The sequence below is a fragment of the Brienomyrus brachyistius genome, unplaced genomic scaffold (genome assembly GCF_023856365.1).
Source record: "Brienomyrus brachyistius isolate T26 unplaced genomic scaffold, BBRACH_0.4 scaffold100, whole genome shotgun sequence".
In the NCBI taxonomy this organism is placed as follows: Eukaryota; Metazoa; Chordata; class Actinopteri; order Osteoglossiformes; family Mormyridae; genus Brienomyrus; species Brienomyrus brachyistius.
This window is the reverse complement of record NW_026042375.1, coordinates 399549-543727: the sequence shown is the minus strand read 5'-3', so window position 1 is coordinate 543727 and position 144179 is coordinate 399549. Positions and strand designations below refer to the sequence as shown.

The 144179-nt window shown below is 47.7% G+C and overlaps 2 protein-coding genes across 4 annotated transcripts; one reads left to right on the top strand and one right to left on the bottom strand.

Annotated features, from left to right (window-relative positions):
• Positions 1-58901: 58901 nt before the first annotated feature.
• fam72a (family with sequence similarity 72 member A) lies at positions 58902-65195 on the bottom strand. The gene is made up of 4 exons (XM_049004322.1): positions 64600-65195; positions 64147-64224; positions 63069-63193; positions 58902-61364 (listed from the first exon to the last, which is right to left on the bottom strand). The coding sequence occupies exons 1-4, from the start codon at positions 64743-64745 to the stop codon at positions 61270-61272; spliced, it is 444 nt and encodes a 147-aa protein (XP_048860279.1). The 5' UTR covers positions 64746-65195; the 3' UTR covers positions 58902-61269.
• Positions 65196-65730: 535 nt separating this feature from the next.
• srgap2 (SLIT-ROBO Rho GTPase activating protein 2) lies at positions 65731-143018 on the top strand. Of its 3 annotated transcripts, none has more exons than XM_049004271.1 (23): positions 65731-65872; positions 66774-67222; positions 103322-103514; positions 109628-109790; positions 117004-117066; positions 122559-122774; positions 123325-123453; positions 124485-124706; positions 128364-128465; positions 128964-129161; positions 130122-130206; positions 131111-131138; positions 131701-131731; positions 132902-132962; positions 133472-133549; positions 134116-134250; positions 134415-134520; positions 135668-135892; positions 137859-137938; positions 138446-138626; positions 139287-139439; positions 139690-140008; positions 140430-143018. In XM_049004271.1, the coding sequence occupies exons 2-23, from the start codon at positions 67156-67158 to the stop codon at positions 140877-140879; spliced, it is 3285 nt and encodes a 1094-aa protein (XP_048860228.1). In that variant the 5' UTR covers positions 65731-65872; positions 66774-67155; the 3' UTR covers positions 140880-143018. The 3 variants fall into 3 exon arrangements, with proteins under 3 accessions (XP_048860228.1, XP_048860227.1, XP_048860229.1); XM_049004270.1 differs by having other exon boundaries at positions 138428-138626; XM_049004272.1 differs by lacking the exons at positions 138446-138626; positions 139287-139439; positions 139690-140008; positions 140430-143018 and adding an exon at positions 138170-138387.
• Positions 143019-144179: the final 1161 nt, after the last annotated feature.

The window sequence follows — 144179 nt, the reverse complement described above, 5'->3', positions numbered from 1 at the left end:
AATATGTCCAGATGCCTTCGGCAAAACATTGTAAATCAAAGCTCTGCAGGCTTCTCACAGAATGTCAGGTGGTGCTGTAGGGCGTCCAAACAGCCTTTATTTTCCTACGCTGCTCCACTGCGCTTGCAAATCTGCAATTTAATTAAATTAAAAAACTTTTAAACACCCTAACTGGAAACAACTGCAGCGAAAAATACAATTACATAAACACGACCGTTTCGACAGATTACATCTAATATTAGACATCTGGGCTGCGTTAAGACATGGCAACAATAAAACGGTGCATGGAAAGGGGCCCACAATTCAAGATTTAGGGATTATTTGGGTTAAACGTCGATTCCAGTTCTAATTTAAGAAAATAAACATCAGCCATTTGCCGGGGCACACCTCTGCTGCTCTGTGATTCTAAGCTAATACCGCAGAACACGTGTCCGCCTGCATCTGCGGGATTGGGAGCACATGTCCACAGCCCATCCTGGGGGGAGACATGGAGCGTGGAGGCACACCATAAACTGTGGGGTCGCCTGAACGAGTTGCGCTCTCCTCACATGAAAGCCGCATCAAATGCCCCCGTCGACGTGTGCAAACATGCAAACTAGAGGCTCCATTTAATTAGCTTTAGATGAAATGCACCTTGTCGCAGCACCGCCTTCCATGCCCCCACCCCCCTCCCAGACCCCAACCCCCAACCCCTAAGTTATCTCCAGGGGAAATTTTTAAAGTTCAGCATGACACCTGTATAACAAAAACGCAATATTTCATAATGTGCATCAGTACCGACACTTCTCTATAATGAAAGGATAGGGCCCATTCTTTAAAGTTAAACTTAAAAAGACATGGATTGTTAAATGCTGGTTGCATGACGGTGTGTCATGAATTAGGCATAACATAACAACAGGGCAATTCAGCAAATCCCAAGCAAACTTTAAAAAGAAGTTGTACCACATAGTAAAATAAAAAATAATAGAGCGAAACTGAGGGTGTAAATATACAATACAGCCACGACACACTGACACTGAGGGTGTAAATACACTGTACAGCCACAACGCAATGAAACAGGGTGTAAATACACTGTACGGCCATGACACACTGAAACTGAGGGTGTAAATACACTGTACCGCCACAACGCAATGAAACAGGGTGTAAATACACTGTACGGCCATGACACACTGAAACTGAGGGTGTAAATACACTGTACAGCCACAATGCACTGAAATTGAGGGGGTAAATACACTGTACAGCCATGGCGCACTGAAACAGGATGTAAATACACTGTACAGGCATGGCACACTGAAACTGAGGGTGTAAATACACTGTACAGCCACAATGCACTGAAACTGAGGGTGTAAATACACTGTACAGGCATGGCGCACTGAAACTGAGGGTGTAAATACACTGTACAGCCATGGCGCACTGAAACTGAGGGTGTAAATACACTGTACGGACATGCATCTTCATCCCAGTGGCTTAGATTCCCATGTGGTCCCAGCATGGGCCCATCCATTTCAATTAAAACCCTGTTTCACTTGAGAAGTCCTCAATTTTTAAACGGGAAAATGACCGTATAATTATATTATAATGAGCCACGGGTGAATTTTTCAATGCATTTCCTCCTTGAATAACCATTGAAAGGAAGCAGAGAATAACAAAAGAATGTATCTTTGACACAATCACGGACTATAATTTCAAAGGATGGCAGTATCCAGTCATCTGCTATTTCAGGGAATGCAGCTTTGTGCTTTTTGAACATTTGTTCGTTTTAAAAAAATCTTCAGATGAAGGATGAGTCGTCCTCGCAGTCGGCATGTTTATTATGCTAGCGGTCTGTCCTTAGCGGTCTGTCCTTAGCGGTCTGTCCTTAGTGGTCTGTCCTTAGCGGTCTGTCCTTAGCGGTCTGTCCTTAGCGGTCTGTCCTTAGTGGTCTGTCCTTAGCGGTCTGTCCTTAGTGGTCTGTCCTTAGTGGTCTGTCCTTAGCAGTCTGTCCTTAGCGGTCTGTCCTTAGTGGTCTGTCCTTAGCGGTCTGTCCTTGCGGTGTCCAACGCTCGCCAGGAACGCGAACAAACTGAAAGAGGAGAAACGGTCAGGGGGAGCGAATGTGCGGGGGGGGGGCAGGTCAGCGAGCGCCGGAGAGGAAATCCTTTGCCCCTCCCTCGAACACTAGTGTCACGGACGCCAATACACACAACACTTAAATAAAGACGCCATCGACCTTCTGCTTTCATATGGGCCATCACGAAAAACCATCACGCTGTCCGTTCGCACCATTATTTATACACATACATGTTTATTTGCTCACCAAAGACTCTCATCCGATCTCTTAACCCCATAAACATGCTGAAGAGGAGACATTCTTCTATGAAGTATTAAATCTATAAACACAAACAGTGCAGCCTTTTACCAGAGTGGCCAAATCGACAGGAATTTAAAAAGCGATTTCGCTGATGTAAATAAAAACCTCGGTTGAGTTAAACCACCCCTGGGGAGGGGTGGGGTGCGGGGGTTCTCAGCAACTCCAGGTGGTCAGGTGGCAGGAAGGGGCCGGGCGGGAGGATGCGCCGCGTGTTTCCTCCAGCACGCCGCGATGCCACCGGGGCAAGCGGCAACAGGAAGGAGGCTGGCAGAGCACACAGCCTTTCCTGGAGATCTATACCACGCCGATCATGTTGCTGGAGAGTTAGGCCGGGCCGCCTCCCTACCCTGGGGCCTGGTGCTATATCACCTGCTCTTTGACAGCCTGAGTGTCTAATTCTCAAATCAGACATCCATTACAGAATAATAGGGCTGCATTGAGGGTTTGAGTTTCCCTATGGGGGATTAGGCTGTGATAATTTATAATCCATAACTTGGATGTGAAGTAATTCACACCCCTTCCTCCATAATGGTCCTGTCACTCAGAGCGGCCTGACAGGCGAAACAAACAGGCACGCATGAAAGCCTGCTATTCTCCTTTAGTTGTTGCCCGAGCTCAAGTCACGCAGTGTGAAGGTGAGAGCTTTTCCCGTGAGGCCGACATGCAGCGCCCGCCTTACCTGCGTGTTTGTGTGCGTGTGCGTGGGTGTCTGAACGTGTGCCTGTGTGTCCCAGTGCGTAACCACACCGACGCAGAATCACACAGATTGGTCAGAACCAGGTGGAGTTTCACACAGGAGAGGCACATGGCGGTAAATACACACAGCATATAAATATAAATGTATGCTGTGAGGCTGCACTGTATAAGCGGTCAGGATATGGCTGTAAGAATGCCCGGCCGGCGTGCGCGTGTGTGCTGTAAGTGCCGTACATATGTATTTCTGTGAGGAATTAAAAGGGTTTTGTTGTTGTAAGTGTCCCTCATTTTCAGCAGCACACACTGCGAATTCCCAGCCTAACCTTAACCCCCAAAGGCACTCTGCTCAGTTTCAGAGAACAATCTGCCTCTGTGTGTGTGTCTGTGTGTGTGTGTGTGTGTGTGTGTGCGTGCGTGCGTCTGAGTGGATTATGTTTATATTACATTATAGAGACCAAATGTCCCCCACAATGTGATAAAAATTATGGGGACCGTTTTCAGGACCCCACAAATATCTATGAAAGGTTAGGGCTGGGTAGGGATTAGGGTTGACATTGTTGGGATTAGGATTATGCCCACAGAAATGTAAGGAGACTCTCCCACAAGGATATGAAATCAATCATTTATGTGTCTGTGTCTCTATGTGTCTGTATGTGTATCTTTATGTGTTTGTCTGTCTGTGTTCCTCCGACCCCCCCCGGCCCCCCATCCCGGTTCCTGCCCAACCTGCTGCGTTCAGGTTCCTGAGCTACACTTGGGATTTAATCCTCAGCGACTGAGTCGCAGTTAGCAGTCGTGATTCCCGGAGTTGGACATTTCCCCCACCGGAGGTCAGCGGGCCTCTGCGCTGGACAGCCAAGGAGCAGCGACCGGCCACGTAGCTGCATGTGGGGTCTAATACGCTGACAGCAGGTAGCACAGTGATTAAGGACTTGGACTTGTAACCAAAATTGTTGCTCCCCGGGGAGCATGCTGGAGTAGCCCTGGGGACGCCACTTAACCTGAATTGCTGGAATATTCTGCCATGTAAATGGATTAAAGGAACAAAAAACACAGCATATGTATGTCACAGAGGAGGCGTTTAGTGACAAAATGATGTCATTTGCCGGAGTGTATCAGGGACGTGCTCAAGGTTAAATACTTCATCACAGAGCGATAATAAAAGTATGACGTTTATTTACTGATACTGAATTGGGCTCCCGTGTCACTCCTACAGGTGATGGAGGTTCCAGGACCATTTTCAGCTATGGAGACCCTGAAACCCGTGATCTCACGTGGTCCTGCTCCTTTTTAAATGGGCCTCATACCACGGAGATCCTACAGAGCACGCTTGCGTTTTCCTTCTCCCGCCGCCGACTTTTGCGGAAACTGCAGCCTCGCCTCTGGGAGGGAAACGTCTCTCTCCCCAAGCGCGAGCCGTCAGGGACGGGCGCCAAGCAGGCCGACGGAATCGCCGAGATTCATCTCGGCTGAGGAATCCGCGCGGCGTTTCAGGCGATCCTGTTTAATGCGCCCAAACGATACCCCCAGCTGGAGGTGTATGATTTTCCCAGGCGGCCAACGTTTCTGAGCGTCTCACCGCTACGGAGTGGCTTCTCCGTGGATCCGTGCGTCGACTGAAAACGCAGATGCCCTCTGATATCCGCCCGAAACTTCCGTTACGCCGCCGTTCGGGGTAGAGGCCCCTCCCACTCCTTCGACAGGTTTGTCGCAGCTCCTTTAAAGATCCTAGAAGTATCTTGAAGCGTCTCCCGAGCTCCACGGTGCATTGTGGCTGCCTCAGCGAGCAGGAAAGCAGTTTGGTGAAAACTCTGGCTGTGCTTTCTCTCGTGACCGATGCCGGACTGAGAGTGGCTGGCCTGGCATCGGCACATTAACTATGTGCTCTCGGGGTCACACGTCCTTCAAAAACTGATGCGCAATCTGGCAACTCAACAGAGAGCGATAATATTGCAGTCTCTATTAAGGCACAGTCCTCTTCACTGGACAGAGTATCACTTTGCATTTTATGCTGCCATATTTCCCGTTTTAGTCATTTCTTTTATCTTATATTTTTCCAGATATTTATCATTTATTTAGCCATATCTTCTATGTCAGCCATTCCTTCTATTTATTTCATATCTAACCCATAAGTACATACCTCTGTATTTCCTAGTCACATGTCAGCTCTGGTGCTGTGAGAGGGCCTCTTATTGTTTTGTGCTGTCTAATCCTGTTACCTGCTACATGTTACTGACTAGATGGAGGGAGTAAGAATTTCACCGGTTGAGTACTGCTGATATAGTTGGTAAATTTGCCTTTACATGAGTGAAACTACGCAGAATAATTTAGTGGGGTGGTGAGGGGTAAGGTACGAGAATGGTTTTTGTCATCTTTGCCGATGGGGGGCTTCTTGCAGTGACGGGCCAGGCTTCTGCAGATTGTTGTCGAGGGGTTAGACAATTTTTTGTGTGCTTTACTAGGGTGGGTTTGTAATTGGACGGTTGCTGGTTTGAATCCTAGCGGCTGCAGAGCAATGTGACTGTTAGGCCCCTGCTCTGGATGAACGAGGACAAGAAGCTGGAATCAAACTGGTCATGTGACATGATGCCAACTTATGGCGGTATGCAGAGCCTGGCACTTTAACGTGAACCTTGTTTAAGAAAAAACAACAGATTTTACTAAGGACCCATAGTCCCCACAATGTAACATATACACACACAATGCCACCTAAAATGTGTCCCTAACAATGGGAAAGACCAGACCCAAAAGAAAGTTCTTTACAAGCTTCTCCACACACACGCACACACATGCACACAGACACACACACACGGCCTGCCTATTCTGAGCGCCTCCATCAGGGAGGGGATCAGAGTGTCAATCTGTCACACCACCTGACGCAGCAACAGTGTCAATGTTCTGCTAAATGAAAGACATTAAGCTTTTAAGTCCAAAAACACAGGCGAAAATGTCATTAGGCACAGACGAGCATTCCTGCTTACGTGACGTTGGTAAAAAAAAAAAAAAACACCCGGAACTAAAGAGGGCGCCGATCCCGCCGTACCCGCGGGCTACGAAAACCTCAGGTTTTAATCAGGTTGAACTCTTACTTCAACAGACTCCCTGAGAGACAGAAAATGCTCTGGCATGAAGAGGACGCAATGCAGCCAACTTCCTCGCAAGACAAAGCGCAGGAGCGCCGTGCATGACAGCAGCGAGCGCGTCTATGTCTGCGTGTCTGTGTGTGTGCGTGTGTCTGCATACGTGAGTGACATCACTGCTGAGTTACTCCATTATTCTCTCATTCCATTGTTATATCTTCCTCTGAGAGAGAAACTGGTCAGATGTTAGTGTCCCTGATGCACACTTCCTCCCGCCGTTACACACCTGACCGGAGGTGTGGTCGCTGTGTGGGTACTGGGCTTGCAAGCGGACCCCCTCCCTCCCCCGCATCTGTCTCAGCTCCGTGACCCATGCATAAACAGCATCACTTCCAGACAAGTGCAGTGTCACAGCAAACCTGCCTCTGCAGTGCCTCTGCACTGTTTACTTGCATCTCGACACGCAGTGTCAGCTACACGCTTTTCTGGTTTGTTCTTTATTTCTGGGGTCCTGAAAAGCTCCCTTTTCCATCCTATCTCTTCCCTGCCGCATCTTTCCTATGAGAGCTTGGAAAATGCATCCCGGACGTCGGATTTTGGCCCCCCTGCTCACCAATGGGGCCTCAGGGCAGGATGAATTGTTAAGTTAAAGTCTTTTCGACGTGATCGACCTTTGACCTCTGTCTCTATTGATTAAGGCACAGGGCAGCTTAGACAAAGGGCTCCGAATGACCCCTCGACAGCAACAGGTGGACGTTTCCTCCCTACCTGAACGGAAAAAGGCCATTTCGAGAAGATGAGTTGCAAATCTATCATTCAGACCAAATCTAGGACGTCATCCTTTACATATATTCACACGAGAGGCTGTGACCTTCGTTCGTTGTTGCACACAAACACATGACAGATGGAAAAAAGATAGAAGAATCCTGTTTTTGATTCCGATCCTGGGGGTTATGGAACGCTCCGGCAAACGTGTCCCTCCAGGTAAAGCACAAAGGGGCCGGCAGGTGTCCCCGAAAAGGGATCCACCTTAAAGATTCCCAGATATAAAAGCTGACACCTGTCATCCTTTGTGCCGGCGAGCCGCACATGAGACGGGGGGGGAGGGGGGGGGGTCGCTGAATTATTTTATGACTGTACAGTGTGTGTGAGTTCAAACCACCTTAAGAGGGCGCCGGGGAGAGGTGACCCCTGCCAGCGCCTTTTGTCAGGCATCTTCTGCTACTATGCTGCCTCTTTTTTTCTCGGGCCGGTTCCCACATAAATAAACAAAGCGGCTCATTGTATCGCGATGTCGCCGCACGTCAGTCCTGTTCGGAGATCAGTTTGTCAAAAGTCCCTGTGGTGAAATGGAAAATAAAGATCTCTCTCTCTCTCTCTCGCTCGCCCGCCCGCTCGTTCTCTCGCTCGCCCGCTCGCGCCCTCCCCTCCCTTCGGCTTGTCAGCTGCCACTGGCCTGACGCCTCCTTTCATGTTCTATGCTTGGCCTGAGCTTTGAACATTCGTTTGATTCCTTTAAGATAATAGCTGGTTAGCTGTCAGAGAGGGGATGATCAGTTAAAACCTTAATCACCGCCTGTCGACTCGCATGACAGTTATTTTATTTTATTTTTTTCACCCCCGCGCTCTGCTTCCAAAATTAATCCCATGACCAACAGAACAGCAAACAACACAGAGTGAGTGGGGGCGACTGAGTGTTCCGTTTGGAGTGCGTCGTCAATTTGGGTGCAACACACTGTGATCCCCCCGGTGGGTGACTCGGGAACAGCTCAATGCCCCCCCCCACCCCCCACCCCGGACCGCTGCTGCCAGAGAGCGTCTCTCCCTCCGCTGTCACACTGCCTCAGAATCACCCTGATCTTCACCGTCTGACAGGACATGACGGTCTGGTGGCACGGTCTATGCCTGACGGTTTGGGTGGGGGGGGGGGTGGTGTAACCTGCCCAGGGAGGGCCTTGATCACGTCGAAAGGGAGCAGTCAGCTTCAGACGCGGGATGTGACGCCGCGAAAGGGCAGAAGTGTGGATGAAAGGTCGAGCCAGAACCCAGCACCTGCTCCGCAAGAAAGGTACCGTCGCTCTTTTCAGGAACCAGAGGCATCAATTAAGGAAATGGGGCTGCTTTGGCATTTATACGGCAGCTGACAGCCCCTGCTGACACTGACACATGCCATGAGGGCGCAACATACAGGAGTCGCATCAGACCGAAGCGTCCGCTAAGCGTCTCCGAAAAATAAAAACACGATCGAACCTTTGGGCCCCACGTGCATTTCTGTCTGCGGGGCCCTCAGGTCCCGAGGGTCAAGCACTATCTCCCAGCAAAGCGAGTGTTGCCTCGTCCAATGGGAGGGCCTCCAGGGCACCCCTTGTCGCCGCCCCCCCCCCTCCGGGCTGATTCCGCACGCCAGCCATGCTGACCTTTCGTTTCTTGCCCCGCAGCAAATGGAATCGCCGTGCCTGGGGGTTTGCAGGGGCCACCCCTAGACCATGCATAGAATTCCAGAGAGTTGGCAGGTCAAAGGTCACCTTCAATCACAAAAGGGGAGCAGAATGAGGAGCAGGCTCTCCACGCTGAAGAAGGCAGGAGCAACAGAATGTCGACTCGAGGGTTTTTTACATCGCGGGATGTCGACCTCCATCCTGGCGATGAAGGTGTGATAACAATGCTTTTTCTCTAATCTTACACCCTTCTCTTTGCACCATTTACCTGGCTCCATTAATGGGTGTATATCGAAATGTACAGATCATAGTGTGGATGACTCGCAGTGAGGCCTAACCCAGCACTGCTTCACCTAGTATAGCTGCAGAGACCGCCAGCCAGCAGGGTCAGCATCCCAGTTTAACTAGTGTACCAAGAAATTTAGTGTACTGGTACTTTTAGCATACTAGCAGAATTAGCAGGGTTGCCAGCTCTTACACATGTGTCGTGACTCTCACGCATCTGTCGTGACTCTCCACACATCCGTCGTGACTCTCATGCTTTCTGACTCTCATGCTCATGCAAGAAATCTTACTGTAAATGTATTATAATTCCATTATAAATGAATTACTTACATCAGACACTTTGGGGTACTTTGCAAACCCTACAGACCATTTGCAAGGCAATAGAACTGTTAGATACATGTGTGCAGACTTGTATCGAATTGGAAATCTCACGGCAGCCAGCTCACCAAAATTGGCAACCCTGAGTTTGAGTAGCATCAAAGCTGTCATGGCAGGAGATTTAATGTATTGGCAGATTTAGGATATTGGTACAGCTTGCATACCAGTACATTTACCTTCGCGGTACAATTAGCATTAAAGTTGCCATCCAACCAGCATTGTAAGGGATCAAAAATTAAATGCTGTGTCCCATTTTGAACCAATATGGGATACAATTTGCATATTTTCATATCTGGACCAAAATACAATGTAATCTACACCATGCGATTGTTCAATCCCCCCTAAATGTTGTCATGGATATTGGGGGAAACTGGAGGGGGGTCCCTTATTTCTTCAGACCGAAAGTGGCAACCTTAGCTAGCACATCGAAAATTACAGTACCAGCACAGCTAGCTTACTGGCAGTGATACAGTACCAACACAGCTATCTTACTGGCAGAGGTAGTGTTCCAGCACAGCTAGCTTACTGGCATTGATACAGTACCAACACAGCTAGTTTACTGACAGAGGTACAATACCAGCACAGCTAGCTTACTGGCAGTGATACAGTACCAACACAGCTATCTTACTGGCAGAGGTAGTGTTCCAGCACAGCTAGCTTACTGGCATTGATACAGTACCAGCACAGCTATCTTATTGGCAAAGGTAGTGTTCCAGCACAGCTAGCTTACTGGCAGAGGTACAATACCAGCACAGCTAGCTTACTGGCAGGGGTAGAGTACCAGCACAGCTAGCTTACTGGCAGGGGTAGAGTACCAGCACGCCAGCTTACTGGCAGAGGTAGAGTACCAGCACAGCTAGCTTACTGGCAGAGTCAGAGTACCAGCACAGCCAGCTTACTGGCAGGGGTAGAGTAGCAGCACAGCTAGCTTACTGGCAGGGGTAGAGTACCAGCACAGCCAGCTTACTGGCAGAGTCAGAGTACCAGCACAGCCAGCTTACTGGCAGGGGTAGAGTGGCAGCACAGCTAGCTTACTGGCAGGGGTAGAGTACCAGCACAGCCAGCTTACTGGCAGGGGTAGAGTAGCAGCACAGCCAGCTTACTGGCAGGGGTAGAGTAGCAGCACAGCCAGCTTACTGGCAGGGGTAGAGTAGCAGCACAGCCAGCTTACTGGCAGGGGTAGAGTACCAGCACAGCCAGCTTACTGGCAGGGGTAGAGTAGCAGCACAGCCAGCTTACTGGCAGGGGTAGAGTAGCAGCACAGCTAGCTTACTGGCAGGGGTAGAGTAGCAGCACAGCCAGCTTACTGGCAGGGGTAGAGTACCAGCACAGCCAGCTTACTGGCAGGGGTAGAGTACCAGCACAGCTAGCGTACCGCAGGCTTGCATGTGTCTTCTCATTCCAGTCTTTTCATCAGGCTTTGGCTTAGAAGTGACAACGCCGCAGCCAACAAAGAGATTCATGACATCGCCAAGAGAGAGTAACTCAGAGCTTATTAATTCACATTATTCCTGCTAATGAAAGTTAAAACAAGATGGGGCTTTAAATCGAGGCACACTGCTGGAGTTACTGCCCCCCCCCCCCACCGCCTTTCCATAACACGCCACGCAAACACTCACACACACACCACTCATGTCCACAACTGCTCAAAATAATACACTGGTTGTTAGGCTTTTCCTGTTTGCTGGTTAGGCTGAGAGATGCAGAAATATAAAAAAGGTTAGCAGGAGGGAAAAAAACAGGATAAATTGGGGTTTACAGCACAAAAGCCCGCTAATCCCTGCATTTGGATATTTGAAACAGAAGCTCCGTGGAGAATCCATCAAAGACAGCTCTAAATTAGCCCGCAAAGGGAGAGGAGGGGAAAAAAACGGAGGGAAGCCTGTCGGTGAAAAGAGGAGAGAGCCGTGATCTCCGAGGGTCCCAGATTAGAAACATATACTCATTATTCTCTCTCAGTGGGTGTCTGAAATCCAGAAATCCCGCTTCCAGGCGGTGAGCGGAGGCACGTTAACCCCGGCCTCGCTCCCTTTGTAGCGGCTCCTCGTTAGCCACTCCAGGGCCACGTCGTCAAGGAGGGCTCGCCAGCGCCGGCAATTACCGCTCGAGTGCCGCCGCTCGCAGGCTTCAGCGGGATGGTGGCGTGAGGTGCGGCATGCGGCAGCGTGCAACATGGATAGCGGGGCTAAGCTATAGCTATACACTCTGTCATTGCGTATTATATATATGTAAACAGTTAGCATATGTATATGTTTCGTTGTTATTAAAACCAGGGAAGCAGCGCTAATCTTTAGCCGGAAAGCATGTGTTAGCTGCGGCCTGCTCTGTTTTCGTAACTTCCTTAACTTTTTCCTGTTAGTGAACATTCAAAGTGGCGCCGTGATCATCTGTCGAGTCTAAAAGAGGGGATGCGGACTTTATTCACTGAGATAAAAACAGGGAGACGACCACTATTGACTTCCCCTGCATGCAGCTCCAGGAAGGCATTGTGGGAAGACGCCCAAAAAGCCGGCCAGCCGGCCTTGGACGCCTTTCCATCCTGCTTTGGTGGCTTCAACCAACCCCAACTTTGTTAATTGTTTCATGCACATAAAACAAAGCACCGCATCCCTCCAAGAAATACCCACCATGCCGCTGTTTTCCTATTTGTGACGTCAAACAGAAACACACCTTCACACAAACATGTGTGCGGCGCTAAACCCGCTAGATTGTATATTATTTGCATTTAATAGTCTGAACAAATGACGCTCACCATTCCAATAAAGCGATGTTTAAATAGCTTAATTGTTAACCGCAGGCTGGACTGCGGAGCAGTAGCGAATCTTTTAAACATGAGTTTAAATAATGTGTTGTTGGAAAGATTAATGACGCTGTATGGACAGGAACGGTAAATATTTGAGGCTGTGGTTTTAATAGGAATGGCCTGGTATTTATCTCATTAGCTGTGACGCGACGGCCACACGATGTGATTTCAGAAGTTCTGTAAATAGCGAGGCCCCTGTCCTTCTGGCAGCACGATGACCTCCGAGGTACGAGGCAGATTACCAGCCGACTCAGAGTCTGCGGTCAAAAATGCCTCTATGGTCATTACGACTCCTGCAGAAACAATGACAAATTTAAGGAATGATTGTGGTGCAAGGTGCCCCATCTGCGACAGGACGCAAAAGGACATAGAAGGCAGCCCTGTCCACGACAGGACGCAGAGGGTCGTGCTCACGACAGGACACAGAGGGCCGTGTCCACGACAGGACGCAGAGGGCCGCCCTGTTCAATACAGGACGCAGAGGGCCGCCCTGTTCAATACAGGACGCAGAGGGTCGTGCTCACGACAGGACGCAGAGGGTCGTGCTCACGACAGGACACAGAGGGCCACCCTGTTCAATACAGGACGCAGAGGGTCGTGCTCACGACAGGACGCAGAGGGTCGTGCTCACGACAGGACACAGAGGGCCACCCTGTTCAATACAGGACGCAGAGGGTCGTGTTCACGACAGGACGCAGAGGGTCGTGCTCACGACAGGACGCAGAGGGCCGCCCTGTTCAATACAGGACGCAGAGGGCCGTGTCCACGACAGGACGCAGAGGGCCGTGTCCACGACAGGACGCAGAGGGTTGTGTCCACGACAGGACACAGAGGGTTGTGTTCACGACAGGACACAGAGGGTTGTGTCCACGACAGGACGCAGAGGGTTGTGTTCACGACAGGATGCAGAGGGCCGCCCCATCAACTACAAGACGCAGAGGGTCGCCCCGTGAAGTACAGGACACAGAGGTCCACGTCCACGACAGGACACAGAGGGCCGTCCCGTCTAGTATAGGATGCAGAGGGCCGCCCTGCTCAGTACAGGACACAGAGGGCCACATCCACGACAACACACAGAGGGCCATCCCATCCAATACATGATGCAGAGGGCCACCTGACCGGTACAGGACACAGAGGGCCACGTCCATGACAGGACACAGAGGGCCGTCCCGTTAGATAGGTCGGCTCCGACTGCAGTGAAACAAACAAAATAACATCCACGGATGAAACTCCATTCTGTGTTGGGACGCCAGTCCACTCCAATCCCCCTCACACTGGTCTGTCCCGTACAGTGGTGGCAGCTGTTGATATCCCCCCCCCCGCCCCCCCCCATAGTAATAATCCTTCCTCGCTCGGCCCGGCAGACAAAAGCCCTGAGCCATGTTGTGCTTCCTCCCAGACAAACCATAGAATGAAGGTCAACAAGGGGGCAGGTGGGGGTCACAGGGTGGACTGGCAAAGCCACAGAACATTGTTTAGGTGAGGGGGGGCACTTCAAGGAGAGCTGGACGTTTCCACCTCCAAGCCCCATAGACTTCCACCCCACCCCCCAGCACGTCCCCTACTTCCCGCTCTCCCCCACCTCCACGCCCCCCCTCCCTTTTGAGACCCCCCCTCCCACCCCGCTGTCCTCATGTGGGTAGTGGTGGTGTGCACGCTGTCATGGTTTAGTAAATGCCTGATCAAGCCGGTCCAGGCTACCTCATACAGACAGTAGCAATTATCGCAATCAACAGCTCAGCCCAATTATAACTTCCTCCTCATTATGCCCCAGGGGCCCCGCAGTCCAACTTACAAGAAAATTAACAGGCCTCCTCACTTTGCATAACTTAATTTAAAATGACAGGGTGTGACATTGGGGGCTTCTGACCCTGCCAGCAAGCAGCCCCATGTGTGGCAACAATTTACGCTGCCAAATTGCTCCCAGCCTGCCCTTCTCCGCGCCCGGGACGCGGGGACCTTTCCGAGGCCAGGCCTTTGCAGGCAACACCGCCGTTTCTTTCCTTCCCAGCTGTCTTCGTTTTACAAACAGAAATGTGCGCGTTTCCGTCAGTCCAGGGAGAGTGCAAGTGATCCTGGAGTGCTGTATTTTGTTCTGGAAAACTCCACACATTCTTTTTTGTTTTGTTACGTGAAGTCACTGGAGAAAGATACGTTCCAAGGGGAATTAAGACAGAACTACGACTTCCCATGTTTTTCCCACAATAGTCCACGGCTCGGAACATTGTGCGTAACCGTCGAGTGTGTAACCGCCTAAATGTTCTTACCACAAAGACAGCAGCAGAGGTGACCATAATTACAATACTCAATGAGCATCGGCCACATTTATGACACATTTAAATGCTGATAAACTACCAATGTATTTTTTTCAAAGGATAGCAACACGGTCAGGTTAGTGCCTGGGTTCTGAATTCGTTTATGAAGCTCGCCGGTTAGCCTCATGGGAAGGCATTTCAAGTGCTTGTTTGTTAAATTAAATACATAATCCAGTATCTCAAGGTGCATTGCTTTAGAGAAACGTACAAACATGTGAGAAAATGATTCGGTCCACTAGGTCTGAAGGTCCACTCCTGTTTAAGCTTTATAGCCTCGTATTACCGTGTTTAAGAAAGACGAAAAAATTTAAATGAAAAGTTACAACCGTCTGCTGCCAAATTCACTGGCTGTCATTTAGTTTCTGTCAGTCTAAACGTTTCTCGCGCGTGTCGATTACCTCGGCACCATTAATAGCTGTGAATTGGCTTTCTATAGATTCCTTACAAGTAAACATGTATAACATAAGAAAAGCTGATTAGCACCAGTAAAATGGAAGATAACAGAAAATCTATTGATCCATAGCTGAAAAAAAATCATAAAGTAAAGGCCGTCTGTGGGTGGCCTCCAACCAGCAGCGTCTCAGGTAACATCCAAGCATGCTAACCGCTGAGCCACTGGGGTCTCTCGCCTTGCACTTGGCTGTGGCTTGGAGTGTGTTTGCACATCCGGACCTCTGCAGATAAAGGTTCCCGGGATGCCCCTGACCCTGCGCTCATACCTGTGCCCCATTTCTGCTTCCCTGGTCAAATTAGCCGAGCGCGTCAAACACACAGGCACCACGATCACCCAACCGTGGCAATGATTTCTGCTTAAAGGACGGAGCTTCACCCTGAAGCAGGCGTTGTTTTGTATTTCCATGCAGCCAGAGCCCCTGTCATCTGTACTTACCCGAAATTACGTTTTTATAAGCACATGTTCACATTTGTATAAATGTTCACAAACCCCTCCATAACATTTTCCAGGAGTCTTCCTTGAAAAGGGTCAGGGAATGGTCTTTTTTCCCCTCCGGTTTTCCAGCATATTGACAAAACGTTTTTCTCCCCCCCCCCTGCCCCGAAACCATCTGTAAGATCAGATGTGAAGGCATGTTTGAGAGAGCTCACCATACCGACTTCATTTTGTCGGGATGAAAAAGGTCTCGCAGTTTTGCTCGCCTGCGGTTGAGAGTCATGCTCACAATAAACTGAAGCACACGATGATTTGGCTGGTTTGTTGTGGGCCGGGTTGCCGTCGCTGTGAACTAATTCTCCGCTACTGGTAAACTCCGCTCCCACGTAAACATTCACAGCTGTTTTATCCCCCCCCCCCTCCAGATTCTTTAGGCTGCTGGAGCAGAAAAAAAACTTGAAACACTCGACGGGAGAAAAAGGCCAAACAACTTCGCCTGCAGTAGCCGAGTCTTCGAACCGCTTCTGGGTGTCAGATCAGCACGGCTGCAGTCTGTCACTAAAACAGCAAAGGACAGGCGCCCCCAGAGCACGGCCCATCTCTCACGCAATGTGGGTAAATGCAGATGCCAATAAATAAACATACACTGATGATTTGCCAAAAATGACAGATTTCACACTCATTGTAGTGGTGTGATGTAACAAGGACACAGAGATGTCGTATATGCATGTTATATACGAGCTGCAGTATATTTACCATCTGGCGCTGCATGTCTGCTTCTCCTAGCCGTGCATGTTCTCCATCAGACATGCAGCCGTCTAACCATGCGTGCAAGAAATGCGCCATCGCCACCGCCGTCAAAAGGGGCCTCGATCTTCAGCGGTGAATGTGGAGCATGCCAGACACCAGCACAGGCCTTGCTAATAGGGCACTGGGATCCACAAACATACGTCCAGCATATAGTCTATTAATTCCATCTGATAGCTACTGCACACAGGCTGCTTCACCGAACAGCCAATCAAGGCCCTTAACCCCAATTGCTTCAGTAACTGTCTGATCCTGTTTTCTCAGAAATACAGATTTCATTAGACAAAATCATCTTCTAAGCAAATAATAATGTATACGTTAGGGCAGCTAAGATGCGTGATCTGTGCCGCTTTTTGCAATCAGTGCAGCTGATGGTGCCGTACGTGCTGGTCACAGTATCTCAGAAACCAGGGATTTTCACACACCACAGAGCCCAGAGTTTGCAGATTAAGGTGTGATGCACAAAGTACATCCAGTCAATGGCATCTCTGCGGCCGAAGAGACACCTTGTTAACGAGAGAGGTCACAGCAGGATGGCCCGACTCGTTAAAGCTAACAGGAAGGACACGAGTGTAAAAACAACAGCTCAGTATCTCACAACTCATCAAGCCCTGGAGTGGTTCTCGAGAAATGTGTGTGTGTGTGTGGGGGGGGGGGGGGCAGTGTAGCTAACGCTATGTAGGGGTTCCTAATAAACTGCCAGTACAGTCACAAGGCAACTCATTAAGATAGCGGCAGCGGGTATGGGATGCGGTGACTAACCAAGTAAAAGGTCATAAAAACAGGCTACCCTTGATGTCCTGATGCTGCAATATTCTCTGTTTTTTCACTTAAATATTTATGCGTTCATTTTCCTGGGCCAGCACTCCTTCTTCTCACCTCCACGGTAACGGGGCTGGCTGCTCTCTCAGGTCTTTGAAGGGTCCGCACGCTCTCCCCCTCTCTCCACGCTGGTCTCCTCCTGGCCCAGAAACACAGTACCTCTGAACTGCCCGTGAACAAGACAATGTGAATACAGTAGGCCGAGATAGAACATTCTACAAGAGTGTCATCTATATCAGTGTTTTCCCAAGCCGGTCCTCAGGGGCCCCCAGACAGTCCATGTTTTTGCTGTACTGGGAGCTGGGAGGGAGCAAAAATGCAGACCGTCTGGACAGTCCCCAAGGACCGGGTTGAGAAACGCCGCTCTTGTGGGCATCCGAAGTTAATGTCGGCACCTAACAAAACCTCCGTCTGTTACATGAGTGTGAGTGTTTTTCCCATGACAGACTGGCATCCCATCCATCCGCGGCCACATGCCCTCTGCATTCTGGGATAGCCTCCAGGCCCTCTGCAGGCCTGTTATAGAAGATGGATGTATGGATATCATTTTTCATAACAATCGCTTTAGAGAGGCACTAAACCGAGTTAGAAAAAGTTACAGGCATCGTAATTCATGAGGCAAGCGGCTGAAAACAGGAAGTATCTCACCGTGCCTGTCTCTGGACGGGCCCAAAAGTACATCCCCCCCCCCCCCCATCTATGTGTGATCTGCTGTCCCCTCACTCCCCTCCCAATGCTACTATTGCTAAAAGGCATGGGGAGAGTTTTTTTTACTGGGGGGAGGGGGTGTCCAGGGGGGTCAAAGGCCGATGAGGGGACAAGTTCAGCCCCTCCCCCACCAGGCACCAACTCACTTACCCTGTTGCCCCCCGCAACTGTAGCCTCTGCCTCTCACCCACAAGACGGTGGGGGTGGGAAGGAGGGTGAGGGGAGCGAAACTCCAGAAGCAGGTACAGCCATCTGTCCAAAATATCCAAGCCAGATGTCACAGAATCAGCCGTGGGGCTGGATCAGCTTACATAAGTAGTTTGCCATGTGAAGAAATAATTTAGCCATATTAATTGACGGTAAACTTTCCCAAGAATTCCAGCGGGGCCGAGCCATGCAGGTGGCTCCTTTCAGTCACAGGAACAAAGTGGGTAACCGGACTCTGATCAAAAGAAAGATTGACATAAATAAAGAGCCTGCAGGAATGCATTGTGCAAACAAAATATGAGGAGGCCCTCCCAAAGCCCCCCTGTTATTGGAGAGAGGGCCCGGGGGGGTCGCGGGGGGGCGAAGGGGACTGGTAACAGGGATCTCTCTCTTCTCCAGCCAGTGTTTCATTTTGTTGCTAGGAGGCATGGATTTCCATATTTGTTGCTGGGGGGGGCGTGGTAGTTGGGGGGGGGGGGGGTGGGTGGGCGCTGGCTGCCCATGACCATCACAGACAAGTGCAGTTTGAAATGCTGAAAAATCAACTGCGCATCAAAGTGCGAGCCGTTCCGGGTCGGGTTTCCCTAAGCCCCCCTCCCTGACCCCCACCTGCTACCCCCGCCATTGTTTTCCTCTTCATCTTCTCGGTGAAAACTGGACACAGTTGTTTTTCTTTTCGTTTGACGAGGAATGACACACAATCCTGGACATCCCGACCTTTGATATGAGGCCCCTTTAAGTTGCTGCCTTCCTCTAAGGATCGAGGGGCCCGGAACGCAGCGGAGAGCAACACCATGCGGGAGACAGAGAGGCGCACTCACACATACACACACACAGATACACACAGACCACGCCGTGTGAGGCGCAGGAGAGGGTTAGGGTTTGTTCACGGAGGAAAAGAAAAAAATCACCCAATTAAATCAGATTCTCACACCAAAACTTGCACGAAAAATAAATAAATGCAAATGCACTGGATCGGCACGTCGGTGCCGGTGTCTGAACTCTTCCTAAGTGCTGAGAGAGAGGAGAGGAACTGAACAAAGAGTTTCCCAACTTCATTTCAAAGGCGGCGGAAAGTGCTGGAAAACAAGGGACAGAGGTGTTCTGGGGCATGCGACTGAAACTGCAGCACGGGGGAAACGACAGCAACAATGGCGGCGGCTGGGGGGGGGGCAGGGAGAGGGGCGCCACCATCGGGATGGGGAAAGCCCCCTTGGTGATCGAAACCCACTCATGTGCAGCCGATAGCTTCTTGTCACAGAGGCGAGGGCTTTCACCGGGGGAGGGGGTTCCCCAGTGAGGCTGGGTTTTGTCCCGACACCCTGCAGGGGGCGCCGTGCGGCACACTCCCCAGATCCAGGCGGATCAGAACCCCGCTGCAAGGGTGACAGCCCCAGGGTGTGTGGGGTAGGGGGGGTTGCCTGCTGGCAATGCTGGCGCTGAACAGTGGGAGGGGGGGCTCCTAGAGAAATCAAGGACAGGGTGGGGATAGGGGGGTTAAAATAAAACACAAGTGGCTCCCATGTGGTACATGAGACTCGGCACAGGCGTGCAGGGGGGGCAGGGCGGGGGGTGGGGAGTAAGCCTGCAGCGAGCACTGCGCTGAATGTCTACCCCCACCCCACCCAAAGGACCGGGTAGTGCTAATCCCTGAAAGCTTTACCTGCAACTGTAAACCACATCCAAAGATGACTCGCACCAATCCTCCCCCCCACCCCCCCCCCCCCAAGCCAGTTACACAGCAAAGGAGTGAGTCCACGTGTCTCTGGGCACTGAGCCGCCCTGTAACGGCTGGAGGCCATCAGACACTGCCGGGGGCCCCCAGGAGCAGCAGAAGACTCAGTCGGTGCAGGTAAAGCCTCTCGCTTTCCGGCTGGTTCATCCTGAGGCCATTTAACATGGCGGCACTGACAAGGGAGCAGTTTAACGGGAGCCCTAACCTGAAGCCCATCCCTAACCCTAACCCTAAGCCTTTCTGTTCTCCGAAAGACGGAGCAGGGAGAGGAAAAGAAAAACACGGAAAGTAAAATCTAATTAGGGGGCCGACGACGCAAACAGCGGGAGAGTCACGTTAAAACAATAAACAGCACGGCTGAAAAGCGGCGCGATCGCGGCGCTATCCCCCGGCTAGCGGTAAGCCGATACCTTGTTTGTTTGCGCTGAGATTTTTCTCGGAGGCCCACTGACACGCAGGAATTCCTGGCGGAGGGGCCAGAGGCTCCTCTATGTGCTGCGAGTGGCTGATCAAAGCCGCATGCCTGTCGCCCGCTCGGCCCCTCGGCCCACTACGAGCGCGGCGCAGCTTAATGCGCCGCTCCTAATCTCCGGCACCACGGAAAATCCCTTTCCAAGCCGTGGAGGGCCTCCCTGAGCAGGAGTTGGGGAGAAGCAGCCGGTATCCCAAACTTCCCGTGGAAGGGGATCGAGTTACAGGGTCCAAAAGAAAATAAACAGGTAGCCTTATAACGTAAATGAAGACTAACTGGTTCTCCACACTCTAACCTGGAGTATCTCTTACACGAGCACCGGAGTGTCGGGGGGGGTAATGTCGCTCAGGTCACAGAGCCCAGACAGCACAGCCAGGAACAAAAACGGCACCGATTACCGGGACGCACCCTGACAGGCCGCTTCGATTCATAATCGCCGGCAAATACGATTTGTTAGACAGTCACACACTATTTAGCGCCGAATTAGCAAGATTTGGCCAGTAACGTTAAGGCACTGCACTCGTTGCAGCGATACCTTTGAAATGTAAGATCTTCTCCGCCATTCTCATTTTTGTTCCCCTTGCTTTGCCAATCAAAACAGCACCTTCACTTCAGGCAGGAAATTTCTCATTCATACCGAAAATATTCCGTAACATATGTTTTATTTTTCGCGAGGTGTAGAAACCCAGTCTATTGTGAAAGCAGATGGATGTGGAGGTCATTTGAAATGTACATCATTGCAGTAAACAACTAAAGAGAAAATCAATACGTTTTAGTCATCGATCGTTTGGTTAGGTGCTGAAAGCCGACCACTGAAACATTACATAACCACCAAAATTTCCAAGGTGTGCAGCAATCCCCATCCAGCAGCTTTCTGGAACTGCTTATTGTATTCAGGGTCATGGGGGGGTCCAGAACCTGTAAGTGCAAGGCAGGGAACAGCCCAGGATGGGGCACCAACCGTGAGGGGAAACTGGAATACATGGAGGAAACCCCCACATCAACAGCATGTAAACTTCACACACATGGAACCCAGGAAGAGACATGAACCTCGGTCCTCCACATGTGAGGTATCACTGCTAACCACCTCACCGCCATGCTACACTCATGGCCAACGGAGTGTTTTATAGAATCGATACATTTTGTATACATTTTGTAAAAAATTCTTGAAAAGTATTAGAGAATAAACGTCTTCGGAAAAAAGTGATAAGCCAACCAGGGTGGCGATAGAGGAGCAGAGTTCGGAAGGCAGAAGCGGTGAGGGATGGTCCCCCAACCCAAATCTGAAGGCGATGATCACAGGAACAAAAACTTTTTCTGGGTTTCCGAAGTCCTGTCCAAAGAAACACTTTTGCCCACATTGAAAGTGTATTTACACCGCACTTCTTGTGGATGAAGCACAGGATGGGAGTTTCGGGGTGGGGGGGGACTTCCCCCCCAGCTGGCGGGTCAGTGCGAGAGCCGGGAGATGCGCCCCCCCCCCCCCCCCCCTCAGCTGCCATGCAGGACCGACGAGGAAATGTCCATAAAAGGCAAAAATCTGCTGCCCAGAATTCTGCTGTTATAAACAGCACACCAAGAAGCAAGTCCGAATCCCCCCACCGCTGGGGGGGCAAGAGCAATGTCAGAATTGGAGAGCACTTCCACAAGGCCTTGTTCGTTCTCGTTAATATAGCACCTTAATACCACCTTGATGACCCCTCCTGTCCAAAGCCTTAGCTTAGCACCGGCGAACCAAAACAGGCACTCAGCACCAAGGCTACGGCCGGGACAGCAGCTACCCGGAGACGGAAATGCTGCTCAGATGAAGGAAAGGACAGCAAAGCAGCATTTACCCGCCCCCCCCCACCCCCACTCAGAACAAACACACCGCATTGTGACACAGAACCGGGGGTGCTGGGGGGGGGATCGTTTTGGGTTACTAACGCAACACAGTCCAGATCACAAGCCGGCACACTCGGCACAGCAAATACGCTCCCCTTTATTGGCGGGGGGGAGGAGTGGGTGTCGCTGGGCATCAGCCCCTCACGGCATTCCTCCGGCCTGACTCACTGGGGGCCTTGTCCGTATCCACCCCCCCACACCCCCCCAGCTGCCTTTTGGTACCTCCTGAACCCTAAATCAAAGATGAAAAAAACACAGAGAAAACTAACAAACGGGAATGAAGGCGATTCCAGGGACGAAGAGTAATCTGTGGATCGAGACCAGCCACCACCACCCCCCCCCCCCAAAAAAAAAGCACCCTTCCATGCTCACATCCCCTCAGTGGTCAGTATAAAGCCCCCTCCCCTCCCAACAAAGAAATTCACAAATCAGAAGTCGGAGAGCCCCCCACCTGCCTTGCAGGTGTTTTGAATTACTCCGGTAACTGCTCTGCAAGGATGTGTTAATTACAAACACGTGTGCAGTAAAGGCAGTATCAGCCCCCCTCCCCCCCGGCAGATTGCCCACCCCCACCGGTCTCTGCGTATTCCGTAAAATACACCGCGGACTTGACACCCCGGAGGAAGCGACCTTTCGAGTTGACGGAAGTGCGTGATCATCCCCGTCACGTGGCGAGAGGCGCGGGCGGTGAGAGAGGCGCCCATTAAACATCGACAGGGTAATTGCTTTTAGGTGAGCAGCGGTCCCTGTCAGAGCTCGCAAGGCGTCGGCGAAATGCAGCGCTTAACCATGCAAAGTAAAGAACAAAGACGTCCTACGAGGCATGAAAAGATGTACGCCTGCTATGACAAATGAAGAGAGTAAACCGCGGTAAATTCGAGGAAAAGCAGCGAGGCGGAGGGGCAGCCGTGGGGTGGCAGAGTGGCTGATTTGCGTAATCTCATCTCGGGAAATTGAGTTTTAAATGTATTATTCAATTTCCATGTCAGGCACAAACCCTGTTTTTTTTTAATAATAAAAATAATCATTTGTTTGAAACATAAAAGCCTGCATGGAAATGAAGAGGGTCAGCGTCGGAGAAGGAGGCCGATTCCACAGAGATTTTCCAAGGTGCAAACACTCGGGCCGACAGCCTTCGCTAACAAGGGCACGGCGAATTGGTTTTGCTTTGGCCTTTTCACGTCGCATGGTAATAAAGACGCGTTAAAAAAAAACAGCAAGATGACATTTGCACAGACAGGATTTAACAATAAAAGGCTCAGATCAGAATTGTCCTAAAAGTAAAAAAGAGATGCACACGCCCCTCCCCCATCACATGACCACACACCCTACCACCTTTTTGTCTCTCCGAGAGTTACTAAGAAAAAATCTGCCCCCAAAGATCTAACAACAGTATCGATCATTCTGTTCCGTTCCCCCCGCAGTGACCCCTGACGGAGATCCATTGCATTAGCATCCTGCTAACGCATTCACGATTAGCGGTGCGCTAAGAAAAAGCCGCTGTCATTAACAGTGGACTAAGTCCGCGGTGGCAATGACTTTTATACACGGTTCCTTTGCCAGGCGTACCACTCCCTGTCAACCTGTTAGCAGGACGCTAATGCCCCGGGAACATGTCCATTGCCCTATCGCAGTCGCAGTAGCGTTCGAGCTCAGGGGTCAGCATCATAGCCCCGGACAAGAGTCTCAGGTCCCCACCTTCCCCCCCCCCAGCTCCGTTCAGCCTCAACTTCCTAGATGATGAACGACAAAGAAAAATTAAACGAAAGAGTGAGAATGGAGTCAAACGAAAGGGTACAAATGAGGGAGGAGGAAGTGAAGCACTAAAAGGCAGGAAGGTGCTGACAGGTATTAAAACAGGCAGATGATAGTCAGAGGTTCTCTGGGAGCTCATGTGGCGGGAGATTAGTGAGGCGAGGCCAGCAGGGCTCCCACTGCAGAGCAAAACAGAGCTGCTCAGTTCCTGCTGCTCGCAGTGCCAGGACAAAAGTGCAGTGTTCCCCAAGTAACCCAACACTCAATATTTTGGTAGCTCTTCTACTGACAGATAGCAATCTCTCCCTGTGATATATAATATTCCCCTGGCCAACAAATAGTAGGGAAATTTATTGCTGCCGTGCCAGTTCCTCACTTTATGAGTCTCTCGAATGGATGAAACAGCAAAGACTCAAGGAGAGTCAAACAACTTGTTTAAACGTCAAATACTTACGGCCGAACGGGGGGGAATTCGGCTTTCCGGTGTCTGTCTGCTCGTAGCGAGATTCGGAGGCGTTTATTATCATCGAGCACCGGCTTTTGAGCACTTGGGGCTAAGAAATGCAATATTTCATAGAAGGAGATTTGGATGAAGAGGCTGCACTTTACCAGGTTCTCTGTTTACAGCAGATGGAAACCAACTGACTTTGGTGCGAACAAATTGACATTTCCTGTGTGATCTAGGCCAACAGAGCAAACAAGTGTAAAGAATGAGACAGATATATTTCTTTAAAAGTGTTTTTGTTTATTGGCTTAACGCTGAAATCTTCTCCTTTATAAATGCCTGCAGTATTTTTTTGCCCACATCCCTCCCATGACATTGTCTGGGATAAGCAGCTGGCTGAGGGACAAACGGCTGCAGACCATAAAACAAGATTTCTTTCACAGTGACAATCAGCAACAAAAAGTGGCAAAATCTACAATTTAATGCCAAGTAGCAGCAGTTAGAGGGCAGACCGGCTGACAGCGCCCCCTGCTGGATCATGCTCACGGACTTCCTGTCCCTCTCCCAATCACAATTCAGATGCAAAAACCCCACGTGTTTAGGCGTCGTCTTCATTTTGGACGCCTAAAACAATGCGCACGATTTCACGTCTCACGCAACTCTGTATTTTAAATAAAATCGATTGAATCCACCTCGTCTCATTTGAATGTAATAGAGACCTTGGTGCCCATTGAGAAAAGCATAATTATGGGTCTCCCAGGCACAGTGCCAGTGACATTGACAGGTTTAATGTAGGGTTAGGCACTCAGAAGCAATCTTCCCCCATCCCGGACCTCAGGAGGCGAGGAAATCCTTGGCTGAAGTCGCCGTGCACTGCAATTTTACCGTCTTAACACACGCTAGTGGAAAAGCCAAAGAAACATGAGGCCTTGCTGTATTTAACGGGGCGGCGGTGTCACTGAGGGCCGATTGGATCCTTCCACTCATGAACTCACTCTTTCTGAGTGACATCACTTCAAGCTCATGACAGAAACCGAGGACGGGGAAAGTGCTTCAGTCCTGGGTTCGTAATCTAATATACCTTGTACCTGAGGTGGACACTGGAGGATATGAACTCTCAAGGATATAAACAAACATGCGGTGTGAAGACGGCCACCTGCGGCCGGGTCACTGAGAATCAGAGCCTTACACAGTCAGGAAGAATGTAGCCTTTAATTGTTTTAATTACATGCTGCTTTGTGGGCACAATGAATGGTGGGAAGCGCGTGCGCCAGGGCACGTGTGTTGCCCACGTCAAGGCTGGCACTCAACACGCCACTCGAAGGCATTGTTATTCACTGGTGTGGATTACGTGGTTTTTTTTTTTTTTTATTGTTGCTCTTCTGGATTTCTGCGGAATCAGCCTCCAAACTTGTTTCTGAAATTTGCTACCTGCAGATTCTTTTTTTTTTGTGTGTGTGGCTGGACCAGAAACCGTCTGACAATGTTAGAAACAGGTTTTTTTCTGTAGTGATGTATTTGGCGGGTTGATTCTGGTAAAGATAGTGAGCTCATGGTAGTATCGGCTCCATGCTGACGTCACCGTTTAACTGGCCAGGTCACCGGCTTCAGACTTTTCTTTGACAAACACAGACGAGTATTTGCTGCTCTGATGATCTGAAATTCACTCCTTCTATGAGGTCAAAACAGATGTGGTTTCTTTTCCCCAGTTTTGACTTCCCTTAACTCCAGAGCCAGCCGGCCCGCACTGCGTTAGAGGTTGCAAGGGGTCCTCAAACCAATACCCTGGTCCATCGAAAACTACGACAAAATTATTCATCAGCAAAGATTTGCAACTGACAAAATAGAGATGATAATAAAATAAGTAATTTATGGTGGCAAAGACTCTGACGACAGGTACTGACACTTTCGACAATGATTAAAGACAAGACAAAAATGTCAGGATGAGGTTTATTTGAAACTGATATATTCAGAAGTAGTGTCTTTAGTTAGTGTTGATTGTAGTTTCTCATGATTGGATGAAGTTGATCTAACTGGCTTCAATTGCGTAAAAAAATGCAGTTCTCGTATCATCATGTCTGTTCTAGACTTGGGAGAATTTTATGGTGCAGTCCCCCTGCCAGCTCACTGAATTTTATCCACAACATTTAAAAATACAGGAATAGCGTGGCTATTGAAAATACCGTCAAAATACCATATACTGCTGTGTAATCTCTACAAAAAATTAGACACAGACCAAGCCTAGTCTGTGACACAGTCAGCCTTCGATGGGAAAAAAGAACCAGCATAAATAATTTAATACATTTCACATTTGAAAGCAAACAAAAGAAAACAAGACGCAGTGCAAGCCGTGTGGAACGACAGTAACGGAGATAAACACCACAAACTCAAAGTGCCATGAAATGAATAAAAACAAAGAGTTGATTTTTCTTTTAATGTGATTGAAAGGTTCACTGTCATGAACTGAACTAGGTGTAGAAATAAGCGCAACCCAGTTGGTTTCCATTAGTCTGCTACTTTTTTTTTTTTACTTTTTTGAGCGACACTTGAATTCTCTTTATTCTATGAATTGGTGTTTTTTCTTATAATTTAAATGAAGATGCATCATACACAAGTGTTTTGAATAAGACTACATTTTGATGTTATTTACTGATAAATGAAATGATCAATAAAGTTCATATAAAGCCTTTTTTGGAGGTGTGTGGATGCGTGGATTATGTATATATTACGTTGTGGGGACCAAATATCCTCCACAATGTGACTAAAAACTTCAACTTGACTGCAATCAAAAAACTAAAACTGTCAATTGGTTTCTTCTGATTAAGATTTGGGCTGGGTTGGGGTCATTGCTCTGATTGGGCTTTTGTGCATAGAAATGAATGGAAAACAATTATTTTCAGGTCCCCACAAAGATCTGTAAATGCAATCAAATATTTAAAACAGTCGTTCTTTGGTTACGTATGGTTAAGTTTAGGGCTGGGTGGGGGTTAGGGTTGTCATTGTTGGGATTAGAGTTTTGTCCATAGAAGTGAATGGAAAGTCCCCAGAAAGATATAATCAGAAACCTGTGTGTGTGTCCGTGCATGTGTGTGTGTGTTTATAGAAAATTAAGGAAATTTTTCAAAGTAATGTATTAATGTGTTAGACTGTGACTAAACCTGCTAGTTTCATTTGCTGCATGTACTGACTAATTATCCTGTCATTTTTGTTGACTAAAACTAACACTAAAAATCAGATATCCTGAAATTGGATGAAAACTAAATTGCATTTTTGTCAAAAGATTATACCTAAATCTAAATATGCTGTCAAAATGAACATTGCTGGACACCCGCAGCCAATCAGCCGACTGGGAGGGCGTGGCCCAAACTGCCATGTCAGGATCTGCCTTGATATGAAGCCACAAGCTGCAGGCAGGCTGCAGATGCAACGGGAGGTCGGGGTCGAGGCAACAGAGAGCAGCGTCTGCTTGGGGAACCAGGTCCCCTCACCTGCAGCAGCTTCCAGACAAGCTCTCGGGACATCTGCTGGGGTGAATCAGGTAGCCCCCTACCCCTGGGGAACACCTGTGCTCTGAGGGCCTTCCTTCGATCAGTAGCTGGAATTAGAAGGTTCTACAATAACACAGTCGGGAATCCACTGGATTTTCCTGATTCGGCACATTATAGAAGGCTGACAGCTGGTTCCGTTTCATTTTCGTCTATGTGAGCAGACCGGGGTGACTTGCACTTTCGATGGTGTGTAAGGGTCTCACAGGGTGCTTACAGCACACACAGAGCTCATCCATTTTTCACTCATTCTTGTGTTTTACCCCCCCCCGATAAACCTATGATATCCAGCCAGAGACCTCACACAGCAGCCCCCAACATGGAGTAAGGCCACCCCTCACCCAGCGCCCTCTCTGTCGCCAGAACACATCACTGTTTTCTTGCTTTAAGATCAGCAGCCCTTTAAGGCACAAGGTTGGATGCACAAGGGATGCAGGCTACCGACACTCTGGATGAACGGCAGGTCAATCCCAGGGATCAGAAGCCCTACCTGTTAAATATCCATATATATCAATATCATCGAGAAATGTGCCGTGAATAATAAAAGAATAGAATAATGATTAGAGTGAATAAAGGTCAAAGTTGTGCCCTGCGGGGCTGTAAATGTATCCTTTGGTGCACAGAGCGCCTTGGTATCTGCGGAGTGCGACACAGCGCTCAGCATGCGGCTGTTTATGTACTCGGCGCAGAGCGATTACGCCTGAGCGTGGGTCGCCCCCATCGCGCCGCTCGGCAGCAGCAATGCTTTATGGACCATGAACCCAAATGTTCAGAGGTGGGGGGGGGGGATCTTATCTGCACTGTCCCCACAGTGTTTGAAGTGATGGGGCGGGAAGGGGAGGGGGGGGGGTGCATTACCATAAATTCATTACAGGCACCCAACACAGCTCCTAAACACGGGGAAATGTTGTTTGGAGTAGCTGACTTAACAGATTACAGATATAAACGTTTTACTGGGGGAAGCGGTGGCCAAATATGCAATGTTTACATGGGGAGGGGCTGGTGCTCTTAGGGGGGGCAAGAAGCACGTTTAAGAAATGAAATAAACAGCCAATAAAATAAACAGAGCGATGCTCAGGCGCGGGGAATCCTGGCCCCGCTCTCTAAGCCCCCCAGGTGCTATGAATTGGCCCCGGATGGGTTTCAAAGATGCTGCCCCCCTCCCCACTGGGGTTGGGGGGATGAGAGAGGTATGATGTTACAGAAATGTCCCATGTCCCCCCAGCCATTAATACCTCCCTGGCCTTTCTACTGAGAAATGCATTAAAGGGCCCCACATCTTTGTTGGTTGTTGTGGTTTTTTCGGGGGGGGGGATTACATTAAATAATAGTTAGGGTGTGGTTAACAGAAGGGGGCGGGGTCCTTTCATCTTCCTGTTTGGTCGTTCACTGTTGTTTTCTTTGGGTGGGGCACGTGTGGGGGGAAAGGCGAGGGCACACTCAGCCTGGGACCCCCCCCACACCCCATCCCTCACATGGAGTGCTGAATGCCTAACTTATGTGGCAGCCTTGACCCCCGGACAGATAGGGGTTTCCTGTGAGGGCACCATGGCAACGCTCTGAGCCAAAATAACAGAACATTTCAATGCCCATTTTCTACGCCTAAACTAACAATCATAGCGACATGCATCGGCACACTTTCGGCCAACCACCTGCCCCAACATGCCTCCGGAGGCGTGATTCCATCCCAAACTTTTCACCCACCTGGCAAATTAGGCCTTCCGAAAGTTTCAGGAGCAGAAATAGAATGAACACGAACAGGAGACTCCATACCGAAATCTCCATTATGTTACGCTCTAAATATACACTTTCCCCACTGTTATAATTGCCTGACAGGTTCTGTAATCCAGGCTGACAAATTGTATTAGGCGACGTAATACTTTTGATTTACGGTAATCACAGGAATATACAGTCGCTATATGGCACTTTTCCGTCATGGAGGAAGCGAGGCCGTAACATCTTTCTCAAAGGAAATGTCTCTCGGCGAGCCAAGTGCAGGTTATCCTGCGGAGAGAGACAGGGAAGAGGGGAAAAAAGGAGAGATAGAACGAGAAACAGATCAGGGCGACTGCTTAACGTCTCTGTGACATTTCCCCAACGAGAGCTTCCCCTTGTATTTTCATCAGTGCTATGGAAACGGAGGCTGTTAAGGCAAATAATAAAAACAGCAAAAGTCCAGAATAAGGCTAGACGTGGGAGCCTGGCCCGGGGTCACGTGACCCAGGCAAGGTTAGGGGTCAGGGTTCGCCGGGAGGCCGGGGAAGCTGGCTAAAGCCGGATCAGGTTTCGCTGTAGATATACCTTCCTGCGTTATTTATTTTGAAGGTTATCGTTGCCCTTCTGCGGCGGTGTACCGTCTACCTTGCGTATCGCAGCCCTCAAAATGTCCCATAGCCATAATCCCACAGAAAAGATCCCATTTCCTGTAGCATCTAAACGAGGCAAAGGACAGGTCCATCCATCCATCTTCGGTAGCCGCTTATCCAATTCAGGGTCGCAGGGGGTCCGGAGCCTATCACAGAGGCTATGGGTGCGAGGCAGAGGACAGCTCTTCACGTTTATATATGTTATTCATATCAAGCCGTTGTGATCGTAGCAGCATCGTTACTGTGACACCACCTCACTGGAAAATGAGGCAAGTTATGTAGTTTGCATACCACAGAAATATTGCTCACATTCAATTTCGTTATTAAACATTAAACATGGGCAAAATGAAAACAGAGGAATCCTGGGTGAAGGTGAAAGATCCCGCAGAGCTGAGCGGACCAGCCGATCATGTTTCCTGTTATTATGGGAAAACAGTGTTCTTACTTTCTGGGAGACATTTAGACCTGGAGAGCTCTCTACAGACATGTATTATGACATAAATGTATGAAAATATGATACATGCATACCGGAGTCTCAATCATAATCTATAGACTATGTTGGGATTCAGACCTAACAGTTTTTTCATAATTTTAGGAGCTTGGGGGATGGAACATGATTTTACTAGAGTAACAGACACTGTGTTTATGTGCGAAACATTTATGTTTTTTTTTTCTCGACTTTCTGCAGCCGTTATCTGATTCGCGTCAATAGCTGCTTACAAACTGCTGTTTTCCGCAGGCCGTCACATGCGACCCGACGGGCGGCGCCGCCTGGGGATGGTACTCGGTCACCGTGAAACTCTGCGAATCCCCGAGGCGACGCTGCCGCCCGCCTCAGAGCCCCTCTGACACCTGTCACCGCTCGCTCCTCCCGCGCAGGTCGCTTTAACGTTGGCCGAGTAGCGATCTGCTCAGCGTCTCGCCGACATGCTCGCCACGCCACCGGAAAGCCGGCCTCGCTCCACTCAGCCACAGCCACTGTGAGTGACACACTGTATAATCTATCTTCCGAGCAAAACAAAACTGAAAGCGGCGCGTATGCGGCCCAGCTGTCTGCCGGGGCTCAGCGAATCCCATGAAAAGGGAGCCCCTCTTCCGGCTGCTCCGGGAGCCTCAACAAACCACAGCCAGCACTGGAAGCCTGCTTGCGGGGGCCGCCAGTGACCCCCCTGCCTCTGAATGCCTGCATAACCAGTGCGGCGTCCACCTGGCGGACGCTCTGGCCTCGTGTGACACCGCCACTGTTTAAAGAGACGGAGCAGAATCCCTACAGTGTCTCACATGTGTGTTTTATAATCAGTGACACGTGACACAGTCCGCAGACACCGGTAAGTGGCACCAGAACCGTCACCAGACCGGGGTCACCGCAAACATCTAGCAACAGTTACTTTGATGACGCCGTAAACAAAATCGTATTACTGAAATACCATTTAGGAGTCAATCGAACAAACGTTTTATTTTTCCAGCTGGGAGGGAGTATTTCTTATTAAATCCCAGCTCACTGGAGAAAAAAAGAAACCTGATTTTAAAAATGCACCGGCCAGGCACACAGATATCGCAGCAAGCTTTCTGTGTCCTGGAAACCTCAAGGAGGGCAGGTTCATGACAACTGGCCCCTCCTGGAGCACCACGGTCTTACATTAAATTACAGAAACATGGTGTCCATCATCTGACCACACCCACTGGGAGAACTGACTAACCAATGGGGCATTCCCCTCAAGCTGACCACTCCCACTGGGAGAACAGACTAACCAATGGGGCATTCCCCTCAAGCTGACCACTCCCACTGGGAGAACAGATTAACCAATGGGACATTCCCTTCAAGCTGACCACTCCCACTGGGGGAACAGACTAACCAATGGGGCATTCCCCTCAAACTGACCACTCCCACTGGGAGAACAGACTAACCAATGGGGCATTCCCCTCAAGCTGACCACTCCCACTAGGCAACCACTCCTGTTGGGTGATCACTTCCAGCAGTCGATCACATGTCCCTTATTCCTAAAGACATGTCTGTTAAGTGTGCTGAGTACCAGTGTTTCACCCTCTACCCATAATGCCTGTTACATATGTAAATCCTCCAGGACCATACTGGAGAAGGCAGGGAGAGCAGAGTTATTCACAGGTGGCACCTGTCTAGAGGTGCTGATTAAGCTAGCAGAACGCTGTAGCCATTTCCATCAGTGTTGCTTCCCTCAGTACCCACTGCTGTTCAAAAAACCTGCTTTGTTTTAATTGTTTTTAGGGAGCCTTCGTGTTTCAGCCTCACTCTCTGAAACTCTCCGTGCTGTGCTGTGCAGAGAGCTCTCCAAGGGAGCTAAACATTTCATTTTCTTTTCGTGTGACACAAACTTTGTAGGAGAATGTGTACAGTTTCCACATTAGTTCATAAACTTTTTCACCCGTCAATGAACTGCACAGGAACACAAATCATGCTGAGGCAAACAGCGACTGGTACAAATATAAATCTGCTGGCCGGGTACGTCACCTCCACCAGCTCCGGCAGCGTACACTTGTTGTCGGACGGGTAGAATTTACACACAGCACCACCTGGTGGCCAAGGTAAACGTGCTGTTTTTTTGAGAAGTGGCTCTGAGATTCTAGTACTAGTGCTGTTCCAGTCTAACACTGTAAGTTGTAGTATTTCCAGAAAATATTACTGTTTTTATTCGGGCATGTATATACAAACAGGCAAAATCACGGACAAAAATGTGACATTCCTGGAAAGGTTTTAGTGGCCTATGGTCGTCTATGAAGAAGCCTTTAAGTGTGGGGGGGACCATATCAATGGGATAAAAACCCTAAATCTACTGCGCGATTTGGAACGGCTTGCAAGAGTAACGGGACATCGCTAAATGCACAGCTTACAGCACAGCTAACCCAGAGCTGTAAACAAAATAAGGGATTAGGAGCCATGCACAGCGCCAATCGCGGCCCAAGAGTTCAGGCCACGTGTCCCCCACCCCACTACCCCCACTCCCCCCCCCCCCCCGCCTGGAAATCTGCAGATGTTCTGTCTTCTGCTGCGTCTGAAACGTGAAATGCAATTATTGGTGTTATTTCCTAATCAGTGATTAATGATGCAGTTGGGTTTATTGTTTTAGGGAGCGGGGGGGGGGGGAGGGGAGGGCAGAATGGAAGCAGGGAGGGGCCACGGATGACACCATCCTGCCCTTCACCCTGCCCCCGCCCCCACCAATCACGCGGGCTGAGTGGTACGCGCCTGAGCCACCTGCAAATTACAACTTAGTACTTGAAGAGTTAAGAATGTGTTTCTTTGAGCCTATTGTTGGAGTGTGTGGGTCAGCAGGGAGGGGGTTAACAGAATCTGCTAAAAGCCTTTAATCCACAGTCTGTCAGGCCCAAGCCCTGCTTGACGTCCTATTGATGTGTAACAGAACAAAACACAGGGCCCCTGACTAAGCTGCAGGCTGGGCCCCATTCACCACGACAGGAGAGCAAATTCTTCTACCACCGAGGACAGATCTTAAAGGGGACACGCAGCTAATCGTATACCGAATGCACACGCTAAAGCCAAAAAGGGGAGATTTTAGGTGAAAAGAAAGGGCGTTTCCTGCTCTAAAATCACAAACCTAACAAAATAGTACATTCGGGAACAAATGTGGCACGAACACAACAAACTATCTTTTAAAAGAGGTTTATTTCCAGGCTGTTTTGACAGCGGTGTTTATCCGAGATGCTCTTCGCCTCCAGCTCTGAGACGCACGCATCCTGCAGCACGGAGGTGTGACGCATGTTTGTAACATCAAAATAAATACATTAATACTGTCACAGCCAAGACAGGTACAAATACGTTCTGGCAAACAAAAAAAGTCCGGAAACTGTGGGAAGAATGAAAATTAAAAACGTGGATTTCGTATGCTGCTGGGACAAAGTTCTTGCGTAGAGATGGGATTTGGGAATATCACAGGCCAGATCTGTTTGTCGGGGGTCGGGTGAGGGTGGGTGGGGGAGGTCACGCTACTTATCAGAGCCACCCCCCCCCCCCCCCCCCACAACCTACAATCTTTGCTTCCAATACTCAGGTGATGACAGAAAGGCAGTTTTTTTTTAATCCAGACATTCCGTAACCACCCTGAAAGACGGGATTCGCAGACTGCCTTCCGTTTCCTCCTGTCCCAGCTCCCGTCGAGCGGTCTGATTCCAGCGAGGAGGCTTTCCCAGCCTTCGCCTGCCGTGAGCGGAACGCCGAGGCGCTCCAAACGCGTCAGATCGACGTGGACAGCCAGCGAGCGCTGCGTCTCCATCTTAACGCAACACATCGCCTTCTCAGGGCATCTCATTTATTTAATAATACCTGCTTCTTTTCATCGGCTAATTCAGCGCATTTTATCTGCTGCTGCAAAGCCGGTTTTGCTCCTTTGAGCGGGAGAGAAAGCAGCACCCAGCGTACCCACCATGACCCAGTGAGTCATTTAACTGGACATGCAGGGAGGGGAGGGGGGGCTGTGCAATAATTATGTTTCTGTTTTTAGCTAAACAAAGAATAAAAAGAAGTACGGCCAAGTGTATCACCCTCAAAATGAACAAACGGGTGTCAGCCAGCTGCCAGCCGCTGCCTGTTTCATTCTGCTGGATGTACAGACATTTCGGTGAAACTAATGTTCGGGCACCAGTTTGGGCAGTGAGGCGGAGCCAGCAAAGGGTCGCAGGCATCGACCTGTTTATGCTGGAAACGCCACCAATCGCACGCCTCCCTTCAGCTGCCAGAAAACAGAGCTGTGTCGACCCGGCACTTTGGCGGGGCTTGAAATGTGGGGTCCCTGTGAAGAGAGAGAGAGAGAGAGAGAGAGAGAGACAGAGAGAGAGAGACAAAGGGGGCCAGGGGAGACAGGATCTGAGAGCAACTGGGGGCAGAGGATCCGCGAGGCCCCAAGGACGAGGAGCGCCGGGCGTCGCCGAGCGGCACAGCGGCCAGTGGAGCCGCCACACGCAGTGGTGCAGGTCACCTGCTGCATATTCATGGGGAAGGTATTTAAATGCAGAGGCACGGGCACAGAGGCACGGCTGCGGAGGCGCGGCTGAGGAGGCAGCTCACTGTCCCCTGCTCAGGCCAGTCGTAATGAGCTGGTGCAGGAATGGCAAGCGACTCCTGGGCGCTGCTAGCAGAGTTCTGGTCACACAGGTGCCCGGCAAGGGGCTTCAGCTTGGCAATGCACACAACCACCACAAAGGGCATTTTTATTTTTGAAAAAGGAGATCTGTTCGGTCCTCTTGTAGCTGCATAGGAGATACCTCCATCCACGGTCCCTCTTTGACTATACTACTCTTTCACTAAACACATTCAGGTTAAGTACCTCGCTCAAGGGTACGAGCGCTGAAATCTTCTCACATAAAGCGCAGTTACGATGCCTAATGTGCAGCCAGCGTTTGTGGATGTGAGAAAAGCGTGTGGAACAATTTCTCCGGCGGCAGTGAAGACGCCGTAACGTGTGCTGCTCCCAGTCGATTCCCCTCCGATGTTTAACTAAAGGGACAAAAACCAAATGAGGGACCCAAACAATTTCCATTGATGACCACAGCCAAACAAAATGCGTGGTTTTGATAAGCCTACACTGAAATTCACCAGGGTTACAGCTACGATTAAAGCACGCACTGGGCCATACAGATACGCAGCTGTGAATTATAAAGCTAAATATATGAAGACGTGCAATGGCGGCACGTTAATTATTCATCATCATTACAAAACGTCGTGAAGCAAGACGTTATATCTCGTGCTCAGAGGCTGTGCAAAATTTGGTTGAAATCGGTCGCATTTGTGATATTCATTAAGTACCGCTATTTTCAATTACTTTTGCTCTAATTTTACAGCTGCATCTAAAACACTTAGTACATGACAAAAAAACAAGAATTAAGAAATCAATGAGTCCCAATTGAGTCGTGTAAAAAAAGTAACGGTTTTGAACGTTTGACCGCAACTAAACTTAAACTCACGGTGCTGGAAATGAATACACGCGCTTCTTTTTGATACAGCTGTGTGCGATATTTCCATATGAACACACTGGCACACCACCTACTTAAGGATGAATAAAGAAATGTTTGCATAATATACCGCGACCCTGTACTGGATAAGCGCTTATGGAAAATGAACAGATGGATGTACATAATATGCCGATGTAACCGTAACAGTCTGACTAACGTTTGAAGAATAAAAAATAATACATGATTTACTTTTCTTTATAATGAATATTGACAGCTGTTACGTAGTTTTGCAAAAAAATAGTACATTATACTTTACTTCCAGGAAATGTCTCAAAATATGTCATGAATAAATGTTTTGACTACATCTACAACAATAATCAGTATAACAAAAACACGCACGACACGTTAAGCCCAAGTCGTGTCACTCTTTAATACACTTTAAATCGCTTTAGTACTACTACAAAAACAGCAACAGTACTTCTCAGTCGCCGTATACGGTTAAAAAAAGTCGTAAAAAATAAAAATACATTCGATTCGTCATTATAGCTGCAAAAAGTCGTAAATGAGTAACATGTATACAATCGAAAAATATTCACTGAATTTCGGGGTCTAATTTTGCAATTTGAAATGAGTTTAAGCAACATTTTGACAACATCCTAAGTGTTTTTAAGTGAGTCCAGCAGCCTATTGTTACCGGTTTTTGGCGATCAATAATGTTCCGGAGACGAATTTGGTATTCGATGGTTAAGTAAACGCTGTTTGATTTTTTGAAATCGTGAAAATATTTCATATTAACAGACTGTAAGATGATATTGCAAATATTTTTTTTCAACGGTGACCACAGTCTGGACTGAAAATCCATCGACTGCGATTTAAATACAGTCGAGCAGTACGGAGGAGTTATTTCCTGTTAATTTAGCAATAAATTGCAATTTCTTAAGCTTGGGGTGAAAAAGTGGAGTGCTTATTATTTATACTTTTAAACGAATAAATCGTTAATATATTTTAAGTATAAACGTTTCAATTTAGATTAACCTGATATTTTAGATAAGGTGTAAAAAGAGAATTTAAGTAATGCTATTATCGGAGCCACTTTTATTGATGATTTATTTTGATGCATATACTAAATATATATTTTTAGTCATGTTTTTAAATGATACAGCAAAGCAACATGGCCAACATTAATCAATATAAAAATCTATGGATATTTACAGTAATATTAAAAGTAGCTTGACTAACTAAAAAAGTGCCTTAAAATCAGAATGAAATTGGATGAGGCTTGTTTTCATCGTTACTTATCCCTTTATAATGGCTTACGTCACATGTCATCATGCGGTGCCACAAAGAAACGGGGAAAAGCCATGGCTCTCGGTGCTTATTAAAGATCGGGGGGCTGTGCGGATTACTGCGAGTAATGGTCTGCATTGTGGAGCATAACTGCGCCATCTTACCCATTAAGCGCCGCCGCCGCCACATGCGCTTTTTACGTGTTACTCAGGCAGACTGAGCGCTGGTGGGAAAAACACTGTTTATTTAAACGTGTAACTAGAGCAACATCATCTCCCGGCCAAACTTTACAATAGCTGCAAACTATGCGCCATCCCGGCCGCCGGCTTTTCGTGCTTAACTATGGGTATAATTTGGCGCAGATAAGCGCCATAAAAGCTGCCGCCTTTGTCAGAGACTCATCCGGCAAACGCAGCCTCCTTCCGGCACCTTAGTAATCAGCCTCCTTCCCGACAGGTATCAAGACGTATCAAGTTCAATGTAGAAGTTCGCATTTTTAAAAGTTCGACAAAAATGAACGTGTTTTGACGTTTCCGTAACTGTGCTTATTGTAAACTTTAAATAACGAATATGATTGTCTAAAGGTTACTAAAAGAACCCACATGAAATTCATTTTTGAATGATTTCTTCTCTTATGTTTCCACAATGGCTCTATTTTATTTATTCATTTATCGAGGGCTTGTCGAGTTGGTGTCCAATAAACAAGTTAAATAATACACTGCCTTCACTATAAAACAAAGGATTTTTATTCAGCCATTGGGGAATTGCAGCGATCCACTTTTCCCTAATGGCTTAATTAGCAATTTGATCCTTTAAATTAGTTTATTGAAAGAAACACAACTTTTATACTGACTCTCGTAATCAGAATTCATAATAGCCCAGAAGAATAGAAAACATAAAAGCGTGTATATTTGAAGTTTTCCTTTGTTCTAACTTTCAGGTTAGGCAATAAAATGCAAGTTGTTACCAATTATTTGCAGTGGGGTTTGGGGGAGGGGAGGTAAATGGGCCATTGATTTAGTCATTTTCCTCTTTTAAAATGTAAAGTGAAAATACAATATCTAAAAGGAAAAAACGTATACGTTATTTTCTTCATCTGCATAATTAAATATTCAAAGGAGATTTGTATTCACTGACCAGTTTAATTCTGCCTACTCTGTAGACTTTAAAAATAATATGTTTATGTTTACATTTTTTTATTACTCGTCTTGTTAAGTCGTGTCGATCTTCATGCATTTTTAATATAACTCACTGGAAAACGGAACTTTTTAATTTACCGTTTAAATGTAGCGGCATTTCTATAGGAGTAGAGCCGCGTCTAAGTCCATAATGTACATTAATAGTCGAATGCAACTAAACAGACGTTACATCTAAAATATCGCTGTTATGCATCGTGTATTTAATTATAAATTACATTATGTAGTTCATCGAGCTGCTCGATTTCATTTCGGACTTTGAATTTTAAAATAAGTAGCCTAGCTGTACGTATTTGTACCCGAGCGATCGCAGTATTTTGTTCGGGAGGACAGTCTGCACCATAATGCACCGTAACCTTCAAGTTAAGAGGCCAGAGGTTGAAAGATATACTGTTCGCCCATGTCTGAAATTATAATAAATTATTACAATAACAATCGTGTGCATATTCTCATCTGAAATGCGTGGCGACGATACGGGAGATAAACTAGCAGTAATGATCTCATCTAGTTAGACTTTGAAATAGCCAAAGGAAACCTTCTTTACTCTCCGCGCCACTTTCGCGTCCAATATTCATTTTACATCGAAATTAACAGAAATTAAATTACGCCCAGGTCAAACCAGGTTACACTTAGTTTAATACACATTTTATATTTAAGAATGCAATTATATATGTTGTATATTCTGTGCGTTTTTTCGGTTTCGTGGAAACAAATCCATTAGAGACGGCGAAGTTTCTGTTGTAACGCTAATTACCGAGCAAGACGGATCACATTTGTTTGTTTTCATAAAGTGTAATATGTCGGTCTATTTTACCACTACGTATTAAAAGTGTGTTCTTTTGATCCGCTTTTCAGATTTAGAAAAAAAAACAATTAAAACGGACGGCAGTATGTTGAAAATGTCATAACTGATGACGCAAAAAATATGGATTTATCCACTTGTCTCGCAGCACGTGGCTGGGATTGGTGTCATGCTGCCCTCTAGTGGCGAAATGCGATAAGCCGTTTGATTCGCGAACCTCGCTGTCGTTCTATTAAAAATGTATTTTCTGGCTGGTACAGGCCAGCTCTAGCTATAAGAGCACTATAAGCAGTCGTCCAGAGCTCCCGAATTACTTGCGCAGAGGAGGAAGTGAAATGAGCATCCGTTTTTATGGTAGGAGGGCTTCACAAGAAAAGCTTTGCCCCCCCCCCCCCCCAAAAAAAAAAAAAAACCTAGATATGGTCCTGCTTTGGTAAATTCAGCTTAATGTACACAGCACTGGAGTACTATGTTGCATTAAGTATTATTATCCCCCATTGTAAGTTTCTTTTTGACCTGGGATATTACCAACACACACAGGAAATATTATACAACAGCCCAATAATGAAGAAATGGTCCTTTATTGAAATCTGCAAATAAATGCAACACTTTTAAGTAACTCCAAGAATAATTTCTGTGAATCTTGTTGTACACAGAATAATAAAAATTGTGGTTTCATTCTTAGCATAGGAGGTAATTCGGTGAGGCCACATGAAAGACATCCATTATGTCCAGACAATATTTCAATATTTTTCATCTCTTTGGGTTGTTCAGTCCTTCCCAGCCAAGAACACGGCAAGCGTACGTTCACCAGAAATGCCAAAAAATATGTTTAGAAACAGATGCCCAATCCATGTGGTTAATGGATGCATGTGTTGCAAACCCGCAACGCATACGCACCACTTGAAAGCAGGAATGAAATTCCGAGAGCTTAGTAATGAAGCATAAAGTTTTTTCTCCAGTTAGCTGAACACATCTGTCAGATCTTTATATAACCTCCTGGCCACCGAAGCAGACCCCAGCCTGCCCTGTGGAACCAGTAACATTTACTTTAGCTAATCTGTACCCTCGTTGCTACAAAGCACCAACAAAATGCCAAGGAGTCTGTGTATGGTGGCATATGTATGGTGTGTGTGTGTGTGTGGGGGGGTAATCTCAGTGGATCAGAGCTGCTTGGGATGGGAAGCAAATTTCAGAGAAATCTGGCAAAAAAAACTATTATATTACTTGGCAGAATTGTGAAAAGCAGATATTTGGTTTGAAGTCAGTCATTCACGACTGTTACTTCAACAAATGTTGGTGCAGATATGAGCTGATGCTAAAGCTTCCATAAGTGCCAAATTCATTCAGACACTAGCAGATATGAGCGTTTGGTCTCACCGAACCCCTGCAGATGCAGAATGCAAATGTCAGCAGCATCTGCGGAAGCATCCCTGGGGAGCATCTCCTAAGCACATCAATGTCTGCAGCACGACGTCTCTTACAGGGGGTGCAGCCACATCTCACAGCACTTCAGTTAAAACCTTGGACTGCGGCCATTCCCCAGGCCGGCTTCAGGTGGAGATCTCCCAGGGTTTTATTATCTGTCAGGGTCCCTTACAATACCAGCTCAGCTATTATACCACTGAGAGAAAAATCGGACAGTTCCCAGCAAATAGGTCTGTCCGCCTGCATCAGGGAAATGCCGGTGAAGCATAGCGAGACGAGTCAGAACCAGCATCCCGCATCCCGGCGGAGAAACGGTGCTCAGTGGAATGCCGTGGGTCTCGTGGCAGGACCGGCCGGCCAGCCTGGAGAACCAGGCCAGGCAGGTTTGATGTCCTACCACCTGATCCATGCCAGGAATCTCAGTCTGCAAGGGTGCGGGTTCTTCCAGCCATGCAAAATACCTGATACACTTTATTGATCCAAGGGGGGATTTCTGTTGCGAACAGCAGTGAGGTACGTAAAGTGCAGACAAGACAAAGTGCAAAGACACACAGTGCAGACAAATTAGAAAAGGTACACAGTACACAAACAGAACAAGAAGAATATTAACAAATATTTCTTTAAAAAAGGTGTGTGCAACAGAGCACCAAACTTTTCCTGTGTCAAAGGTGGAATGTTCCCTGCCGTTTTATAGCTGGGGGGGTGGGGGTGGGGGTTAGGGTGGCACATCAGTAGGAGCTGCTAGCCAGACAGAACCAAGGAAATGGTCTCGTTAGAAGAGGCAGCTGTGTGCCATCATCCGGATAAGAGGTATGTAGTTCAGGTCCAGAAATTAAAAATCCAGGTCAAGGTTTTGTTTCAACCAACAGTTGAGAAAGAGTCACAGTCACACTCAGCTGGTTGGTTGAAACAAAATCTGGGTCCGGATTTGTACTTTCTGAACCAGAACTGTCCGCCTCTGATTCGGATGAAATGGTTCTGACACCTGTGAAGACACTGAACCGGGAGTCCCCTCCTCCATGAGACAGAGCTCCAGGTTCAAGCTGATAGGAGCTCCGGGTGATGATCTGCATGCTGTTTTTAAGCTCATAAGCATTATTATCAAGCTGGTTTCTGGAGGAAAAAGGGAAATTAGGTAACTGTCATGCCTTTGACCTCCATTCTACTGCCGAGACCTTTTCCGTTCTTTCTTGCTGCACATGTAGGTCAGACCGTTGTTTTACGCCCGAGAGTCTGCGTGTGGCTCCTGCCTCTCCCTACGTGACAGTATGCACTCGAACGCAAGCTCCAGGCTATTCGCTATGCGCATGCCGTGACAATGCAGCAGTTTACAAAATGCAGTAATCGCATGCATACAGTTGGGCGAGGCATGTGATCTTGAGCGGCGTTTGCGTGCCAAATGTTCTTGTGGCATTTAAACAAGCAGATACCAGCGACTCAAACCCAACCAGGGGAACGGCTGTCGGTTCTGCGTTTTAAGAGATTAAACTGCCACATCGCGGCTGTTCCTCACTCGGGTCCCTTGTCACTGGACGCTGTGCTGCCAGACGCGGTTTTCAAATGAGCCACGAAACATTGAGCTCCATCTAAAGTCACATGGATGCTCTTTGGATTTTAGACTCCAGAAAGAAAACTAATGAATATTTAAAACAAGCAGCGCCTGACCCTAATGTCACAAACCGTGCAGTAAATTGTTGTGCCAGGCTTCTTATTTTTGGCGGAATCAGTAGCATATAAATATCATGCTAAATTATTATCTGCTTCTTAAGTCTCTCCTTCATCTACTGGCAAACAAGACAGCAAAAGGATCCACAGGAGGATCCTCAGAAATGCTTTGAGATCATTGAGGTAATCGGTCAAAATGAGTCATTTTTAATGTAACATTTTAATGACGTTTTTAGGTGCAATTCAGAACTGCCTTCAAAATCATTGCTCTGTATTAATCAACAATGTAGCTCAGCCATTTCATAGCATCTTATTTAGGTCCCAAACATCACATTCCAGTGTCTCCCCTGTGTAAACATTTGTCATTTGAAATGAAACTGAAAATGGGTGAAAGAAACAGCCAGTGTTTTTATATGCAATGATCATGATACTGATACAAAGAGTGGAAATGCTGATGTGGATTGATGCGGCAGAGAGATCTTACGCTTTTACCCGACCACTCTTATCACACCTGGGGGGCTTGGTCTGGGTGGAAGGAAGCCACTGGTGTGAACTAAACAGGGGACCACAATCGGGAAAATAGCATCCTGAGGTATAAGCGGGGTTAATGACGGCAGCTTTCGCAGATGCGAAGAAGGAATTTGGAGGGCAGCTGGTGACCATCTTGGCATGTTGAACGCGCCTCACTGGCAAGGAGCCGGAGAATCCCTTTCATTCATCACAGGTTCCTAACAGGCTGGTTTTGTTCGGTTTTGGTTCCTGTGCAATGTGATTAGTCTCCTTGAACGGCAGACAGAAAGACTCTGTTTTGGACTGAATGAGGTGTGAAATCCCAGCGTCCACCTAGATCCAGGAAGTCACAGGCAAGCCTCGGTAGAACTGTATTAGGTACACCTGTTCAACTGCTCATTGAAGCAAACATCGGCCAATCGTATGTCAGTCGGCAGGGCATGGTGCAGGCAGGAAAAGGGTGACGATCCACTGGGCAGCTCCAGGACAAACAGGGTTCATTAACGAAACTGAAACTAAGACAAAGACATACTATGAAAATCAGAAAATAACAGGGACCACGGGAGGTCTGAACTACACAGGAGTAACATTACAAACTGAACCATAAATAAACCTACAACAGGAACCAGGCAACACAGGGGACAGATCTTTGGAAACAAGCATTGTAACACCATGCGGTAACATTAACAATCACAGATTAAAGAACTGAACAGAGGACGGAAACCAGGCTAATGAGAAGGGCAGGTACGGAACAGACAATTAACGGAACAGAACAGGCACTACCAACGGGGCACATGTGAAGTTACTAACACTAACAAACACAGAACAAAACTCAAAATCATGACCGAAGGGTTACCAGCCTCTGAGTCACACACTCAACCCACTAAGGTCTGGGAAGCAGGGGAAACACATGAGGGATTTCAGACAGGGAGTGAAAAGGCAGGATGGCCAGTGACACCTGCTGGCCAAACGGGGAAGAGGCACGAAGGGCAGGGTCAGATGGGTGTGACAATGTCAGCAGCACAATGTATAAAATCATGCAGATACAGGTCAGAAGCTTCAGTCAATGTTCATATCAAACACCAGAATGCGGAATAAACTTGATTTACGTGACTTTGAACGTGGCATGGTTGTTGGTGGCAAACTGGCTGCTATGAGTATTTCAGAAACTGCAGATCTACTGGCATTTTCATGCACCTCCATCTCTAGGGTTTACAGAGAATGGGCTGAAAAAGACATAACATCCAGGGAGCAGCGGTTCCTTGGGTGAAAATGCTGTGTTGATGGTTGGTTCAAGCTGATAGAAAGACAGCAGTAATTCAAATAACTGCTTGTTACAATCAAGGTATTCATCTCTGAATGTGCAATGCTTTGAAGCTTGAAGCAGATAGGCTGCAGTAGCATAAGACCATGCCGGGTACAACTCCAATCAGCTAAGAATAGGAAACTGAGGCTACAGTGGGCACGGACTCACCAAAATTGGACAATGGAACACTGGCAAAACATCTCATCAGCTGAGTCTTGATTTCTGCAGTGCCATTCAGATGGTTGGGTCAGAAAGCATTGATCCATCCTGCCTTGTATCAACAATTCTGCTGTTAGTGGTGTTGAAATGGTTTGGGGGATATTTTCTTGGCACATGTTGGGCCCCTTAGTACCAATTCAGCATTATTTAAGCGCCACAGCCTATCTGAGTATTGTTGCTGACCATGTCCATCCCTTTATGACCACAGTGTACCCAGCTTCTAATGGCTACTTCCAGCAGGATAACCCCCCATGTCACAAAGCTCATCTCAGACTGGCTTGTTGAACATGACGATGAGCCCGCTGTACTCAAATGGCCTCCACAGTCACCAGATCTCAATCCAATAGAGCCCCTTTGGGACGTGGTGGAACGGGAGATTCACATCATGAAGGTGTAGCCGACCAATCAGCCATGGTGGGAACCTACTGAGTGGGTTCTGAGGAAGGAAAAACCATAAAGTGCCAACGGGGTGTTGGGCAACCAGGACTCATGGATGTGAGATGTGAATGATGGCTGTCCTATCTGGTGCATCACAATTTTGAAGATGACCACGGGAGTAATGTGTCACGTCACACAGGTCCTGAAGCCCTGCCGCTTGGGGGCTATGGTGGCGTCAGTCCAACACCCCCCCACAGATACTCATACCTGGCCCTCCACATGCTGTAACAGCAAGTGGGATTCATCAGACCTTTTTCCATTATGTCAAGGTCCAGCTCTAGCAGTGGGCGGGGGCCAGTATGGCTCAGTATGGGTCAGTATGGCTCAGTATGGGTCAGTATGGATCAGTATGGGTCAGTATGGCTCAGTATGGGTCAGTATGGATCAGTATGGATCAGTATGGGTCAGTATGGATCAGTATGGGTCAGTATGGGTACTCTGACTAGTCTGTGGCTAAGTAGCCTCAAAATGTCCCCCCCCCCCCCATGTAAGATCTTAGAAACACCTCAATGAGCCATTATTTCCTATATTCTCTGTGTGTTCACAGGGGGGCTGTATTTTTCTGAGAAGAAGCCATTTAGTGCCGTCCATCTTGGGTCAGCAAAACAGAAATCAGACACCAGGGCCACTGACCCAGAGGAGCCTGGCTCGGTTTGGCCCGGTTCAGCTTGGTTCGGCTCCATTCAGCCCAGCTCGGCTCCGTTCGGCCCGGCGGTGCGGCTGCTTTTTTCAATGGAGCCCGTTTTTATGCAGTGACATGCATCCAAATGCTAGCTTTAAAAGTTTACAGTGAAAGGCTTGCATAAAAATAACTGGCTTTTCATTTTAAGCTGCTTTAGCGCATGTGAAATGTAATTATCTGCTACTTTATTCATAGATTCATGGAAACCCAGTATTTTATTTGCATGCAGTGGCCCTCTTTAAATGTACAAACCAATCATATACACTTGGAAACTGCAGTATTCCATAAGCCGCATTACATAAAATCACAGTTGGAGTAGACGCAGTGTGTGATGTAGCTGTTAGGTTGTTTATGACTGACACATGCAGTGACCTTACATCCCTTCAGCTTCTACTATAAACCGAAACACGTAGTAGTGAAAGCAGTGAAAAACATTTTGGCTATGCTGATTAGCCTCACAATGGCTGGTTTAAACCTTGAGTTGACAGCAAGGCACTTATCGGCAAAACATTGTACTTACACATGTTATTATTATATTTAATTCTAAGCAGGTTTTTATTCATTCGTTTGCTGATTTAGCAGTAAGTTTTGTCCAAAGCAGTTACAACTGAGGGGAGCTTTGGATCAGACACCATCCCGAGAGCAGTTGTGTTTAAGGGCCTTGCTCAAGGGTCTTATGTGATACGTTTGGATTCAAACTCATATCCTTATGGTCCCAGACACAGGGCCTTAACCCACTTAGCTACACACCTTCCCATAAATAATGTTATTAATGATTTTGTATCCATAATAAGAACCCAGAAGTGACTGCCCTGGGGCACTGAGCATCAGGATGCTGTAACGAGAACAGGTGCTTTTGTAGGTTCATCTGCCATGAACCATCTGTCTGTAAGCTGCATGTTACAGAACAATGTCACTTTTGCTAGACAGAAAACATTTTGCTTATTTACTATGGTTTTGTTTCCATGAAATACATTAGGATAAGTGCGTTTTTGTCTGTGTGCACAAAAATATCTGTGAAGGGCTACGAAAACTGAACAGAAGTGTGCCTGCAGCCAGAAACGGTAACACTTATTTGGAGTAGAAATTGAACCATATATTTGGAAATTATATTTAATTTCACAATCGAACACTAGATGGAGCCAGAGAATGCATTTCGACTGCTTTGTTGCCAGACGTTTTTCCAGTTGGCACGATTTATTGACTAATTATCCCAACCACCACGCTACATTCCCAAACAGCACTTCCAATAAAACATCAGAGGATGGTGGAAGGTTACTCTCCTGGAAGATAAAGGTGTTGGCTGTTTTATGCATTTTCTAATTATAGACAAGAGCAGAAGTGGAACATAGCCTCAGGTTTGTCCTGAACCGAGACGTATTTAGGTCAAGGTCCAGATTTGGTGTCCTGAGGAAGTACTCTGTTGAATTCAGGTGTTCAGTAATTTCTCCGAAAAACTGTCTGTATCTGTCTTGTAGGGGGTATAAATGAGAATAGGGATAATTGTGTTGGGACTTATCTTTGTAATGCTTTTGGATGACAAAATTTCCCCGTGGATATCATCCCTCCATCCATCCATCCATCCATCCCTCCATCCATCCATCCATCCATCCATCCATCCATCCATCCATCTATCTATCTATCTATCTATCTATCTATCTATCTATCTATCTATCTATCTATCTATCTATCTATCTATCTATATCTACATGCCTGCCTGTCACTGTGCCTGCTTGTCTGTCTGTCATGTAATGACAATTGTTTATATCATAATTGTATGTACCAATGCAATACAGAATGACCCCGTCAAGGTCACTGAAAGGTTTCACGACAACATTAATGACTTATGGAGTGGCTCCAAGACAATATTTTCCAGCACCGTGAACAGAGCGGCAGATGCAGGAATATCCCATGGAAGATGGTGGCAGCAGGTCCGCTGAGGCTGCAGATGTGCGTTATGGCGGCGGGCGGCGAGCAGCGGGCGGCGGGTGGCGGGCGGCCAAATCTCCTTGAGACAAATGATGCTGGTGGTGTTTCTATATTGGGGGTTACCTCTGCGTATGTCTGTGTGTGTGTGATGGACATGAGTGACACGCAGCACCCAGGCTGTTCCTGCCTGTCAGTGACGCTACCCCCTACTCTGCTGGCCCAGCCCACGCGTAAGGCCTCGCTCACCTCCAGCTGCCCGATGAGACCAGCCATGCATTTATGGGGGTCCCTACTGGCAGCAAACAGTCCTACACCTGGGGGCAGGTGGGCAAGTGAATTTTTGAGTGGGGAAAACAAACAAAAAAATGCATCCCCGGATGCGTCCTCGCGGCGGAAGCTCAGCCAATTGTGAAAATCAAATAAACGTGCAGCTGTCTGACTCTCTCTGCAAGGTGGCACTTCCTGTCCAAAGCCTCTGCGTGAGCAGGGTGGGGAGCCTGGACTCAGCAGTGCGGTACTGATCTGGCAGAGGTCCGTCTCATTGTCAGACAGCGGGGCGTTCTGCAGGCGTCAGCAGTCCGGGTGGCTTCCCGGTGGCCCGAGGTGACTGCCTCCCCCGCCCCCCCCCCCCTGCTCCAGACCCCCGTCGAGGGCTGAGGTGTGGGATTTGGTGTCCTAAAAAAAAAAAAAAACCTGAAAATCACTCAGTCAGCTGTTTCTTTCTCCAGCCGAATCCAGCGTGATAAAACACTGGCGGATAATAGTTACAAAACGGGACATAATAGCCACAAAACGACCTCCGTGGACCTTTAAAGCCTGGTTTCAGTTACACATCTAACGAGATTAACAGACGATGTGAATTTTAAATTGGCTCCATGCCTCTTGCTGAAAAATGGCTACCATTGTTAGCGGGCTGGTTTTATTCGCTTAGCTGGAGATATATGCGGTAGATCCCCTCGTAGATAAATCCGGTGCCGACTCCGCGCTTCATTGTGGCTTTTCAGCAGCAATATAGATGTGCTGTTTAGCTCCAGGCCAAGGCAGCTGTATCCTAGTAAAGATGCGAACTCACCACCCACCCGCAAGGAGCCCGCAGCGTTAATCCTGCCATAAAGTCAGACGCAACTCAACATTCAACCAGAAAGTCCACTTTATAGGGTTACAAAGCAACATCCACTGTGTTCTTCCTAATATTGACTCAGTCTCTTGATCATTTCAAAATGAAATATGATTTTGACGCTTAGTTCTGTTTTTTCCACATCAACATTTTTTTTCTGGTCATAACATTGTTTTTCAGCTGTAAACGAACATTACGTTGTGTACTTGAATATCTGTCATTGCTAAAGTCACAGGGAGTCAGTAATTAATTTGATCAATGTATGCAGGCATAGACGGACCAATAGGAAAGTTTCCCAGCTAATAGCGACCTCCTTAGTCTCTTATTATACTGGCTTATATTGTTAAGCCTGTAGAATGGCTGATCTTAGGTCTGAAGACTTAACTGCACAGAGCTGGGAGCGTAAAAGCAGCGCAGTCTAATCGCGAGCTGTTATTCACCGCCACTGGATGTACGGAGCCCCCAGGGTTGCGAGAGCAACCACACTGCAATTTACTCACTGTTTATCAGCCCAATAACACCAGATTATGTCAATTATAGAGTTGTGGGATTTGGATTTATGGTATCAATTTTGTCTTCAGCGAGATATTTTTCCCTAAATTAAAAATATAAACACTGTTGTCTCCGCACATTTCACTCATTTTGTACCTAACGGTGCTCAGGATGACCAGGATGTGCGCAATAAAAAAAGAAAACTCAATTTTTAGTTTCAATAAATGAATGGTGAGCTGTTTTTTAATTAGGGTATTTTTTATTTTATAGGTTGGGTATAGGGGTAAGGCAAGCTTGGAGAAATTCAATTTGGGTGCCTTTTCAAACAAAGCTCAGTGTTACTCACAGTGGACCAGCACACTGACTCAGTGCCTGATGAGGAAGCGTGTGTCGGATGTGGGCAGAGCAGCACACTGACACTGTGGATGTGCATAGAGTGTCATGCTGACACTGTGGATGTGCATAGAGCAGCACACTGACTCTGTGGATGTGCACAGAGTGTCATGCTGACACTGTGGATGTGCATAGAGCAGCACACTGACTCTGTGGATGTGCACAGAGTGTCATGCTGACACTGTGGATGTGCATAGAGCAGCACACTGACTCTGTGGATGTGCACAGAGTGTCATGCTGATACTGTGGATGTGCATAGAGCAGCACACTGACTCTGTGGATGTGCACATAGCAGTATACTGACTCTGCCTGTGTCAGATGTGGGCTGAGCATCACACTGACTCTGTGGATGTATACAGAGTGGCACACTGATACAGGGCCCTGCCCGGTGAAGCTGGCATCGTATCTGAGCCTCCAGATCCTTGCCCAGGGGAGGCCATCCATCCTGAGCCTTCAGAGTTTAGCCCACAGGGGGCAACTTATCCTGTCTTTGCCTTTGCAACACCTCCAGAACCTGTCTTCACTTCTACAGCACCTCCAGAGCCTGTCCTCTCCGCTGCAGTGCCTCCAGAACCTGTTTTCGCTTCTGCAGTGCCTCCAGAGCCTGTCCTCTCCACCCACTGCAGCGCCTCCAGAGCCTGTCCTCTCCACTGCAGCGCCTCCAGAGCCTGTCCTCTCCACCCACTGCAGTGCCTCCAGAGCCTGTCCTCTCCACTGCAGCGCCTCCAGAACTTGTTTTCGCTTCTGCAGTGCCTCCAGAGCCTGTCCTCTCCACCCACTGCAGCGCCTCCCAAGCCTGTCCTCTCCACTGCAGCGCCTCCTAAGCCTGTCCTCTCCACTGCAGCGCCTCCAGAACCTGTCTTTGCCTCTGCAGTGCCTCCAGAGCCCTTCCTCTCCCCTGCAGTGCCTCCAGAGCCTGTCCTCACCTCTGAGCCAGCGCCTCTAGATCCTGTCCCGCGTTTATAGGTACCTGACAATGGACCTTGGCCCCACTGTTTCGTGTCCCATGGGGGTCGCCAGGGGCATTGACACCATGGGCACCCCCCAGTGTCACTAGCCCTCCTCAGATTCTCCTATGGCCTGTAACCCCCATCCCTGTTAATCCAGTCTTGTCCCTGTCCATCCCTGTTCCACTCTCACCAGCTGCAGTGGTGCCGCTTCTTAGCCCAACTGTGCGTTCTCCAGTTAGATCTGCAGCGGTCCCCTCTGCTCGCCTTTCATTGTCTTACCCCAGTCTGTCAGACCTCTGGTGTCCCATCAGTTGTCTTGTCTTGTGCCTTCCAAGCTCCTCCCCCCTCTGTTTGCTTCTTTGCCTCCTGGCCTTGTTCCTCCTTATCTACCGTGTCCTGTCCGCCATCAGTGTCACCCTAGTCCCCAAGTACTGTTCCCTGTCCTGTCCCTACTTCTTGTTCTCGACCTGTCTGCCTATAGGCCAAGGTCGACCTATATATAAAATAGATGGCGCCCCTCGTGGCAGACGTGTTTGCTTGCTCCGCTCTGAAATGGCCTTTCTCTTGTTTCTTGTGTGTTTTATATTCTTTTTGCACTGGACAAGTGTTGCACACTACTAGCTTATAGCAGACAGGTACTACTAGACACAAACTTTTGGACTTTACTGGTTTTATACCACCGGAGCTTCAAGTCATTGTCCACCCCAGCAGCCACAGCCATCGCTCGCAGGAAGGTCTTCAGGCACCAAGCTCGAGTGAGCTAGCTGACCCCAGGAGAGCACTCCAGAGACGGCGACTCAAGCAAGGCAAGGGGGGGGTCCGTGCTAGGCTAAAGGCTCGAACACAGTGGGAAATAAGAGAGTGCTGTGCTATGATTTTCACCGTGACCTGGCTTTCGGACAAAGTTCAGCTACAGACTCACTCCGTACACCATGGAGACCGGACCGTAGCCTCCGGTAAGGCTAATAGGGGAGGTGTGTGTGCAATTATCAGCAACTCGCGGTGCGGAGATGTACAGACCGTCTATAAGTACTGTTCGCCAGACGTGGAGCTTTTACTGCTGAAATGCCGCCCCTACTACCTACCGAGGGAATTCTCAGCTGTGTTTTTGGCCGCTGTGTACATCCCGCCACGAGCTGACTCCACAGCAGCGCTCGGCAAACTCCACGCCGTCATCAGCTCGTTAGAGACGACTCGTCCAGATGCTGTTTTCATCGTCGCTGGCGACTTCAACCAGTGCAACTTACAGACTGTACTTCCCAACACGTGGACATTCCCACCCACATTTCTCTGTTCATGTACCCAGCTTACAGGCAGAGACTGAAACAATCAAACCTTGTCACCAAACTTGTGAAATGATGGACCCCAGAGACCGAGAGCATCCTGCAGGACTGTTTTGCTCAGACCGATTGGGATGTGTTCAAAACTGCAGCCATTATGGAGGACTATTCTGTCAGCATACAGGACTGTGCTGAGTATGTGACTGGGTACATTAGCACTTGTGTTGACGGTATCATGCACACCACACAAGTCAGAAAGTTCCCCAACCTGAAGCCCTGGATTAACAGTAAGGTACAACATACGCTGCACACTCGCTCTCTTGCATTTAGATCAGGCAATGAGGTGGAATACAAGGCTGCAAAGTACGGACCAAGGGAAGCCATCAAGAGGCAGTATAGAGAGAAGCTGGATGGCTTCTATTCTTCTGCTGACCCCGGACTGATGTGCTAAGGCCTGCAGAACATCACAGAGTACAGGGCCACCATCAGCACCACCGGTTTTGCAGGCAACCTGCTGGATGATCTCAACACCTTCTACACCTGCTTTGAAACCCCCAACCACAGCACAGAGAGGAGGCATGCATACACCTGCTCCCTGGTCTTCGTTACTGGTTCCCATGTCTGGCTCTGTGCGGTCCTTGGTTTTGTCTTCCCATTCTTTGTGGTCCTGGCAGTGCCCTTGCATGCCCAGTGTTCACATGTTTAGTGGGGGGGGAACTCTCAGGATTGGTGCCCGTCTGGCCCTGTCCCCCGTGTCCTTTCCCCATTTGGCCAGCTGGTGTTGCTGGCCATCCTGTTCCTTCCTCTGTCTCCTTGCCTTTTTCCTTTTAAAAACGTCCCTGTGTCCTCAAGCCTGGCCTGCTTGGCTCCTCACAGACAGCAATCAGAATCAGAATCAGCTTTACTGACCAAGTATGTTTACACATATAAGGAATTTGTCTCCTGTCTCATAGCTTGCTTACATACTTACATAGAACACACATACAGTAAACACAAGATTACAAAAAAAAAACAAACAATGTAGTTGTGTACAGTGGACACTTAAGCCAGTGGACCATAGTGCAAAGATGCTGGTTACTATATATGCATGAGGTACCGTGGATGTTGGTCATAACAGGTTTATTGCACAAGTATTGTCTTTGACGCCGTGTGACGACTTTAAGTATTCATCGGAGTGACGAGCTGTGGAAAGAAGTACAGTGCTCTGTAGCACCTCCCAGAGGAGAGCAGTTTGAACAGGTTGGGACCAGGGTGAGATGGGATATATGAAAAAAACACATTTCATTGTTCTTCTCCAAATGAGAAATGAAGCTTCGTTTTATTAATCGGGGCCTTTCCAGTGTGACCAGGGTGTTGGTTCTATAAGTTTGCCTTTTAAGGTAATATTGGACTCTTCCTCGATCTGCCCCTCAGCATTTTTAATAGGAAGAACCGTTTTTCTTTGCCTGTTCCAGCAATATGTATCGGTCAAGAAAGAGATGAGAATACTGTCTAAAATTCCTCTTGGGGTCATTTTTCACTTCGTTCTTAATGTGTAGACGCAGGGGAGATGTTCCAATCTATATCTTCAATCAACTCAAGTGCCATGGAGATGGATTGCGTAGTCAAGGATACCATTTTAGCTGGGATTCTCTACCTCCGCTGTAATACCTCTGCAGCATCATTCATTTCTGCCTCTTTTCTTAAGGTGGCGTGCTGTAGTTCTTAGTAGGGACAACGTGAAGAGTAAATACTCCCTGTAAGGGAGCGGAGACACAGATCAGGGATACTGCGCATGTCATTGTGTAGGTATTCGTGCCAGTGTGGCGAGAAGCTCTTGGGAGGCCCAGCTGTAGTTTATTATTGAAATTTCTGTAAGATTACCCTCTTCAATAATTTGCAGCAGCATTTAATTATGCTCCCTTAGAGAAGCCTAAGCCTCCACTGTTTATTTGGCGGGACATGAATGCATAATGTAACTGGATCAGGAGGCAGTCCTTGGCCGCACCAGCATGCGGTGACGTGGCACACCCATGTCGGTCCTTCCCAAGCTCATCGCTCGCTCATCGCAAACGAGAGCCTTTCAATCATCTCTCTATACTCCGCCATGAATGCCTTGGAAGTGTCTTCTCAGGGTTCTAGCCCAAAGCTGCTCAGGGATATGTGGGCTGGTGATGACACTCGTAAAACCTGGAAATCCATGAGATAGTGGCATAGAAACACAGCGATGTAAACAAACCGAGACGGCGAGATTCTGCAGGTGAGTAATCGGCAAAATGAAACACACATTCAGCTTGAATGAGCACAGAAACCCGTCATGCTTGTCCATTAAAGCATTTCTTCCGCTACAGAGGAGCTCATCTGTGTCAGAACATCTGGTACCCCCAGCATACCCAAAACAAATCTGTCTTCAGTCTAGTTTCTTACAGACACTTATATTCCATTACAATTATTAGTTTGTGTTGCAAGCACAAAGTTCTCAAGCAGGCCATTCTGGGCTGCATCCATTAGCAGAGCTGGAAGCCTACTGAACTAGCTCATCGTACGCACAGGCTTCCAGGGCTACAGCAGATGTCTTCCTGCAAGAGGAAGAGCTTCTGTCTAACTCATGAACACCCCACTTCCAAACCCCACCAAGCTCCTTAATCATTTGAAAGTAAAATGCTGGTAGATTATTAGTTAAAATTAGTCTTTCACATGCGTAAGTTGGCATTAGCTGGCATCCCTATCTCTCTTCTGTATGTCGATAGCACTGAATCCTAAGCCTCACATGCCTGACATATTCAGGCTGCATAGTCATGTGATGTCATTCTCTCAGTGGCTGTATCGCAAAACAAGAGATTATCAGATCAGGGGATAAAAGGCCTCTGATTGTGGTGCAGTTCCTGTCCTTCTATCATAGCGTTTTTCAGCCCTCTCACACATTCCTTGTGACATCACAGCAATGCTTTCATTTTAATGGAATGTAGTGTTTGTTTCCCATTGTGTGACTGAAATATTTCTGCCATTCAAATCCTTTTTCGACGCCTTGTGTCATATTTCCATGTCTATGGTACTTATTTGAAGAAATTGCATGAATTTATGAGCCCTACACATCACTCACTTGTGGTTTTTATGCCTGAACCTTTAGTAGAGTATAAAGTGAGCAAAAGCTTGTACGTTATCCTTGTACGGAAGACCTTTATAGGCAAAAATAAATCTCTAAGCTCTTTGGGAACCTTAAACTAAAAATGGTCAATGCATCATCCATTTTACAACTGGTTATGCGGTATGGGCCAGTGTGGTGAAGAAGTGCTGTATACACAGTTCAGGTGAGATCTACAGTCTTGCCACAAGATTTACAGATATATTGGCCAAATATCTTTTCTTTTGCTTAATTACAGTGAAATGGTGTAAACCAGTGGCGGCTGGCCCAAAGGGGGCACTCAGGTGCCGCCCTCCCAGATGTGTGTGTGTGGGGGGGGGGGGGGGGGAATATAAAATATATAAAAATAAAATATATATTTTTTTTTTATCAATGTCAGTTTTGCTTAATAGTGTGTGCCTACATGCACACACTATTTAAACATTTGCACAAACTAACTCTCATTCAACAGTGAATTTCCACCGACAGATTTCCACCAATCGTTTCTGTTCTTGGGCTCATCAAAGTGCCCCAGAAGTGCAGCGAAATAGCCAATCGTGTACGGTTGCTAGGCGAATATAATAAAGATTTCGCCTGTAAGCATTGCCGAATTAAATGGTTTTGGGGCGCTGGAAATTTGAAAAAGAAAGTTGAAAGTTTTGAAAGTTTTGGATTGCTCTCAGGTCAGACGACGACAGTTGAGGGGCAGCTTCCAGCAAGTTCGGTGAGATGGTTATGGAATTACCCTTTTTGCGAGAAGGATGATGGTGGAAAAAATCCACGTTAAGGAGCTGGGACCCGACAAGCCTGAAATAAATATCACCAAGCCAACTAAGGAAATTAAATTATGACTGTGAAATTGTTGTAATTTTCTGACTCTTCATTTGAATGCTTATACTGGACTAGGAAGAGAAATCTATTGGTACGACAGCCACACCAAGAATTTCTTTCACCAGCTGCCACTGGTTTTCGCGTTTCATATGAACTGCTTGTATCAACTAATCTCCTACCATCATCTTAGAAATGCTCAGAATCGACTGGCCTGCAAGTAGGTCTGGCCTTTAAAGTGAAACTTTACATCATCAAACACTTCCCAGAAGCCTGAACACATAATCTGTTTCCTTTAAGGTCAGAAGCCTTACTTGCATGTCCAAAGAAATGCACCAAATGCGACGTCTCCCTTATGGGTTAGCATGTACTGCACCAGTTCACATTTGCAGCTCCAAAATCTCCACCCGTAACAGAAACCAGGCTAATGTTTCTCTACGTCACAATCTTTGTGGATCAGCGTAACATTCGCTTCTTTGCTATCTGTGGGGTCCACCTTCAGCAGATAGCTAATGGTCCAGAAATGTGAAATATTTTGGAGAATATTGTTTAAGAGCAGATAAGATCTGTAGTCTTATCACTTTCAGATAAAACAGGCAGCTGACCAGTCTCCCCTGCAGGGAGCACCTGTGCAAAGTCGTCCAGGAAATTGCTTAAAAATCTCATTATCATCTTCCGTTACCTAATTTGCTTCGTCTGACAGCCTAGCAAATTCTCATTATTGAATTCTCATTTACAATGCTGAGAAAATGCTTTGCACATAAGACGGCCTTTTTGCCTTGTGATGGATGCACATGCCATGCAGGGTGTCCCTGGGCTTGTGCCCTGAGCTTTCTGGGATAGACTGCGAGCTCACCCAGACCCAGTACTGGGTAATTGGTTGGAAAATTAATGATTGAATTTTCCACCTGTAACTTGTAATACTCTATTGTAATGGACCTTTACTGCCTGTATGACTGTAATGTAATTTTCTCTCTAAAATACCCACTAAAAATTAAATCCCTATTTAGTCTTTTTTGGTTAAGCATTAGGTCAGAATCGGAATCAGAAGCTTTACTTAAGAACATAAATTTATAAACGAGAGGAGGCCATTCGGCCCAACAAGCTCGTTTGGGGAGAACTTAACTAATAGCTCAGAGTTGTTAAAATCTCATCTAGATCTGATTTAAAGGAACCCAGGGTTTTAGCTTGCGCTACACTAGCAGGAAGACTATTCCACACTCTAACTACACGCTGTGTAAAGAAGTGCTTCCTCAAATTCAGTTTAAAATGTTCTCCCACTAATTTCCACCTATGATCAAGAGTTCTAGTATTTAAACTAATATTGATGTAGCCATTTGGCTGAACAGCATCCAGACCTGTTAGAATCTTATATACCTGGGTCATGTCCCCCAATGCATGGAAATACTCCTCTGATACCATGGGTTTACCCTTCAATCCGGGAGGTTTGGTGCCAAACCAGATACTGAAGGATGATGTCCTGGTGCGTTCACTGATGCTTCTGTAATCTCAGACTTTCTCAGTAGCCCAGGAGACTCATGCATTTATAAGTATAATGACGAATGGGTGGCATGTCCATGAATCATTTTTGACAATATTTTCATGATATTCAGCACTGGATTATTTTCAGCATGCCAAGGTGTGACACAATGCACCTTCCTTAATTGCATCTACCTACTTCCACACATCTTATTGACATCTGTGATGATGTGCACAAGGTGTCCGACCACCAGAAGTTTGTATTGTAATGCAAGTTAGTTGGTCAAACCTGAATTTTAAATCAGTTGCTTTCCTGTAGTTCTTTTGGAAGCCCCCTTTGCACTTTCTGTTCTTCAGTAAGGTGGGAGACTTCAGAGTTGACTCCAGGAGAAGGAGGGCAGGTAACTGTGATAAAATCCTTTGAAGTTATTAGGGCAGAGGCTATGGATTACAAACCTCATTCAGTTTTACTTTTAGTCACTGGATGAGTTGGCATTAGCTCCTTGTATCATTATTTCTCCATCTTCACTGAATCATTCAACTGGCTTATGGGCCCATGCTGGCTGTTCCTGTTACCACTATCTTGGGAGCCGACATCCGGACGAGATTCCTGGGTAGCCTCAGCTGAACCCACTCCATCGGGAAGAACGGGACCTCGATTCTGAGGTCCAGATAAATGAATAAAGGTTGCATTTATAAAGCGCTTTTCATGACACCCAAAGCAAGAAACGACGACGAACCACTTTAGCCACCATCACCGTGTAGCACCCATCTGGATGATGCGAAGGCAGCAATGCTGCACAAGTAATTCACCACACACTAGCTAAGGTGGTGAAGGGGTAGAAGAGAATTCACTAGACACAGGGGATGATTAGGAGGGCAGATTTTGATAAGGCCACAGTGGGCAGTTTTAGCCAGGGCATCGGGGTACCACCCCTACCCTTTCAAAGGAAACCCAGGGATCTTTTATGACCTCAGAGAATCAGGACATCAGTTTTACGTCTCATCCGAAGGACGGCGCCATTTTTACAGCACAGTCCCCCCCGTCACTGCACTGGGGCATTAGGATCCATACAGACCACAGGATGAGCTGCTGACCAGACCAACACCTCTTCCAGCAGCAACCCAGCTTCCCTAGTGGGTCTCCCTGTTTAGCTTCAGGTGGATTACCTGATGTGAACTACAAGAGGTATGGCTGCTGTCAGATCTCCAAACCCTGCAGAGAAATGGGCGTCCTTTTACCCTCACCTTACCCACAGTTCATGACCGGACAGGGATGCGGATTTGCCGTAATACCAATGACCTCGCTGCCGCTTCACCACCACCGACCTGCTCAGTGCTCCTCAAACTGCAGCCATGAAACCAACCGTCGCTCTCAAATCAAATCACTCCCTCTTACCGTCACTTATAAACACGATCCTGAGAAAATTCACTAGGACACTGAAACGATTCTTAGTTCAGAACAGAACCAGCCGTTCAACAGTTTGTAGAAGACTAGGGTGATACCCTAGGGGGGTCTGAACAACTGAGCTTTGGGCAGTTCCACTAATGAATAGAGGCAGTGTTGGTGGCGAGTGTGGCACGGGGGGGTGGGGGGGTGCTGCATCACTGAATAAGTTTACCGGCAATGAACAAAAAGGGAAACCATGACAGCCATCAAAAATATAACAAAACAAATGCAATTTTAATGTTCGCGTATTTTTGCCTCCCCAAAAAAGCAAAGCATGACACGAGTCAAAAAAAGGTCAAGGAGTCTCAGTACAAATCGTCAGGTTCTTCAATAAATACAAGCATTCTGACATCTTTAGATAAATACCATTCATATTAGTTTTAGAATATTCTAAGCATTGTTTACATTTATTTGACTTTCCATTAAAAAAAAAAAAAAAAAAACAGAAATGTAATAAAATATCTTAAGCACTTAAGCAAAGTTAATGCTTTAGCCATTATATAAAACAATAGAACAATGCAAAATGTACAAAAATAAATTGTATGCGTTCGCACGCACACACACAAAAGCTGAGAACATAATGTAGTAAACAGAAACATCTGGGCAGTTGAAATTTTACATATAAAATGACTGGAAAGATTGTCACTGTGATACAACAGCACTTTGCGGTGTAATATCCAGGACACACAGAAAGCACATTCTAAGGCAATGTCATTCTTTATATTTTCAGATGGACTTCCAGGGATTCATTTTAAGAAAAAAAAAAAAACTTCATTTTTTATCTACTAAGGATCAACAGAATTGATCCCAATTTCAATGTCAGGTACTTTTCATGCTCTGGTTTTTCAAATTACAGTTTAAACTGTGTGTAAAAATAATCAATAAGATTAGTGCAACCAAGAATGTCAGAAGCCCACAATTGACAGACTGCGGCTCTACATTCAATCTCCATCAGTCACATCTAATAAGGCACTAGAGCTTTCTCAAAATCCATTCTTTGGAAAGAAATGCTTGGCCTCACCTCTTTTTTGTGAATTCACAAATTTAATATTACACTAAAAGCCCATACGTTCATGCATTTTTTCCAGCCGATAGTGCTAGAAAGAATGTATTGCTGAAACCATAATGCCAACTGCCCAGCTGTATAAAGTTGCTTTTGCCAACTTATGGCACTTCTCAGGACAGGGTACAAACAGGCAGGCGTACCGCAACCCTTTGACATCCTGTGAACTTAATCAGCACCTTCCAGAAACTCCAGCACTCACTCACAGTGTAAAGAAAGACCTAATGTCAGCTAAGCACGTTGCCACACCTCTAATGCATAAAACAGGCAAAAACTTACAGTATCTTACTGTACCAAGGATGCTAAAAGGAAGAGTTCAGTTCCACTTTCTAGGGATCTCGAAAGGACACTGAAACCAATGTTTCCCATCCTCGGTCCTCGGGGACCCCCCACACAGCTCACACAAATGTGGACTGTCTGGTAGGAAGCTGGGAGCTAGCAAAAACATGCACCGGCTGGGGATCCCCGAGGACCGGTCTGGAAGTCACGGACTTAAAACGACTAGCTGTGGTGCAACATTTTGCACGGGCTGAGTCAGAAACTGACATCTTCCTTTTATTTAATCATAATCGTCTGGGTCCACAGTTTACATGAGGACATGTCTATTTATAACACCGTATTTCTAATATTTTCTAACATTTTCCCCCAGAATTTACAAAGACATTACTCTCAAACTCACTAGGCACGATTATAAAATGTTTAAAGTTCAGTCAGTGCTATTTCCATAAGTCCTGTTACAAAGTTAGACAAATTCAGAAATGTAATTACAAGAAAAATACTGCATAATCCAAAAGAATAATCAAATGTGAATGACACTTCATTAAGGTTCACAGTGCTGCATCAAACAGAACTTCCTCAGACTCCCCTGTCACTGACTGCTGCAGTGGGCAGTCACAGGTTTCACTGCATGTTGTTCAGTTGATGGGTCAAAGTGGTTCCTTCTAATTTATACAGTTTGCTGCAGCAACGCAAGCATTGCTTTTTAAAATTAGCCGACAATAGTCAAATATTTACAGACATCTGAACAATTTAAGGATTTCATATCCTTCTCCAGCCATACACACCAGTTCTGATAATGACCACCAAGGAGAAATAGTTGAGCAGTGAATTCGGTGACACTTTACTTAAGGGGGCACAAATAATACAGTATTATACTCTCACAAATGTATTAATTAACCACGAACCACAAGTCTTAGTTACATAGTGATCTCATGTTTGTTCATCATTATTGAATCGTTACATCGTTTAGAATAGAAGCTTTACTGTCACTGTTTATTGAACTACTGAAGGAACTACTGAAGGAACTACTGAAGGAACTACTGAAGGAACAAAGTAACGAATAACAAATGTTAAATACTGATTTCATGTTTGTTCTTCATTAATGAACTGTGACATGTAGCGACTATATTGGTTTACGATTTGTATTTCAATAGTAACCGAGAAACTACTAAGTATTAGTGCCCCATCAAAGTAAAGTGTTACCCTGAATTCTTACCGGTCTACTACTGGACTACTTGCAAATGCTCCATGGAGTCACTCAAGGCACACACAGGTTAGAGCGGCTACAGACTCGAGATTGTGTAAACAGTGAAGTGAGGACAGCTCGTGGTTCGAGACTCATTTGCCTGTGTGCAGTCTTTACAGTACCTGTCTGACAGCTAACAGAATAAACCTGAGAAGATGTGCTTCACAGAGGCCATCTGGATCTTCTTGCTGGCGGCCACCTCTTCTACCTGAGGTACTGCTCCTCCGACTGGCTGCTTTGGTCCTCCCCTTCCAGGTCGTCCAGCTCAGGGAGGTCCCCCCATAGCAGCAGATTCAGTCCTGGAGAAACAGCCAAATTATACTGTAAACCTTCAATAGATATGAGTAACATGTTTAAACCTAATGTCCTATATTCTTATATTTGCAATGGGGGGAGGTTGGTGTGCAGCTCAGCATGGTAGGATGCTGGTCTTGTGATGAGAAGGTCATTGTTAGGTCCCTTAGCAAGACCCTTGACCTCCAACAACTCCATAGACTGACTAAACCTCAAAACAAGTGAGTCACTTGGGATAATAGCATCTGCTAAATTAATGTAAAGTGATCACTAGTAAATTTGTGTTTAGAATTAGCAAAACTTACAGGTGGTCAAAAAATATTGTGTCATAGATCAACTAAGGACTTTTGCGTAATGAACTGAACCACATCAGTGATTAAATGTGCACAGTATTGTTGTTTTCCCGTTATCACCGGCCGCAATCTTCTGTTCCTGTTGTAATGCAAACCTGTTTCTCCTAAGCCCTCTGGAATTATCACAAAAAGCATGATGACATTGTGCTGGCTGAGGCAAAGCCATCATAACTGTCAAAACACCAAAGCTCTGTGATCCTGGCCATCAAGATATGTGGGTTTTCAGGTACACAAAGAAAAGGTAAAGACAATACAAGTACGAGTTAATACTGACATGCTGGATTTGCACGTCAAGCAGCAAAGGTTTCAGGGTTTATTTGCCTGTGTTTGCCATTTGCACGCTGCCTACCATGCGTACAGCATATAATCCTACCTACACTGTCTCTGAATAGAATTTTTAACCATAACCTTTTATTCTTCTATTTAGGTTTCATTTTTAGCCTCCCAAGCTACCTTTTATACTTAATTTAACGTAACTTAACTTTCATTTGTCTATACTCTCCTTTTTGCAGTCTCAGGAGCCAGCCGGATCTTCATTTCACTACAAGTTGCACCAGTATAACTGTGCATGTGACATGTGTGGACGTGCACATCTTCTGCAACACAGAGCACTTCTGAACTGATTCCAGATGAGCACCTGCCCACCCTAGGCTCACACTGCCTTTGACGTCTTCAGTCAAATATGGCAGGTACAACCTTAATCTAGGTGGGAAGGATTTATATAGTTCATAATTTTTTTAATAATTTGGAGTAACTCGTAGAACCAGTTTAATTAATATTTATTTGGAGATTTCACAAACGTTTACGGCCCGAGGAAAGCTACTTATTGCAGCTGAACCTCTCCATCTCTGCCTCTGTTCTGTTTATGACGACCAAACTGGACAGAAGGGCATGTGATGCCTGATGCCATGCAGCACCAGCATGATCGCATACGGCTCCCTCCTAAAAAGTCAGCCGAACGGATTATCGAACTACGTTTAAAGTAACATCTAAATGGGTCATATAGTTCTCTGCCTTTGAGAGAAGGGGGAGAGGCGGTGAGGGTCTGAAAGGCATCCCTCCTCATGTATCTGGCCCTAATGCCAAAAACACGCCCCCGCATTACATTCTAAATTCTGCGATTGTTTTCCATTATAGATAAGCATCTAAAAATGTTGGCATGCACCTATAAAAGGATAAATTCTCTTAGTAAACAGCCCAAGTGGAAAATAGGATCAAGGTGCAGAATTGTTTTACAGAATGGTAGGATTAGGGTTGCCATATACATATATAAGGATGAATTCTCTTAACAAACAAGCCATGGCTGACAGAATGGCAGAGCGGCAGGGATTCCCCGTGCATCAGGGAAATCCTCACCCGAGGCGTCCGGCCTGTTGATTGGTACGACTGAATTACTGTTGAACATCCAGAAGTGACCGTTGTTACAGGAGTGCAGGCAGGGTGTGCACGGCGCCACCACATGATAGCCGACAACGTTGCCACTGATGCAGAGAGGAGACAGAGGCACAGGGTCAGCAAGCGTTCAGGACACCAGCACACCAGCAAGGGGGGGGGGGGGGGGGGGGGGGGGATGATAGCAGGGGAGGAAATGAAGGGAACCATCACACTCTCGAATAATCAATCAATCAATTAATCAAACAGATCAATTAATGAATGTTAAAAATGTCTGTATGTCTGAATCAAAGAATAAAGAACAATTGAGAGAACAATGATTGAATGAGCAAATGAAAGAAATGAATGGTTTCATGTCCCCCCACATCAAAATAGGATACGTTTCAGTTAAAAACACATAACTAGAATACGGTTTCAGCCTCCAGTTTCCCAAATAATACATGAGTGGCTAAAAAAAGCCTTGTAAGCTAATAACAATGCAATCGATACTTGGCTGTCCCGGCAGACTTTATGAGTCAGACATCTAGAGGATATTAAACTATAGCATTTTGCTAGAACCTGAAAAACAAGAACAAACGTAACAATATAGCTGCCTGACAGTTTATGACACTGGTCTAGCTTAACAATCTAGTCACAAATTAATCTTCATTTATTAACATTTCTAAACAATACGTTGAATATGTGTTTACAGGGCCGGCAGTGTGGCTCAAGCAGGTTAATGAGGTCATGCCTCCCAGAGTTTGAATGAATCAATGACCCAGCACTGTGTATGTGGAGTCTGCATGTTTCCTAGGTATTCCTGGTTCCAAAAAACGTGCAATTCAAGTGGACTTGTGTCTGTAAGCTGCCCTTGGTGTGAGACGGCGTGTCCTCTGCCCTGGGCACCGGATTTCACTAGGACAGGGTCCAGGTTCACAGTGATCTTTTGCCAACTAAGCGAATAGGGAAAAATACATGGATTGAATTATGCAGCATATTAAAAGATGTGCATTTGGTTTCTGCAGCTGACGTGTGTAGGGTAATACAATAAGATATTACTTACCACTTCAGACAGGCCACGTCTCTCAGCTTGCACTTACAGGTTTTTGTAGAATAGCAGACCGAGACAAAATCCACTGTTCTGCAGAGTGGGATTGAGGCATTGTCACCAGCAAAACAGAATAATGCACTGAACAAACTTTTTTATCCATGCCTTTCACAAAGTGCCACGTGTATTAATTCCTACACTAATAGCTGTGACACTGTTCTTGTTAACTAATAAAGAAAATTTGATGTCTAATCTGATCGCAGATAAACCTGTTTATACAAATGCATACAAAAATGCAATACACCGTATCAAAATTAGTTTCACTGTAATGGGGTAAATCCAACAGAAAAATCAAATACAACAGAAAAATCACAATCTATCTGACGGAAAATTGCCACTGGCTACGTGACCTGTCAGAGGTATCTAATTAATCTAAGTGATCTAATTGATAATTCGGTAGAGACTTACCTGTTAGGCGGTATATCAGTCGAAAAAAGTTCAACCTCTGTATCGGCTAAGAGCACAGCTTTCATCCCCCTCGTACAAAGTAGACTATCGCAGTATATACAATTCAGCTGCGTAACACATTTATTTTTAAAATAAGGTGTAGACATAGCGTTAATTTTTTCCCACCAATTACACCGAAATGCTGATGCAAGCAAGTAAACTGCAGAATACCATAGAAATATTCCTAGACAATTATGCACCAGCTTTCTAGTCAGGTAACCTTCGCAAATAAGCTAGTTAACGGAAAGACACGTTACTTGGGAAGCGCGCTTGCTTGTATGACAGACGTGATTAAATGCCCTAGTTTATCTGAAAGCTACCAGAAAAGACAAAACCTAGTAACCTGCCATTATGCTTGAGATAGAACTAACTTCTGTGCAGCATATAACTTATAACATTAGCTAGCTAGCAGCGCGGGTCGTTTGCAGTGCCGCAGAACACCAGGCAGCTGTTGTTAAAGGTCTCTACAGACGATCATAATGTTTTAAGGACGCTTCTGACAGAGCGGCGAACTCGTTTCTGTTTTTGTTTACACCTTCCTACTTAGAGCCGACAGCGGTGGGCCGGAACTTCCTGAAAGATTTTCAAAATGTGTCATCCCTCTTTTGGATTGGATAGCTGAAAATGTAACCAGTTTGCTATTGGATCACATCAATTACTTAGACGAATGTGATTGGCAGATGTTAGAACTGCCAAGCACAGAGAAGCTCGCTATTGGCTGAACTATGACCAGCTTTCGGAATTTAACAAATTGGTAGCGGTTATGGTCTGATCCGTTTTGTTCATTGGTCGCAATATAACATCGCAGGAAAAAAACTATTAAATCACTTTTTATAATAAACGAACACCACTACAACAAAATTTATGAAGTTATTTGACAACTATATTTATGATTTTAGCACTGTAGAATAGGTCCTTTAACAAAATTTAAGCAAATAATACTAGGTCCCGCCTCTTTAACCACTGGTAAGCATTTTAATTGGACGACTGTATTGTAAGCGCTAGGAAACGGTCCTTAAAAAAGTGCTCATTCTGATTCGTTATCTTTTATGCCATTCTTAATAATATAGCCCAATGAAGAAACTAGAGAAATACTCCGCTTTCTTATCCTATGCGAAGGGGCGGGCTTATTCTTTCAGACTTTGGAGAAATGTTCGAAAGTTGGAAGCGGTGCGGTTGACGGGAAAAGCCCTTTGCCGAGATTAACAGAACCCAAATGGAAATAGTATTCGAGGTAAGTTTTAAATAAATTATTCTGTTTTTACTGTGCCGGTAGTCTTGATCCATTGCGTTATGCGTAGGAAAAAAGTCGTATGCTGGGAGTCTTATTTATTAAAGCCATTTGGCGAGAAAGTTTCAAAAATAGCTATATTTAAGGTTTTTGCCGATAATTAATGTTATACTTGGAATACTATTTCCAAGGATCACCCTAACCTTTCTTTAGGGTTAACCCCTAAAGTGTTGGTGCGATATAGTAATGCGCTTTAGCAATTATCTCCTGTGTAAAACATCTAATGTCTGGTCTATGTGAGTGTTAAATAAACAGCGATTACGCAAATTCATAGTTAAAAAGCTAGCTCATAGTAATACAAGCATTACAGCTTAACGGGTAACTGAATAGAAATGCTGATGCGAGTCGTAGTAGTGTAATACGTACTTATTATCTACACTTCCGATTGTTCTTGAAGATATAAAGTGTTAATATCACGTACTACTTTAGGTGAACGGGCTACAGTAACGCTCCAGAACATACTGGGCATGTTCAAAGTTATGACAGTAATGGTGGCTTTTTTGTATTAATAGTCAAAATGTATCTATTTGAAGAAACCGCCCAGCAAATTTTCCGTAATTCTAACTTTATTGTTCAGAGGAGGGTGGGGAAAGTACCCCCTTCCTAAAGAAATTCTGACGGTGTGACCGCAGGGGTCCAAAATATAACTGCGGTAATCGTTATTCATTTCGCTTTCGGACGAGCATGTGATTTTGATTACAAAGGTATTCACACGGTGCAGATCAAAAGTAATGTGTGTACTTGCATCATAAATCCTAATTATGCGCAACTGTCAGCCTCGGGGTTGCAGCGTGTATCCATATCGCTGCATTATCACACAAACCTATCCTTGTCTTCATTTCAGGGGGAAGTCAACCACTGCATGACACGCTGCTCACCCTGCTATGAATGCTCGCAATAAGAACAAACTTTCTGGATACGACAGTCGGCTTGATTTTGGTGCATGGGAATGAGCCTGAATTTTTTTTCTTTACTGCCGTGATCAGGGACGTTTATATAAATATAAAAAAATCTCACGGAAGAGCACTGCTGGCTGAAGTCTCATAATGCGGACGGCTTGAACATCAACAGGGAACAATAACAAGTACGACGCTGTTTGGGTTTATCGGCAGTTTATTCGCGGACTTCTCTCTTTCTCCGGTCGAATTACAACGATTACGTTTATTTTATTGGCGAATATTGTTACTGCCTCGCCGTTCAATTTAGGCTTCTGAAATCAAATAGAGATGACGTCTCCAGCAAAATTTCGAAAAGACAAGGAAATAATAGCTGAATATGAAACGCAAGTAAAAGGTAAGTGATGTCTTATTAGTATTATCTCCTTATGATTTTCACTATGGCTAGTTCTCGCATATTTATTAACTACCTGTGCGTGCATGTGAAACAATCAATATATTTGTGTACAAAATATATGCACATGGGGAAACAAACCTGGATTGATCACATCAGCGCGTTTCTTTAGTTTAAAGTTGAAGATTATTTAAGGAAAACGCGGATGTATTGTATTATTTGACATTAAAGAAATTTGACCATTTGTTCTTGGTTAAGCAGATCAGATCAGTGGATGGTGTGCGTGTCAATAGCATGGTCTAGCAATATCGAAAGTCTTTTTAACGGTCGATTCTGCAGATCTTGGGAATATAAAATATTACGCATTACGGACTGCGTTTTATCGACATACTCTAATTAGTTATGTAATTCCTACGCGTTTCTGTTAAAATGGCACTGGGCGTTTTCGCCCCCGTTTCGTCCTCAGTGCATGCAGCTGTGGTGCAGTTTGCATTGATATTTTTTAACAGCCCCCCATATTTGGCGTGGCTGCCCACCGGACGCACACTGATCAGCAAACATATTGGTCCTAGCGGACGCCGGCGGCTCACGTGCGCCGAAAAGCAGCCACATGAAGCGTTGCCACGCGCGCCGCCCGAGGACGCGCGCAGTCTTGGGAAGTCAGTGTTCTCCTTTTCCTTCGGAAAAGGGCGGGGTGTTTGCTCCTGTTAACTGTTCCCGTCTTACCCCGTCCCTGTCACAAGCTGGGCATTTCAATACGACGTTTTAGATGATAGTGTAGGTAAGGCTAGCTTCACAGCGTACACCTGGGTATTTTGGGGGGAGGGGGCGCAAGGCGATCGGCCAGTATTCCCGTTTCCTCCCCGGGAAACGTTTGCGTTTGAGGAAGCGGTTGTAACAATAACCTCCTTTTTCCTGCACGCAGATGTGCTCGCGCAGATGTGCTCGCGCCGGCTGGCTGCACGTTCCTGCCTGCTTCAGCGCGAGGCTCCTCTGCACATAAACTGCGTGCACCCGATAGCATAACGTGCCCTAGCCGTGTATGTCCTTAACCTACTGTATATGCAAATCTCGGATACCCTTTTTACACTTTACGCGTTAATCACCTTGATGTATTTTTACGTTTTGAGCGGCGTAAACGAATCTTGACCACTTCAAAAGCAAAGGCACTACAAAAAGCGAATTCGATTTCTGCCTCTTGTAGATGCATATTTACTCCGTTTCCCCCCCCCCCCCCATCTTATAACAAAGCAAGCACCACGAAACAGATTGTACATCTTGTACTGTTGTCGAGTGGATTCATGCGGTTTTCCCAAATAAACACTCGTTGCCGTTCCTAAGAACCTAACTGATTTGTACAGATGTGGTCCACAAATAGTCTGGCGAATGAGGTCAAACGTTTTTAGGTCATTGTTAGATTCTCAGTTTGATTTTAAGTTCTGCCCTTGCTTAGTGTAATATCATTGAAAAAAATGAATGACTCGGCTGTATGTGGTACATTGAAAGCAAAGCCTTGCACCATAAAGGTGATCCAGCATACAGTTAGCATGAGGGTAAAAGGGGAGATTGGGATGGGGCAGCACTGGTTAGACATAATGTGTCTCGGATTGGGTTAGCAGTCCTGCAGTCAGTCTGAGTTTGTATGGCAAGGCTTACTATTGCTCTGTAATAGTCTTTCAGCATATGGAAATGTGCATAACGATTGCCCTAGAATGGCCCTGCATAACCCCATAGCTCTGAATGAAGCATAAGGAAGCGGTAATTGCATGGTGTCAAACACTCTGCATTGACTCCTGTTTTTCCTCGTAGCCGCTCCTGTTGTGTTGGCATGTTCTGAGTCTTTAGTACTGCAGTATAGCTTGCGTTCTGTATGTGTCGCTTAAATGTGCGTGTTAGGCCCAGGAGTCACATCCCCCCCCCCCCTTGGGGACTCCCTTCGTGTCCCTGGCAGCAGAGACCATGTGGGGAGTGTGAGGGGACGAGGAAGTGCAAAAGGCACGGCAAATACTGGGCACAGGTTGCAGCATGTTTGAGTAGATGTTTCGCTCCATTCAAAATTCATTGACTTTATTTATCAGTGAGGGGTTTGTGTAGCTGGCTGGGCACGCAGAAATGTAATATTAAATCTATTATTATACATGATTGAAGATACATGTTCTGCCATTTCACCTAAGAATCATGGTTCAGTGGTGCCTAAATTAGACTCCATTGTGCAGGTCAGGATGCTCTTGGCTTATACCTTGGACTCTCATCTGATTTGCCAAAAGCGAACCTAACATAAAGCTATATGTGCAGCTCTCTAAACATCTGAGTTAATTTTCTGGCTTAAAGCATGCAAACACACTTAATTGAATTGGTGACATTTTCACGGTGGTGTGTGACAGCTTGCAGAGTAACAGGGATTGTGGAGGTTGTGCTGATGAGATTCGGGCGCAGCCATACTCGATGTGTTCTGGCAATGAAAGCGCCGAATTGTAATACAATGGTGCGAGTCCTAGCAGCCATTACTGAGTTCTAGGCTTTTACTGCTCTCTGGATCTTAGCAGGGAATCTCCTTGGTGCTCACGAAAATAAAAACAACACAATGATAATGATGATTCTGTGGTTGGCTTTAGAGCTATCTAACCATTGAATCGTAATCTGGATGATCTGAGTTTTGCATGAGACTTGAATCTAGCTTGTGATATTTCCAAAGAGTTCCCATGGGAACTATCAGATATTAACCAAACAATTCTCCGGTAGATTGTGTCACATCTCCACATTCTGATGAACGACCTGCGGAATTGTATTTCACTGCCATGCTCTTCTGTAAGGGAAAGTAAAGGCTGGCCTTCCCTTGGCTCCACTGCCTGTGCAGCGTGTTGCGAACAGAATGCTGCCTTCCCAGACATGGAAACCTCCTGTTCACCCCGGACTCATGTCGTCAGATGGAGTTAGCGGCTGCATAGCCAGGGGATGTTTCTGCCTTGATGTAATGATTGCGCATAGCTGCACATTCTTTAGTCCTCAGTAGCTTGACATGAAAGCCAGTGAAGTGAATATTGTCAAGAATTTCAGGGATGTGCGCACTGATAAGCGACTAGACATTACGGTAATATGCCGAAATGCTGCGATCAAATGGCAGTCGTGATACTTTGGAGCCTGGCTTTTGCCTGAGTGTTCTCTGGAAAAGAAATTGCAGATGTCTCATAGAGTTGCAGTATTATATTTAATATAGGGTATATAATATAGTGTGAGATATTGGAGGGCGAACAACGTTTGACTGCAGTATTTTCTTTGTTGCATTTTGGATAAATTTCTGCTTATGTTAGGTTTGGTAGAAAGCCCTTATTACAGAGAACGTTTATTATATTTACATAAACCTTAAAGGTTCAAAGGTTTATTTTATTATTGCACACAATGCAATTATTTTAGTAACTTCCAAAACCTACATTATCAGAATTGCAAACAAATGTATACAGTATATACAGAAGCATATAAGACTAAACATTATGTCCAGGTAGTGGAACTGTTAAAGAAATGGAGACCAAGCTATGTAAACCATAACATAACGTGCGGGAGTGACAGCTGACATTTTATCATAAGTTGTTGCACATGTTTGCATATGTCAAAATGAATGGTTGTTATCAGTAAACCCTAATAAGGTGGCATTATAGGAGATTCCCCCACTGCCAGACACAGCAGAGATCAGTTTCACAAGCAAATCACACTCTTGGCACAGAAAATTAGAAATTGCCAATGTAAATGAAAGTTTAAAGTGCTGCATGTAGAAACAGCTTCACTGCATTAGAGAAACGGGGAATTTCTGTTCTGGCCCAGTAGTGAATCTCCGTTAAGTGATAAGAAGGTGAATTGCTGAAACCGCACATTGTTACCTAAAGGGAACCTCTAGGTATCAGGTTATGTGTCTAGTGAGACTCACTTTATGCTTGAAGTAACTTCACAAGTAGCTGGTTTCGTGCCTCTGAGGGATGGACAACCAAGGTACCTGTTTGCCAGCAAATTGTTGGGTCAGAAGCTGTTTGGTTGGAGTGATTCATGAGGTCCTACATGTAAACACGCCCAGAGCTTAGCAAGCAGGCAAGATTGTTACAGAATTATCATGAGCTCATTTCCTAAGACTGTAGCCTTCTCAAACCTGTCACTTTGTTGTATTTGGTCTGCTTATGTAATTTTTCATTAATTTATAACCTCGGTGATGCTCCTGCTCTACCTGACAAACTGGTGCTTTTCCCATTGTGTGGATAAGATGTATGTTAATGTATTTCATGAATATAGCTCTGGCAATGTGAAGGAATAGGATCAATAACTTAATGGGAACAGATTCCAGTTGTTTCATATGAATATCTAACACCTAATTGGATTGGTACGAATGGGTCATTTAGCATTGATCGGATATCGACGATAAATCGTAAGAGGCGTAAAATCGAAATCCCTGTAATTATGCGACACGGTTCAAGGCAGCACCCCCGTGCTCCTTCAGCGTAGCTGGTCCTGGTGTTTTTGTTTCACCGGATGAACGGACACCAGATGTAAACGGTCTGACGCCTCTTCCCACCTCTCCCTCGTTGGTAATGCTGCAAACGTTCATTTCGTCATGGCTTTGAGGCGTGAAACGAGGCAGGTGGTACTTGGCGAACCGGCTGCTCACGTACCCAGGGCTCATCCAGGCCTTTCCATGGTTTGTGGTCAGTAGCTAAAGTCTGATTGGGTTACCAAGCGTCCCATGTGTCTCACCCGGGTCTCCCGTTTAGTCTGTTTTTTTTTTCATCATTCCGGTGTACATATGTCTGTACTGTTAAGCAAGCCTAATGTTAGCGATTTGTCCCTCTGACAGGAAGCTAACAATGTCCACATGCCCCAGGCTCCCATTTCCTGGTGGGTCAGCTGGTTTCCTTGGAAGGAACCTTAAGGCAGCCACAGTTTATGTCCCCCAGCTGCATATTCATTTTAATAGGAGGGGAAATAATTTTTGCAGTGTGCAGGAGGTTTTTGTTTTTTCTCCACAGGGGCATAAATGCTAGCAAGACCCACAAATGGCTGCGTCCCTGTGGTAGTAATGAGCACGCAGCAATTAGCAGGGTCCAGCATTGATCGGGCAGTGCACCACTCAATTTACAACTTAATGACCGGGTGGGATTATCATGCGGTGGAAAATGGCGGCCTTCTCACACGTAAGGGCCAGAAACATCACTCGGAAAGGATGTTTGCTTTGCCGTCGAAGGGGAGAACCCGGAGCGGTGGAAGAACGTGTTCCAGGCTTTGAACTTCCTGCCACAAGCATGACTCTGATCTCTTAGGCTGCGGGGCGGTACTGAAGGGTCTGCCGTTCAAATATTTAGATTTTTGTTATGGATTCTTCCAGATTCAGGCCTCTGCTTTGTTCCTACCAGTTGGAAGACTGTTGCATTGCATTAGTCGCCCGTCTTGGTGGTAAACTTGAATGAGTCCAGTCCAGCACACGGATCCGGTACCACAGGGAGGGTTAGTGAATGGCATTTGGATCATTGCATGAGGTATGGGGCTTGGTGCTACTCTGATGTCTGTATCTGGTTCATAGGAAGCTGCTCCTTACTCCTCATGATGCTTCTTCCTGCATGGGCCTTAATAATGTGAAACAGAAGAGAAATCGAACCTTGTTAGCACTCAGCTAATGAACCTTCTGCTCAAGTCATTGCTGCAGCAGTTTTTAAAAACCTGCGTTTTTGTGGAGGGGCTGAGCAGTGACCTGGGGGGGGGGGGTACTTTTTGGAGTGTCCTGAAGCCCCATGGCAGGTCTGCTCTGAAGTTGTGCCTGGATGTTCTTGCTCTAAGCCTGTTGACCTCGGGGATGTGGAGTTAGTTGTGAGATTAGAGAACGGACCCCTGCCCCCCCAGACTGCGATTGTTACTGTTGGATACAGGTCTAAGGGTTTGTAGTACGACCCCTCTGCTCCAACTCAGTCATAGGTGATGGAAGATGCTCAGTTTTGCGGTGCTTGGCCTCTGGATTCTCTTATCATCCATTATTTGTTTGTTTGTTTTATGTAGCGTCAGTGAGCTGCAGATCTGTTGCTGCTAAACCACCCATCCGTCTTCCAGCCGCTTGTTCTCGTCAGGGTCACTGGGCCGCTGTTGCTATTGTATAAAAACCAAATAACGCTTCAGCTTAATCAGCAGGTCTCGCTTCCCTTTTCTGTGTTTGTGGGACTCCTGTCTCTCTTCTGCTTTGTCTGTAACACTTTTTTTTTTCCCCCTCTACTTGTTTGTGGTGTCGTAACAGAACGTGGTTGGCAGGTTCAGTAGGTAAAATGGTGCCTTTATGAATTAGGAAAAGTGTTACCCCTTTGGTTACCCTATTCAGAGAGCAGATTCGGCTTACCGATTTGGGAGACACAAGCAGCTGCCTAGGGCCCCATTTTCTGAGGGGGTGCTGAATTCTTGGGTCCATTTCACTTGTTCCCAGATGGTGCACATGGTGCTGTACATGCTCCTTGTGCTGGGGGGGGGGGGGGTGCCAGGAATGATACTTGCCTTGTGCTCCATGTTGGCTTTGCCTGGCACTGTCAGGGAAATGCAGTGAGTCAGATGGATGACTGATGTTGATGATGGGTTGGTGGGGGGGTGTTTTATTTGCTCGCATGTACAGCAGATGTTTCAGCTGCCCTAATTCGATCATGCAAACAAGCACACTGCTGCTCTGTTTATCCTTCAGGTGTGGAGGTGGAGTTTGTGGAGCACTGTGATTGTATGTAAGCCCCCCCCAATGGTCTTTCTCCTTCTGACATACCGGCCCACCCATCAAACAGCTATGGAACATCTCGTCACCATGACATTAGCATCGCAGAGATCAGACAGTTGTCACCGTGTGGAAATGGGGGAACTCGTGCCGTTTATCTCCCCAGTCTCTTAGAACCTCGAAACGTACTACAGTAAAATTTACTTTGGTATGGTAGCACTTGCCATAATGCCTCAGGTGGTGTTATGGGTAAGTGGAGATGCTCTCAACCATAGCTTGACTTGCACTTCTTCTCCGCATCTTGATCGAAGGGACAAGCTCTGTGCGGTGGTCTCCAGTGGACCTTAATGTGTGTCTGTAGTATCTTCTGTGAAACCGTATGTTCACAGCCTTCTAGAAACCATACACGCCCTTGCTAATTGTAAATCAAGGGTGCAGTTAGCAGTGGGTCGGATTTTTTCCGGGGGCGGGGCGGGCTGGGCTGGGCTGGGCTGGGCTGGGCTGTCTGCCTTCTCTTGGTGAGGGTAGCCAGCCAGATGTAAATCGTGGGATCAAACCACTCAAGTGATGCTTGAAGAAAACTCTTGGTTCCTTGTTTAAGTGTTTAATGAACCGATCATAAAAACATGCTCTAAAAGCCAAGTGGATGGTTAGTTTTCCTGCCTTTGTTAACTGCTGTTATTTTTTTCTTATTTAATAATGTCTTTGAGCAGATTTCCTCTGGCAGAGGCCCTGAATGGCTCCCAGTTTAGTCAGATCCACTCCAATTTAACAGTAATCCTGAGATGCACCTGCCCTTCCCTCCAATCCTCTTTAGATTCCTTTAAACATCTGCATTATGGCAGGGAGGTGAATCGACTGTTACATGATATCATGAAAATGAGAATACCAATGGTGGTTTCTAATATTTTCTAAGATGAGAGGTTTCCTGTACTGCTTATTTTACCTGTATTATTTTCAAATGAAAAATAATCCATGAAATTTTTTTTTTTTATTTTTTTTTTTTTTCCCCTTTTGGTTCCCCAGCAATGCAGGCTGGGTAATTTTGCCTTGAAGTTGGCAGGACAGTCAGCTGCTGGAATGGGTTATCAAATGAAGTATAGCGCTTTGGCACACGCATGTCACGTGCGTTGTTACGGTAATGCGTATGGATACGGGCCGTGGTCCGGGTTTGCTGATTTGTTGTGTTCTGTGCTCTGTATCGTCTGCCAGGTGCCCCCACGGAGCTCAGCTTCCCTCCTTGCATGTGATTGATCCACTTGTCCTGTACCGGTCTTCAGTGACATCATCACCAGCCCCTATTTCCTATTGGCTGTATTTGCTAATCTGATGCCGTTTGCTGCAGTTTGTGACTGCAGTCCCAAGGGGTTTAGCTGTTTTCCAGTCGGCACAAATGTGTGTTATTTTACATCCAGTGTTTAGGTGCTGCATCAGTGGTGACCTTTACACCACTGTGCTGTGCTGCTTGAAGAGGCTCTAGGCCCTGCATACTGGGTTACCGTTTGGAAGATGGAAGGATGGATTGAGATTTACAATCACTGGTCTAGAGAGAGAAGCTTTTTTTTTTTTCTTCAAACTCAGAAGGGCAGAAATGTTTCATACGGTTTCGCCATATGTGCGCCGTGACAGATGGGATGCGTGCTTCAGCTGGATGTGTGGTCTGGCTGCGAGACTGGTCCCGGTGAGGATCTGCACGGAGATGGAGTGCAGTAGGTAGCAGCGTCCAGCCCAATCCCCCACAGTAATGCGGTTCCGAATCAGCTGGCGAGCTTTTGCCTAATGCGGCCACAGAGCTGCCGCTCCTCCTAATGCCTTTTTAATGAAGCGATTAATCTATCAGTCCCCTCTCTGCCTCCTAGCCTCAAAAAGCTACAGGCTCACCTGCAATGAATTCCACAAGGCTTGTCGTTGGCCACAGTTTCAAAACTGCAGTTAAACATCTCAGGCATTATTGAGGGACCTGCAGCTTCCGCTGTGTTACCCCCCCCCCCCCCCCCCACCCTGCTGAGTCGTTTGAATATTGCTTAGCTTCCGCTTTTGCTTTTAAATTCAGAGTGATACTCCTCTTGGCAACCTGCCGCTCGTAGGCATGCGTCGATAGCAGTAGGGTTGCAGTGATGGCTGCATACTCCAATTGACATGCACAGTCAGACTGTAGACACGGATATAGGCTGGCCGTCTTGTGCAGTGAGGCCAACCTGCGCATGCCGCATTGCCCAGAGGCTGCCAGCGGGGATGAGTGGGGAGGGGAAGCTGTTCTCCCCAAGACAAGCCAAGCGGGGCCTCTGCAGCCTCCCGCGGCTCATTTAAACCAGATGTTCCCCCTCCATGAAGTCTTGGTCTCTGCAAGGTCAGGGGTGAAAGGTCTCCATGGCAACCTCAGTGCTGGCACGCTCGGTCTCGAATGGGGCGTAAGGAATGGAGTAGGAGGGCGATGAATCGTTGCTCTTTCCATGGCCACTGTGATTCTTGGGTGCGGGAATTGGATGTATTTCACAAATGAGGGAGGGGTGTTTAGTGCCGCCTCGTCCTCATGTCTAAGGCTGTGGTGCAGGTAAAAGGCCGTCGCATGTTCCCAGCCGACATGTTAGCACATTTTCGCGAGAAGCAAGATTCTGCTGATGATCTAATATTGGTAATGATGAAAAGTGCGAATATCACAGCTTATTAGGACGTGTCAGTTTCAGTTTAGTGTCGACAGTTTCAGGTACAGTTACTTGGTTGTTTCGGTCCCATCTCCCAAGTGCAATCCTGGGTCCTCTCTCATTTGTTATGATCCAGCCTTCGTTCAGGACCAGACTCTGTCAAACTGAAGGATCTCGTCTAGTTTTGTGGGCAGCTAATTGTCTGTTATTAACACAAAACATCTGGTTGCATCTTGACTGGCTGCATTTTTTGTGCCAGTCATTTTGGCTGTCGGCAGTGTACGACCAACAGTGGTTTCCAGCGTTGTGCTGCAGCATGTAACAGGAGGTTGCTGCAAGGCAAACATCTGAAGTGCTTTCTGCATGCTCCAATTCTGTTCCCCTGAGCAGCTGTCTGAATGGTATTTCTGTGCAGTCAAGCGACGTCCTTGTCGATGTGTGGTACCGATGAATCTACCGTCTTTCTTGGGCAAAATATTCCCATTTTAATCCCAGCCAAAGGCTGCAAGATCCCTGAATTATGGGGCACGCAGATGTGCCGTCGCTGGAACAATCATCACGTTACGTCAATCCCTAATGAATCTGCAGTATGTTATTAGCAAACTAGACCCATTTATGTTTTCATCTTTGCTGTTTCACAGCTGCTGCTGTGTATAAGGTGCACATCTCCTGGATGTTGCTCTCAGAGCATATGTACACCAGAATTAGTGTTATATATATATATATGAGTGGCTGGATAGTGTAGTGGTAAGATCGCCGCCTTTCACACGGGAGACCGGGGTTCGAATCCCGGTTGTGGCCTACCTCCAGTAGGGGTCCTTAGGCAAGACCTCCTCACGCTATACTGTGCCTACCTCAAATATGAGAGACAAACATAAGAATAGAGTCATGCCGGCTCAGACGTCGCCCGGATTAACAAGGTCTGCGCCAGATGTTGAGGAACCAGGACAATCTGACGATAAGTGGGCTACTGGAACAAGAACAAGACATGCAGAGCTAGAAAAGATGTGGAAGGTGAAGGTAACAGTGGTCCCAGTGGTAATTGGAACACTCGGGGCAGTAACGCCCAAACTGGGAGAGTGGCTCCAACAGATTCCAGGAATGATATCTGAGATCTCTGTCCAGAAGAGCGCAATCCTAGGAACAGGATGTGGTCATCACTACAATTTATTTCAATGATTGATTCTCTTTGGTCAAGATCTACCCAAAAAAGCAGTACTGCTAGCAGCCCACTCCTCACATTCCTGAGCCTTGGGAAACTGTCTTTCTCTGTTGGTGTCCTCTTTCTCTCTCACTCACACACACACACACACACACTCACTCTCTTCTACGAAGACCCCATTGGGGGCGGAGGTCATTTCTTCAGACACAATGGGGTTTGGTCATTTGACCTCGCTGCCAGTTCTCCTCTGAAATGTTCACCAGAAATGTTTTGTCTCACTAACTGAAAGATTGCGTGTTGTGATTCCTTTAGTGGCTTCTTATAAATGTCACACTTAATTTTTCCTGTTCTACTTGGATATAGCATTTGTCTGTGAATATGGTTGCTCAGTTTAAGTGACATGATATGACGGGGTATTAGAGTGATGTAATCTCTTGAGAAACTGCAATAAAGGCTTGATGTGTGCCCCTGATTCCATCTTAAAGGATTGTCATAATTTTCTCTGCAAGACTACCAAGACATTTAGTCTGAGTATCTTGTTCTGCAGAAGAAAAGCTTTCAGCTAAGTGCCTTTGTAGATAACGAACCAAGTGTTGTGTATATGTGGGTTTCTTTTTTTTTTCTTTTCTCTTAAATGAAAGATATGGCCTGTGCACTGATGCTCCTTGAGGCAGTCTGATACTTGCTTAGGGAATCTCTCCCCTCCACTGTCTGGTTCGCTTGATGGTTTGTGTTAGAGCATTTGTGCTGGTGCTGCCGAATTTAAAACGAGACTAAGTAAGGCAAGCAGGATCTACCGTTTCTTCTGGCTTCCCTTGACATCAGGCAACTATTTGCTCGCTAGCACAGATTTATGTGCTGCAGTGTTCGCTTTAGGGAAGGACCTTTCGTTCAACCCTGAGTGTGGAGACCCGTTTGAGGAAGGTCACACCTTGAAGCCTCTGAATCCTTCCTGTTTAAAAAAATAAATAAAAATCCCTCCTAGAAGATCTGCTCGGGTTTCGGAGCTACAGTTACTTCATTGTGATTCTCCGTTTCTACGTTGACATAGCAGATTTGTTTGTTTTTTGTGTTCGGCTGCGCTAAGGGTTTTCAGAAAACACATGCTGACCGTAGTGTTATTTGTGAAATGAAAGAATGGGAGATGCTGATGCAAAGGCCTGAGCTGTCAGGCAGTGAAATGGAGGATCAAGGCTCTCAGCGAGCGGCTCCGAAATGGTATTTGTGCCACGGATTGTTCTGGTAGTCTAACGTCAACGCTGCTTTCCATTTACCTCGGAAGTCGGAAGTTGGCGTTCGGAATGACGACATACCTGAATCACCATTGTTCCAGTAAAACGAGTCAGAAAATCCTTTAGCAGTACCAGTTCCAGCCAGGTTCATTGTTAGCCATTGTTTGCAATACCAGTTGATGATACTGCATTGCACGGTACTTTGTGCATAGAAACCCTGTAGCAACATGTTTGCAAATAGCGGTTGGACAGTTCTGTGTGTATGGCACACATAAGACTTAAGTGCCAAAAACAGTATATACATCTACAGCTTTCACTTCTGTTGATGAAGGGTGCAGCCATCTTTGAATTCTGAGGTCGGGGCTGTAGAGGTTCCTCTGACCTTCCGAATCGGAACTCTGACTTCTAGGGTGTTCCAGTTGAAATTTTCCGACTAGGAACTCGGAAATTCTGACTTCCCAGTTCAAATGGAATGCACTGCAAAGCACGACGGGTAGAAGATAGCAGAAATCTTTTGCAGGTAATGTGTGATGCCTCATGTATTTGAGGTCTGTGCGCAGTTTTGCCCTGTTCTGTTAATTTCCTGGGATGAGCAATTGCACTGCAGTTTCCCTGCTGTTAATGGCACATTCCTTTAGTTCTGTAGCAGTGTTGTGGTAGATGAGGGCGTCAGTCTCCAGTCCCTACTGAACATCTCTCCTACCTGTCCACCAGTTTAATTTACGCTATTCCTTGATGGTTCTTGTAAGGTGGGGAACAGCGTGTGGCTAGGCAGGTTTGGCCTTTGAGCCTGTGGTAGGATGACTGTTGGTTCAAATCCCATGTTTGCTAAAGTAGCCACTTTTCTATTTGGGCCCTTGAACAAGGTCCTTAACCCCTGACCGGCCCTCTCCCCGGACTGCAATCTTCATCATCACAGGAGAGCAGGATGGAATATGCAACATAAAATGAATAAATTCCAAAGTAAAGCTGCATTAATCATTAATGGTGTGTATTATGACCAACGGAGGGGAACCCACTCTTTTTGCCTTCAAATAATATTCAGTTTCTCTTGTCACCCAAAGTATTTATGATTAATGGCCTGTTGTACCATAGCTGCTGTTTTGTGATATCATGTTCTCATGGTTTAGTCAGGCACACCTCTACAAAGTGACCCTCTACATGTTGAGTTTGTTTGGGACAAAGGACATCCTGAAATGAATTGGGGGGGGGGGGGGTTGTGGAGCGAATAGGTCCCAAGTTCCTGGAGACACCAGAGATAAACTGGGTGTTTGTCCTGCACGGTTCACTGTGACCCTGCTTTACCAGTAATCTAAGCGTGGTTTCCCTAATTTCCGGCATTACATCCTGCCAACGCCGACTCTCCCCCATATTGTCTTTGACAAGCAAGAATTAAAATTTTTTTTTTCCCTTTCAGAACACTGATTTTATTTAAGTAGTTGGATTTTTGTGTCTGTTTGTAGGATTCATCGATTCTCTGTAAGTACATACTGTTTGGGGGGTAAGGAATCTGCCTCTCTGCCCTTGGGTTAGGAACTCTTCCTGCTGTTTTTCCAGCAAATATTTACCTGTGTAGTCGTGTAAAATGTGAAGCTGTACAAGGTTCTCTGGTCACAGCTGCTGCGAGCACGGAAACGGTAAGTCAGTCCGTTTAGGAACCGCACGCATGCCTGAATTAATGGCTCTGAGCAGGAGGTCGTGGGGAGGTGGGGAGTGGTTTGCAAGGCCGCCGGTCTCCTCTGTTTGTGTTGGCCAGGGGTGTCTCTTGGACCTCGCCGATAACAAGGCCCCCTGCTCCCTGCAGCCGTCCCTTGGCTGCCCGATCTTATTTATTCAGCGCCGAGGCGCACACAGATCCAGTCTTGGAGGCAGCGCTGAGGAAAGGGAGCGGCTCCCTTCATTGTGTCCCCCTATCTCAAGTTCTTCGGACTTATTTTTTTAGGATGAACCTCTTCGTATCGCAGATGAAGCGCCGTTTATGCATCCGAGTGCCATTCGCCGTAGCTTGCGGGAGAACCGAAGTCGCCACCGTAATCTAATCGCAGAGCGCTCCAGGGTGGCGCCGAGGAGTCAACCGGGCACGGCGGAGGTCTCCATGGCAACGGGTCTGGATCCCTGCTTTCTGGCTCTAAGGCGTGGCCCCCCCGTGACTAGGAAAGTGGCCCGTCTGAGGTTGGCCGCCTGCGGCGATGTCGACTCTAACATGGGCACAGCTCTCTCCTTTACCCCGCTGGCCCCGTTGGCGCGGTGAGGCGGTTGGGAGAACTTGTCAGGAAGGAGGCTGGTTCCCATGGAAACCGTCGTAGTGGCAAATGTGTATCCATGCGGTGTGGGGCTGGGCAGTGGGTGGCTGGGGGGGGGGGGGGGTCAGAAAGACACCAGGAGGAAGTTGGTCATGCTTGTCCAACCTGGGACACTGGCACGCCCGGGCACTGTCATAATACCAAGATGGGGTGGGGGTTCAGTCTATCCAGAATAATCCACTAAGGGTGAATAATAATAATAATAATAATAATAATAATAATAATGTGTGATTCTGCTTCTGGGTCCAGGCACTGACGCCATCTTGGTGACAGTCACATGGGGGTTGGCTGCACCCTGATCCTGACCATCCCGTCATACTTCGATTTCACCTCGCTGAGGCAGAGCGATTCGCGTGGTCAATTCGGGACAGCGGGGGTGGGGTGGTAGATTCTGCGCAGGGGCACGACGCGGGGGTCAAATACGAGGTTTGACTCTTTCCGGGATGGAGATGGTGGGCGACGCCCAGCAGCAGAGGGATGGTAACACGTGACGGCTGGTAGGGCTCAGTGGGAAGGCAGTGTCATCAAAGGTTCCCGTCTGTCCTGCCGTCCTGCTATTGTCTTGTGCAGTCGCTGCAGATGTTACCAGCAGGAGGACCTTGCAGTTTCCGCAGCCTGTTTTATTGCGCTGCTCATAGCCGCTGTTCTTGCTAATTGAAATACCCCGAAGTACAACTTATTCCTCGACCATTAGAAACACTTTGATTCTTTGACAGCTTAAGTTCAGTGTTCCCTTTATATCCACTTATCTAAATACCTCAAATCACCTGCTAGCTGAAAAATGTTCCCACAGGCGTCGGAAGGTATAATTGCTGTGCGGTAATCTAAAGGCATGGATCGGCCATCGGGCCGACAGAGGTCCTCGGACAGCTAAATATGCTGTAACAAAATTTGCTGAGGAATAATAACTTTATTTAAAGTATAATTGCATGCCTCTAAATGACATATTTGTGTTTTGGGTTTTTGAATTGGGGGTATCGTGTGTCCTACTGCGGGTGACCCCTACTCTGGGACATGATTCTATTTGGAGCAGCCCCTTGCACGTATATCTCCTGGAAGCTTCCAGAAGCATTTCCCACCAAACACTGGCTATCTATGCTTGGCCACACCCAGCCACTGAAAACAAAGGGTGCCGGAGCCTCGCTGTTGCATCTGCTCCTACGACCCGTCGCTTAGGGACCGGATGGTGTGCGTTTTAGCGGAAGGCCGAACACAATGTTCCAGAGCGGGGGGCTGAATATTTCCCAAAATAACTCTCCGGTGAGGTCCGTCCCAGGGGGGCCTCGGATGCACGCCACAGTCCCGAGGATCCGTCAACCCGGGAGGAGGCTGTCCCAGCACATGCCGCGAAAAGCCGAAGCCATGAAAAGGCATTTAATCACAAGTACAGCAAAGCACACAGAACAAAGGGTGCTGGCAAAGCATGTTAAATCTTTCAATGGGGGTGCTGTAATGTAGCTTAGAAGTTCCTCGCAGGTGAAGGGAAGCCCAGCACCCCAATATGCGGGGACATGTGAGAACATCACAGCATCGCCTGCCTCTCAGAGCGGCTCCATGAGAGCACCAGTGGGTCGCAGACGCTGCAGTGCCCTGCGCATCTGCTAGAAGACAGATGTCATCTTCAGAGCTTCAACTGTGATGCGACTTGATGTACAGCCCAGCGTTTTATAGAATAAAAACGATCAAAATGCATCTGAAGATGCTTCCCCGCTTCTGTAGTGGGTTTCCCCATGAAGCAGGGCACCGTGCACGTTTCTCATGAGAGTATGCCCGGGGGTAGCGTTACCGACCATCTATTCTGATGGTGTGCAAGCTAAGGCGGAGATGCCCAGAGCTGGAGAATGTGCTGGAAGGGCCCGCTATTGGCCTGTGAAGGAGTATCTCGATAAAACATTCTTGTTTTGTTTTGGTGTTAAATTCTCCCTGTAGCTTTGAGCTGTCCTGAGCTATTTGACAAAGTCATAAAAGAAACGAGGACACCTTGATGGCTTCACCTACCTGCGAGGTGTTTTGCCTGTAAGGGGAGACGGCATTTTTCATGGCAGTACATTAAATGCTTTTCTCCCCTTTCCTTGCTGCTGTGAGCCGTAGCCCGTCCTCTCGTTCGAGGCAGAACGTGAGTTGGCCGGCTTCCCGGCAGCACCGGGAGGGCGGTGTAGGTTTATGAGTGGGGGAGCTCTGTTTCCCGGTGGGGGCCTGGACACGTTCGCTGGTGTGGGTACGGCCCGCCTTGGGGATAAATGTGGTGCGTCTGTCATCGTCGTGTTTGTGTGGGACACGTCCCAAGATGCGCCGGACGAATAACTGTCTGTCATGTGATAAACACGGAGCTATGATGTTCCTCTGTGCGCCCCCCCTCCCCCCTTTGCGCCGAGAGACGGCACAGAAGCGCATCTGCTGATGCAACGAAATCCCTCGCCGCCGTGTTTGCCGCTGTGCTGCAGGCAGTGCAAAGCTGCAGAGGGGAGGAAGAGGAGGAGTAGGAGGAGAAGGTGGGGAGGCTGCTGCGGTTTGTCTCAAAGAGCCCTGGAAAGGCTGCTCACTTAGCCCAGTGCAAAGCTGTTATCTGCTTTATTTTCTCTAATATCAAGCGTTTCTGTGATTTAACAGTCACAGCATGGCTTGCATTTAAAGATCCCATTTTCTCAATTGATTTTTTTAAAAAGCTAAATTTGTGCATTTTTGTCTTATGCCAATGCATATTTAATAAAAGTATTTCACGAGAGATGCAGTGTGAGCGGTGGATCACAGCAAAGAGATTTAGATTAATCACATTATCTGCTGTATTATTGATGTTACTTAATAATAGGTCTGATCCTTAAATAACGTGTTTCTATGCATTATAAATGGAGTTCAAACAAGAATTTTGATAATTAACCTATATATCCTTGCCTGGCTAAATTTAAAAACCCCCTTTGGATCACCATCCAGCAGAAGTATCCGGGGATTAAATAGTGAGTCCTCTCAGAACTCAGTGCTGTTATAATGAGTGATCACCCCGGCCTGTATAATTTTGTCCAGGAGAGCCTAAAATAAGCTTATTGCGGGGTTTGCCTGGTGGTCTGTGATAGTTTCACTCTCTGGCTGTCCATTGCTTTTATTTTGTTCAGTGTATAATTTCAGAGTGGGGTGTGTGTTTGTTTTTTCTTTTTTTTTCCTCTCCTCCTCTCCTCCCTTTCACTGAACACTGGGAGATGGTGAGAGCTGACGCTTAGTGAGTTTTATCCTCTATTTCTTTAGACGTTTCTGAGTGTGGATTTGGGAGCCCCCGCCTCCCCATGACTGGCCAGAGCGCCCTCCCGATGTTCACGGCTCCCTCCCGAGAGGTCGCGGTGACCATCCTCCTTTCCTGCCACCTGAAATGGCCCCATTTCCTGCTTCCTGTTCTGGTGTCTCCTGACCATGCTGAAACTGCCAGGCCTCTGCTCAAGTCATTACTGGCCCCTTCCCAGTCTATCAGCTAAAACGTTTTCACACTGGGACCTGTGGGAGTTAGCACGGGGATGTGGTGGGGGAGGATGAACAGGAGGATTATGGGAGATTAGGAAGCAAAGACTCTCTGATTCAGCAGGTTCTACTCGGCATATGTCTGGTCCTCAGATCGATCAAATCGTTGGGTCTCCTCTTACATTTCATTTAGTGAACATTTCATTTAGTGGATGTTATGCTTTCACCAGTATGATCTTTTACTCCATTTCCCAAGCTGTAGAAGGCAAACTGCAACATTCCATACAGGATTGGATGTCATTGCACAGATATTTGAGGTGTCTTTTTATTCTATGGTATTACCCGCTCTCCCAGGGTGGGGGGTGATTTATTTAACCAGATGTTTGCCTAAATATCTGTGTGTGTGTTTTACTCCCATGTTCAAAATAGATTACACAGCGGCCAAATCCCTTTACATCCTGGGTAACGTGACTGATGTGGTCATGGCACCCATGGATAGCTGTGAGTTGATGCGTTACCTTAGAGCGTTACGGTCTTATGACGAACGCATGTCTCTGCTGAGCAGCTATATACCTTCATGGGTTTGTAGCCTCATTGGGTTGGGGCTGTGTTGGGTAGTAGCCTGCCTTATTGCTTCTTTCCTTCATTGGGGGGGTGGTGTGTAGCTCAGCAGGTTAGACCTCTGTGCTTGTGGTTAGGAGGTTGCTAGTTTGAATCCTGTCTGAAGTAGAATAGTCACCACTCCATTGGGTTCTCGATATCAAGCCCAAGATCTGCTGTAAGGGTGCTGGATAAATGGGTGTGTGTGTTTGTGTGAGATATGGGGTCAAAATGCTGGAAGTCCAAATGACCACCACTCTCGGCCTGACAAATCAGTTGGGGGCCGGTTAAAAAAAGACCATCAAATGAGCTGGGTCTCTCAGTTTCGGCGAACCTCCTGCTGGGTTTCAGCCTTATGAGCAGAATACTTAACATGTTGAGCTGCCCACGTGTGCCACTAATGGGACACGTTTTGAGTATCTTGTCCTGGAAACTTTTGCTAAGCTGCAAATTGGATTATGTGGCTTTGAATCTAATCAGGGAAGTTGGTAAGCGCGACGCAGAGGTCACCTTCAGTAATTTCGGTGTGTGTGTGTGTGTGTGTGTGTGTGTGTGTGTTTGTGTGTGTGTGTGTGAGAGAGTGTGTGTGTGTGTGTGTGTGTGTGTGTGTGATGGTCCAGAAAGGCTGGGTACACAGACCTGCATTTAAGTAACCCTGAATATTTCAGCCACATCCTGTATTTAAACCAGTCAATAATACTGGTGTTTTAAGAACTATCACCAGATAAAGTTTGTTAAAGAATATGCAGTTATTTACTGTTTCCAGAAAAACTGATGGGTTTGTACCAAGTCTGCATGACTGTTTTCACACGGGCTGGGCTCTTACAAATGATATCGATAGAGAAAAAGAACGAATGTGTTGTCCAAATTCGTGTGGAAGGCTGATCGACTGCCATTCTGAAACCACAGTCAGAGCGCCACATAAATGAGCCCGGCAACGTGCAGCACGCTCCTTTCCCTCAGCCCTAAGGGAAGTTTGTTGGCATGGATTGGCTGCTGCGCGTCTCAGGTGGTTGAGCTTTCCTCTGTGTCTGATCCTAGTAGAGGGAGTCAATGTTACTTGTGATGGTCCTCTGGCCCTGCCTCTGTCCTCCCCCATGTTACTGACAACTGTTTTGAAGTCTTGTGCCTGTTACACATGCCAACCGGAATGCTCTTAGCAAATTGAGGGGCCGCCGTGTGCATGACTGACCTGCTGCATCCCTGTGACCTGCATGTCTGGTCTCCCCGTAACCTGTGTGGCCACGAAGCCTCCTCATGTGTGTCTGACTGCGGCCTTCCCGTAAGCTGCGGGGCCGCCTTGTGCGTGTCTGACTGCGGCCTTCCCGTAAGCTGCGGGGCCGCCTTGTGCGTGTCTGACTGCGGCCTTCCCGTAACCTGCGGGGCCGCCTCGTGCGTGTCTGACTGCGGCCTTCCCGTAACCTGCGGGGCCGCCTCGTGCGTGTCTGACTGCGGCCTTCCCGTAACCTGCGGGGCCGCCTCGTGCGTGTCTGACTGCGGCCTTCCCGTAACCTGCGGGGCCGCCTCGTGCGTGTCTGACTGCGGCCTTCCCGTAACCTGCGGGGCCGCCTCGTGCGTGTCTGACTGCGGCCTTCCCGTAACCTGCGGGGCCGCCTCGTGCGTGTCTGACTGCGGCCTTCCCGTAACCTGCAGGATTGGTGTGTGTTTGCTTCCAACGAAGCCTAAAGGGTTGGGCTCTCTCCCCAGAATGACTGGGATGTGTGATTTGCTAATTCATGTGTGGGGGTGGAGAGTATGATGCCATAGCTGCTCCGCCTCCCCTGTGCCTGATGCGTTGTGTCAGACACTGGCAGGCCTCCCTTCAGAATTAACTCCCATCCTCAGAGAGTCTGGCTGCCCACCTGCTGCGTTGGAGATCACGCCGGAATGTGTTGATATCCGGTCTCTCGTCTGTCCCTGGTGGGCTCGGCATGAGGAAGATCCGGCATTGTCTTCCTTAAGCCCCTTCGGATTGGCGGCCCCAGTAGGCTGCCGGCTCCGGCTTCCTCGGGAAGTGGAGCTCTGCGATTAAATGGGGGTAGTTGGGGGGGTCGGGGGGCATTTCCTTGATCCACCACATGTTGTATTTCCCCTGAGCGGAAGGCCTTCCTGGCTCATTTTGGACATCTCAAGGTGATGGTAGCGCTTCAGTTTGTCGTTTGTGCAAAAACAGCTTTATCTGCAGAAGGGGGCTCCAACTAGGGGTGGGGGGAAGGTCAGGTACCAGCTTTCTCCCTCCCCCCGCCACATCGATATGACCTTCGCGGCTCCTTTGAAGAGGGTAATGGATTAACCCTCAGCTACAGGGTGCCTGCAGCTTTGGGGGCTGGGGGCTGTCTGGCCTGCATCATTAATCATTGCTAAGGTGTCCCCTCGCAAGCTTTTTGATTCTGACCAGCAGTGCTGGAGGATGACTCAGACTTTTTCAGGGGACCTGGACTACGAGGAAGACCTGCCAAGCATGTAGAGCGGCGGTGTCGCTATGCCGCATGCTACGCCGCATTGGTGCAGCCCAGAATGATCCCACAGTTGGTTGCCCACTCTGCTGCGGCGGCTACGCTTAGTCCCGGGGAAGTGTAGGCAGCAAGATGAGCTTGCAGTGTGATGGTGCCAGAATCACCTGATTTTCTGTATTTGCAGTCCTAAAATAAAAAAGAGAGGAGAAAATTCTAGAGCCCTCCAACACTCATCCCAGCACTGCTTTCCAAGCTCGTAGCATTTGTGGTGGGCTGGGGGGAGTTTTCCAGACGCTTGCAGGTGCTACAGTAAGGAGCAGCTGGGCTGCCACCATGCAGAACTCAACACGTCACTCCTGGACGGTGCAAGTGTATCATGCTGTGTTTGCAGCACCTGGCTCAATTAATGCCAAATCTGTGGAACATGGCGTAATGCTATTTTATTAAACAGACGCTGCTTGGGCCGGACTCCTCTGCAGGTAGTAGAACATCATCCTCGCTGGTGCTGATCCAATGTGCTAAAACAGAGTTGACTCTAAGGTGACTCTCAATGGCGACTGCAATGCCAACAGGCCGATGAGGATTCAGACGGCATGGAGGAATGTCCTCATCAGTTAAGGGGATCCAGCAAGCGTGTTCAGATGCCTATCTCCAGCCTTCGCGCGGCACGACCTGCCTGCTTCTAAAAACTCATTGCAGGGCAGTGCCAACAGCTTAACGCTGTACTTCAGTTGGATGAACTAAGTAAGCCTCGGCTATTGCCCACCCCAGTCCCACCAGTTTTAAACAGAAAATTTAAATGTTTGCTGCAGAAATGTCGAGTGCTGTGTAAATCCTCCAGATTCTTCCCGCCGCTGTGGTTCTCTTTCTAGTAATCATCTTGTAGATTAGTTTCCGCTTATCTCCCGCTCGGCATATGTTCTCTCGGCACATCGCCACAATACCTCTCGCTATCTTGGAGCCCATGCGGGGAGGGGAGATACTGGCGCCCATGGCCCGCAGGAGCTGTCGCTTTGACCTCGGCGCGTAGCAAATCGCCTTTGAACGGGACTTATTGTAAGACAGCAGCTGCAATATTGCCGTGACTCGTTTTCCCCGTTGTCAGGGCATACTGGGCTGCGCCTCGCAAGTGTGTCACCACTGCCCTCTTTAGCGTGACAAAACCTGAAGGTCCGGACTCCAGCAACCATCCGGGTCAGAGACTGCTGTCAGCCAGGCTTTGTGACACGCGTTCCGTGATTGGCTGAATGGCATGAAGTCATCGCACACTCACTCTTCACAGAACAGTGGTTCTCAGTAAACGTAGTAACAATGAAATGGCATGAAGAACAAAAGTCTAATTGTCTCGGCTGCGGTTTCTCTAAAGGGGCCTAGAGCCACCCGGCTGAAAAATGTTACTGTTTAAATATCCAAGGGCTCCATCGCTAGCTGTGTTGACTACTCACATAGCAATAGTCCTTTGGTGTCACATATGTAGTTAGTCACCATAACCAAGGTAGCCTTTCAGCCTTTGGTTTGCTTTTCTTTTTAACCGCAAACATGCGCATCTGAGTTCCTGTGGGAATAAAAAAATCTGCCATTGATTGGCCTTGCTCAGCTTTCTTCTCGCGTAGTGTGATGGGAGAACGATGACGTAAGTTCCACTTGCTGACAAGTCATGGAAGCATCTTCATGATGTCGTTTGTTTTTAGCTGCCTGCCCAAAACTGATCTGCTTACTTGCCTGTAATTGCAGTGACCTTGATTGAGGGGGGCGGGGGGTATCCTCTCTCAGCCTTCCTTTTGCCCTTTGGGAGGAATCCATGGCTTGTGGTGAGTTCAGCTGTCCTGCCGTGAGCTTCTGAAATCTGCTGTGATTGTGTAGCACTCGACTGGCTTGACGTACGGCACAGACCTGTTCGGTCTGTTTCTTTGTATTGCTTGGGCCTGGTCTGGCTATGTCTTTAGTGCTGTTTGCTACTGCACAAAATAACAAAAGTGTGGTCTTGGCAGGACTTGAGGCATTTCAGTGTTCAGTATAAAATGACCTGGGGAGACATTTGGTGGTTTTATTTACTTTTTTTTTTTTTTTTTTAAAGGACAATATTATCTCTGAGTTGCAGGGAAAGTAACTGTTGAAGCAGTGTTCTCGCTCTAGGGCTTTTATAATGAAATAACTCTTCAATTCAAGGTATGCTTTTTCCACAGTATTGCTTCATAATTACACCCCCCCCCCCCCCCCCCCCCCGTGATAATACTAAAATGAATGAAAAAACAGCCGAATTCAGCCAGCACAGGTTTTTTTTAATGAGAGATTGCTGCTGTCTGGGTATCTGCATTGCACAACTGTTCCTGTGCTTTGAGGAACAGAGTTGGGTCATCGCCTCTCCTGTTAAAGGTCTTTTTAAGGAGTCCTCATACTGGCTTTCAGTACTTCCCGAGAGACCTAAGAAAAAAATGAGTGACAGTTTGACTTCTGAGAGCTTGTACCCCTGCGACAGAACAATAGATGGCCATCACCGGCCCTTTAGCTGCTTCTGTTAGTTTGCTGGCCATAAGCGTGGTTTCTAATGCCTCTGTTATGCAGTGCTTGTCTGGGGCTGGTGTGTGGCTTTGTGGGTTAGGCTGCAGTTCAGAGATCAGGTCAATGGTTCAAAATCCCACGGTTGGCAGAGCGATTTCACCGTTAGGCCCCTGAGCAAGTGGCTTAACCTCAGTTGCTGCATGGGCTGTCCATCCCTGCTTTTGCAATTGTGTGCCACTGTGGATAAGTGTCTGCTAAATAAAATGTATATATCTATGTCAACATTAAAGTGAATCTCGCAATAACTTTCAATTTGTGCTACTGTATAATTTGACGTAACTGAACAGCCTTCTGCTTATGGTGCCTGGCTTCTCTTGCTCCTGGTGGACCTCTGGGCCTTGCGTGGGTGGGAGAATTTTGAGGGACTACGGATTTCCCGGTGTCTGTGGTGGTAGCCGAGTAGCCACCTGGCTCCGCCGACTGCCTCGGTGGCAGCGGTCATAATCCTCTCCGTGGCCGTGTGTTCACATGCAGAGAGCTTAATGAGATCCGTTATCTCCAGTGAGGGCCAGAGGGCAGCACTTGCCCTACCTGCAGTCCCCCATGGGGAGGGTGATCCCCGTAGCCCCTGGCAAATCTGTGAGTCTTAGTCTCTACAACCTAGGTGATCTTTAGTGACGTTTGTGCCAGATGTGAAAATGGCTAACGATAGATTTGTAAAACAATGTCAGATAAAGATTCTCCATTCCATATATAAATGGATGTGACTTAACACTTTACGCTCCAGAAAGGCTGTGATAGAACAGTTTTTAGTCCTTCGAAGAGCAGTTGAATTCTCCTTATCAAGTTTGGCGGGAATAAAGGTAAGAGAAACCAAGGTTTCCGACTTCAAAAGACTGGCTTCTGTAGTCTCAACGTGCCACTAATGTATCCCTTGCATGTTTTGCATTCCAACATCATAGCTTCCCCAAATCTCAAAGGCCTGCACATCATTACCACCTGTCCAGAAGGTCTACCTGAAGATCCATGGGTTACTTGAAGGTCACAGTCTCCACCCTCCGCAAATTCCTCTTCATTAGTACTTGAAGTGCTTCTGTCACACTGTGCCACCATTAGACTGAGCGAGAATGAGGGGGTCACAAGATGCACGCCATTGTCCAAACTTGTCCTTTGAATCCTCTGTCATTTATATTTGCATCTTATGGTGTGAGACGTTCCTCTCTCTGCCAGACTGCACTTCGCCGCTGAGACAGCGTCCATTTGAGTAAGGGGGAAGTGAGAGTTAGAGACGATGGTGTGTGCCAACTTTAGCTGCGACTTGAGTCAGGTTGGTGATTTTCAGCTGAATCGAAAGCAGCAGTGATCACAAGGCCCATGTTTGGACTTAACTCTTGCCTACCAAAGCCCAGCACCCTGACCTTCATTCCCCACCCTGCTGTAAACCCTATTGCTCTGATTTCCTTGTGCCAATCAGTCACAATCCTCTGGGGATCTCAGTGCCACAGACCCTCCATCCTCACTAGTTTTCACTCTTTCATCTTAACAGACATGCGGCGTAAAGTAGATACTTAGTTGCGTCTGATTTGGATTTGGTGCATGAGTGATGTTTTCTGTCGTCGTCTTGCCATTGGAAGTTTTTTTTTGGGGGGGGGGGGGGTTAGCAGATACAGACAAAAGTCACCTACTTCTCAGGGTTCTCCTGGACATGGCTGAACGCGTGCCTCCGTACATCTCCTCCCACAGCACTGTCTCTCTGCTGGAGTCCACTGCACCATCTGGCGTCCGTCCCGGCGCGGGCTAAATTTGAGCTCTTCTCCTGGGCACGAGCGACACTGGGATGGCCAGACTGCACTGCAGATGGTGGTTTCTGCTGCTTGCGGGCATAGGGTACCAGCGCTGAGAGAGCCTGCCCTGGGGTCTTGTCTGTGACTGACGGTGCCAGTTACAAAAGAAACTTCGTAGCCTAGTAAGGGCATAAAAGTCATCAAAACCTCCAGAAAGCACCTTCACATGGGACCAATTGTGTAGCATTAACATGTTTGTGTGTGCTTGGTTATAGTAGGTTGTGGGTTGCACGGTTCTTTGTTATCTTGTCTGCTTTACAAATGGTCTTTGGTCAGCAGTACAGTTTTCCATTAAGTCCCTTGATGGGACTTTCTCTTCTCCCTAAACCTCTGCACGCTGTCCGCAGAGAATCTCTAATGCCAGGCACAGTATAGTTCGCGGATTGTGTCCAGCAGAGCATTTCACCCCGCAAGCTAAATATGAACTGCAGACTAAAAGCTGGAGCGAGTGGGTGGGGGATTGGGGGGGGGGGAAGGGGGGGGAAGGGGGGGGCACTGGTTGAGCATGGGGGAAAAAAAGTACAAAAATCAAAAATCGTGTCATTGGATGGAGTGGAGTGTTTAATTATGGTCTACGTCAAACCAATTAGTCGGTGTTTCTCGGTTCAGGGTGCCGACCTGTCACCTCCTCCTGTTTCAGACTTGCACCTCCTGGATGGTATGATGAGGGCATGTCGCTTCCTTTATGGCTGGGAGTTGGAAGGCTGGGGGGGAGGGTAGTGTTGTCCCCTCCATCTTCATTTGCTGCCAATCCCCATCTGGAGCGAGTTAGTGAGGTTGATGGGCTTTTATCTGTTTACAGCCCCTCAGTCTGATTTATTGGATTTTAAAGGATATAACCCCCCCCCCCCAAGCTTAGTCTGAGTGAGGGTTGGATATGGCCTTGGTTACCTTTTTGAATAATCACCCATTTAATGGTTTCCCCCCAATATACACAAATAAGGTATCTACAAAGCAAGGCCAGTGATCTGACCAAAATTAGTGTTTGCATGACCCCCCCCCCCCCCCCATTCCAAGAGGTCTGGGTTTTAAGGTAAAATGCCTGTCTGGGGCTGGTGTGTGGCAGACCCCCATAAGGGATTTTTGCATGATCCTGAATGTGTTGGTGTTGAGGTAGTAGGTTGTATGGACATGTCCTGACAGTTGACACCGTTTTGTGGCTCAGACTTGTTTGTGTTGTGTTGACAACAGCTGGCTGAAGACTGGCTACCGCTGGGCCTTGTCCTACAGGATGAGGTCTCATTTATGAGTTTTCTGTTTTACCTGCAGCAGAAACCCAGCTGAGATGCGGAGGCTTTAACCGCCCTGTTGGTCATTGGCGAATCCATGCAGAGGTGTTTACAAAAGCAAGCCCTAGCAACCTCGTCCTTCCAGCGGCCTTGTTTGTACACTGCTGGGCCGGGCTGCATTCCTCAGAGTCATTTGGTCGGTACCGTGGGTCGGATGCCTCAATGCGCCGCTTCTTGCGGCAGTAAATGGCCTATTGTTGTCCTACGTTAAAGGCTTTTCAGCGCAATAAATCTGCGGGTGAGGCTTTATTTCGCTGTCATTGTTTGCCGCGTCTGGTGCGTGTCCGGCCGTGTGAGCGCGCTCACGTTGGGGAACTGAATGACACGGGGCCGTCGCAGCTTCTGCTCTGCCTCCCGGTGAGGTCAGAAAATGTTGCATTATTCTCCTCCTGTATTTACACTGTAACTGATCATTCCAGGTTCGTTGCATTGCTGAAAATGTGGACAGACTTGATCGTTGTCGCCCCTGTGACTACTACCCTAGCCAATAAGCATGAAGTATTCAGGCGTACACAGCTTATTGACCCAGAGATATTTCCAGCTAATTCCATATTTGGGGTTACATTTTATAACAAGTTCCACATTATGGGAGCCCGTCATTAATAGAAAGACTGCTGAAAATGGGACTGCAGGAGCAACGTGGCCAGCAGTAGGTGCCCCCATGCAATAAGCCCCAACCTTCAGTTTAACTGTCTCAGGAGTATCGGTGTCCTGTGTCCTTCCTGGAGCGTTATTGTTAACCGTGCCACCTGAGGCTGTGATAATGAGAAGGTCTGAAAGAAGAGACAGATCTTCCTGAGGGTCGGATCTGAAAGAGGACTTTGAGGTGGTGTTACCACCCCCACCCCGACACACTTCCTCTTCAGTGGGTAGTCAGAGGGATCCAACCAGGCACATGTAGACCAGTGCCATTTTTAACTGTAGTTTTTATGGTCTGTATTTAGGGCTTCAGCTGTCTTGATGTCTTAAGTGAGAGTGTTTTGAAAATATAAAACACTCGCTTCCACAATTTATTGTGGAAATGCTGGTTTAGCATATTACTAGTGGAATATTGAACTAGGATCACATTAGTTAAGTTGCTGTAGCTGGTAGCAAGTCAGCTTTATTTTTATGAATTAACCTACATGCTTGTTTATCGATATTACTTGTTTATCGCACCTTACTGATGATGCTGAAAAATTCACCTGTGAGACCTCTGCCTTGCTTTGAGAAGTTCTGAATCCAGGCCTCTATGTCATCCTCCAGAGCTTGATTGTCAGCTAGCTCAGACGTTGCAGATTCACTGCAGACATTGTGGGCCAATTTCGCCACGCCTGGTGCCCCTCCAAGCCTTCTAAACCTTGTGAGGCCTTTCTGGCCAGCTTCCTTTCTGTGACACGGTTCCCCGGCTGCCTTTCTCGCCTGGAGCGGCCTGCTCGTTAACCTGCAGCGGCGTGCCCCGCCGCAGAGTGCGGCCCGGCGCTTTGTCAGCATATCTGCTGGTTCAGCGATGTTCTCTGAGAAAGATGCAAAAGTGTTGCATCAGCCGCTCGCAGTGTTGAGAGCCGGCCCTGGACAGAGCCTTGCATTCCTGCCCCTGGTTCCATTCGCTGCCGCCGTATGGAGAACAGGTTCCGTGGCGGGAGGCATCCGCGCTTGATGGAAGGTGGCGCACATTGAACAGCAGCCCATCGGGTCACCTGTCCAGTCCCTTGGCTGTGCCCCCCCCCCCCCCCCCCCCCCTGTACCAAAACGTCATCCTGGGAACATCAATTGGCAGCATGTGTCATACTAGTATGGGATCTGGGCTTGTAGTGAGAGAAACCCCTCGTTGGATTGATGGCTCGGTGTGAAGCAGCGTGTGATAGGAATCAGGGTGCCTGCTGGGAAGGTGCGGTAAAGGGCTCGTCAGGAACGGGGTGGTGCAGTAGCTATCCCGCTCGGATGCCTCCTCCACCTTCCGCTCCACCCCCAGCGTGATACAGGAACGTAGCAGTGTGTGATCCTGAAGCCTCGAGCTTGTCCTGTCCTGTCAGCCAAGAGATGGACATTCGTAGTGAAACGGAGGAATCTCTGTGCTCCCGTTCTTCTTGTTTCCTTCCTTCCTCCCCCCCAGTTTTGGAGAAGATGAGCGTTTCCATGGCAATGCTCCTGATTATGGTAATTGTGAGGGAAAAGCTCTGATAATTTCCTGTCTGCTTTCATTTATTTTGGCACGTTAAGCGTATCCTTCTTTGTTTCACCTTTGCAGAGCTTGATTTAGCAGTGTCAGAAAGCCGGTCCCTTATTATTTTATTGTCTTTTTTTTTTTCGCTAAATGCCATTATTCCCCTTCAGTTCTGTCAGCAGAGTGAGTGATGCCGCTTGTTTATGCCTGTAATTGATTTCATCTGAAGAATTTTGGCAGTTGCCCAGCTGCTGAACCCTGATTTTATTATTATTTTTTTGGAGTGCTCGAGGGTGATCTCACTCCCGTGACTTCCTCGTACACACTCCCGCACTTTCGGATGGTGTGATCTCTGCTTCCTCATACAAAACTGAGCCGGCACCGTGAGCAAAAACCCACCGAGAGAAACCTAAATTCAAAATGGAGTTTCTTCATTCCATCCATAGTTGTGCACCGCTGCTCGCTGAAACTGTATCTGCACCTCCCCTTCCCCCTGCTCCTCCTCCTCCCCCTTCCCAAAGAATGCGTCTCTCATTGCAGGATTAAGTCTGGCATGTCTGGAACTAATAGATTCCACCCTGTTGAGGAATCTTATTAGAGAAACACACCAGGCCGGCAGCCCAAGGCCACGGGAAAGTGTCACAGGATCTGCCTTCCCACCATGTGCTCTCGCATCCAATCAGAGCCTGGGCAGGTCATGGGTCACGGATACCGAGTGTCGGCTGCTGTTCGCCTGCCCCCTGCCCGGATCCTACCCCCTCATGGGTCAGATGGACTTAGGAAGCAGGGCCTCCTGCCTTCTGGGGAAGTATCTGTCCACCCAGCTCTGCGCCCCCCCCCCCCCCCCCCCCCCCATTTCATGCTCCAGCTTGGAGGCCGATCCTGCCGGTTTCCTGTGACTCTCTCCCCGTCAGCCTCATAAAGTCGGGGTGCCTGTAGGGTGGGGAGGGGCACGGCATCCTGTTTTTGGAGATGAATAACGATATTCTTCAGAGCTGGCGCAGTGACACAGTCTCTCTCCGGGAGTCGCAGTCCCACAATCCTCTGGAAAAAGCGTGAGCCCATTGTCTTCCTCTCTTTTATTTTTGGAATTTTGTTGTTTTTTTTCCCCTCCTCTTTTTTTCCCTCCGAGTTTTATACGTTTGCAGGACAATAGTAAGACTCAGAGCTGCACAATGGTGTTTGAGTCCCTCCCCTCCGCTCTCTTTCCTCTGCACTAACACACACCCTGGTCACTAGACAAAGGAAAGGCTTCATAATAAAGAATAACAACTGGTTCTCGGCTGAAGAATGCCTGCATATCCTGCCCCTTCTCTCTGAGGCTGGGGGTTGGTCGCGTGGTTGTACGGTCGTCATTCGGTTACGTTCTCGAACGGATGAAGCTATGTATGTAGATCGCACAGTGGGTCCAAGAGGAATGTTTCACTGTGTACTGGGATGACTTAAGTGTTACTGGACTTAACAAATGTTCTTTGATTTAATAATAAGTATAGCAAAATCCTAACAAGTCTATTATTGTAGCTTCCATGGAACATTAAAAAATGGCTCTTGTTGACATGGGGTGAAGTTGGGATTTGCACCCCTACAGACAAAAAGACAGACCTGTGCGAGAATTAATTGCAAAGTCGCACTGGCCATTGGGGTGAGGCGTCCCCCCGGGGCCCGAAGCCTCCTTCAGTGTTCGGTGGGTGACCTAACATATAGCAACATCACTATACCAGCCCTTCCGAATGACTCGTTGTCACGTGGTAGTCATTAACTAGGGATTTTCCAGGCACTGTGACCGGTATTGCTTACAATATTTTCCATTCGGCCAAGTTCATCCATTTCGGGAGGGTTTGTAAAGGATTCAATGGATCTTACGATCTGCCCATATTGTGCGGGGTTATTCTCTGTAGCTCAGGAAATTGTCATCATTAGGAATTTCGTTGAGACGTTTATGACCTCTGTCTCCTAAAACACTCTTGGTAAATTTCATGGCGTGTTGTAGGATTTTTTTCTCTCTTTATGGTTAAATGTCTCATCACATGAAAAGATGGTGAGCATGGAGGCAGAATACCACAAAGCGGGATGCATGCAGACATGGTGTTTCAAAGTCCTCCACGTCCGTTTACGCTTCTCCACGTCATGGTCTGTTGTCAAGTGTCTGCTGCCAACCCCTGTGAGATGACTCATATGAAAATTACTGGGTAGTGATGTTTGTCTGCGTGGAGTGTTGACGATGCAATAAGTGTTTACATCTATGGAACACTGTAGTCCTCCTTGAGGGTGATGGGGTTGTGGTGGGAATTCTCAATGGCTCTCCCCCTCCACCACGACCTCTTACCAGAAGCAAAGCCTTGCCACAGTCATGCTGATTTGCGGCATTGGGGTCAGAGGTCAGCCAGTTCCCCTTCATCTGCGGTGCAGTAGCCATGGTGGCTGTTCCAGCCACCTCTACCCTTCCAACTGTGGCCCAGTAATGGGATGTGACAGATCTGGGGTGAGCAATAGGCGTAAAATGCACCGATTGGCAGCCGGGTGAAATTCACCAGGGGAGACGGGACCCAGGGGACCGACCTTGATGTCAGTATTCGGTGCTGGAGATTGTTGACATGTTCCAATGTGAACTTAACTGTCGGAGCAGCCAGAACATTGTTGACAGTACAAGTGTTCTTTATCTGTTCTTGACTTGGCATGTTTTATGTTTGTCCTAACAGAAGTCCAATCGATAATGTGTTCAGAGGACAATGTACACGCAAACAAAATGTCAGAAGAGATGGCTGGGCGGGAAAAGTGGGCCACCAGTTATTTTTAATCTTTTCTTGTAACAAGTTTTCCGGCTCTGGTTTACCAGGGAAGAGGCGGCTCTCGCCGTCTCCCTATGTTGACCAGATGTGTGAGAGAACATCTGGGTGGAGGTCTGTCTGCAGGAACTCCATATGCGCTTAACTTGTGAACTCGTTTGGCAAGTGCATGCTCAAGGATGGGGGGGGGGGGTGGTGGTGGGGCTCATTTAATTGTACTCATTATTTGAAGAATGTCATATCACAGTGCCAATGCTGGTAGTTATCCCCTTAAAGAAGAACCGAAGAACTTTGAATCATGTTATGATGTAAAATGGTGCCAGTACAGTATTTGTAGCCCAGGGTCTTCACAAGAGTAAATAGAGGTGCATAGTTTGAGCGTGAGATGGACTCGTTGCTCTCTCTGTGTCGGCCACAGAAATCAGGCTCAGGTGCCAGAAGCATCACACACCTCTCATAACAATGTCCTCGCAGGAGCCCAATGTGGCTTTCTGGGCAGGAGCTACCAGTCCCTGCTCCTTGCGTGCTGGAGAGCTGCAGGTTCCTGTCTGGTTTTTAACCTGAAACACCAAATAGTGCCTTGCAGACAGAATCCTGTCAAACAGGATTGTCCCCCAGCCTTGTCCCCCTGTCCTCTTAAACTCTGCGGATGTCCCAGGTTGCAGTTCTGCATCGTGCTTCCGCTGCCTGTAAACCGAGAAACCAGCTACTCTTCAGCAGTGTGGCTATTATAGAGCAGACTAAATAAAGCATCAAAGTGGAGGACCTCTGTGCAGCCGCCCCCCGAGCAGCCTGGTCTGAAGCTTGGCGGCCCCCCCACGTGGCTTTCGGCCGTCTGTCCAGATCCTCAATAATTCATGAGTCTCTGGTGCTGGAGGAAATCCCAGCTTCCACGGGTTGCTTCTGAGACGGACTTAAAGACCTAATGAGCGACTGATGAAGGTCGTGCTTAATTAAATTATAAGTCGGTCTGCACACTATTGTAAATATTTCAAATCACATGTGACTTTTTTGCAATAATATATAAAACAAAAAAAGGAGTTGAAAATACCCAAAATAACCTATAGCCAAATAGAATTTATCCACTGTAGAGTCTGTCTGATAAGTTGATGGTGTTTCAGCCGACAAATCACTTCCTTTTTCTGAATTTTCCACATCGTCTCTTTGTCTTTGTGACCAATTCTTGTTCACTTTTCTTCTCCTCACCCATTTTGTGAAATCCTTCCAAGTCCAAAAGCAAGGGCTGATGATGATGGTCTCGGAGAGCACAGGCAGAGCTCCTGCAAAAGCTGTGGCATTAAATCTTAACCTGATTTTGTTTTTTTTGTTTTTTTTTTTTACTGTATAATATATAATCTTGAAATGAAATAATTGCAAAGCTTGCTAAGTTTTGTTTCCTATGACAGAGTGAAAATGTTTTAGTGACACCTATTCATCACCACTCAGCAAATTTCATCGGCGCAATTTCAAAGTACTGGAATAGTGATGCTTTTGAAAATACTGTATTTTCCGTGGTAAAATATTCCAACAGTATAATGGTATGAAAAATAAGATGCTGCTTAAGCTTAATCTGAACCCATCTGACTGTCACGGTGCTTGCAATGTGACAATCGCATGTGCTTAACATCCAGTGTCGATATTAACATTGCACATTCGGCAGGCCTAGTCCCACGTATATTAGCAGTGGTTTGTGGGGGCTTTTCTCCTGCCCACGCCTTTAGTCCAGTTTCACTTTCACTCTATTTAATTTCCCAGAAACTTGGAATGGTTTCACAGAATGCTATTAAAGAAACAACATGGGATTTTTTTTTATTTTTTATTGGGTGATATTTTACACAGAAAGAAGAAGTGTTGCAATTTTAGCCAATCACATTGCTTTCATTTATGACACTGGAAGTTTCAAGGTCTTGGAATTTTTTCTGAAAAGGAGAAGTTAACCCTGCTGCAAGACTGCATCAGTCGTTAATATGTGAAGGCTGGAACTGCAGTGATTGGTACACTTGACTCACTGCCCTTGCTTCTCTGGATTGTAAATTTGCATTGCATTCCCTACACTTGCATGATTCGGGATTACCCAACACAGGTTTGGACACGGACATCTGTTACTTGGTTGTTAGTGGGATGGTGGCACACCCCCGTTGTTAAAAGGTCCTCTTCCTTTTGAGACCACTTCACAGCATTTCCTGCAGAGCCCGCTTGCGTCATTCCGACTAACCTGAGCGGATCGAGACTATAATCTGATAGCAATGTGGTTTTGCTGGTCCGCATCTGGCTCTTTAGAGTACGCGCTGTTCTTACCGGGCCAATTTGCTAATTTTAGGGCTGGTGGTTGTCACTTGTGACATGTGGATGATTGAGAATGTGATCAGATCTGTCTTGGCTGTAGGAAAGGTGTCTTTATCCTGCTTCAGCTATTATAGTTGTAATGTCTAGACCCCAAGCAGATGCTTGGTTTTCTGTTTAAATGGACATCCGATGTTGACTCATTTCCTACTGACTAATATTATGTTCTGGGCCGACCAAAAGGAAAAAAGAGAAAGAGAGAAAAATGGCAGGGCGGCCAATTTGTGTTGACAAGCTGTAGCCGAGAGGGGTTTTGTCAGAGTGGAGGATGGTCATTTTCAGGAGGATCAGGCTCATTCTCGATGAAAACAAAGCAGATGCTACTTGAAGACCCTCGAGGTGGTCGCTTTGTCATCTGAGGAATGCCATCCATTGTCTTGTCATCTAACACGGTTTATGTATAAAACAATGACATCCTTGCAGAAAAATGCATATGAATTATGTCATATTTCCGTGTCTTCAGAAAACATGTTGGTATGGGAGAACCAGTTCATGAATGTGCTGTAGGACTGTGCTGCATATCGATTTTTTTATTTTTTTTTAGCCCTGGTTGCAGCCGGTGTTGCCCTCCACCACCACTGTTAAGTTTTCAGAGAAGAGTCAAAAAAATTGGCCGTAAAGGGTTGGGTCACATGAGTGACTGTGCGTAACGTGAATGCTACATCTCGGCTACTTGTTGCTTGAAAGATTTACCTGGTTTTTGCAAGAGCAATGAGGTGGAAACCTGTTTCCTTCAAAGTTGTCAGGTAAAAAAAAATCCCAGCTTCAGCTTTTCCGGGGAATGTAGCGTTTGAGACGACCTCCCCAGCAGTATTGCTTCCTGTCAGCTCCGACAGCAAGTTCTGTGAAAAGCTCAGGCGGCACCATCCCCCCCCCCCCCCCAACGCCGTCTCCATACTTAATCAGTTTCTGTCTTATCGCCGAATTTTCTAGCTAATCGGCTGCTGTGCGACAGGCTGCCGCTGCTACCCGCTGTGTGAACTTCACGCGAGGCTGGTTGCTAGGAGCGCTGGAAGCGAGGCGGCTGATTCGTCAGCATTACTGTCACTCGGATGATCTGCGGCAGAGAGGAGTTTAGACAGCAGCTGTCGCCGAATCGCTGGTGGTGCAGCAGGCTTTACTGATGAAAAACATCAAAGGGAAAAACTGTCTTCCTGGGTGGTAAAAAGAAATTTAGCATGAGACGCATGAAAATTCAACAGCGCAGTCAAAGGGCCAAGAGGAAATGCAGATTGCAGGCATCACATTACTATTAATGCTGTTTACTTGAACTCCTGTGATGTTGCCACACTATAATCAAATCCACTGGTGATATGACCAGTGTAGTACGTCACCACATCAATCATTCTGCAGAAGAGTATTTTGTGTTTAGAAATGGTAGGTGTACCCTAATTTGCCTTGAAATCATATCTACTTCCACCCATGGGATGTGAGGTTGAAATAATGTGATCCGTAGCTGAAGCCTTCTGAGGTTACTTGAATGTCATAACTCTGTTTCAGCTGACTATCTGTATTGCAAAGAGCAAATTGAAATTGAAGTGCTTCACCAAAACTGCCCTGGCTCCATGGGAATCTCTCCAGAGCCGCCATTGGTGTAACTGCAAGCTGCTGTGATTGGTCATCACCGGCGTACCAGCCCTTGGTCTCAGTTGGGTAGATGGTGTTGTGGCGTACACGCCAGGCCTCATGCTGTACAGCATGCATAGTTAAGTGTTTCTATGTGCAGCGCAGTCAAATCTGGCCGCAAGACAACATGAGACCAGTCAAATGGATTGTAAGCTCACGTCCCAGAGGAGCCCCGCTATGGCACCCTTGAGCCGAGTTAACTTAAATCCATCTTGCGTAAAAGCATGAAAGCGTGCGGTCGGTCTTGGTTGAGCGGGTATTGGACGGCGCTCAGAGCAATCTCTGTAAAATCGCGCTGCGTTCGCAGGCTGGGACGTGACTGTAAGTGTCTCTTCTTTAATTCCGTCACCTGATAACCGGTGTATCTGTCATCGAGAGTTCAGGCTACGCTCATCCCCCCCTTTTGAGGCTTTTCTTGCGTCACCATCTCGTTTTCCCCATAAACTAGGTTGAGGTTCAGCTTTGCACTGGTGCATTGAATGCAGATGAGAGGAGACGCCACCGGAATCCTGGCTCCAGATTCCTTCATGATCTCCTAAGATCTCGTAATGCCCAGCTGTAATGGTGCACCGATGGAATTTCATATCGAACGTAGATAGGAAGGATCTCGTCGTTTTAATTTGAAAGTTAAATCCAGTCAAAGGAAGTAAAGATCCTTCTACTTTGATTTATTTGCCCCAATCTGTGTTTTGCGCGTTAAGTACTGTGAACCCCTCCCACTCATCGCTGTGGTCCTGGGGGAACATTATTTCATGCGACTTTATACCTGTATATGGATGGGGTGACAACAAAGCCCACTTGAATTGACTTGAGGTGACTTGTAATGTCATGCAGACATGATGGAGATATGGGGTCTGCTTCTGGGATCTGCACTGTCTAAAGTGAAGCAGTAGGCATCTCAGTTCAGGGATTAGGGAAGCCTGTGGGCTTCTCTGTGCCATGGGGCCCCCCGTGACCTTTATCTGACCTTGTAATCTCCCACCCCACCCCCCGTTTCTGGCAGAGATCCGTGCCCAGCTGGTGGAGCAGCTGAAGTGCCTGGACCAGCAGTGCGAGCTGCGGGTGCAGCTCCTCCAGGATCTGCAGGACTTCTTCCGCAAGAAGGCCGAGATCGAGGTGGAGTACTCGCGCAACCTGGAGAAGCTGGCCGAGCGCTTCATGGCCAAGACGCGCAGCACCAAGGACCACCAGTTCAAGTAAGGAGGGCCCATTCAGACGCGGCCACGCGCCGGATAAGCTGCACCCACTCACAACTTTGGTGTCTGCTTGTAAAAACGACCCTTCATAAATGATAGAAACCAAATACGGCAGACCTTTTAAGTTATAATTAATTCATCTTCTACCAGCTTATTCTGGTCTGGGTCGTGGAGGGCCAGGAGCCTACCCTGGGCAGCCACAAGGTTGGGGACACCCTGGATGGGATGCCAGTCCCATCAAGAAATATAGAAACACAAGGAGAGCATGCAAGCTCCACGGCGCTGCACTCTGTTTGTTATAAGCAGTGTCACGCTTGCTTGCCTGTTACGTTTTATTTTTTTATGAAGTGCGTCAGCTTGCTGCAATGTGCCGCAGAATATGGCTGACTGAACACCATATGTTTTGATTTGTAAGTCACCAAAGCAGAGCTTTAACAATCTGTATATGCTACAGAGAACCTTATCCTGAATGGAAGAACTTCCTGTTTACTGGGATTGATACCCTTTATTTCTCATACATGGATATTAATTAGGCTGGAGGCTTTGAAGTAGGTAAAGTCTCTGGAAGATTATTCAGTCCATATGTACAGACCTACCTAATTATTCCTTTTTTTTTTTTGTTACCCGTCGATGGATCGTCAAATAAGCGTCTTGGTCTCGGACAAAATGCTTCTAATGATGAACAGATAATAAGAAATGTCTGGAACAGAAAGCAAACAGGTTTGCCTTTGTTTGCTGTTTTATAAGTCTGTGTTATGAGTGGCTCTTTTGCCCGATCAGCAGGATGCCGTCTGTGTTTGTGTGTGAGGTTGTGTGTATCCCTGTGTAATAAACATGCTTTTGGGGCCTGTCCTCTCCACACACCTTTTGCTTTTCATTCTTCCCCCCATCTTTTGAGTCTCTGCTGTCCCCAAACACGGCCAGGTGTCTCCGTCTCTGGCTGAAGGCTGTACTTCGGCTGGCTGCGTGATATTCCCTCCAAAAACACAAGGGGAATTGTATCATGTAATTATAGTTAATTCCACTAGCCAGGCCCTTGTCTTACTTAGGATGACTGTCACTCTGCGTCATCTTTACGACCTGTGGTGTCCGCTGGGCGCGTTCTTTCTGTGTGCTGAGGGGAGGTTCCTCGCTCTGTCCCCGAGGGCTCTGAGCTGCTCTCCTATAGGCTGAAACTCCCCGCATCACATACTCGGCTCCCCCACCTGTGCCGGGCGGTAATCCTCACCAAACGCCCTTAAGCCCGGACACCCAGAAGGCTATGGTGTGAACAGATCTGGCCTGGGGTGTTTATCTAACTTTTATCCACATATATATATATAATATACACACATACACACACACGTGATTTCTATGTCCATATGATGCTGGAGCGTATTCTAATGTAACGAGACTGGCTCTGTGTTGTGATGTCAGAGGCCCATCAAAGGAGCCAGCTTAACACGGCGCTAAGGTCTTTACCCCGCTTAAATCCACAATCCACTTTTCTGTGTTTTACTTTTGTCCTGAGTTTTGTTGTCCAGTCTGGCTGTTTCAGTGGAGGCCCCGGTTGCTGTGGGAAGCAAAGTCAAGGTTACGACGCCAGGAATAATGTGTTCAGTTTGGCGTTTTTTTTTTTTTTTTTAAACGCGATCTAAAAACACACATCTAGCTGCTAAGAGTTATTATTTTTGGCCCCAGGCTCATCCGTACAGTTGGTTTGAGTCTGCAAGCGTGTCTAAAATCCTCGCAGATACGGAGCCAGCAGGAGGTGGTCCAGGACTTAGCAAAGTTGCATCTGTTTCCTTTGTGAGACACAGATCTTAGGCAGTAAGATAAGCTGCCTCTCTTTCTGCAAACACTTACTACCCACCACGGCTATAGTTTGACTGAACTGCTTCTATTTTATTACTGGAAAAAGTAACTGTGACCTTGGACATCACGTTGATAAGTGTGTTGGTAGGGGGGGGACCGTCCCGTCTGATTTGATCCAAACTTTATTGTATTTCCATCTTCTTTTCCACACATTGCTCCTCCTCTTTCGCTCCTGTCCAGCTCTGTCTCCCTCACTCAGCCATAACTCTGATACTGAAAGTAGGAACACATGGGGGTTCGTAGGGAGGGCTTGCAGCCTCCAGGCTACCCCGACACCCCCCCCCCCAACCCCCCACCCCCCGCTGGGAGAACATGGCTCCAGCAGACAGAATGCAGGCCTGCGGCTCTGAAAGGATCCATTCAGGCCTCGGTTCCCTATCCCCTCTACGTTTGACAGGAGGGGTATTTCAGAGAAATGGTGAAGTGTGCCCCCCTGCGCGCTTTATGGAATTTTCCTCCACCCCCTCCCCCCCCCCCCCCCACCATGAGTCCATTGTTTCTCTTACCCTCTGGTTGTTTTAGGATGGTCTACAGGTCTTGATTCTCTTTCTATGGGTTTATTAACATACACAAGCTCCGATGGTTGAACCGCATTGGCAGTTTGGGAATTTGCGGTGGGGCAAAGCCGGGTCCTCTGAATATTCTACAACCCCAGCCTCCTGCCCCTGGGCATCTGCCCCCCAGGGGGCCTGCGTGTTCCCCGGATGCCGCATGTGCAGCACACACAATGCTAAGAATTTAGGGATTGCGTTCTTTCTGCGGGCCTTCAGTTTGCCCCACCCCCTTGTCAAGTATTTAGTAGCGGAGAGCGGGGGGGGGGTGGGCTCGGGGTTTTTGCTCTTTATTGGTTACTGACGTGGCCACAATGGCCTTCAGCGGCTGGGGGCAACCAGGCCTTAACTCCTATTAAGCAGCACGGTGAAGTCCAGCCTTCCTTTGATCCTCCTGGTCAGAGGGGCCTCCTGAGAATCCATGCTAAAGGCAGGCCAGCACTGAATGGGGTCTGCTGAAGCCCCCTCCCCAGAATTATCCTTGTCCCCCCCACCCCTCGCTTTCACCCTGGTTTCATTCTACTGGAATTTGTCAAATGAAATCGGTTTCACAAGGACAATAACAAAGCTGGACAGCCCACTTGCATAAAGGCAGTTCTGTTGGTCTTTGTGCTTCGAGGGACAGATGACACACGCAGAGATAAAGCCAGTTGTCGGAGGTGCTGCATGGCATGTAAAAGCTTTGTAGAGCGATACAGTCCCTGGCAGACGAACCAGCCATGAAATTTGACCCCTGTCTCACGGTATCTGTTTTGAACTCCAGGAAAACCCTGCCAGAGGGCACCATGAATAACTGAGTAAAACGCCTTGGAAAGGTAGTCGCACCCCGATCGGCAGCTGAGCAGAAGTGACACTCGGATCAGTCCTTTGTTTAGGTCGGAGAGTTAGAGGAAGCTTGTTTTATTTATTTAGAAAATAACCAAAATGACACACGTTTTTGAGAAAGCAGAGTTAGACAATGCCTTGGAGCTATTGGGGGGTTTAGGGTCTTGCTCACGGGCCTAACGGTCACATCACTCTGCCGACTCTGGGATTTGAACCAGCGGCCTTCTGATCACAGGCACAGCACCGTAACCCCAAAAATGGCAGAATTCACAAAGGCTTGAACCCATGTCCTGAACAGTGATCTCTTACCAACTGAGCTGTCCATAGCAGATCAAACGATTCAGTCTTCTGCCCTCCCAGGATGCTTATTCCAAGGTTCCAGATTCCAAGGACTCTACTTTATTCTTACTTCTTGACCCAGACTGTTTAGTTCCCAGAGTGAGGTGCTTTTTGCTGCAGTGATGCCCTTGGACCCAACATCCTCCTTCCATGTTGGACTTGTCTTCTAATGTCACAGTTGGTACATCTGTCCACACTCGGCAGGCTGCTATGGGTTGCAAAGGAACCTTGTGTTCAAATCTCCTCTCACGTTCACTTGCAGTTTCTGGGAGCAGTGTCGTTACTGTATAGCGCTGCTGCACCTGCCTGATCAAAGCAGGGTCTCTCGGTTTTACTTTCTCCAAGCACACCGTACCTGCAGGGCTCAGCTCACGTGTCCTGAGAAAGGAGGGTTTTGTGTTTTTCCTCTTGTTCGCCTCCCTCATCGGAATGCCACCTTGGCATGAAAGGCATTTCCATCGTTTTCCCCATCATTCTTGGAATGCTGTTTTCATAAGTGTGAAACTCTGAGAGCACGTGTCATGGTTCCCGCATTGCTGAACGAGCTTCTGGCATGCCCATGAGAGAACAACATCCTGAAACGGCTTTTCTCTGCACTATGAGAGGCATGAAATGCTGGGATCTCCATTGTACTTCTCCATTCTCCTACCTTTGTGACGAACAGGGACGAGCATGCGACTGCCAACAAACTCATTGTTCATTGGTCCATTTTATGAACATGTGACCATGCCTTTGTCCTGGAAGTAGTGACTCTGCAGCACTCTCTCGATAGATTGCATAACTAGAGCTTTATATTGACTGAGCAGCCGAGAGCTAATCTGAATCTGAGTCACTATCGGATTCCCATTGGGGCCTCGTGACATCCTGACCCATCTGCTCGTAGTTCTGGGGCTTTGGGCTGGACAGGATCGGTCCTCAGTGTTTTACCACACTGAGCACTCATCAGAGACACAATGTATGCTGGAGTCGTTCTTCAAACTCAATTGTGCAATACTTCCACCTGAGCGTTTGCATGCCCAGACCAAAGCTACTTACTTTGGATTTCCAGAGTGAGAGCGGTGTAAAGTTACAAATCTCGTTCCGCGCTGTACTTCATCCGTTGAAGCAAGCTTTGAAATGAAATGGTTTCTGCCATAGGGTGTTGCATTTATTTACATTCGATCTGTACAGGCAAGCAGAAGGTTCCAATGCATGCATCCTTTGTGCAGTTTAAAGCGTACAAATACTCGTGTTGACCCTTTACTTGTAGTATAGTAGCCTTGCTGTATAAACATCGGGTTACATCATGCAATACAGCAGTAAAAACGAACTCCAGCATATTAATTTCCCCTCAACTGCAGACCAGATTTAAGACCTTTAGATTTAAAAATGAGACATTGAAAAAATATTTATATTAAGATTATTGATGAGGTGCTGGAAATGGAGAGGAAATATATTTTGATTGGCATCGCGAACACAGCCATTCTGAATATTGATGTCTTAATATCTAGTTGCCCATTGGACAGTATATGGTGTGGGAATCTTCCAGCAAACTTTTTTTTTAATTTTTATTTAAAAGAAAAAAAAAACACATAGAACAGTGTCTCTCAACCCAGTCCTCGGCAGGGAGCTGGACCCCCCCAACCCAGACAACAGCACAGGGTCCTTTAGTGTCCCTGATAGTCTCGTTCCAGGTCTAGGAGGCCTGGCCTATTCCCAGTATAGCACTGGGACGAGCTGCTCTGTTTTTCCCAAGCGTTGCGTTCCTCTGTTTTTGCCGTCCGCTCGCATACAGCTGTTTGGGCCGCTGTCTTCAGAATGTCTAATGTGAGCAATCAATCTATAAAATGAGCATCACCTCTAGGGGGCGTATCAAGAGCATGATGGATTACGGTTCACGCAGTTTCACATCGGCTAGGAGGAGGACCTTAGCTTTAATACTCCGGATGTGTCCTGTGCTTGATTTATCGAAGGGTAAAATGTGTATTTAGAAGCAGCGAAACAGACGGTGGACTCAACTGAAACAGGATGTGTTCAGTGATGCGTTCATAGCAATTACATAGTACAAGTAAACACACTGAACTAATTAATTAAAATAATTATGACAGTGCTTGTTGGTGATGGGCATGGTCATATTCGCATTTCTCGCCATGGGTGTGGTGTGTAGTTTGCGTCTCTGGATGGCTGAAAGAGCGGTATGGATGTCCAGCACATCGGGCTGGTTTATCTACATCCATACCCTAAAGCGTCAGGAGCCCAGCCAGTGAGACCCATCTAGAACCATGACACTATAAGCCCTCGCTCCCGGAACCCCTGCACCCCCCCCCCCCCACGCCCGTGGGACTCCCAGGCCGCTTGACACAGTAACCAGCACGGACTTTGTATGGCCGTCCTGAACCGTTTTGTTTTTGTCGCCAGTCTAATTTAATTTCCCTGGGGTGAGTTTAGAAATCAGGCCTCAAAGTAGCAGTCAATGTGTGAGGTCCCCACCATGTCAGATGGCTGTATGTGTGCCAGCGCCGCTGATCCCTGCGTGTTTGCCCACCCCCCCCCCCCCCCCCACAGGAAAGAGCAGAACGTCCTGTCACCAGTGAGCTGCTGGAACCTGCTGCTGAGCCAGGTGAAAAGGGAGAGCCGAGACCACGCTACACTCAGCGACCTCTACCTCAATAACATCATCCCACGCTTTGCACAGGTCAGCGAGGACTCTGGACGCCTCTTCAAGAAGGTGAGTAGCTGGCCGTGCCCACCAGACACGCCTCTGCCTCTCAGCCAATGGCCACGCCCCACCGATTCTCCTTGACGCAACATCTACCCATCGTCCGTATTTTATCCCATGTGTCACGCGGAAGCCCCCCAGCGAACTCTGTTGCTGTCCTGCTGACATGTTCTGGAAGATTCATTACTCGCGTACGCCTTCTAAAGTGCTATGTGGTGGGGTGGGGGGGTGTGGTTCCCAGCCAGCCATCTGCAGAGAGAGCTTGTGACAGGATGTGCTGAGTGAGTTTGTCATAGGCTTTGCTCGTACACGTTAGCTGGAAGCCTGTCGGGCGTGTCAAGGGTCCAGGCTTCCTGCTGTCTCCAGTAAGCAGGTGGGGAGGTGCCCTTCCTGCCACCCTGCAGTCCCTGTCAGTGCAGTGACCCGTCACAGACACAGACCCGTCGCACTTTCAGAACTGCTTTTTCGACAGATATCGGCCGATAGATTCGTTGACTCATCTCTGTTGTGAATCTCTATTGTAAATGCAAAACAAATTTAACGAGTACACAGTACACAAATAGAATATCCTGAAAGATTATTGTAGAATTGTAGAAATAAATATTTGCAGTTTAATAATAATAATAATAATAATAATAATAAATTAGTGATTGTGATACAGATACCAGCAACTCCAGATTTTCTATTATCACAAAGACTTACTGCTTTCTGACATGTTGTAGCTGGGTGGGGTTGTCTGACGGCAGCAGGCAGCAAGGATCCCCAGTCGGGTGTTTTAACACACCATGGTGGAGGGAGCCAGTGACGGAATATGCTCCAAAACGGCACCCCCAGGAGGAGATGGGCTGGAGTGTTACGAGCACAAAAGTGACAGCGAATGTTTGCCCGGCTGTTTCTCGTGTACAGTGGCAGCCTGCATTCTGTTTATCAGTTTATAATCTCGTAAGCTTCCACGTAGATGTTGCTCTACCTTCTGTATTCCTTCTGTAATGCCGTTACATTTGATGGATTGCTGAGGTCAGAGCTCTAATCTGCCTGAATGCTTTTTCATTTACTTGAATCACTCCTTAGTTTGTCCACTCCCTGCATTCTGACCTCGATCGGCAGAAGGGGCTGTCAGGACAGCTGGGCAGGTGCTCGGACTGTACCACCTCCCGTTGACTTGAGGGGGCTTTGTTTTTCTCAGCTTATGGGTCTCTGGTATAGTGTTCAAGATACGGTCCAGAGGGTTAGCAGTCGGAGCTGCCGGTCAGCAGGTCTTGATCTGGCTGAAAATGGCCGGGTGGCATTTCCAGTGGCTCTACTCACCAGAGTGACTCTTCTCCTCGAAGGTCTCCAACCCTTGGGTGACATTGTCTCCTTGGTTGTAAGTCAGGTGCCCCACGGAGAAGCTGCAAATGAAGTCACCCCCATCCCTGTTAGCATCCCAAACTCGCCTCATTATTTATATTTGGCACGTCATTAAAGAAAATGATGCATTTCTCCAAGCAGTCGGATCGGGATCCATCCAGCACTGACTTCCAGCCAGACAGCCACTGACAGCCATCGTGATTCCACTGACTCCCACATAACTCCTGAGAAACAGTGACAGTTATTTATCCAATCTCATTTCCTCTCGGCTAAAGTCCCCCCCCCCCCAGAATCGTGTCACTCTGCCTGCAGCTGAAGCTCTGCCCTAATAACCTCTGCCCACTTTAACACCCCCATGCGAGTCAGTTTGCTAACCACCTTAATTTTGAGTGTTCCTCTTTCGTTGGGTTCATGTGCCCATCAGTACTGCTAAAGATGCACGATATATAGTTAACATTATTTTGAGCGACCAATGATCATTAAAAAGCAAGATGTTGGTATCAGTTTGTGTCAATCTTGACCGCTATTTAAACTATATCAGTATTCAGAGACAGCAACCTAAGACAGAACTGATTGCAATAGATGGTCAGCCATTTCCTGGAGTGAAGGACGAGGGATTTCATAGGCTTATTCACCTCTTGGAGGTCTCAAAGTAGCAGCGTGCAAGTCATAAAAACGTTTCCCCTTGTGGGGACCGGAGAAATGTCCCATCAAGTTCAAAATAACAGGTTTTTTTATCACATTATGGGGACATTTAGTCCTAACAGTGTAATATATGCATGACCTCAGACTCAGTCGCACATACACCCTTAGTGATCAGACTTGTCTGACAGGCACTGGATCAACAGCAAGCAGTCGGGTCCACCTCCAATGAAACGTGTGCCCACGAGAGGGGCGAGATTCCTCTGTCCTGCAGCTCAACGTCTAAACATCGGGCTCTGACTGACCTTCGACCCTTTCCTTTATTACCCAGTGACACATGGCCTCATACTTTAAGAACCTCAAAAATAAAACAAATAAAAATTGTGTGGAAAGCTGAGAGAGGAAAACCGCAGGGCGGTCCGTAAACTCATAAAGCCCGCAGCCCGGTCTCCCTAACCACAATTTTATACTGGGCTGGGGGGGGTGGGGGTGGGGATGGTGGGATTAATGCGTGCCTAGTGTGTCCTGCTCCCTCTGCCCTCCCAGCTTTATCTGCGTTAGGAAAATCTGACGCGGGATGAAAGCTCTTTGATAGTGACACAGGCGTCTGTTAGGCGGTGAAAAGACGAGTGGGAGTCGTCCCCCACAAGAGGCGGATTAAAGCGGCGGCCTGTCTGAACAGCGTCCCCTGTGGCTGCCAGTGGTATTACCAGTGCAGTAAAAGACCAGCTCTGCCTTAAAGCCAAGCACCAACATCTGTCCTTGTATTCAGCGAGCAGGGCTTTTTTTTTGGCTAGATTTGACTTTCTGCTGTCCCGAATAGTTTGGCTGCCCGGAGCGTCACCATGCCGGTGATCTGCGCCTCTCTTTTTGGCATAAACCTAATTTTTCACTTCATATTCCTGTTCTGGTCTTAATTCCCGGGATGAAATGTCACTCTCACCTGCATTTCAGCCAAGCTCAATTTGTGGGCCTTCCTGGGATGTCAATAGCTGGGCTGTTTTTGTGGTCCTTCCCCCTGGTGGCTGTGTCGCTCCCGTGCCCTTGCAGCTCACCCAGAGCAGATGGCACTGCCGGGGCGGCTTCTCTGGGTCCCGTCCAAGAGCAGAGGGATCAGTTTCATCCACGGCGGACTTGGCTGAAGCACATCCCACAGTGAAGGCCGCCGTTGGTACAAGTAAATGAAAAATCTGGTGGGGACGCATTCAGGTTTTGTCTGGTGGGACTGTACCCAAGGAATCGGGCTGCCTTTGGCGGGACTGTACCTAACGTGAGGCTGGGGGTGCAGCTGTTGCTCCTTGAGGCCCTGACTGTGACACGTTTGGGCATATTTTGTTTTTCCCGTGGTTAAAGCAGAAAACACAAGCCATTATCTGGAGCTCAGCTACCTCTTAATGTTCCCATTAAGATATCAGTGATATTTCCTAATTTGTATAAAGTTAGTTTTCCCTAAACCAGTGGGTGCCTGACAACTGCTTTGGATCTTAAAATGGCTGGAAAGTTCATGTCGTAAATGATTCCTTATCTGTGTTTTGTTTTTTGCAGTCAAGCATCTGAATGCCAAGGAAAGATCTGGTTATTTACAGTAACTGTCTATAAATCATTGCCAGTTTTAACCTGCCCTGACGCAGACATTTCTTTTGCTGTAATGTGATAGGAAGCTCAGTCTAGCTGCAGTTCAGAATGTCCAGGTACAAGTGTAAGCAGTACTGGAGCAGGAGCCACCCAGCTATCTTCCAAACAAAGCAAGAAACCAATAATACACTTTCTCCTGATTGAATATTTGTATCACTAGGAGCATTGAGGGAGCATGGGGTGGTATCAGGCTAGTAGGGCTGTTCCTGCAGAAGGTGGAGAGCGAGTCTCACGACCGGATTGGTTTGGCAGCTTATTCCACCATCGGGGAACCACATATGAGAAATGTCTGGAGTGAGACCTCTCGCATGGTGGAGGAAAATGCATGCGTATAGATTGTGCGTATGATTGGCTTAAGCTTTAATGGGATCTGCGGGGTCGTAAATGTATGTGCCGGACCACAATTCTCTTTAAAACAAAGTAATTCCATCTTCTGACCGAAGAGACTCATGGATGCTGAGGAAGTCGTCTGAGGACTGGGCAGGTGGGCGTTAGTCTGGGTTTTGCATTTTTACTGGTTCCAGCTGGATACCAGTAGATGCTGTGAGCAGCTTAAGTTGAGGGAGTCTAGAAAATGAACTGGTGTAATGATTGTCACCTGTACATTAATTTCCTCATGCCTGGTTTACCAGCCACAGCAGTAAAGTGCTGTTCCCAAGTACCTGCTGGTTTATGTACAATATCGAGGCACTACTCTCCAAGCAAACCACCAGAGGTACCATGAAAGCCCCCCCACTAATTGTTTTCAAATTAGCGTTGCTTTCTCTTTCCTGTCTGCGGCAGGCAATGTTCAGTGGCCAAATAGCCTCACAGATCAATTAAGAAGCTCCGCAGATCAATTAAGAAGCTCATTTGTTTCATTCGAAACCTGTCTGGAGCACTTGGTATTCTCCACTGATAGGGTCTAAGTAAATGATGCTGAATAAGACATCTTCCTCCTCCTCTGTGTGGGCAGTGACACAGCAGGGATTAGCGTCTCCTTACCGTGATGTGGGGGTGCGTGAGAGAGGGCTGTCTCCCTGGCAATCGATCACAGGCACCTACAGTTAATAGAATCCAGCTGGCCCCCTTGGACTAAGTGACTTGTTCAGGTTGTAAGTGGAGTCGGCCGGGTGGATTTTTGAGGGGCTTTGCTGAAGCGTGACGATTGTGTGGACACGCGTCCGGTTGCATGTTTGTACTGTCTAGCAGGCAATAAAAGGTCACGTTTTCCTAACATATATTGTCCCTGAATCATGTGTGGGCGATAATATACATTTGAATTTTAAAAAAATAATCATGCCAATTCATTCGTGAAACTGACTGAATAATTCAGTTACTTCCTAAGAGCTGATGATGTTACTGTAATACAAAAATTTAGTCCATGAATTAAAAATTACGCAAATGTGACAATTACTTTTCGGATGTTAATGCAAGAGCTTTTTACTTGGAGTAGCGACATCTCGGGGGTGTCAGACAGCAGCAGCACACGGTGATGCTACAGAGACCCAAGTTTGCTTGGCTGGTGATGGACGGTCAGAGCTCCTGGCATACGATTCGGCTGGCTAATTTTTTTTAAAGTTGAGTCTCGAAAGTAGGCCGTGGGAATCGGCGACTTTGCATCCGTTTTCATGCAGTTCTGAGTTATTCATCAGTGTAATTCTGTCTGCAGGATAATACTAGTTCTGGATCTTGATTTTAATTCATAAGCTTAAGACCCAGATTAGCTTACTTATAATAAGCTGCAGTACCCAGATGCTTCAAGTCCCAAAAACAGCCACTGCTTCAGTATTTATGATAGTATTCTTAATTAACTGCTGAATTGATGGGTGCTGATCATGACCATAAACTTTTTGTTTCTAGTCGGTAAACAGGTGGTAAACGGTCGACTTGCCCCCACAGGAGTGATGAGCCATTTTAATTGGAAATTGGGGAGCATAGCTGGAATTATTCTGGGCAGTAGAAGCAGCATTTTGCTGCATATCTGAATGCCTGAAGGCCTGACATCTGGCAACTATCAGCAGCGCTGAATGTTTAATATCCGTTATAAACAAAGGCGGTACGTTTTGGACCTGCTGGCCAGTGCATTGCGGAGCTGAACTGATATGAACAGGAAGTGAGATTTGGTCAGATGCTCCACAGGCTCTTGCAGTTTCGGGGCGTTTACCGCACCGGTGCCCATTGGCTCCTGAGTGATAAGCCCGTCTCGCCACGGTGTTGGATGGCTTTTTGAGGGTGCGGCCAGGGGTCCATCATTCAGCCAGGAGTGGTGTCGCACCGATAAATCACTGACGGAGACTCTCGAGAACTCCAGACACACGAGCCCGGCGCCGCTGCTTCTGTCTGCCGGGGGCTAATTATTTATGCTGGCCCCTCCCCCAAGGCACTCGCCAGCCTTGGTGAAACGTGTCAGGCTGCGGTAATTTATAACCCGTGCAGAGACCCCCCCCCCCCCTCGGGGGGGGGCTCATGGCCATAGCCATCCATCTAGCTATCCTTTCACCTTCAAAGGGTTAACCCTTTGATTTTAGATTGGGTTCGGGGTTGGGGTCGAACCGTGGACTGAGGGACCATATGGTTTCCGTATTTGCGAAGTCTTCCTTTTGCAAGGAGGCTCTGTTCCCAGAGGTCAGGGAGACTTAATCCCTTGCGTGATGGGGGTGAACGTTTGAGTTTGGGTAAGTTTTCAGTTGCAGGTGGAGGAGGGGCAGGTGTTGGCTTGTGCTCATGGCTGAAAGGACATGGGTTCGAATACTGTGGCCGGCAGAGTAATCATAACATTGCTGGGCCCTTGTAGAAGGCCTTTAACCCCACCTACTAAGAGCCTGACCCTGCTCTCCGACCCAAAGCTCTTCATTCGAACTATAGAGTCTGCTGAACAAATGTAAATCTAGCTGCACTGACTCTGGGAAGCTTTTTTTTCCAGAGAGAGACTGCATTATATATCTATTTTATGACTCGTACACCTTTTAAACTTCTTTCCTTAAATAGCTTTCTCCTTGGCCCAATGCCCTAGCTGAAGATTCTGTGTGAGCTGAACAGTTGGTAGTACACAAACTGCCAACTCTTCTTAGACGTGTTCCAGTATGTGGTCCCTGTATCTTCCTTCATCTGTTTAGAAGAAAAACGTACACGCTTGACAGTTATGGAGGTGGCTTCCAGAAACAGGGAAGGGTTTTGGGATCTTGCCTTTGCCCCGGATGACTTTCGAGTTTATTGGTCTAAGTGATTCTTGCGCCCTCAGATTTCCCATCATTCTCAGCCTTCAGTACCATCACTACAGCCGGCTCTTCAGACCCTGGTGTTATTTTTTTTTTTTTATGGAAACTTCTTTGGGGCTGTAAATTTGTTGACCAAATTCTTCATTAATTGATAGAATCACCCCCGCCAGCAGACATTTGTACGCATTGTTTTTTACACTGACCTGTTATGCTGATGTCGCGCACAGGTTGATGATTGATTGATTGATGATGATGAGGATGATCTCAGGAAAATGCTCCTTTGCCCGACTCCCCTAACTGGTCCCATCATCCATCAGGTTCACACTGTTACCCAAACAGCAGAGAGTAACTAGACTCTAATCCTCACCTCTTGTTTTTTCCTCCCCCCACCCCAGAGTAAAGAGATCGGCGTCCAGCTGCAAGAAGACTTGATCAAGGTCCTCAACGAGCTTTACACGGTACGTTCCTCCTCCTCTTCCTCGCCAGCCAGCGGCGTGTTTGCAGGAGTGTGGGAATGATTGACAGTCCCGTGGGTGAGAAGGGGAGACCCCCCAGGTTCCTGGATTGGGCGCTTGGTTGCCAGAGCGATAAACTTCTCATTATGGGCTGCCAGCGGAGCTTTCCGTAGAGGTGTTCTGAGGCCTTCCGTCTCGCATGTCCACCTGCTGGACCTGTCTCATTGCCATTTATGTGCAGGCGTTAGGTCTGGGCAATTTTTCAGTTCAGCTTTGCCTCTCGTAGATTCTGGGGTGTCTCTCCTAAGGTTCCTGCAGCTCGACTACATAAGGACACCGGTGTGTGTGTGTGTGTGTGTGTGTGTGTGTGTGTGTGTGTGTGTGTGTGTGTGTTTGATGGGCAGGTCATTCTCCACTCTAGTTAGTGCTACAGTCTTCTAATGATGCCAATAGCAGGAATGCATTTGAGGATTTTTCTGGAAGCTAGGAAAAATACACCCCCACCCCCTCCCCCCCCCCCCCCCCCCATTCCATATGGACTGTCGAGGCAGCCCGCGGCAGGTCCCACATAGTGCATCGCGATGCTGAGGGAGATAATTGGTGTGCATCGTTAAAATATAAGCATGTGTGTAACAGCAGCTCGGTGTATCTGTGTGCCCCGCTTGTTTTATTTTGACTTGTTCGCTGACATTTTCCTCCTTGCGGTTAATATAATGTATACCGCCATTAGTTTTAATTGCTCTTGATGTTAACTTGCGTGTTATGGCTGAGTTCAAACAACTATATAAACAGATAATTATACTACCCCCCCCTTGGTGATTAAAACGTGTTGGCATGTTTTCTCCAAGTAATTATGGTCTGTGTGCCTAAACCTTGCCTATTCTCCACAAACATTCTGGGTGCAGGGTCGTTGTGCTTTTACTTGTATATACATTATTCAGTATGTCATTCTAATTGATGTATCTGAGATGCTGAGCACAGGGGTTTAGAAAGCTGGCCTAGCTATTGGCTGGTTAAATTCGTTAGAGGCAGTTGAGTTGAGTTGAGTTGAGCTGAGTCAGTTCATTGGCAGTTTGAAAAGGCATAAGGACTGCTGGAGTGTGTCTGACCAACGTCATAATTAGGTTTCTAGGTTTGGTAGTCTGGGTTAACAACATAAGAATATTCAGCATTCCTCCCCTCATTTGGTTTTACTCATGTGTGAGTCAGTGTACGGATGTAGAGAGATCAATGAGCTCATCCCCCGAACTTCCTGATGGGTTAGAAGGGGGTCCCTGATGACCCCCCCGTCTGGAGTCTGAGGCAGCATGTGACAGAGACCTGGCGCTGGAGCTTTCGGTGCTGAGGTGGGCTTCTCCTCACCCCATGAAATGACTGGCTGGCATCAACCAAGCATCTTGGTGGCAAAATAATAGCATGGTGGAGTGGAACTGGGGAAGCTCAACCAGGCAACCCACAGTACAGATTCCGGGGGGAGGGGCAGAGAGTGCGACGCCACTAATTAAGGGGATGCCAGTGGAAAGGCAGCCATTTTGATCAGTCTCTGTTTTATTTATGAAAAGGAATCGCAGATGCTCTCTCCAGTACAGCCCTTTCATCTCTGCGTTTGTGATGTTAGCTGGTTTTGGAGACATCATAGGCCCCGTGTTTTGTGTTTATCTAGTATGCTCAGTACTTTGAGCCTAGATCGTCTTATCCATCCATTAAAGAGGTTGTTCTCTCATTGCTTAAGTTCACTGGATGCTGTCCTACATTTCCGTAGGAAACTGCCTTGCAGTGCAAGCATTGTGCTCTGCCGACATGGGGACAGGGGTAACCACGTTCTGCCCAGTTAAAGAATATGCTGGACAGTGACGACATCATCTTCCCTGATGAGCTAGTGGGCCATCTCAGGGAGTTTTTTCTACTCCAGTTTGCTTTTTGACTCTATGCAGAGTGATACCAATGGATTCGGTGATCAAGTATGTTTTTTTATCTCTGTTCAGTGCTTTTCTGAGCGTCCGTATGATTGTAACCTTTGTCTTAAGATTAAATGCCCACACCATGATTATCTCTATAAAACAAGGGCTCCTTGATCACTTTCCTATTTGTAGTTTCCAGGTTCCCATTAATCCCGTGCCCTGTAAAAAGTAGCTACAGGTAATTCTCTCTGGGGACCTGGATGCAGCTGCTGTACCCTGGGTGTGTAAGTGGCGTCTGGGTCGGCTTTCATTACTGTAAAGGTAGAATTCCAGTTTGGCTTAAACTAAAAATTGTACTTGAGAAAACAAATTGCGGTTTGAAGGTGAGTCTTCCCCAGTATTTCCTGGGGGGCCGACTGTGTTCACTCAAGCTTAGCTTTTTTTGCTCTGTAGGCCAATTATGTAGATTAATTAAGTTGAACAAGTATGTAAATGCTTAATTTGTCACGTTTTTAATAAATGAAAGGATACCCCACTCAACATATTACTCTTGGAAAATGTAGATTACTTTTTCTCTTTAATTAGATTAATTGCTTTGAGTGAGAATAGCCTGTCTGGTAGGCACAGATTTAGAGACGCCATCTTGCTACAGGATGCTGTATGCAGCTCTTACATTATATATTTATATTAAAAGGTGTATTAGTTAAGTTTCCTTATTCATCTGTCCCCTATATTATTAATCATAATAATAATAATAATAATAATTAATACTGTGACCCTGGGATGGATGGATGGATGGATGGATGGATGGATGGATATATTAGTGCAGTGCCTTAATTCAGCACTAATTTCCCACTAAGTGATGCTTCACCCCCAGTGGTTTCCTGGCCTTGCACCCACATGGATGTAGTCTGGATGTAGCTCCCTCCAGCGAGATTCCGTGGGAAAAGCTGCACCCTTTTCTAGCATGTCCTGAATGGAGCATTTCTTGTGGGATGTACTGCTCCCTTGTGGTTCCCTGGGCACGTCCCGTTAGAGATTAATGCTTTTATTATGGTCAGAGTGAAGAAGGAAAATGGCCTCCCAGGGCCGACAGTGTAACTGTACCCGGGGTAAAGAGCGGTGCTGAACGGAGCGGAAGGATCCGGGGGATTATGTCAGTTGGGAAGTGGGACAGGCTCCTGGTTGGCACCTAGTAACGGTCCACACTGTTTCCATGGGGACCGAGTGCAGTACAACAAAGTGGCTTTGCCCCATTAAAGGTATAGACAGGAAACACACTGGACACTGTGAAGGACTCTAGAGATGGCTTAGACACGCTTGGCCTAAAGCCAGATGTTTAAAGATAAAGAATTAGCATCTCATTCATGCATTCATGTGGGATAAACCAATGCCAGTGGCGTCTCCATTAAGCTCGCCGTCGTCGGATTTTATTAGTAATCAGCGTTTCTAATAAATAAACTGAAATGAATTTTTGAATGTAAATTTGTATTTTGCATTTCAGTTTGTAGCAGAGGCCCTTGTCTGGTTTGAGTACCAGGTGGTACCTTGAGGTGGTGATGCTCTATGGATGTGAGTACCTGTGGCCCCCTAAGTGTCCAAGCGCTGTACCATCTTAAGCAGCTTCAAGGTGGACAAGGTCCGCCCTCGGTAGTCATGCTAAGTCTGGCTGGATGTGAGTTCTGAATCCGAGGTGGCTAAAGGATATTCTAGCATGTTCTTTCTCAGTATTAGTTGGGCGGAGGGGTTGGTAATTAGTCTGAGGATTCCGTGTTTGAATCGGGCAAGTGTCACACAACATTACTGCGGCTCTTAAATCCCTCACTCCTACATTTCTATAAATCCTCAATCTGTTGGGCCCAGCTTTGGAATGACGCGGGTAGCAGCCAGCCAGCCAGCCGTCTGTCTGTCGGAGGTTTACTGTGTGCATATTTGAACAGATCAGTATCTCTAGCTGTGCTTAAACTCCACATTTTAAAGTATGTGAAATATGTGCATGTGCTATTTCTGCACAAGGTGTTTACTAGGTTAACAAAAAACAAATGTTCACCCTTCAGACTGCAAATGCTGTTCTGTCAGTTGTGGGGTCAAAGCTCACGGGTGTCAGATGAGCATGACCTGACTGGAGTAATCAGACTGGTCTCTCTTGGAATATTCAGCATTAAAACGAGGTGTCTTTGGAAAGTTGGGTTAGCAGGACACATGGTTCTCTGTATACGTACTTGTCAGCTTTTTATACAGTGGTGGCTGCGGTTCACGAACACAATCCGTTCCAAGCAAGTGGCCGTGAACCAATTTGTATGCGAACCAAGGCAATTTTTCCCATAAAGCAATGAAATTCAATTAATTCATTCACAAGCCTACCAAATAATTTTTGTTAATTAATTTTCTGGGTATATAGTATAATAAACTTTAAAGAAAAACACAATATAGTGTGGCGATGGGCGGACCGATGCATGGCAGGAGCAGAGAGAGACATGGAGACTTGCTTGCAGGGGAGAACACGCTCTTTATTAACAGTCGTTAACCCTTGTATTGTTGTTGTTGTTGTTGTTAATGTTAATGTTAATGGTTGCATTTCCCTATTGTCACGCGTGTGTTGTGTGTACCCGGTCTGATCCTTGCTTGTGTTTCTTCCACCGTGTGTGCATCTTGCCGTTAGGCATCTTCAAAGCTTGTGTTTCCCGTCTGTGTATTTGGGTTCGGTGCCCGTTGGGTGCCTGTTGTGGTCCTTCTATTTGCAACTGCACACGGGGCATGCTGGGATATGCGCCCCGCCGGTGCGACAATAGTATAAGAAAAGGGATGAAGTCCACCAATCTGGTCGAGGAATCTGTTAGTCAACCAAATTTTGTACGCGAATCAATGCATTTGTTTTCACTAAATTTTTGGTCGTGAACCAAATTGTTCGTAGACCACAGCGTTCATGAACTGCAGGCACCACTGTGTTTCACTTTAATCGACTGTTACTAATGAGTTACTAAAGTGGTTGACAGTGTCACTTAGTAATATGATCACTGTGGCATTCCAGGCTGGTGAGCTTCCTGGTGTATGACTGATATCTACCAGAATGTACCGTATGTAGGATTCATGTCGAAGAATAGCATTTTCTTAACATGCGTAGTAGCTTTCTTGTGACCTTTTCTCATGACAGGATGTTGGACAGCATGCTGGATGAGGGGGTGGGAGAGGCTCAGGAGGACTGTCTTGCTTTGGAGAGCATGCAGCATAGTGGTTATAGGACATATGGAATCATTGATGTGGTGGCTTAGCCGGTAACAGTCATACCTCCATGTGTGTGCATGTTCTCTCCATGCCACTCGGTGGCCTCTGGGTACACTGCCTCTTGCAGGCCACAGTTGTGCAGGTAGGCTAACTGGCACCATTTTGAATCTCTGTGAACTGGCTTCCTGTCTTGGGTGTCCCGTCTTGTACATTTTAGGCTGAAGTCTAGCCTTTGTGTGACCCTGGCATGAAAGATGGGAATTATTATGAAAATAAAAGCACAGGGCATGGATTAAACAGCAGCCTGCTGAGCTGTGTGCCGGGTGAGAACCCTGTGCTAAACTCCATGTCCGTCCGTCCCCCCCGCAGGTAATGAAGACCTACCACATGTACAACACGGACAGCATCAACGCCGAGAGCAAGCTGAAGGAGGCCGAGAAGCAGGAGGAGAAGCAGATGAGCCGCTCCGTCAAACAGGACGAGCGGCAGACGCCCCGCTCCCCTGACTCGCTGGCCACCATCAAGGCCGAGGAGAAGCACGTTCGCCGCAGCTCCGTCAAGAAGATCGAGAAGATGAAGGAGAAGGTGAGGCTGACTTTGTTGGCTGCCAGGGTCAGCATCTGGGCACATTCAGGGTACAGGTGCCAGCTTCTTATGAAGTGTCCCCCCCCCCCCCCCCAAAGAGTGACCTCGGTAAGTAGAGTTATAGTACTTTGTAAGTAGTATGAAAGGAACAGACCTGTTGTACATGTAGTATTGTGTTACTGCGTTGACTTTGGAGGTCAGAAGCTATCATACATCACCTGGGCAGATTTATACAGCTGCCTCACTAGGGAAGGGGCCGGTTTTAGACCTGGACGGGATGCCTGTGAGAGACTGAATGCCGGTCAGTGCCCCAGGCTCTGTGTCATCAGCGCCCCATGTGGCCCGGCTTTCATTGAGTTGCCTTGGCTTGCCGTTCCTGGAGGGAGCGGCATTTCACATGGCATCCTGGGCACCTTCCCAGCTTTCCCTCCTTCCTGTCAACGCCGAGATGTGCTCCATCCCTCATGGGCCGATGCAGTTTGGTACATTTTGATTAGGTTTTCTTTTCCTCCCAGGCCCTCGCTGACTCTCCTCTCTCCCTGTCCCTCAGCGCCAAGCCAAATACACTGAAAACAAGCTGAAAGCCATCAAGGCCCGCAACGAGTACCTCCTAGCGCTGGAGGCCACCAACTGCTGCGTCTTCAAGTACTACATCCACGATCTCTCCGACCTCATTGACGTAAGCAGGCCTATGCCGTCTGTCCCAAACTGGTTGACACTTGAACCCCTGCCCTGGACTCTTAGTCCATTTAACTTATGTCCTGGACTCTTGGTGCCACCTCATTTTATTAATGGCAGCCCAGGAATTTCATATTACATGGGGGAAAAAAAACCCAAGGCATTACCTAAGCTCATTTACAATCTAAATAATCACTTCAGTAAGGCAATTTAGAAGCTAAGATTGGCCAAAAACCTCTTACACCTGCAGGAAACGTGTGGGCCTACCATTAAAGTCGCCTGTAATAAAGTAGATCTGTTCTATGGCCTTCAACTGTCCCTAACAAGATTTTTTTAAGTCTTACAGTGCTAAACATCTGTATCGATGCATTTGCAGTTATTCATTTGATGACGTGAGCATCCAGGCCTGTCCATTTGATCTTATTTGTACATCATTCTGTGACCTTACTTGCAGCTGGGATTTACAGCCTAAAAGAGCGTGACTCAAAGTATATCACGCTGTATTACTGTCACCGGGCTCCCGAATAAGACGTATAAGAACTAATGCTGTCAGATTGCTCCTGTCAGTCAGACGGATTCCCTTGGGAGACATCTCCCCGGTGCATGTTACTGAAAGCTCGTCAGATGCTCTTTTCAGCCATGGATATGAATCATGGCCTTCATTAGGGGGTGGAGCAGTCCCGTGCACTGATGCAGAGTGAGGAGCAGGCAGCATGCTCATTATGGAATGGACGGGTCGTTAGCGATGCATATACGATTTAATGATGACCTCGCGGTTCTGCTTGTTTTACACGGGAGGGCATAGTGGTGCTGGCTGACAGGTTCCTTCACCACCGCTTTACATTTTCAGCAATAGCTTTGAGAGTGAAGCTCTTTAATTCAATGCTGTCCTTTCCGGAGGTGTGGAGGTAACAGTAATGAATCTTTTTGTTTGAATGGGTTATTAGCAAATGGCCCTGTGGTGTGTTCAGTCACGTGGGTGTCGCTGTAGTCGGGGTGCTAAGCCCTTCCTCTTCCTGTCTCCTGCTGCAGTGCTGTGACCTGGGCTACCACGCCAGCCTGAATCGGGCTCTCCGCACCTACCTCTCAGCCGAGTTCAACGTGGAGACGTCTAAGCATGGAGGCCTGGAGGCCATCGAGAGCGCGGCCGAGAACCTAGAGGCTAACAGTGACAAGCAGCGCCTCATGGAGACCTACAATCACGTCTTCTGCCCCCCAGTGCGCTTCGACTTTCAGTCCCATATGGGGGACATGGTGGGTCCCGGGGGGGTCATGGGCTCTGAGGATGGGTCTAGGGAATCTGTTCCAGTTTGTCCTGGTGTAATGTGATATTGTCTCACTGCCATGTGATGCTGTCCTGGTGTCATGTGATCCTGCTCCCAATGGATCTGGGTGTCTATCTATGGCTCCATAGCTAACAAACTTAAAGAATTTGTATAATGGCTGGTGACCTCTGTTACACAGGACTATCTTCAGCAGCAGATATGGAGGTTCCTGAGGTTAGGTTGAGGTCTCCGGTTGTCTTCTGGGATGTGTACTGGCACCATTGCTGGTCAACCCCTTGAGGTGGACTGCATCCCTTCCCTGTCTCAGCCGCTGGGCCATTTCTGGATATTCTCTGTTATTCAGAACTACTTGTTGGGGTAATTTCAGACATGGTGTTTAAGCTGTAGCTGCTGTAGCGGATTTGTCTTATGGGCCTTTGTAGAGATGTCCAGTCGGTCTCAATAACGACAGCTGGGGGTGCCCTTTAACCATGTCATGCCGGGGTGCCAGTCTCTCTGTCAGGGCAAAGAGACCCAGGGCTCGCTTTCAGATGACAGCCCTGGTGGCCATAGGGATGGGGTACGGAGACCCGGGGCTCGCTTTCAAGCGACAGCCCCGGTGGCCATAGGGATGGGGTACAGAGACCCGGGGCTCGCTTTCAAGCGACAGCCCCGGTGGCCATAGGGATGGGGTACAGAGACCCGGGGCTCGCTTTCAAGCGACAGCCCCGGTGGCCATAGGGATGGGGTACAGAGACCCGGGGCTCGCTTTCAAGCGACAGCCCGGGTGGCCATAGGGATGGGGTATGGAGACCCGGGGCTCGCTTTCAGGCGACAGCCTTTTCCCGCTATTAATGCATATTAATGTTTTAAGTGATGAAAATGTTTTTTGGGTTAGGCTGGCTATATGTGAAGGGGAGTGCAGTGTGTGGAATCACTTGTGTTTCAATTGCTGAAGTTATGTTCGGATTTGCGAACGGCTAAATTTGCAATGCAAAATAAATGGAGGGGGGAGGAGAATTGTTATATTTAAGAACTGTGCTTTATACTGTGCCTCACTCAGCAGGCAGAATGCTATTGCAGGGGTTTAAATGGAACCTCTGGAATGTTCTCTGAGGAAGAATGAAGAGTTCCTGCTTCTGGGTGCGTTTCCTGTGAACCCAGCCTTTTAGTTGGTCTTTGCAGTTCTGTTTTTTTATTTTAATTCATTGATGATTCAGACCGATTCAGACTTGAGCTGTGGTCCCGCTTTCCATCCGGGCTCCAAGGTCTGCTTCTCATCAATCCAGCCTGACGTTTCTCCGTTTGTGGGATTTTCTTTAATGATGTATTTCACCGCTACACTTGACCAAACCTAAGACTGGGGGGGGGGTTTGTATTATTGAGTTTGTCCCAGTATTTTTCCATGAATGCATTTATCTTTTGCTCCGTTTTGTGTCTAAAAAAATCACATAATTCAAGCCTCCTCGCAAGGCTTGAATCTCATAGAGGCTTCAAGGGTCGTCAGCCCCATTTCTCCAGAGTGATAAGGTGCGCTGTCTGTTCAAGCTAAGCGTTGACTTAATTAGCCGTAACTGTTGATTCAATTAACCAGATGGTTTAAATTACATTTAACTGGGCCATTATCTTGGTTAAATTAGGTTAGAGAATTGTTTCAGCCAAGTCCTGGCATTGAAGAATATCTGTAAAAAAATATTAGATTTTACAAAGAATTTTTTTACTTTTTTTTTTTTTTTTTTTTTTTTTTTAAATAACTGAAAACAGATGTGACGACTTCTTCAGCATGCAACCAGTGTAGGGTCGCGGGGGGGGACCTGGAGTCTGTCCCAGACAATTTAGAGACACCACTTTGCTTAACTGCATGCAGAAAAAAATCTCACTCAACATGGGTGAACATGCGAACTTCACACATAGAGTGGGGGTGTGGGTTTCACGCCTGCAGCTGACTGAGCCACCATGCATGATGGTTATCGGTGGTATGCCGGGTGTGTGTTTGGGGGCACGCAGTGTGCTGCCCGCTCTTTTCATTGGCCTGTAGCAGCAGAAGCTGCCTTTGATCTCCAGCCTGCTCTCCTGCAGAATGTGTCAGACTAGAGCCTCGTTCTTCACCACCAGGCTGTGAACCTCTGACCACTTTAATCAGCATCAGCATGAGCTGCTGCAGAGCCTTGTCGGGTATTGGTCCAGAGCCTCGTCGGGTATTGGTCCAGAGCCTCGTCGGGTATTGGTCCAGAGCCTCGTCAGGTATTGGTCCAGAGCCTCGTCGGGTATTGGTCCAGAGCCTCGCCTTTCATTGCTCAGATTTGTCGGATTTGGGGGAGGTGTGTGGCCTGGCAGTATAGAGGTTGTCCGTGTCCTGAAGGTCATCGATTCGAATCCAGATCCCATGGCCCTCAGAGTCGTGTCAGTGTTGAACTCCAATGAGCAAAGCCCAATATATTCAATATATAGATTCAATACATTTTTTCAAACAGTATCATAGGAAGCCTCCACTGGCCCGTGCAAAATGCCGCAGTGCTCTGTGTGCTACGGATGTCTTCACCTGAGCAAGAAGCAGGAAATTTGACACTCGGACATCCATCCATCCATCCAGCCTCCCATCCTCCAATCACTCGCGTGGCCCAAGACAAGGTGTTACAAATATGTGTCGATAAGGCCGTGAAAGCCTAAGCCGAACCCTTGTGTTTTATATTACTATTCTGACATTATTACCTGGTTAAGTGACCCCTTCCTGGATTATGAGGCTAGGTACCGCCTCAGGTACATGGTAAAGTGCTGTCTTGAGTTTTATATGGCTGCAGGAGAACTTGGTTGCACATCCATAAATCTGAGTAACATAAGATGGGGAGTGAATGCATATTTACATCCTCGATTTTTTTTTTTGTACTTTTCTGTGGTTAAACCCCATTTAGCCAACATTTTTATTTGGATAGTTCTCTGTAAATGTTTTCCAGTTAACAAGCCATAAATAAGCATCATTTGGATGCCCACAGTGTCAAAGGCAGGCCTGTTGCATCTGATGTTTGTAGACTAATAGATGCATATTTCAGTCATCCAGCAAACCTCAAGCAACCCTTTCGTAAACCACTGTATGTACTGATCCAACATCTGTGTCTAGATTCCTAGTTGCGTGTCTGTGTTTCTGTGTGTGTGTGTTGGAAATAATCGAAATTGTTCTCTAGATATTTATGGACCAAAACTAAAGCTTTTAATTGGGCATCATTACAGAACTTTTTTGTGCCTTTCTGGCTCTATACATGTACAAACGCTCCTCTGCTTATGAATGAGTTCCATTCCGAACGGCCGTTCATAACTTGAAATGTTCTTGAAGTCTTTATTCAACATTGTTTTAAGGGTATATGGAAGTACAAAACACTAGGATGCTGGGAGTACGCACGCTACGCTGCTGCACGGTGGGAGTAGCGGCCAGAAGTCATACTAGGCGGAATTAGCGCACAGAAAAAAAAAATGTATGTTGCGGACAGGAAACGGGAGCCCAAGGAACACAATTTGGACTTACCGTCCTCTCCGTTTGTATGTCTGAAAGTTTGTAATTAGAGAAGCGTCTGTAATGGTTTTGCTAAATAAAAAGCGTGCAACTTTTGATTTTGTGTCCCCTCCTTTATCTCAATCTCCCCGCCCCCAGGTGGGACACTTGTGTGCCCAGACTCCCCTGCAGGGGGAGCTTCTCCAGAGGTGCCAGCAGCTGCAGTCCCGCCTCTCCACCCTCAGGATAGAAAACGAAGAGGTTTGTGCCTGGCCCTGGGTTCGACTAATGAGGCTTCCGTCAGTGGGTGGGGGGCCTGGGTGGTGGGGTGTATAAGGCTGCGTTCCAAGGGCAACACACAATAGAAACCCCCCCCCCCCCCAAAGAAAAGGCCTGCTGCTTCGCTGGAGCATTCCAGTTGAGACATTTGGTGTTTCTTCAGACTGCCTTCTCTTGTGTTTTCTGTTTTATTTAGCAGATGCTTTTATCCAAAGTGACGAATGAGGCAAGTAGCACATTACAAACACACAACTAAGAATGTCCAGGTACAAGTGTAAGCAGTACTGGAGCAGGAGCTGCACAACTATCTTCCGAACAAAGCAAGAAACTAATAATACAAATATTCAAATGGTAGAAAGTGCATCACTAAGAGCATTGAGGGTACATGGTGATATCAAGCTAGTAGGGCTGTTCCTGGGTCTTGAGGCTTTTCTTGAAGGCGGTCAATGAAATGTCAAGCAGCTTATTGGTTCCTTGCAGGTGAAGAAGACCATGGAAGCCACCCTGCAGACCGTCCAGGACATGGTGAACATCGAGGACTATGATGTCACTGACTGCTTCCACCACAGCAATTCCATGGAGTCCGTCAAGTCCACTGTCTCGGAGTCGTTCATGAGCAAGCCCAGCCTGGCGAAGAGGCGTGCCAACCAGCAGGAAACCGAGCAGTTCTACTTCACGGTGCGACGGCTGGGTCCGAGGGAGCATGGGGTTGGATGGGAGGTCAGCGACATGTGCTTTTAATTTCAGCTCTTCTGTATTCAAAGTGATAAAGATGGTTTAAAGTGGAACACCAGACAAGCTGGTTTTCTGTCCAGCCTGGACTGTCGGGCTCATGTTCAGCACAGCGCTCTCCAAGTTAAGTGATGTAATCGAATCAGTGAAGGGCTGGTTTCCCTGAAAGCTTTCAGAATGCCCTGCTCAAGGCTAAGATGTCAAGAGCCCTTTCGAGTTGACACGCTAACGTCTCCTTGAGTTCTGAAATGCCTACTGTCCATTCCTGCTGACTCACATTGGCCAACAAAAGCAAAATGAATGAGCAAGTGTTTTGCATAGTTCCCCTTGTGAGTTTCACCTTACTTGGAGGTTTTACATTCATCGTGGTAATTGAGGTACAGAATTGTGTCGTCCCTATGTCCTGTTTCACTGCTCCTTATAACTGGCTTGCAGATCCATGGTCTCCACTTCTACTTAAGTTCAATCTCTGAACATTTCGACTGCTCTAGATGCACATTCACCCTGGACTTTTCATTGCTGAGCTCCACTAACATTGGAGGTCCTGTTGTTCTTTCATTGCTGAAAACACTCCATGTACTCAGTGTGTTTGACATTTTTCCAATGTCAGTGTTTTAGTTGTGCCTGAATATACCTTTGCCTTCTGAAGGGAGGTTCAAGTTACCATTAGTGTTTTTTCGCAGAATTTTTTTTACTTTAACCAGCAAAATCACACGGCAACTAAAATATACAGCCTAGGCAATTAATGAGGAAACTTGAATGTAAGTTTATTTAGACTCCTCCAGAAGTTGTTTGGAAGTTAGCCAGCTCTGAGCTCATCTCCTGCGCTTTCCGCCCGGGCAGGTGCTTCACCGCTCTTCCTGTCCGTCCTTGAGCTGTTTACCATTATGTCGCCTCTCTTTACAGAAGATGAAGGAGTTCCTGGAGGGGAGAAACCTGATCACCAAGCTGGATGCCAAGTATGACCTGATTCAGAAGACACTGGGAGAAAGTGAGTTCTCAGGGATGCTGGGGGTTGGGGGCATCGTTTGGTGGATGTGTCACCAAGTGTGGAGGGAGGACTTGGAGAAGTTACAGCCCAATCAGTGTTGAGCCTGGGCCTCCACTTTAGGTTGCAGTTACCTAAATCCATTATCTACGGCCAGTGTTCTAGCGTCCTCACTGTAAACTGGATTAATGAAGGGGCTCTGCTGTTGGACCATAACACATGTGGAGTGGCTAGGACTCCCAGGGGAGATGATTGAGGCCCACAGGTCCAACAGCACAATTCCTCCACATCCTAATACCTGGAAGTCATTCCTGCGGCGCTTCTGATTCAGTCTGAAGGACATTTGTCCCACATCACGTTCTGCCTCCTGTCTGCCATCGTGACGTCTTGGGAATGCTGACCCAGCACACGGTTCCTATGGGTCCAAGACGGCATGATGCGGCTAGTGTGCACGAGGGCCGCTCTCTCCGAGCGATTTCTGGGACAGCCACCGCCGTGCAGCGGTCTCACCGAATAGTTTCCCCTCTCTGTCAGGGTCTGGCAGGGTTTGGGTGCTGATGCACCGGCCGGCCAGCCGCGGATGGTTTACAGATCAGGCCAGTGGGGGATGGGAGCGTGCAATGGGTCGGCAGCGGGGGGGGGAAGAGGTCCGTTTATGGCCGCTGTCCTGCATATGGAAGAATGTGGGTCTGCAGGCCATTGCGGGGTGAAGGTTTGGCCAGAGAAGGGGGAGGGTGGAAGGATCCAGGTTTTTAGGTGGGTGGGTAACTGAACCACTGGGGGGGCCTTTGTCACTTAAACTAGGCTGCATGTCCAGCCGTGGCTGTTTCTCCTTGGCAAACCATCTCCTTCTCTCTCTCTCTCTCTCTCTCTCTCTCTCTCTCCCCCCCCCCCTCCCCCATTGCAGGCCAGAAGACTGAATGCTGTGTTGCCAGGTAGGTCTGCAGAAAGGAGGAAATGGCTCTCGGCACATACGCACGCATACAGTGAGCTGTGCGGCCTGTTTGCTAATGCATGTCGACTCTGTGGCTATAGAGATGTATGCTCTGCCCCCACATGGCACTGCTTTCTGTGGGTTGGGGGCAACAGAGAACAAGGAGCAGTGAGGGCAGATCCTGGGGTATTTAGGAAAGCAAAAAAAGGTGAAGGACTGCGGTGGCAAAAGCGGTGGACACGAGACGCATCAATTGAGTTAGAACAAACTCGAGGACAGCAAATTCCGATCATCACAAGCTGAGTGTATTATCTTCTGAGGTTCATCGCAATTGATTCGGCTGCACACAGAGAAGCTGAAGGATGATGGCCACAGGAACCGCCGTTGGCTGGCTCTGCATATGCCTGTTATTTTAAGAGTTCTGAATGACGGAAATAGGCTCTGGTTCTCAGGTCTAATTTGTAGCAGGGTGAGGTTGCGGGGCCTGACAGCGCGGCGGGAAGGAGAATAACAGCGACATGCTAATAACACACTGCCTCCTCTCTGTCTTTCATGTCCGTCAGTGGAAGGAGGAACTCGGCCGTGCACAAGCAGGTAATTTCGCCTCCTACTGGGCCTGTGTGTGCGTGCCTTTTAATGGGCCGCGTGCAAGTCTGTCTGCTGGTCGAGCTGCCCTGGATGGAGATACTGAACATGGTCCGAAAAAAAGCATCCCATGATGTGGGTGACCGTATTGGGAATCTTGGTTAGGAACTCCAGTGAGGACACACACAGCATGCGATGGGCGTGGCTTGGTGGGGGTTGGGTGATGGAACATTTCAGCGCCTCTTCACAGCATGTGCTGCTGTGTTTCCTCAGAAGTCGTCGTCCCCCTCCCCCCCCCCCCCCCCCCCCCCCCCCCCCCCCCCCGCCTGACCCATGGGCGTTTTTATGTTATTTTTGAACAGAAAAAACAAAGACGGCAAGAGCCTGCCAATGACAGAGCAGGATCCCACTTTCAAGAACAAAAGACAACCGCAGACGCGGACAGCCATGCGCGCTGACTCGGGCATGCACATGCCGCATGCCAGCCGCACACCTCGCTCCCGCAGCTTTGCTGCCCCCTAGTGGTGCTCTGGTTGCACAGACTCCCTTTGTGAATGAAAAGCACATTGTGCTCTCGGTCTGTGTAGGGCTTGTTGCTGCTGCTCCTTCGAGTGCTGGGCATGGAAATCCCAGGTGTCGGGGAGCTCTGAAACAAAATGTGGGGAAGCTGTCTTCCTCCTCTTCATATCACTGGGTGTTTGACTGTTTGATTTTTTTTTTTTAAACTATCACTGCCGATATTATGTTGTGGCACAGAAAAAAAGGCGTGGCTCTGGTTTGATTCTTTAAACAAGCCTCCCCTCTCTCACACACACACACACACACACTGACTGACAGGCGAGGCCGCAAACGGAGCGTGACCGAGAGCCTATGAAATGTGGCCTCGTTTCCCCCTCTCAGCAATTCTCCAAAGTCAAATAAATACACGGGCTAAGAAGAAGCAGTCGCCTAGCAACTGCCGGTTTCTCCATCGGTCCTCCCCGGGCGGTGTCACGGCGACGGTGCGGCCGTAAAGAAGTCCTCCTTCCAATCCTCAGACTGACACTGGCATCCCTCTGCAAATATTATTTTAAATTTTCACCGGAGTGCTTGTTCATAATGGCTCCTCAAGCTCAGCAGAAGGTCCCAGGGCAGTGATTCGCTTTCAGTGCTGAATAATTCCCTCTTTCTGACTTTTAGGAATCCAACCAAGTCATTCCACTGATGGTGGAGAGCTGCATCCGATTCATCAGTCGGCATGGTAGGTTGTATCCTGATCTATCTCTCGGCTCCGTCCTCGCGCACGGTTTCCCACTGGGGGGGGGGGGGGGCATGAATATGCATTCGGTGACGGATGAGTGTATGCAGATTTAGGAGGTGCTACTCGGCACTGATGTCTCTCACTGCCAACTGCCTTGTTGGGGGTGTATGGCTCAGCGGGTTAGGAGGCTGTGTCTGTTATCAGAAGGTTGCCGTTCAAATCCCAGGGTCCACATTTGTAATGTTACGATCGGGCTCCTGTCTCCTCAGAAATGTGCTGTGCTAAATCATTATAAATATAAGCCCCCCTGGAATAGATATGTCCCTCGTACTATGAGACCAGGTGTTTGGCTGCTAAACATTATAGTGACCCTTAATGGTTATAATATACCGGTAAAGCCATTAAAGGTTGGCTTGGCCACCATATCATTCTCCTGATTTGTTAACACCGCGGTGAGCTGATTGGATGATGACTGTCCAATAGTAATGCGCCATCTGTCTTGCTTTTAGGCCTGCAGCACGAGGGCATCTTCAGAGTAAACGGGTCACAGGTGGAGGTCAACGACATCAAGAACGCTTTCGAGAGGGGTAACATGCTCCTTTTTTTAAAAAAAAAAAATCCTTCCGACCTTCTGACCTCGCAGCAGGTGGTCAAGGTGCCATCTGTGAAACATTTATTACATGTCGGGGGTTAACCGGTAGTAAAATGGACCATGAGATGATTGGGTGACAAAGTCCTCTTTTGTAACAGCAACATGAACAACAAGAATAGCCATTAATTAATGAACATGGCTGGGAGTAGCGATCTGCTGTTTATCAGATGGTCTCAGATTACATTTTTACCTTGTGGGTCAGAAGACTAATGCTTGTCCTTTTGATGTCAGCCGATTGTGATTCCTGTAGGTTACAAGCAAAGAATCTGTACAGCTGAATTAAATGAAACGATCGTAATTATTTCATATGTGATATTCTGTGTTAAATGTGTATTACCAATAGAAGCTGTATGAAAGTGCTTATGCTTATAGACATAGTATTTTACAGTGGATTTTATAGCATTGTTTGGGACAGGGGGACAGGGGGAGAGGGGGTCCACATTGTCTCCTTGCCTCTAAACCCAGATGTGCTGAATCTGCTCTTCTCGCCGGCTCCCCTAGGCGAGGACCCCCTGGCAGGCGACCAGAACGACCATGACATCGACTCCATCGCCAGCGTGCTGAAGCTGTACTTTCGGGGCCTGGAGAACGCCCTCTTCCCGAAGGAGGTCTTCCATGACCTCATGTCCTGTGTCTGTAAGTGCCACCGCCTTCACAGGTGTCTCATACCAAAGGAACGATCACTGTCCGGCATACGGACTCCGGACTAGATGGGAGCTGTGAACTTCATGAAGGGTTCCTTGTTTTGTCGTCGTTCTGCAGTGATCTGTACTGATTTTGTATCTCTCTCTTTCGGGCAGCCATGGAGAGTCTCCAGGACAGAGCTGTTCACATCCGGAAGGTTCTGCTGATTCTTCCTAGCAGCACGCTGGCCGTCATGAGATACCTGTTTGCTTTCCTCAACCAGTAAGTTTGTCGTGCACTCAGTCCTTGTTCCCCTGAGGCCTGCAAGGTCCCAAAGCAGCACAGTGTAAGGATATTATGGGCTGGTCTCCCCTTAAGCCTGCCCGGGGGCACTGCTTTCCCTGGGATGGATTTGAGGACTTTCTTGCATGTAGCACCATAGTGAGACTCCTCCATCCCCTCCTCTGAATCTGGGAGATTTAAGAAGGTTGGTGTGCAGCAGGGATGGGTGCAGCTTTGGTGATCAGGGAAGTCGGCTCGGAGGAAATGGTAACTGGACCGGCAATAGAGGGCGCCAAAACTACCCCCTTATATCTGTATTTGTCCTGCTGGTGTCTCCAGTAGTGATGCGGGGATGTTCAGGGCAAGTATCTGCTTAGCTAAAATGGGGAGGGAGGGGGCCCCTCCCAAGAAACCCAGCTGTGCCTGAGGTTTGTGGTTGACAGAAACAGGCCTGTTGGGCTGTCCATTTTCCACACACGTAATAAGGTCCCTGCATCACAGAGTGGGCGAAGCTGAGCGGTAATTTATTGCAATATAAAACGGAGAGCGATGCATGTGTATTCCATTTGGCCTGCGTAGCTGGCGAGGGAGCAGACCCTCGGGGGCCCAGCATGGGGGCCGAAGTGGGCTGGCTGGGTGTTTGTGCATCTCTCTGACTTGGGATGCATGCATGCATATGTGTGTATGTGTGTGTGTGTGTGTGTGTGTGTGTGTGTTTGTTTCTGTCTCTCCGTGGACGTTAGAGGCGGCTGAGGCTGCAGGCCAGTCGGATCTTTCCCGGAGGAGAGGGTTGCTGGTTTTTACCTCAGTGAAGCTTTTAATTAAGTGGGATTGAGCCGTCCATTTGAATAATGGCTCCGTCATGTGATCAGAAGGTTGCCAGTTCAAATCCGGCAAGAATGAAGATAAAAATAAATGTAATTTATTTAAATTTCATCATTGGGTCCCCGAGCAAGACCCCAATCGCTCCAGGAACTGTCTGACCCTGCCTTCTGAATTATGTTACTTTGGATAAATGTAGCTGATAAACAAATGTAAATAAATAGCTATTTGTATTACAGCAGATACACTAGGTGTATGATCCTCAGTCTACTAGTAATGGGTTCCGCGACCTCATAAGACTGACCGGACCGGGTCTCATCCACAGCTTGTCCCAGTACAGCGAGGAAAACATGATGGACCCATACAACCTGGCTATCTGCTTCGGACCCACTCTCATGTCCGTCCCCGAGGGCCATGACCAGGTCTCCTGCCAGGCTCACGTCAACGAGCTGATCAAGACCATCATCATCCACCACGAGAGCATCTTCCCGGGGCCGCGGGAGCTGGATGGGCTGCTGTACGAGCGGGGAGGCGCCTCTGAGGAGTACTGGTGAGCATCACGTCGGCACCTGGCTCCCCTGAGCTGGAGGGGCGGCTGATCAGGGCCGTTCGGCTAAGAGGTATCAGGGTTTCCTGGGGACGTGACTGTCCCCGATTCGAAGGCCACCTGCCTGTAAGTAGTCACATCACAAGTGATTGCTCTGAAATTACATAGGAAGCGCAAAACTGGCAGAATAATTGAATTATTCAGTGCATCAGTGTAAATTAATTTCATCTTCCTAATTGAACCACAGCACTGATCGTTTCACGGGAGTTATTGTTGACAGCATTTGCGTTCATTTCCCTTAAAAGCCAAGATTAATGCAGCCCATAGCTGCCAATTGATGCCGCACTTCACTGAAAGTATAGAAGACTCATGTTTGTTTTATTTAAATGGGGAATAGATGAAAGCTTATTAGCGAATATGCACTTAGTATTTCGATACTGGTGAATGTGCTTTGTGTTTTTGGAGCTCGCCCACATGCCGTGTCTCACTGGAAGTCCATGAGAGTTGCGTACATTACTACTTAGGCAAGATTGATTAGACAGAGAGACATGCAGTCATATTTTAGACATGGAGGCCAGACTTCTCTCCATAGTGATTGGGGGACGTCTGGACAAGGCATGATGAACTACCAATAACATTAATGCTCACGAATGACAAGCTTAACACTGTCGCCGTGTAACACGGTGTTGGCTCATGGTATTCATTGATTCTGTCCCATGCAGGGGCTGCGAAACATTTTGTTGCAACCCAAACTGACAGCTGATGTCGTATGTCATCTTTCACAGTGGCGTTTGTAAATGTTGTACATAAAGTCATTATCCTTGAACAGAATTAACATACAAATAATCGACTAAAACGCAAAAATCCTCTTTTGGTCATACTGCCAATTGACAGCATTGTCCTCCCCCCATTTTAAAAATCACCACCCACCACTGATTCACATATATATTTATATTGTATACATGCAATATATGGACAGAAGTGTCAGGACACCTGCCTTTTACACCTACAGGAACTTTCATGACATGCCATTCTAAATCTATAGGAAACGATACGGAGTTGGTCCCCCATTTGCAGCTATAACAGCTGCCACTCTTCTGGGAAGCTTTATCACAGGTTTATGGAGGGTGTCTGTGGGAATTTTTTCCCATTCATCCAGCAGAGCATTTGTGAGGTCAGGCACTGATTTTGGACATGAAAGCCTGGCTTGCGATCTGTGTCTGATTCTAGTTCATGCTCGATGGGGTTGAGGTCAGGGCTTTTTGTGGGCCAGTCAAGTTCTTCCACTCAACACTCACCCAACCATGTCTTAATGGACCTCGCTTTGTGCACTGGGGCACAGTCATGCTGGATCAGAAAAGGACCTTCCCAAAACTGGGAACCATAGAATTGTCTAAAGTGAGTGTGTGTGAGTGAGTGAGAGAAACCATTTGGCCAGAGGCCAGACTACCCGCCTTGCCAGCGACACATTGTAATGGGACGGAGTGTCGTCAGTGCAGTTTCCAGTACCGTCCTGAAAGCAGAGGAGATAGGAGAGGCAGACGGCCTTACGGGGAGGCCCAGGGGGTGCTCAGGGTGTCCAATCACTGCCAAATCAAAGGAGGGGGGCGGCTCTGGGTTTGTTTGTTCCCTCCCCCTGCATGCTGCCCCTTTGGCCCCCGGGCGCTCCACCTTGGTCCTCTAGCCCTTTTGATGTTCTTATTCTCTGTTTTTTTTTTTTTTTGTTGTTCTTTTACGCTTCAAAGAGGGCGCAAGTGTACATGTAACTGTTTGAACACAACAGGATCGCGGAGTCTTGGGGTTCAGGACTGCTCCCAGAATGCACTGTGCTCGTCTGTAGTGCGGCTGGGGGTGGTACCTGTGCTGCGTTTTCTCCCCGGCCGCTAAACTGTGAACGGTCCGGGAGCTTCAGGCAGGAAGTTGCGCTGTGAACTCATGGTCCTGACGCCTGGTGGTGTGTGTCCTGCAGTGACAGTCCCCATGGAGAGCCCCCTGTGGTGGAGGGGCCTGCTCCGGACACCTCTTCCCAGCTCCAGAACAGCGATGACGGTAAGCGAGAACGTGGGGGGGACGTTACTGCACACTGACAGTAGCTTGTTTATCACTGAATAGTGAAACTTGCAATTTTTGAAAGAATGATATTGTTTTTATATTTGAATTCATAATATTACATGGCCACCGTATTTCTGGCCCGATATTTGGGTGCATCTCTCTGGCGTCTGAGAGATTCTCTCCTTCACTGTTTTTCTCCTAAATGCTGTCCTTCGACTTTTTGGGCAGTTTGCAGGCTGGCTTCACTTCAGCACTGACACTCCCTGTTTCCCCATTAACAACACACCCTGTCTGCCGTCACCCAGCCCTGCCCCTGTGCTGACACACCCCGCTTTGGAAGTAACACACCCTGCCTCACGCTGACAGCTGCTTCGCGTTTAACATCTCTCCTCCTCTCTCCTCCCATTCACCCCCTCCTCCCACCTCCCCCATCTTCCACCTCTTGCCCCCCCCCCCCATCCTCTCCCCCTCCCTGGCTAAGCGCAGGCCACTCCCTCGTTTCAGAGTCCGAGCCCGTCGAGGCCATCGCCCGCTTCGATTACACAGGCCGCACCGACCGTGAGCTCTCCTTCAAGAAGGGCGCCTCCCTGCTGCTCTTCCACCGCGCCTCCAGTGACTGGTGGGCGGGCCGGCACAACGGCATCGACGGCCTCGTGCCACACCAATACGTCGTGGTCCAGGACATGTAAGGCTGCCCCCTAGTGACACAGAGGTGTACACACAGTTGGAGCTTGGGCATGGTGACCCTCTTTCAGGCAGTGAATGTGTGGTTCTGCCCACACTGGCTTTGTTTCAACTCTTTTTCCATCCTGTTTAAACAGTTCCTGTCACACATAAACAGCACTACTCCCTCTGTTACTCCCTCTGTTACTCCCTGTGTTACTCCCTGTGTTACTCCCTGTGTTACTCCCTGTGTTACTCCCTGTGTTACTCCCTCTGTTACTCCCACTGTTACTCCCACTGTTACTCCCACTGTTACTCCCTCTGTTACTCCCTCTGTTACTCCCTCTGTTACTCCCTCTGTTACTCCCTCTGTCTCGTCTCCCCCTCTCTCCAGCATGATGCGTCCCCATGTGCTTTTGAGTAGAGATATCAGGGTGAACACCCTCCCCTGCCAGGCCCTATGGCGACATTCTGTCCCCAAACCCTGAGCACAGCCTTACATCTGTAGACCTCACTCATCTTCTGTTCCACATATCCAACACAGCGGCGTGATTACGTGCAATCACTTTTTCCTGGAGCTTTCCGGCAAAGCGGTTTTGACTTGGCTGAAACAGCAGCTGCTTTTCCTACCCGGTCACTGCTAATCACACATCCCCCCCCCCCCCCCCCCCCCCCCCCCCAGGGAAGACGGCGTCGCCGGGAGAGGAAGTCCGAAAGCCGACGCTGAGCTGGCTGCAGATGCAATGCCACTGGAGGAGAAGGTGTCCACCAGGGGGAGCCTGAGCTCTCCAACTGGCGGCCACGTGGCTGATATTTACCTGGCCAACCTCAACAAGTAAGAGGCCGTTGAGTTTTGTCCGTGCCTGGTGACCTTGCTATTTGAATAGTCTGCATGTGATGCTGTTACTGGATTCGGTTTAAAGTATGCATGCTAGGAAGGGCACTATAAAGCTGGTTCCTGTTACTCGGTGGATGTTCTTGATTGGTCGATTGCAAAGAGGCAAACATGTGGATTGGTCCGAGGGGAGCATGCCCAGTATGTTGCTGTCTGCAGTTCTCGCTGACTGTGTCCATGTTCTCCTCAGGATGAGGAAGCGACCGGAACCTGGGGGTCTCCGCAGGACGTTCCGGACAACAGAGGGGCTCTCGGAGAGTTGCCAGGCGACCGCCGCAGGCAGCAGGACTGCCTCCCTGCCACTTGGGGGGCCGTTGTGGGAGGGGCCCGACAAGCGGCCCATCAGTGCACACAGCAGCCTGAACTCCATCACCCGCCATTCCTCCCTGAAGACCAAAGCAGAGAGCCCGCAGTTCCGCAAGGCGGCCACCGCGGGGCGCTCCAAGAGCTTCAGCAACCACCGGCCACTGGACCCAGAGGTCATCACACAAGTGGAGCAGAGCTCCCAGGTACGGCGTGACGTTCAGGTCGCGTTGAGTGGGCTTGAATCGAGGCCATGTGATCATGTGACTCATAACTCTCTTAGGCCTCATTGAGTGTCCCACCTGTTAGCTATTTGGTATGTGAGGAATGTCAGCACTTATGTTTAGCCAGTATCCAGCACCCAGAGCAGTTGACATCACTGGGGCTCGAATTCCGTCTCTCTGCTGGACACTGCAATCCTTAACCTATTGAACTACACAGTGTACCCATGAGAGTAATTAGTGATGGTCAGCAGTGATCCTCATCAGACTGCACTAGTTAGTATATTACTTGGGCTGTAACGCTGTGATAACTTCATGCTAATTGTCACCGGCGTGGTTATTTTGGTGATGCTGTGACACTGACGTCACTGCTGCCTGTTCGGTGTCCCCCCTCCCTCCCCCCCAGGACATTGAGGCCACCATGAACACGGCGCTGAATGAGCTCCGCGAGCTGGAGCGCCAGAGCAGTGCCAAACACGCCCCCGACGTGGTGTTGGACACGCTGGAGCAGCTGAAGGGCAGCCAGGGGGCGCCGGTGCCCACCTCTGAGCCGTCCAGCCCGCTACACTCACGCCTGCTGAAGGAGGCCGACACCCCCCGGAACCCTCTGCAGCGCAGCGCCAGCTCGGCCAGTGATGTGCCCAGCACCTTCCGCCCGGGCAAAACTGCCGTCAAGGGCCCCGCCCCCATCCCAGGGCCCATCCGTGAGCCCCGCCCCCCTGCAACCCGCCCCAAGCCCGTGGTCTTCCCCAAGACCACCTCCGGGGGGAGTCCCGCCATGGGTTCGCCCACCACGTCCATGCCGCCCACACCGCCACCCCCGCCGCCCCCTGCAGACAAGTCCTGCCCCGTGTGAGCAGCAGTCCCTGGGGAGGGCAAGCAGCCAGCCTGCCGGACCATGGACCCCCAAACTACTTTATTATTATTTTCTTTTAAAAGGGACAGGATGGATTTCTCCAGAGACGGGGGCCACATCCATGCAGGGCAGTGATTTTTGTAGGAGAGGGCCCTCGCCGTTCCTGTCGATGTGAAGTGCTTCTGACTCGTACACCCACGCATGGGTGCCTCAGCCCTGAAGCACGCTGCCGCTCGCCATCAACCTTTATTTTTCTAGAGACGCCGCAGAGGACTTTGGGGGCACTGGACAGTGCTGGGGAGGGCGAGTGCTGGCCTTGATGGAACCTAACAATGGACTGGGGGGTGGGGGCATTTTTATGATCAGGGTGTTGATTACAGTGCTGTAACACAAAGCTGTTTTAGGTGACTGTCTTTATGTCGTGTGCCCCCATCTGCCCCCCCCCCCCCCGCCAATCACACCAGCTAACTTGTAACTTACTTCGGCCGCATCCCCCACCGGAAGACAGTGATGATGTGTCCGGTTTTCTGGCATTTTCCTCTTCGAAGTCCTGCCACCGTCTCTCTTCTTCAAATCGCTTCTGCTTCACTGTGGCAGTCATCACAGTTCCGGGCTGCGCTATTGGTCGATGACGATCAGGCCCCGCCCCCTGCAGTGAACTTATTCGGGCACAGTGTCCAGCTCCCAGGCCAGGGGCGGCTCGACGCCACATGCCGGCTAGCAAACCGCTAAGCTTCTGTGAAACTCTGCCTCACTCCGGCTGCATTAACATAGATTAGCAAACCTAATGCAAGGATAACAAACCGTATTCAATAGATACATATTTAACTTTTCAAGTGGAATCTGCAGATCAATCTTATACAGTTTTGCCCGGCTGTGTATTAAGGCATTTAGATAGAAGCACAACCTTTCATGGAGAATCTTCCACTGGGGAAATGGCTGCTTTTATATTCTGCATCGCTTCAGATATACAGTCAAGCTGTGTGTGTGTCTGTGTGCGTGCGTGAGTGTGTACATGCATAACAGTGTCATACATTTTGAAACGATATTTCAGGACTAGGGACTCCCACTGCGCTCCAGGGCACGTAGCTGTGGTTTCGGCATGTCAATTCGTAGCAGTGTGGTGACCTCACATTCACCCATGTCTCTCCACCCACTTCCATTGGCCAGAGAATTGTCCTGGTCCCATTGCGGGTTTTTGACATGCGTCTTTATTGAAACCGAGCATCTGACTCACGACTGTTACTGCGGACTCTGTCGTTTACACGATTCAAAGCTGCCTCACCCTGAAACTGTACCTTCTTAAACTGTAACGGGCTGCGAGGTCAGTGCTGGGAATCCATCCGAGTGCTAATTTCTGACTCTGATCACTTTGCCCCTTGATGTTCACTAGGACACAATTGAAAGAGGATTGTTAACCTGCGTCTCGCATCGTGGGCCGTTGGACGATCCTGTGACCGGGTTTGTCTTTTGTTTTTGTCCTTCCTCTGCCTTTGCCTTGACTGTACCGCCGTGTAAATGTATGTTCGGCCTTCCAGCCCTTGAAGAGAAGGGAGAGCGGCTGACTGTGCTGTTCTGCGGCCAGTTTAGCCGAGTGCTCCGTGGTTCAGCCAGAAGGAGGGAGGAAGGTAGAAGAGGCCCTATATGAGTTTCGAAATAGTCCCAGGCCCTGCTTGTAGATGTGGTTCAAATAGGATGGATTTGAGTCATGGGGGTTGTTCCAGACCTAGCAGGGGGGTGAGAAAAGCGAGACAGCCACTGGCCATGTAGCTGTACAACGAGCGATTGCAGTGATGCCTTCTCTCTCTCTTTCTTCCTTCTCTCTCTCGTACTGTGACCACATGCGCACAGCCTCTTAAGCCACTGTGCTGATGGATCCTCACTGCACAATCAGGTGGAGGTGGCCGGCTGATGATCGGAGTCATAATGCGGATTTCTAAAGACGCTCACTGCAGGCATTCCACTAACATTTTGTTCCAAAAGAGAATTCCTGTTTGATTTTCATTATTATTTTTGAAAGATGTTAACAGGTGGATGTAATAACTTGTGTGTGTATGTGTGTATGGCAGGATGTGATCGCCACGTGGTGACTCTCCTACTTATGTAACTGGAAACTTGTGGGGGGGGATGAGCTGGGGGGGGGGGTATTGGGGGGGGGGGGGGCAGCAGCATTAACATGCATTATACAGTAGGAGCTTATGGGGGAAGCTTGGTAGGTCTGGGTTTTCTTAAGACTGTGCAGGTGATTTTTTTTAAGCCTAATTCTCTTCATGTTTCCCTTCAGGAATCAAGTCAAATCCATTGATGCACTTGACATTGCCATTGTGTGCTTGTTAAAGGGACGAACGGGGACTATTTTTTTAAGTCATGACTATTAAGTATGTATTTCTTGTCTTTGAAAACGAAACTGAACCTAAAAAAAGACTGTCATGTCAAATATATTTATAGTTGTCCATCCAAATGTCTCAGTATGATCTGAAAAACCTGTGTTCAAATGTACTATGTATATACAATGTTGTACATGACAGAGGTACTTTTTTGGTACAATATTGTACAGTAATAGCAATAGTAGTTTACTCAAATAGACCTTATATAATTCTACGTGTAGTTCTTGTAGTAAACTTTTTTTTTTAATTAAACATTGCTTGCTATAGAGGTTTCTGGGTCAGTGTGGCTCCGTCATTCCAGTCGTGGTCCAGCTCGCATCGTTAAACGTTAATGTTCCCTTAACGACCTTAAAGGCCTGGTCTCCAGCGGTAGGTCTTGGGATCGGTGCCTCTTCCAGCTGCTCATATCATCTTGACCCCAGTGCGTCGCTCTTCTTTGGACCAGGCTGATAGTAAACATCGCCCCCACCGTCCTCCCCACCCCGCTGTCTGCCGCAGCACTTATCTGGAAAAATCTGATTGCTCCACAATGGCCATGATGCCTGAAATTCTGCCTGCACTTTCTGGGAACGCAGGAGGAGATGATGATACTGGGAATCCCCATGCTTCCTGAAAGACCTCGTGGTTGGGAGCCTGATTTTGGGGGATTTTTTTAGAGGCAGCTGACAAAGAAGATGCGTTAGCTGGCTAGAAGCGGGGGGGAGGGGAGAGAAACGAGGAAGTGTGTGTCTCACTGTGGGAGCCGTTACGCAGTGGCACTGATGCAGGTGCGTGTGGGAATCCTGGGGGCGCCCGTCGCCGTAAACTGCTCTGCGGTCCGAGTCACAGCACGAGACCCATGCACACAGTCAATTTCATTTTTTTAAAACCTATTTTAAACACTCTTTTGTAAGTCAGATTTTTGAAAAAGTAT

Excerpts from the sequence above, each read along its gene's own strand:
- fam72a (XM_049004322.1), bottom strand. The coding sequence starts at position 64,745 with ATGTCTACACCTTATTTTAAAAATAAATGTGTTACGCAGCTGAATTGT. Across the intron at positions 64,225-64,599 it reads ACTGATATACCGCCTAACAG|AACAGTGGATTTTGTCTCGG; the intron begins GTAAGTCTCTAC and ends CCCACTCTGCAG. Across the intron at positions 63,194-64,146 it reads GACGTGGCCTGTCTGAAGTG|TGGCAACGTTGTCGGCTATC; the intron begins GTAAGTAATATC and ends TCTCTGCATCAG.
- srgap2 (XM_049004270.1), top strand. The coding sequence starts at position 67,156 with ATGACGTCTCCAGCAAAATTTCGAAAAGACAAGGAAATAATAGCTGAA. Across the intron at positions 122,775-123,324 it reads TCGAGAAGATGAAGGAGAAG|CGCCAAGCCAAATACACTGA; the intron begins GTGAGGCTGACT and ends CCTGTCCCTCAG. Across the intron at positions 131,139-131,700 it reads ACTGAATGCTGTGTTGCCAG|TGGAAGGAGGAACTCGGCCG; the intron begins GTAGGTCTGCAG and ends CATGTCCGTCAG.